At 43.2% G+C, this 144,179-nt stretch overlaps 1 protein-coding gene across 1 annotated transcript; it reads right to left on the bottom strand.

The window, feature by feature from the left end:
• Nucleotides 1-52,382: 52,382 nt before the first annotated feature.
• CDK5RAP2 (CDK5 regulatory subunit associated protein 2) lies at nt 52,383-136,720 on the bottom strand (the record flags this gene model as incomplete). Its single annotated transcript, XM_084272568.1, has 38 exons — nt 52,383-52,955; nt 54,290-54,336; nt 57,424-57,562; nt 60,042-60,188; nt 62,628-62,887; nt 64,620-64,871; nt 66,269-66,390; nt 66,612-66,801; nt 68,647-68,763; nt 73,568-73,693; nt 74,834-75,018; nt 75,780-75,828; nt 78,551-78,783; nt 80,796-81,396; nt 83,504-83,620; nt 85,062-85,329; nt 88,438-88,903; nt 91,140-91,327; nt 91,961-92,008; nt 92,711-92,806; nt 97,356-97,484; nt 98,954-99,069; nt 100,676-100,806; nt 103,770-103,867; nt 111,220-111,393; nt 112,145-112,315; nt 117,695-117,913; nt 119,545-119,637; nt 120,246-120,365; nt 120,789-120,842; nt 122,154-122,316; nt 123,867-124,018; nt 126,358-126,481; nt 127,611-127,687; nt 129,076-129,186; nt 134,332-134,399; nt 136,410-136,477; nt 136,668-136,720. 38 exons carry the CDS (start codon nt 136,718-136,720, stop codon nt 52,896-52,898), a joined length of 5,832 nt encoding a protein of 1,943 aa, XP_084128694.1. The 3' UTR covers nt 52,383-52,895.
• Nucleotides 136,721-144,179: the final 7,459 nt, after the last annotated feature.

Below are 144,179 nucleotides of genomic sequence, written 5' to 3'. Positions count from 1 at the left end.
GATAATATCAGAAGTCTAATTAATTCTCTCCACCTCTTTCAATTCTCAGTGTCTCGGTGCTTCAGCGAAGTTGGAACCCTTTAGAGCTTTCTATCTATTGAATGAAATATCCTTGTTTATAAGGCTGGCTATGTCTTTATCTTTTTAGCTGAGATTGCCTTAAAACGTACTGGTGCAGAGCGCACAGATACTGCTGGGGGAATAATCATCTCTTCTTTCTTTTTTTACCCTTTTTTGGCAGTTGGTTATCAACCAGTTTATTTCTGCAATCATCTTTATCAGAGTCCCTGCTACACTGGTTAATATTCAGGAATGATTCTTTTCTCTTTCAAAACTTAGAAATACCAGTCTTAGGGACACTGACTGAGGTCTGAGGTTGGTAAGCTGACTTCTCCAAAATGACACAGGGGAGGATTTTAAAGCTGAGATTCAATGTGATGTTCACAAGTTGGCATCTAGTCCCGATGTAATTCTGCAGATTCTCTCTGGGGTGAATTCCCACTCCCTGGAGGTATTTCTAGGATCAGCTCTTAGACTAAATGCAGCCCTAAAGGGGCTAAAGTTGGGCATAAGAAGTCCCAGCCTACGTACCTGGGCTTCTGCTGCAGTGACCAAGCCAGAGGCATGATTTGGACTGAAATGCCTGCCTGTGCAACTGCCTCATTTTGCCCTTTCTCAGCCCATTTCAATCACATTCTGTCAGTGCCCAGGTGGGAGATGGGCAGTTTCCCAGGGCTAAGGAGCCAACCAGCATTTCACCAAGCCTGTAGCAGACACCAGTGACTCCAGAGTCAGTGTATCACTGTAACCTTGAGCTTCCCTGTGCTGAGTTGACAGCCCCTCCTCTGAAGCCTCGTCTGTTCTGACTGTAAGCTCTTTACGTTGGGTCTCTCTTGTAATACTCGCGCATCCCGCCCTAGAAAGCTGCCACAATAACGGCCCTTATCTTGATGAAGGGCTCAGTGTGCTGCTCTAGTGCATTGGAATAATAATATCATTAGAAAAGTCCCTTCATATCTTCCAGCCCAAGGACAAATGAGATCTCCCTCTGTGCTAATTCAACAAGGATTTTGTTTATTCTTGATTATTTCTGTTGGTGATGCTTGTTACTGGAGCTCGTTCTGTTTGCTCACAGCACTCCGCTGCTAAAGCCTTTCTTGTTGCATTTGACCTAAATGTTTCCAGGTTTTAAAATATTTAGTGACACCTCTCAGCTTTGAAGCAAAGTTTCTTCCTCCTTACGCCCCTGGTACCCCCAAAAGTTGTTCAGTAAAACCAGCCTGTAATAATATTGTGGCCAAAGGATGCACACAAAAAGAACAGCAATTTCCCAAATATATCATGAGAATTTCTGTGTTGCTTATGCATTTGTTACTGATAATGATTAATTATATGCTAGTTACTATAGCATACTCTTGTTTTATTGGCATGCTATGCATTTTACAGAGGTAAAAGCCATTCTAAGAGAAAGCACAGACTTTACAATGATTAATAACTTTATGGTAAGGATGTATATCTTATCATTGAGCTATGAAACACACCAGAAAGTCCCACGCAAGCTTGTTCACACCGCATAGAAGACAAAGGGGGTGACTTTGCCACCAAGATTGGGTCATTTCTAGAACCAAAAGAGGGAAACAATAATTAGTGGAGACTTGCTGGACTTGGACCTCTTGGATTTTTGCAGTGGATTTTTGAGGAACTCTAAGGGAATGCTGAAGCAGATGCAGGTAGCTGGGCCTAATGTCCAAGAAAGGCAAAGAAGGGAAAATTGTGTCCTTTTCCTGGTGTTCAGAGCTCAACAGCCGAACAGGAGTCACCTCTGAAATCCTTGTCCCTGCTGCTCCCATATCCCTTGGAGCACAGCAGTGCTGGGAACAACATGGGACCACAGCCTTGGCCATCGCGGCTGCGTCACTTTAGGGCAGCTTCGTCCCCTCCATCCATCTAACCAACCATCCAGAGCACTGGGGGCACAGGGGTGATCCAGATCCACGCAGATGTACTGCTGACAGATGCACTTTGGTGAGCAGAGTCACCCAGCACCCAAACCCTCTCCCAAAAGCTTCTTTAACTGCAGCTCAATGCAGCTGGTATCTCCTGATTAGCAGCCTTGGGGTTATTGGAGTGTACTGTGAGTAGCCTATTGCTGGCAATATGAGATGCTGATAGCTTCTGAGGGCTAGATTCCATCCTTGACATAACAAGTCAACAAACATTTTACACCTTGGTGGGGAAAAAAAGTGACAGGCTGCGAGGGAAGGAGATCCAGATACATGCAAGCACATGCCCCTGTCCCTCCACTCAGGATTCAATCATTTCCCCAAGCAGAATGACATAATCGGTGATGAAAATGTCCCATTTCCCAGGGAGAGAGACAGGAGAGAAGGGAGAAACCTCAGCGTTGGGGCTGGATTAATTTCCCTTGGCTGGAGCAATTACACTTGAGAAGTGGCAAAAAAAATAAATAATAATAAATGAGTAATAAACACTCCATTTGAATCTTTAAATGAATATTGGATTTTAATTATAAAGGTTTAATTTTCAGAATAGAAAAAGCTACTTTTGCACAATTACTGCCTACAACTTTTAATTAACTTTCAAGAACTTTTGCTTACTTTAAAAAATCTAATTAATATTACTTAGGGAACTATTAGCATAACATAAGTCACAGAAAGGGGGAGAGAAATATAAAACATATATTGTACAGAATTACTTAGGAGAAAGAGAATTGCTAATTCTGAAAACAAAGCTAATGCTTCCAGCTTTCCTAACTCTGGCCCATAAGGAGCTTTTTTCTGAATGAAAGCATGAGAAAGACACGAGAGTCACAGGATTTAGAACAGAAAATACTGTTGTGTTAATCAGCTGTTGCACAGACCTGGAAGACTCTGAGAGGTGATCTGTTTCATTCACCAAAGGTTCCTTTATTTTGGGGAAATATGACACCAGTAGATAAGACCATTCCAGGGAGACAGTGAATGAAGGGATAAAGAATGGGACGGGAACCCACACGATTGCTCCCCAAAGAACCCTAAACCCAGCTGCAAAGAGAGCAGAGCGAGCTGAGCCTCGTTGGCTGGGCAGGAAAATGCAGATGTGAGGCAGAACGCTTGTTGGTAACCTGCTGGGAGGATGGGGACAGAGGGGAGCTGCAAAATCACAAGGAAGAGTAGAGGAAAGGAAAGGAAACCTCTCTGAGCCATCGCACAGCCCTCCGGAAAGAAGGCTGGAGGCACTATGAAGGGCTGTGTTTGCAAAATGGTGGGAGCAGGGCAGGCTCAGAGCAGGAGGGGAAGCACTGCTATGATGTTCTGGAGCAGAAGTATATTACTGCAGGAACCATGAGGGAAATTAAGCCAGGCTACAAGGACACAAGGGGGGCAGCCTGTGGTAAAACTTGTTGCTTCAGTAATGGAACAACAGCGAATAAGAGTCACTTCACAATAATATTTTTGCCCAGGCCTTGTTCCAGCTGGGTTTTAAATTAACCAGTAGATACAGCTGTCAGCGTTTCTTTTATGAGATTGCTCCAACACAAGAAATCCTCCGTGGTGTAAACGGCGTGTTCTGAAATATCTGTGTTTGAGCATACGAAGCAGGTTGAGCCTGTCTAATCTAGTGCTCTGCCAACGTGGCTTTGACCCAGTCAAATGTACCCTGAATTAAGCTGAAACCTCAAAGTCCTGGACAGAGTGTCCTTTATGGCCAGTTCAGCTTCTACCTCCATCTCCCTTCAGGGAGGGGAGGAAAGATGCAAACCCAAAGATGTGAAGCATTCCTTGTAGCAGGGAAAAGTGGTGGGGGGATGATGTTTGCAGCCCCTTCTCCTAATGAGCTCTCTGGCCAAGATAACCAAAAAATAAATCAATGAGCAGGGACAAAGTGTGTGGAATGGAAACAGTAAGATTTTAGATTGGGGACCTGCCTGAAGATCCTAAGGGCAGAAATCTCCTGCTCCCTGTATATTTTCGAGGGTTGTGCCTACACTGTTCCCAGACAGGGCATGGGCTGCATCCTCCAGCCTTCCTCTTCCTCTTTGCATGGCCAGCAGGCAGACAGCTCCTGGGCTGACCACTGATGCCTATTGCTGTCACAACAAGCTCACGTAGATCAGGTCCTGTGTCATCTGGCTGTTGGTGCCTGGGTTTTCTGAAGCAGGGACTGCTGGCTGGACTAGACCATGTCAGTCACTGGTTGGCAGTGGTCGTATTGTTGGGTCTCTATTGTCTTTGGCTAAGTCTTTTCTTTACCATGGTGATGTCTGCTTGGTGCTGTTACCCTCACTCCAGTAATGCATCCCACAGGCGTTGAGCATTTAGATCAAACATTTGTTGCAGTGTTTGGGACTCAGATTTCCTTTCTTTGTTCTTCTCTCCTCTTGTATATTAGAGGGTCTGTCTTTAGTGTGCAGGAGAAGGATGAGGCTGCTAGCTCAAGGCTCTATTGTGCTACACCCACTCAGAGAGGCAGGGGATCTACAATGTGCCTGGCACCCCATGCTCACACTGGAGGAGCAGCATGTATCTAGAAAACTAAACACTCAGCAAGCCCGAAGGGCTCCACTGCGGACCTGATAGCTCATCTAAATAACTTGAAACCACTTAACTTGGGTTTTGTTGGCAGCTTTTTGGATTGTTTCACCACCAGCATCTAGGGCTATAACCTGCAGGGATAATTTGGAGCTTACTGGGGTGTATCAGCCCCTTTCCACACAAGCCCCAGTCAAGAGAAGTGAGCACAGTGTGTGGGTGCCCTCCAACCAGAAACAGGGGAGAGATAAGGGAGACAGAGAGGAAAGCATTGATCTTAGCAAGTTCACGTTTACATCAGTATAAAACATGGTGGGGTCCAGGGCCCCCAGGAGCATGGCAGATGTGCTGGACCACTCTTACCTCTTCTAGCACACTAGGAACTAGAAGGTACACTTTTCTCTGGAGCTAGGAAAACATGTCACAAAATCTGTTCCTTTTGTATTCTGAGTAATTTTACTTTGCAAGGAAAAAACCCAAACCCACCCTGAGCACCTGAAAAACAACTGCCACAACAACAAAAAGAAGGAAGGAGGGAGGGGGAATAACACCCAAACAAGTTTAGATTCTCACGTCCCTGCTTGGATGTTCCAAATATAACCACAAAACACAGTTCTTAAGCCCGTATTTATTACTATACAAATCTCGCTTAAAAACAGCTCTACAGGGGTTTGTGTTTGGCTGTAGCACTGGATCAGAGGAGGAAGGACATCCTCTTCCTGGCAGAACTGTAATGCAGCACTGACCTCCAGTGGAATCTGAAGAAACACTCCCATCACAGAGGCTCCTTCCAGCCCTCTGGAGCCAAACTCGCCTTGTTTTGGAGCTTTGTGGGTGTACCAGGCTTGTACAGGGGAATCAGAGAATTTATTGCAGGTCACTGTATGCTTAGGATAAATATATTAAAACAGTCTAAGGGGATTTGTTTGGAATAACATTCCTGGTGTGAGTCTAGCCTCATCAAACTTAAGTATGCAGGTATTAAATAGAGCTTTCCAAAATCAATCAGCTTGAGGGGTTTTTAATTGATGCAGGTGCAATTTTCCCCCACTTTTCCATTGCAGAGATTTTTTAATAGATGGTTAATTTCAGTTTTCCCATCAGAAAACCTCTTCTTTTGCTTCAGTCACCTAACCAAGAGACTCTGAAGACAGTCCATAGGTGACATTTCCTCTCCAGCACTTAGTAGGCAGTTGTCACGGTCAGACAGAGGAGATCAAGCAACAGAGTGGCACTTCCCAATCTGTATGTGGGTGATTGATTGCCCTGATCAGATATTAGAGCAGCACGGCTTGACACCGTGTCCTTTGATGTCCTGATCAAAGATCGACACTGTGCACTCAAGGTATTCTCCAGAGACCCCCCAATTTAACAGTCCCAAGGTCAGATGAAGGAAAATGGGGCATCTTTTTCTCTCTGGCAATCTCTATCCGCCGTGGCTCCACGTCTGTTGTGCTCGGAGCTGTAGGGACGCAGAATGAAAAGGCTGTCGCTGACACAAACAGCTCACAGTCTGAATATTAGAAAAACAGTTCAGCTTCAGTTTTAAAAGACAACCTTTTCTGAAAGAAGTCCCTTTCCCCTGAAACAGCTAGAGGGCCCTTCCAGGTTGTTCACGAGTTTTCTCTGAAGAGCAATTAGAGAACTATTGTTCAAAGTGTGCTCAACAAGGAGGCAATGAGGACTTCAAAGAAAAGAGGCAGAGATTGATAAAGCCACTCTAGAAACAAGCAGGGGGGAGTCAGAAAGGCAAGGGGCCCTGAAACAAGGAGGAGAACAAGAGGAAGGAAGACAGTGTTCTGGGGTTTTTTTTGTTGTTGTGTCTGTCTGCTTTTTTTATTTAAGCAAGATAAAAATATTTCTGCCCAAAATGTTCAAATGAAGTGAAACAAAATGTTTTGGCTTTGGGTTGTGTTGAGCCTTATTTAACCTTTTTCTAAATCCTTCGCTCCAACCATCCTTTAATTTTAAGCCAAGTTTTAAATGAAAATTGCAGTCAGACAGATTGAAGAGCTTGATTTCCTAAATAGCCTCCTAGGTCCTTGACGGTATTTGCTCTGCACCCATCTACATAACCTGTGTGTGATGAGAAGTAAGAAGCAGGCAGGTGAGGGCTGAAAAGGCAGTGTATCGATCACCTTCTTAGACCCCACCACACCACCAAGGTCTTGCTCTCTCTCAGAATTGCATAACGTAGCCTGTGAGTTGGGCTCTTGGTTACTGCTCTACCATTAACATACAGCACTACAGGATGTATGTATATAGGGTCACACACTCAAGGAAAACCCAGAATTTCCTTGCTGGGGTGGCAGGAGTGGAGATATAGTTCCTTGGAGTTTATTTTGGAGGTGTATTGTCTGGTGTTTTAAAGCAATTGGATACAAACCTGTCTCTGGAAGACTGACAGCAGGGAAAACTTCAGCCCAAATTGTGCTAAAGTTTGGGCAAAATTATAATAATTGACAACAGTGCTTTTATAATGAGAGGTGTCAGGCAATTTCTGTAAGTGCAGATGCCACTCCCCTGTATCACACTGCGAAGATGATGTGAGATATATGCCAAGCTATATACATAAACACAGTGATTTCCATTTTGTCAAAGACTGATCCTCTCCTAACAGAGTCTTCAAGGGATTATTTTCTTCCCCACACTGGTATTACACAAGCAATAAAAAACAAATTTCATATGAGATTTTTAGATATCAGTAATATCACAGAGCAAGAGAGTTACACGCAGCAGGCGGAGAGCCGCTGCCTATGTGATATGCTGCGTGCTTACTGGGATTTTTTTTGTTCAACAGGCAGTTTTTGTTACTGCAATAGGGTCAGTCCAGCTGTGACTTCTCATAGAAATCCTCCCTGTATGGCCAGAGCAGCCTGAAACACCTTCTTTTTCACTCTGGATATGAAGCCAGGTGCACTAGAAAGGCCCCGTCGCTGGGTGAAGTCCCATTGAATGCCGTAAAAGGGAGGTACTTGTGAATGTCTTTGGAAGCTGCCAAGTTTTAATGCCTGTGGTGTATTATTTCCTTGGGAATGCATGAAAAATGTCAGTTAGTGAAGCAAAGAAATGGGATCTTTAAAAAAGAAAAGAGAAGAAAGAAAAAGACTTAATTTACCTTCTAATGATGATTCTTTGTGAAGCTCCAGGGATCCACAATTTCTAACTGAAGCTAGAAATGCACAAACAGCATCAATTGGGGTAAAATTTACCTCCACGCAGCACTGTGGTGTAAGGTAGAGGCAATCTCTCTGTTCTGAGCCTCGGGATGGGTTGTAGGAGACCCAAGTGCCAGGTGTGGTGGGTCCATGACATGACCTTGTTCAGGGCATCGTGCCTCCCACCTGCTGCACGTACAGCCCCTTGCAAACTAGGGCTGCTTGTCCCAGGAGGGAGCTCCCTTCAAAAGCATCGCCTCACTTCTGCTGGCTTCCTGGAAAGGGAAAACATTTCTGTGTTTAATCTATCGTAGCTTCCACTTGCACGCTAATTGTAATGCAGCGAGTGTAGCAGGTTTCTATAATCTATCATATCTTAATTAAAAGGTCTGCAGCTTTCACTTGGACTTTCTTCATTTGGGTTTAGCATTACCACACTAAAGCGATTGGACATTATTGAAAAAACATGTCTTGATGGCACTGAACCAAGACTTCTGACAAAAAAATGTTGGCAGAAAACTTCACAAGTGTGACTGTTCATCGCGCTTTGCAACAGTTATTTATCTCCAAATGTCAGAATTTTCCACAGACCAGAAATCCCCGCTCCTTTCTGTCTCTATTACAAAGCACCTCAGCCTACACTCCCCTCCGCGCGCTCGGGCGCTGAGTCTGGAGGAATGCACAGATCAGCAAAACGAGCCGAGAGCTCCCGAAATGATAAACAAAGTTACTCAAATTATTCTTACAAAGCAGAAAAATATGGATGTAATTTTGTAAAATTATTTGCTGAGCGCTGAACAATGAGACGAGCCCTCCAGCCCAAGGATATAACATCTCAATTATGCAAACCCTGGATTCATTATTTTCACTTTGATGTCATAGTGCATCCAAGTAGATTGCTGTAATTCCCCCCATCACGTGGCATGACTTTTTAGTTTGTTATGGTAAACGGGATTTTTGGGGTAGAAATTTAACCTGTCAATTAGTAGGACACATAGGTGATGAAAATGCAGCAGAAGATAAAAGTTAGAGAAATACTTTCTCCCCCTCCAATGGCATGTGAATTTTTCCATTTAAATATTTCTTTATCCACTTCACTGTTGTAAAATCCAAACTGTGTTTATTTTTGGGGCCCCAGCTACCACTGTTGGATTGGGCAACAGTACATACCATGTTCTCCATCAGTTCTCCAAAGCCAAGGGTGGGCTTTTTTGAAGAAATCTCTCATTAAAGTTTCGGTGTTGATGCAGAGCTGGCTGAACAGTAATCCTACAATCTGAATTACGTGGTCAGACTGGACAATAGAGACAGTTTTAAGAGCGGTTCTGGGAACTGGGAGAAGTGTTCAAAGCTTCAGTGACACACAGGCAAACAGCAACAATTGTAGGAAACAAATTTCACTTGCATTCACATCAGAGACCTAATTCAAAGAATTAGATCAACCCGTCAGAGAGCTGGAACAATATCCTGCCATCTATGCCCAATCAAGAGCAATCAACAATAGCTCTAAATTTTGTGACTGCTTATTACAAACTGCCCATAAACAAGCTGCAGACCCAGGCAGGAACTTCAGATAACAAATGAATTTGAGCAAATCTCAGCAACTGCTCCTGGACAACTTGCGAACAGAGAGGAAACTAAATTAATCAGATAAATGATTTGCTCAGCTCTGGTAGAAAATGTCAAACACTTCAAAACTAACCTTTTGGCAGCAGGATTGCTCTTCCCGGATCTATTTAAGATTTCTGCCTTTTGCATTTGTCAACAGAGCTGGGAAGCAAGTGTATTTCAATAAGGGTGATGTGCCATTCCTCACACGTAGGCGCAGACCCTGTGACTACCTGCAGACTCCACCGCACAGACAGCATTAGCTAGAAAGCCAAATGCTGTTTCCTGGACTAAGGGGAAACACTTCTGAGCAGCTTGTGGCTAAGCCTGAGCAGAATATTTCTGTTGGACCAGATTTTTCTATGAAAAGCTTTGCTGCTTTGCTGAGGGATACTGCAATAAGATTTATTGGTTTGATGGAAATATTAATTTTATATTTAGAATATAGATTTTATGTAGATTTCATATTTAGAATTTAGGCACAAAGTTATTTTTCCTTGCTGAAAGTTAGACTATTTTTGTTCCGAAAGCTGCTACAGTGCCAAAAAGAGGGATAGCCCAGCTGGCTTGTGTTACCCACCCTACGGTAGCAGAGCTTCTCAGCAAAGCCTCATCTCCGACACTGGTTGTGCTGGACCTCAAGTGCCTTCCCATCCCTGGCACACAACACCAGGGTGCCCTGTACTACTGGTCACCCACCCAGAAAGTTTTTCTGTCAGTGGTTGCTGTTTTCCTCCAGAGCCAGACCATACTTGGTGTAAAACCAGCCTTGCAACACTTTTCACCTGCAATGATTGTGGCTTTCAGCCAAAGGAAACTTTTCTGTATTGGCCTAGGCACTGGGGAGGGGAAAAAAATAATTTTTTTAAAAAATTACAAAAGGAAAAGCAGTGTTTATTAGTACAGCAAAGTTGCACATCTTGCTTCATTTCAACCCTCCTAATCGCCAGGAGCGATACAGCAATGTCCCTGCTCCTACAGAGGGTCAGTGTAAGGTCCCTGCAGCAACCAAATCCCTCCTTGTGCCTGGGGTGAGTGAAGGATGGGAGCCCGTGTTGTATGTCACGCAGGTGTTTAAGGTGTGTTGAAGTGAGTGCTGTGCTGAATTGGAGCATCGATCCTCACACACATGGTACAAAGCCTTTTATCACATCCCTGGCTGGACATGCCATGGCCAGGAGTGAGGAGACCCTGTTACATGCTGCCCGGTCTGCGGCTATTGATCAGTCCTGGGAGTGTTGGGAGGGGAGTTGTCTTTTTAACTAGGTTGAAGTGTACAGGGTGTTCGATGTTTATTGTGTTCCTAACAAAGTCTGCTATCAGCAAGTTTGAAGTTTGTTGCTATCTTCTAGCGTCTTAGACTAATCACAGTAATGAAGGCATTGAGCAGAGCCCTTCTCAGGTGGCATTTACCATTGTTTGCTGCAGATAACATAAAGCTTTCTGATTACAGTCGGCTTTTATCACTTCAGAGCAAATCTACTCCACTGAAATGTGCTAATAAAACCCACGGAAGCAACAAACTGGAAAGAAGTGTTACAGCAATAAAGGAACATGAGGGAAAATGTACAGCTTTTGCCGCTGTTATCATTTTCAATTTATTAAGATCTAACCATTTTTGTAATATGGAGCTATTGCTGGGGGTTAATTTAATCTTCTCTAATACCAGGCTCAGGTCAGTTTTCAGTGTCAATTTAGATGCGATGCATATTTCTGCGTTAAGAGTCGGAGAAACACCCTCCGCGGCCCCACGACCATATGCTTTCAACAATCCAAGTGTAAATGTCCAGCACTTTACTTGTCCATTTTATGAGATTAGCTCCAGCCTTTAAACACGCAAGTCCCAATAAAAACGTTTGGCGTCGTGGCTCCAAGGACAGAGTGGGCTACTTGCTGCAGTAGAGAAGCACTGAGTTATGACCTGTGGCAACCCATTCGCCGGCCGCCGGTGCTCCACTCAGCCAACCATCCCATATTTATCTACTGCCTTTCACCGTAAAGGGTCCCAGAAGCAGATTAGAAAACTGCTGGGCTAAATCCTGAGATCTTCATTCAATCTCTGCTGAAGACAGCAGTTGTTTTGCTTGTATTAGACCAATGTAAAAAACAGTAAACGTTTTATGCTGCCACTGGGGAGGCTAAAGACAGCAGCTGGGGCAGCAAACTTCATAAACCAGAGGGGAACACTGGATCCAAATGCTTGGGCCAATGCAGGAGAAGGGCAATCAAATGTCCTCTATATCTGCATGTAGGAGACAAGATATGCAGAGGCCTCATCTCTATAATCACACAAAGTAAATAGTATCAAACTTTGGGTCCGCTTTGTATGAGATACACTGAACTGACTAAGATTTCACTATGTGTCTTTGTGTTCGAGTTATCTCTTGCAAATCAAGGACATCAAACCTCTTCCATATTCCACCTCCCTGATGGATACCTGGTTCAATTCAGTCCTGCTGTCCTATGATCTCCTTTGTTGTTGTCTTTTCTGAAAGATTCAGCTCCTGCTTTTTCTCTTTTGATGTGCTTCCATGCAGTTAATGCATTCATCTCACAATAGGAGCTGGAGTGGAAAAGCAAGTCACTAGAATACGCTTCCCTCCTTTGGAGCCTTGTAGGCCTCTGGATTTCATTGAACGTTGTTCTGCCTCTGTGGTTAGAGACTGCACGTGCTTGGACCCTTTAACATCTACATGCCCATCGCAGGGGATGTGTTTCAGAACTTGCCTCCTGGCTGCTTTTCCAGCCTTCGTTTTGTTCCCTTATAGAGGATGTTTTTAAGAAGGGAGAAGGACTGGAGATTGAAGAGGAGGCCATGAATCTCACACAGGCATGGGACTATCCAAGAGACCAAGTGTCTTGAGATATACAGGATGTTTAAGAAGAGAGCCGAGTGACAAGTGTCATGTAGTAGGGAACACCAAGCCCAGAGATTTGATCTGTCATGCTCTTGCCCCGCGTGCCTGCAGGTATTCGAAGGACAGAGCAGTCTGACTGTCCCAGTCCTCGCTTGATCCCCACCCAGCCTGTGTCCAAGTAGCTCATAAGTTACAGTGTGCTTAGCCTGACCTAACTGGCTCCCTCTCCTCTAATGGAGCAGATGGAGAAATTGAATCTTCAAAGGATCCAGTGATTTAACAAGGTCACATAAGGCAGAAAGGGCAGAACCTGAATTTAAGTCTAAAGAACTCACGTTCTTCTCCTCCTCTCTCTGGATGCTAACGAGAGTCCCAAATGTGAAGCCAGGGATGCCAGACTTACTATTGGAAAAGCAATGTGTCTGCAGTATTTTGTCAAACCCCTCACACAGAGATCACACATAGTTCCGGCACCTCTGAGAGAGGCCATGCAAGATCTAGCAGGCAATTAACGAGACTTTCAAGCCAGTGGGTAAATTAGGTGCTGGCAGAGATGCTTGAAGGTTCATGGAGGGCTTCGGGTGAATGAGAAAGGTGGGTGCAGAATCAGTGCAGGGTGGGATGAAAGGTGTGCTACCCCCTCCCTCACCACCACAGTTCCCAGCACAAGCATCTATGTCCCTGTGCTATTTAATCCCAGGAAGTGCTGCAAGATGCTCTTTGTGTGGCTGGTGTGATAACGAGTGATGTACTGTGCAGGGCTGAGCGGAGTTACACGGGATTGTATTACACTGAAGCAGAGTGAGGAAAATACCAATCATCTATGAATCTCAATGATTGAGGCTGGGAGAGAGCGTGGAATGGCAGAGCCTCTGAATGCTCTGCCTGTGAGGCTGTGTGTCTTGTTTAGAGCACGCTAAAAGGCACTGCTTGCTGCTGAATCATGATTTCCTCTTAAACTCACCCCAGCAGCGTTCTTGTCCTTGCCCCAAGTTGCCAGGCAGATGTCAGGGGTTCATCCCCACAGAAGAGCTTCATCCTCCCTGTTGCAAGCGTCTCTGTATGGCAGATGGGATTGTGTGGGGTGGGAAGGAGCTGAAAAGTGTAGAGCAGTCCCATAAGAGGAACCCCAGGTAAGGACTAAGTAAGTAAGAAGCCAGAGATGGACTTACCGAACTCCTCCACTGTGTGTTAGGGAACCCAGCAAAGCCCAGGAAGGTGTGTGGGGACAGGGCACAGAGGGCAGAGCAGGTAGATCTGGTCTGACCCTTCACTTCTTCCCTCTCCAGTTCTCCAGCAAGAAGCAGTTCAGGAGTTGCATTGTGAGCAGCTAATGAGATTAATGCAAATGGGTATACTGAGTTATACAACATATATATGCCCTTCACACAATGACGGACACCTTCTGCTACAGTTTATTTTTCTAGCAATCATCAGTAGCACTAATAATAATTAAATCTTAGAGGCTGTAATGAATAATACATTGCAGCATTCTGTTAGCAAAACAAAAACACTTTAAAAGATTTTCTCCTAAGCTACCATCACTGCTTATTTCCCACAATGATTTATTTTTTTGTGATGTATTAAATACCTTTAAAGTTTGCAGTATTGAGACACAGACTGAACTGTGTCGCTTAAACACAGAAAAATCCTGGAAAGAATTTAAAGAGAAGCAGGTGCCACTAAGCTGGTCATTTGTATTTGTGTGTAAACGGCAGAGACAAGCAGCAGCCACAGCTCCAGCTGGAGCAATGGACAGTAATGCAGAGGGCTAGGGGGAGACTGAGAGTAGCAGGGTTTGAATCCTTCTGTCTGACCTTGGACACATCGATTAGGGATGAAATTCATCTCTTCCTGAAGTGAGGCATCCAGCTGAGGCTAATGAACGAGGCTTCTCAGAGTTGAGGAGAGGACAGCATTGCAGAGTGCAGCATCTGCTGCTGCGTATAGATATGCAGGACAGTTTTGGTGGCTGAGGGTAGATGAAGTGGTTTGGGCCAGTGTTATCTGAGCACATATCTGAAGCCATCCTGCAGTCACAGTCCTGCAAACAAATGCAGAAGAAAGCATTTCTGCCCAGAAAGCCTCCCCTGCTCCCAGAGCCATGAATGACAGAGTGTTACCTCTTCCTGCTGTGTTTGCAGAGCTGGAGGAGAAAAATGACCGCAAGCAATGCCCTTACTTACACCAGTGTGTAACTATTTGGTGACTCTCAGTGTGGGCTCCAAAAGATCATCACTTACAAAGTGAGTCTGTGCCACAGTCATTACTCCAGGAGCAGCAGAGTGTCCGAAGGCTGAGAATATGGCAGATCTGGTCATGAAGAGGAAAGAGCATCAGTCCCCCAGCTAGCTGGATGCTCAGGCACTGCAAGTTCATGGGACAATGTGTGTGTTACTACTGGATTCTCAGATTTAAATCTCATCTCTAGAATGCAGTGTAAGTGGGCAGTATGGGATGTGAGACATGGGTAAATGAAGGGATGAAAAGTCCTGGCCACATTTTCTTCTCAAATACCAAAGGGGTTAATGTGTCACATGCTTCAGTTGCATGTGGATGCCATGCTACTTCATAAGTTGAATTCCAATTCCAAGCAACCATTGTACTCAAATCCTACAAGGACAAGCCTGGTTCTGTGCTGTGTACCATACCAGTTACCAAAAGGAGTGGTTGGTTTACTCCTCTGGTAGAGTCTGATGAGTAAACCAGCTGCAGAAGGCAGCAATGCCATTCAGTTTAAGAAGGGTGAATTTGGAGCTGGCAGCCAATGAATTTCAAAACTAGATGACGTTACATAGTATATTTAGAAATTGCTAAGAAGGGGATGGCTTGTGGGAGTCCTGATGCCCAAGAAGAGCAGAGTGAAGGCCATTCCAGTGCAGATAATGATCAGAGCTCTTTCTCCAGATTTCAGTGCAATGCAGCTCATGACCTCCCTCACACTGCTATAGAAATGCCAATTTGGAGATGGAGCTGGTACGAGAGAAGGCAGCCTTGACAGCACTAACACGTCTTCTCTGCTTGTGCAACCGCTTGGAGACTCTACATCCAAGCTCTCCCATAGGCTCTACTGCCAGGAGGTTTCACAGGGCGTCAGCCAAAAGAAAACATTAGCATGAACCTGATCTGAAGAACAGAGAAGGGATGATTTTCCTCTCTGATAGCAGATCAGACAATGGAGTAGTCGACCAAAAGGAGCAACTAGTTTAATCAGTATAATCAGATATCACAGGGATAAGCGCAAGATAAATAACCCGATACCACAGCTACGAGCACGGCATGAATAACACAATACCCTAGCAATGAGCTCAACATAAATAACCCAATACCACAGCAGTGAGCTCAGTATAAATAATCCAATACCATGGTGATTAGCTTAGCATGAACACTGCGATACCACAGCAATTAGCCTGGCATAAATAACCCAAAATCCCGGCAATCAGCATGGCATGAATAATCGTATCCCATACCAACAAGCACGGCATAACTAAGACAGGGAGAAGACAGGTAGAAGAGCATTGATATGTGTTTAGTAATATAGCTGGAGGTTTATACAGCAATATCGGCTTTGGAGCGCTCCCAGTTCTTCCCCATGCAGCCAGCAAAGTTAACCCCTGCAGCCACATGCTACCTCAGATTTCTGGAGGGAGGAAAAGCAGTGGAGGAAATGAGGTGGGTTTGAGGCATGTATGAGCAAGTTGGATGAATGCAGGCCTGCAGACACTGCCCTCAAAAGCACTCAGGAGTTCCCCAACTGCTCGCAACAAAGTCAGTGTAAGTGCAGAACTCCTGTAAGAGCAACTGCAGCAGAGCCGAGCATCCTCCTGATCCTCCCCAGCTGCCCACTGCTTGTGGGATGCAGGCGGAGGGGAGGGTTGGGTACCATGGGACTGAGTCTCAGTTCTTCTTCTGTGGGGTGCCTGCTGTGATAGTGCCATGAGTCCTGTGCCCCAGCCATGACAGTGCACCCAAATCCTCCTCCCATTGAGAGTCTGGCAGTGTTACTACCCGGAGTCCACTTAACATATGAATGCTGAATTTATATGTGAGTCACAAATACATCCTTTTATGCACTCTTAAAAACCAGAAGCATAATTACTAAGGTCAATATATAATGTTTATTTCCTTTATAATTGACATTATAATTTCACTTTAGGGAAAAGAAACTGTATGCATAAAAATAATGACAAATATTAAAGTCACCAAAAATAATGGAACCAGATCGCTCTACTAATCCTAAATTTAAATGCATTAACGATCCCTGTAACATTAAAGGTCTGATAAGCCAAATTAGGTTTCTTGTAAGCATAATTAATCTTCTTTTTCAATGAAGATATTACAAGGGAGTTAATTTGAATCCCAAAGGCATTTCTAAAATTGAATTATATAGATAAAGCAAATATTTGACCTTTTACTGATAATTACTATAAAAAAATCAACATGCAAATGAAGCTTATGAAAACCTCTCCTGAAAATGGTATTATTGGGGTAATAAAATCCTCTATAGCCAAAACCCAGTAATTTAATGATTTAAAGACAGGTAGCCCCTATCTGCATCTATCATTTGGGAGTATGAAATTACAATAGTGGGGTCTGTGTTTATTAACAAATAATTGAATGGAATAAAACATGGATGATTATGTCAAATGCACAGATTATCTGGTTTCATTCGTAGGTCACTAAACTTAAAAGTTTGCTGGTTTTGCTTCACCTTTTTTGAAACTGATCTTTTTAGTGTCATTAAATGATGGTAATATTTGTTGATTCCCATCAACAAGTATTTCTGTGATTTCCCATCACATGAATTGGGGCATTTTAAAAGAAAATTTCCATTCAATCACAAACCAAAGCTCCTAAAATCTCACACAGCTGGAGATTCATTGCTGGCTGAGTTTAGGAAGGACTCAGGCTCTTCTAAGGTGCCAGAGGGTCTCTGATGGTGACCCACAGGCTCGTGGAATTTGCACAGTAAGACAGGATTAAACCACAGGTCATCAAACAAATAGCAAGATCACACAGGGCAAGCCATTTTTGCAAAGGTTTTGAGTTAAAATGAAGGTGGCTAATGACTAGGACAACATTTCCACATGCTTGCACAGCACCTTGCACCTTGGGACTGGTTTTGGTCTATTGATTATTGCTTATAATCATACCTGCACGGACTCTGTAGTGTAACAGGATAAATCCGGGGCAGATTCTCTGAAATCTCTGATTTCAGTCTAAATTCTTGGTTTGTTTTGTCAGCTCCAGAGCCTAGCTGCTGCTGGACATAAGGGGCATTTTTGTGGAAGAGCCAAGTTCTCATCACATGAGAGGTGTAAATGCTTTGACTTGACTGCCATCACACAGGCATGATGACTTAGTCCTTTTGTCCTTGGGTTGTCTTCCCTGTTGAGGTTCCCCAGCCTTGGTGAGCAAACTGCTGTGAGCAAGGCTAGACCAAGAGAGGCAGCGAGTGGGCTTTGTTTTGTAGGAGCAGAGAAAAAGCACTGAACTTCTCACAGCTGGGTCACTACTGTTGGCCAGAGTTTTTATTAGCTGGAAAAAGAAAGTACAAGAATATATCCTTGTCGCTAAAGCCTCAGCTGATAACAACTAGGTTGAAATCAAACCTCAGTGTAATCCATAAAACCAGCAAGCTTCCTATTAGCCAACCTTTTGGCACTTGGATAGGCCAGGAAGTAAAGGAAAATTCTTCTCATACTTCACATTGCTCTGCTCAGCCCAAATTTGAGGCCCAACATAATGCTAGGATGGAGCTAAAGCTCATATCGTAACCATTCTGTCCCTTTTTTGCGGGTAAATTAACAGCCTTCAATCCCCAGACCTGTCAATCAAGAACCTCTCACAAGCAGAAAATTCACTTTAAAAATGTATAAGGAAAAAGAAATGCTCTGCTGACCCTGGCTGCACACCAGCTCAAGACAATGCATATTGTTATGAGCGTGGAAGTCTTTCCAGCTGACGCCGAGGTGCATTGTGATGAGGCTGCTCTGAAGCAACGCCATCCCGTCCGGGCTGTGTGTAGTGAGGAAATGAGCTGCAGCTTCCAAGGCCAGTGGAAGAAATTTTACAGCTCTAACACCAGGCAATGTCACATCAAGGGAAGAGTGGTTGTACAGCCATGACTCCTAGAGTTTATTTCCAGCTGTGCCACTGATTCATCAGTCAACTCTGAGTCACTTAAGTGTTGAGCTCCTCAAATATAATCTTGTAATTTGGCCCTTTCTTGATTTTTATTGTTGTACCTGGTGAGGCACTCCCAACAGCTCTCAACATAGATGCTGCTCTGCTGCCGTGGTGTTTGTTGGGAATTTCTTTCCCGGATTGCAGCTAGACCAAACAGGTTGCTTTTGCAAAACTCTGAACACTGATCCCTGCTCAGAAACTCCTGGTATTACTGCAATACCACCAGTAAGATTTCCAAAAAGCTCAGCATGCTTTGAATGTCCATCTTCAAACTTCTTCAACTGCTCAGTGCTAGGACTGAATTAGGAAGAAAGTCAAAGGAGTAAGTGAAGCTCATGTAAATAGACAGAAGCTCATTTTAAACTGTCTAGCTCAGGTGTCTGTAGCAGTCTAGCAGCACAGTTTGGGTCAGTTCAAGGTAAAAAAGTAACCTATGACTTTGTTGCACCATACTTGATACCCTCAGCACCAAGCAGGCTGGCCAACAGCAAGCCAAGAGGTGGTGCAGGTCTTTGGGGCTGTGGGTTGGCCATGCCATCAAGCACTGGGAGGCAAAGAGGCTCCTTAGTCCTTTAGGCTCCTTTGAAATATCTACCTAGGAATACAAAATAATTGCTTTTGTTCAAATCTGGTTTTGACTTAAATAGTGCTGATGGAAGATGCTCTCCACTACCAATTTTAATGTGCTCAAGGTCATCAGAAACCTGCAGAGAAGCACCATTCCTTTATCAGAGACTTTTCTGAGACAACATTAGCCAGTCTATTCTAACTCAAGCCCTAGCCTTTAGATATAATTGCTTTATTAAATGTCACAAATGCTCATTTGACTTAGATGGTCTCTCTCTCTCTCTCTCAGAAAGAGAGAATGTTAATTTAGACACAGAAAATGGCCCATTTGCAGTTGAATTCAAGGCAAATACCCTGTCTCTGACTCTAAACACAGCCTCTTCTGTTGGAGTGTTTGCAGTAAGGGACATTTAAATGGCCTGAAACAAAGTCATTTTCTTTGTCATTATTACACTAGAGTTTTCTATCTCTCTGATTAGATTAGAATTGAATCTGGTTGAAAGAAATTGAATTTGTACATTTCCCTAATCATACAATCTTCAAACACTGAACTTTCTAGCACCAATTAGTCTGTCCTGATCGGAACGAACCTTCATAGATGTCCCTGTTGATGGGAACAAGGAATGAAAAGCTGTTGATGAAAGTGATGATCGATTGATAAACTTCCACCTGCATAAACATTCTCATGCTCTTTGCAGGTGATTGCATTTGTGGCATCTTCAGAGCTTCTCTGAGGCTGGTGTCTGCTGAAAAACATACTATTCTGCTCTGGGTTTGTAGAAAATTTGCATTCTTCATTCTCCTGGTCATGAGCAATGTGGACTTGCTGTGTCATGATATCCCTGACTTGCACTTCTTTGAATTCTGGTATTTTCAGCTGGCTAGGCTGAGCAGTAGGAAGGTGGTTCAGCATGCTGGGTCTTGTAAATCCCTTCTGCAAGCAGATAACAGTCCTGGTGCCCCATATGCCTCTAGAAATTTCACTCAGGAGTCTCTTAGACACTCCTGTCTAAGCACTGCAATACACATTTTTTGCAACACTTTATTTTCTGGACATAGAACCCTGTTTCCATCTGTCCTTGTTTCCAAACTGAACAAAACAACAGTTTGTATCCCCATGCACGCCCACTGCCTGTCTTCTTGCAATAGGAACCACTCTAACTTCAAACTTAAATGTCCCAGGTAGAGATGACAAAGGACAACTCCATGACATATCCTCCTGCAAGAAGCAGCGGTTACATGTGTGTGCACATGTGAGCACACTAGCACCACACATGATAAATTATCTTGAAAGATCAGTGCCATTTCTCAATCTTTAGCCCCTCTCAGCTGTGTCCCCTACAGTGGGCAGCACTGGGAGATGGAGAAGGGACTGGGGAGGGCTAGTGAAAGGAGCGGGGGGTGGGGGGAAACCTGCAAGATAGCTACAGATTAGGGAGTTATCGATGGGAAGTTAATGGCAAGTATTCAAGGCAAAGGAGATGGTTTCTGACAGCCAACCAGAGTTAAATGATTGCTGAAGTGACATTAAATTAAGCTGGTTTTGACACAGATGTATTTACCTCTATGTAAGCAGAGAATCACCTCGCTGGAGCTGGGGTTTTTCTTCAAGTGAAGAGTGGAGACATTAAGACAGTTTTAGTGCCTGCTCAAATGGAATGTGTTTTTATATTGAGAAGGGCTGTTTCAAGGAAACATCTATCAAAAAGGAAAACAAGATTTCGGCAAGCAGAAGCACTGTTAGATCAGAACCTGAGAGACGAAGTGTGGGATCATTGGTAGTCGAAGAGTGAAAATAAAATAGGAGAACTCCAACTTTAAAACATTTGGCTTCATTACTCTTCATTTCTCAAACAATCAGAGGTGCCTCAGGTCATCTTCACGCAGGTTTTTTCCCCCATTTGGAGCATTATTGCACAGGGACACTCTGTGTTACCTCACGTTTGCGCTGCCTTCAAAACCAACGTGCTATGGGGAAGGTTCTCCTTTCCCCAGAGATGAGATGTAGCCCTGTCTAGCCTGACTCTTTAGCAATGTATACTACAACACTAGTGTATATATATATATATTTTTAAATCATTAACTTCCCCATGTAAAATGAGCAGCTAGGCTCCATCTATAATCACAAGAGAGAGGGAAAGGTATTTGAAGGGGGTGACTCACCATGATATGCCTAAGATAAGAGTGCTCAACGGACTTGTCCTCATCCCCAGGGACTACGGAACAGCAAGGATGAGTGGTGTAGTGGTAGATGGTAATAATCAGATAAAATGAATCTATTAAAAGTGGCTAATCCTTTCCAGATGGCTTGGGAGATGAACAGAAGTCCACAAAATTGGAGTTTCAGTAAGAAATCAGTGAGACTGACAAACACCCTTGTGCTTTACGGATCATGGAGGAACAGGGGCACTTCTAGCCAAGCTGTGTGATGTGGTCTTTGCAATGCCTGCGGGCAGGATGCATCTCTGATCCTCCAGGAAGCCCAAGCACAGGCTAGGACAGCTCAGGTCTCACAGGAGACAGTTAAAGCAGGCAGCGCTGGAGCATCTAATGGCAAAGCTCCTGGTTTCTGTTTGTATATCCAGGCCTACCACTGCCCCAGGAATTCATCCCACAGAGGGTAGAAGTTTGAAGCCTGTGCTCTGCCCAATGCAGCAACCCAAGTTTTTGCAGGCACCAATAGGGAATTCTGCTCAGCTTCCTGCACAGCGGCTTCTAGTGCTCCTTCTCCATCTGGTCCCTCTTGGAGGGACTGTGACAGTACCCTTCAGAGGGGAGTCGAGGACAGCTTGTCCCACACCATACCTCAGTGTCATGTATCAAATGATCTTTGTGGATAATGACCTCTCCCCTCCCCATGAGAGGATTACAGCGATGCTCATTTTTAGCATCAAACAGTGGCTTTGCAGAGGCTCAGGCTCAGAAGCTAATGAATGGTTGCTCAAGGAAGTTATTTTTTGCCAGCTGTTGGCAGCAGTTATTTTGCTTTTAATTGTACGTTCACATGCTTGGGTCTGATAACAGAGGCTGCTGTGGAAAAATGCAGTTTCATGAATATTAAACGGTCCCTTGAAGAAAAAAATCCACTCTGTTTTAGATACCAGGAATCCCTGGATCCACTGTTGTCAGCTTTTGCAAGGTCTGGTATTCACCAACACATTCAGCGTCCCCCTGAATAATGATAATTCATCTGTGTTCACTTCACTAAACTATCATATTTTATGGAAGAAGTTAATTAAATGGTGATTTGCACTTCCGCTGAACATTAAACATTTAATGCAGATGCTCCAGTCATTGCCTGAGCTCTAAAGTGGGAAATGGCTTCAAAACTTCATATTTCCTTAAGAGGTTTAATGATGCTAGATCAGGCTATTTGCATACATACATATACTGGCATATTTTATACCAGCATTTATTGCAAACAAACCCAGCTTTCTTCTTACCATGTTCTCAAGAATACGAGGCGGGACATACAGATTGCAACTTGAAGGGTTCTCTCTGGATGATTTGCCCCTGCCACCATTAAATTAATGTGCTCATTAATGAAAGATTTTCCAGGAAGGCATTAGAAAGGAACAGTTATCTACAGCAGGTCGCCTCTCCTATAATTTAGATGAAATTAATTGGTAATAAATTAAGAATTCTGAAAATTAATTCTTGTACAGCAGGAGTGAGGCTTATACACATTGCCTTCAGCTGAAGTGTCACAGTAAATCCTTTGCAAAGTAAATAATTGTTGGGATGGGGGAGGAAGAAGAAATTAATATTAATGTGCATTGGAGGGGATGACACAGAGGTGAAATGTAAGGCAGCCTTTGGATGGTGTGCGATGAGCGTTCTTGGGTTCTGAAATATGAATCTTCGTAGGAGGGAGGAACATAAAACACGAGATACTGCTGGGTGTCTTCCATCCATCGTGCTCTGGGTGGCCCTGATAAATCACACTGCTCTGGTCCAAATGGTCCTGTCTGCGCAGCGGGTCACATTGAGGGTCAGGCTTTCCTCACTGAGGGGATGGATGGCTGTCAAGCCTTATCTGGCTCTGGTTTCCGCAGGGCTGCAATGATCAGGTTTGTGCAGAAGGGGTGCAGAAGTGGGTCTCACTTTTACAGATCTTAGCACTTTTTTCCCTATTATCCCTAAAATACAAAAAGGGGTTGGGGGGGGAATATTGCTTCAGTTTTGGAATGCAAAATGCATAAAAGCGGATTAATTCCTTTATTTTTATTTTTTTTTCTTAAGTCCCATGCTTTAAAGTGAGGGAGAGATGGGGGGAGAGTGGAGACATCTCAACACATCTTCAAAAGCAAAGAAGTTTCATTTCTCCACCCCCAGAAACCATTTAAAAAAAGAACAAGGCAAACTTTTTCTTTAAGTTGTTCCATTCCTAACACTGCATCATCTAAGTGCCAAACTGCACGGGTCTTTCCCTCCTCCCAGATTTGCACAACCTCAGTTTGAAAGGCAAGAAGCTCTGATTTATCATTCTACCCCAGGATTTTCAGATCTAAACTTCTTTTAGCTATTACACAATAATCTCTTTCTCCAAAAAAAGGGGGCTTAAAGCAGTTATTGTTGCATATAACAAACGCACTTAGAGTACCAGCTATGCTTTAATGTACATTAACTTGAGATTTCCTGGCCCTTTTCCAACTAAGCCTGTGCCTAGAATTTTTTTTAGACTATGAAAAATTATTCACAGATATGCCATGCATTAAGTTAGTAAATGAATATAGGTTTGAATTCAATTTGTTTTAGCAAACTACTGTTATAAAGAGTCTGGTGTAGCGTGAATTATTATCCAGATTTATGCTTAGCATCTGACAAAACGTTAAGCTAGTTTTTCAAGTATCCACTAATTCTAAATAAAGGCAGAACCATGCCATTCCTGCGTGGCAGTTCCCAATGCCAGCTTCACACTCCAGCACATTTTTAACTTGATGCTGTTCCTGCCATGGATATCTTACATTTCCAAGTGCTTCATCAGAGACAGGATTTATTCAGAACCTGATCCATGCTGGCTACCCTGTTTGGACAAAGGTATGTGACTTTTCAGGGTTAAAACAACTCAAAAGTGTTATTTGCCTTTGCTCCCACCAATGTCTTACATAAGCTTCAGGACAAAGGGCCTGATCCTGGGTGACTCTGGGCACACCAGCACTTAAGGCTCCATATTCCAACTCTTCAGGCTCTGTATTCCTCGGAATAAAAAGCTCTGCAGCATTTTTGACCAGGGAAGTGAGCTGTTCCTGCTCTGCAATAGCCCATAGTGATCACATCAGGCAGGACCAGGAGCTGTTTCCCCCAAAAGACACAGGGAGACGCAAAGACACAGGTGGGCACCCCTGGGCAGGAGGGAAGGAGAGGGGTGTACAACAGCAGGCAGGGATGTTAGCCAGCCGAAGAAGTGCTGTGCCTTACCAGCCCCTTCCTCTTCAGCAGGTCCCAAAAGGAGAATGTGAGAGGAGAGGACAGTCTCTTCTCAGCAAGGGAGGATGCTTCTGCCTCCTAGCCACACTGGTGTATCAGTCTCAGCCCAGGGGGGCTTAGGTGAGCTTTGCTTTGAATACAGGCCTTTTACCCCCCAACACATGGTGTGTCTGCACTTTTTATTTCCACATTATCAATAAACGTGAACTTTAAGCTTGCCAAAATTAGGATGAGATGTGTCAGGTGCAGGGCTAGGGGATGGGGACAGACTTGCTGTCCATCACAGGCTTTGGGAGGAGTGGCTAACACTTCATCTTGCCACACGAAGAGCAGGTAGATGACAGAAGGTGACCAAAGGACTTAAAAAAAAGATGGCTAAGGTCTATTATCCCTTTCCAGAAGTCAGGTTGTATGAGCAAAGTTGGCTTACTCTCCTACCAGTCATGGAAGCTCAGGCAGTAGAAGACAGTTGTCATGATTAGCAGCTTCAGAACCTGCTTGAGACCTATAAGTAGGACAACGGTGGTGTTATAATGGAGTCGTACTCAGGCTCTGTACTTAGGAGCATATCTTCATCTCCAGAAAGAAGCCAGTCAGCAGCATAACACAACCCATGCACCATTCACACCATTAAACTGCGCTTACAGTGGGCCTGAACATCTGATTAAACATTCGCCACGCTGAGCTCCATCCTCATGCTGGAAAGAAGCCACCAGCCCATCACACCAGCATTGCAAGATTTACAAGGAGCAGATGAAGTCGGGTCCTACAATAGTTCATTATAATTAACAAAGCTGGAATTGCACTGGGCTTTGAGCTGTATATCAATGCTAAATATCTCATTACCAGTGTAAAATATTTATGTCTCATGGTCTTTATCACAAATGCAGGCTCGCAGTTAGTGCGTCCCAGTCCAGAAGATGAATTCCAAGGAGAAAATGAACTGCTTGGATTAAAAGGCTGGCAGCCCTGCAGGATAAAATTCCTTACTGCACATGACCCCAGTGATGGGGAGAGAAAAGACAGCGATGAATGTACAGCCTGGGGCTGCAGAATTACGGTCTGCGGAGGCTGACACTCTCCACTTTTCCCTCTCGCTGTCTCCTTAGGGCCAGATCAATCCCTGGGCTGTCAGGGCTGACGGCACTTTGTGCTTTTACATCATCAAGGGCTGACAGGTACTTCTGGGTCCAGCTTGAGCAGTGGTGGCAATTGCTGGTGCACACGTGTCCACGAGCCTGAAGACTTTCCCTGCAGCACAGCCTGCTCTCCTTCCAACCTGAGTGTCTTGGGGGATTTCCAAGCATCTATGGCAGGGAAATAGGACTGATTTGTTCTTTCTCAACCCCCCCTAGAGGGATGGGGAGGCTGCACCCAGGGGCTTTGGTCATCTGAGCTCCATTTGGGTTTCCTTTTCTCTCTCCTTGGAAAGGATGCACCTCCACAAGCACAGCCTTCCTCCGCTCACATCAGCATCCCATGTGCCCATCGCCAGCTGGGGCCAGGTTTCAGAGCCACTGTGGCCACATGCAAAGGAAAAGCAGAAGTTAATCTTTGTTACTCTTTTTAATCTTTTCTCTGGAGAACAAGGGTCAAGTTCTGGGCAAAGGCTGTAACTCATTTTTGTTGGCTCAGCAGGGCTTCACTGAGGACTCGACTAATTTGGAGGTGTGAATACTGTGCTGGGAAGAGCTGCATCCCACCTTTTCACAGGCTATCTGTGCATCACAGAAAGTCTCACAGGCTTGACTCCCTTCCTCTTCTGCACATGGAGGCAAAGGAACATCCCTGTTTCTGGCTTTTGTGCATTGGTGTGGGGCTGAGCAGGTACCACCTTGTGCTCTGCATGTGTTCAGCGATGGCAGCAGATGAGCCCTAATCTCCCCTGGGCTCCACTCTGGTACCAATAAACAATTTTCCTCTCTCCTGCCTGTTCCTCCAAATTTGTAACTAATTCCTAGGCTCATGACCAAGCTCAGGCATGAAGGTAGAGCCACCCAAGGAATTAATGTGCTGGCTGGGACGGGGTGCACACTGGGAGGGAGGAAGCAGGTTTGCCAGTGGGTTTTAGCCCAATTGTGGGAGTAGCAGTGTGATGGATCCAGGAGGAAGGTAAGGTGGTCAAATTGCTTTGCCCACACCAGTTTTTGCAAGTGAGGTGCTAAACTGTTCACCTCTGCAGCGTTTAGTTTCCAAAGCTGGTATAGCTGTTGCCAATGTGCTCCAAAATATGGGCAATTTTTAAAATTCCAATTAGTGGCTGAACAGTTTTTGACAGGAGGAAGTTGAGAGCAGGGAGGCACATTTTGTATACTTGAGACATTTATTTGGGAGACTAGCACCTACCTCCTAGTAAATAGGTATTAACTAAAATCTGTCTGAATTATGCTTCTAATTATTATTTCATTTGCAGTGGTGTCGCATTTATTACAATAAGCTTCTTGTGTATTTATTGTGTTGTGTATTGGAGTGAGACTCTGGATGCTGAATGCATGTGCTGAAGCAAGGGCTCGTAAGCATTACAGTGAGTGTAACTGCAAAACCTTTGATAGGGGTCAAGGCATTTTATTCAAACCTTGGAACCTTTCTCTTGTATTTAAATGCAAGAAATACTCCAGGTGCCCACCTTCATTCCCATCCTCACAAGAACTGCTCAGTCATCTTTGGGTTTTATCTCTCTCTCTCATTTTTTTAGCCAGTTGCCCAAAATACCAATCCTAACCTTTGTCCCCAGTAATCTCTCTCTTTTGGGGTGAGATCAGCCTGTGCTTTTGCTGGAAGACCTGGAGGTATCACTTTGCTGCTCTTTTTTGAGGTGGACCTTCCCCTCTATTTTTGGTAGGCTGTGTCAATCCACCTTTCTGGGCTTAGTGGCTGTTTTTCACAGTGATGGCAACCTGCAAAGTGACCTGAGAAACAGCTGTGGATGGAGATCTCACTCTAAGGAGCCCATTCCAGATTTCATGATATAATATATTGAGTCTTTACACAAACTTCAGGGAGCCAGGACGGCTATAAATCCTACTTAGACGATGGTGCATTTAATGTTTCTCATAAACATATAAAGTTTGTCTCCAGAAAGCTGTAATGAAGGAAAGCAGATTGAAGACAGGAAGTGTCTCGTTAGCATGTGATGGAAATGTTAATCAGGAGTCTTTAAGGAGGATGCAATTAATTCCCCACATACTGCTGTGTGAGGTTCTTGGGGCCAATCAGGAAGCCAAGGGCAAATCAGGTGGAGGTGGAGGAAGGTTATTCTGCTGGGGGAGAGGGGTTGGTTTGCTTCTTTTTTTTGTCTTGTGGTTGGTCTGAAGTAAGGACTTACTCAAAACCTGTCTTCTGGTCGTGGGAACAGGTAAGTTGTGTCATTGCTTTCTGCTTCCTCACTGTGTTGAAGGTATACACATGTGCTCAGTTAGCAAAGCTGTGTGATGGATGCTGATAAAGCAAGTAAACTCTCACTGAGCCAGGCTGGGCTGAATATCTGGTGTTGACTCTTCTGAGTCCCTCTCACAACTGCTCTTACATCTGTGTTTTGTTTTGCTCATGTGCTCTGCCCCATGTTGGCTGGAGTCTCTGGGTCAGACTCCTTCTGACCCTGTTTGTGAAATGTAAACTAAACTGGGGATGCTACAGAAATGTCTTATAGAGGTAAGAATTGCCTGTGGTGTGGATTTCTGTTCTTATGGTGTGTTCTCTGGGCTTTGATCACAACGAACACCAAGCTCCCTGTGCCTCTGATGTGTGGCACCGGCTGGGAGCTGTGTGTGTGTGGTACCTCGGCAGGGATACCCCAGACTTCCTCTGGAAAGCAGCTCTGCTGCCCACATGGGGAGCTTGTTCCTCCTTGGGGGAGCAGGTAGAGTAGCACTGTCTGGTTTCAGTGTGACCTGAAGCTGCAAACGTGGCAGCTGCTCCAGAGACCTCAGCCAGAGCTGGTCTGGGGCTGGGCAGCTTCTTTTGGTCTGAGCTAAAAGGTTGCTGTGTTTTCCTCCAAATGGGCTTCATTTGTTTTATTTCTAGTCCAATCAAAGCAGAGCTTCAGCATTTGTGCTGAAAATACAGCTGCTGTGTTTTTAAATATCCCTCTGCATGGAACCTCTTGTGTTTTTCTAGTGTAAAGGGCTTTCCATCTGAATGGAAATAAAAGTTTATTCCCTTGGACTTAAGCACTCCTGTTAGTTATCACTTCTGGTCCGAATCCAAACTTCATCCTTGTTACTGCACTCTTCACACTGCCTGAGGCCTCAGCTCTATAGCAGAACAAAAATTCCTAGTCTCTGGGGATCTCTGTTGACTGTGACTCTTCCAACAGCTGGGACTCTCCCCCACCAACAGATTTGCTTGTATAGAGAGACTTTATTTTACTGGCTAATATCACAGAAAAGAATAAAACATGCAAACCAGTGAGACTGTAAACCAAACCCATTAAACCTGATTATTGTCAATTTGTGCCTAGTACCTGCGGCTCCTAGAAAGTTCCTGCCTGTGGTTAACTAGCAATTGTTGTTGTTTATGTGTTTATTAGCTTGTGCCCAACATATGCTTTATGGCTTTTCTGCTCATTTTTTTAGCTGTGATTTTAATCTCTGTTTTTGTGAGATGTTGTGGTCACAGTGGTCTCAAACTCTCTCTTCCCTGCAAAGTCCACTGACCTTTCTGTAAGAGGTTCCTTCTGCATCAGGCTTTGAACTTTGAACTCCTCTCCAGCACTGTCTGTGACTGATGAACTGCAAGGAAGAATATAATAGAGAGGAAAATGGCTACAACAAGAGGTGCTGGCTCAGGGCTGCTCAAGGTGGAATCACCACCAGACCTGTTGGAGAGGGCTCCTCGATCCAAGCATGGCCAGGGCAATGGGCAGAAATATTTCAGCTGAGGTTGCTGCTCTCCCCATAGAAGATGAAACTGAGTTTGGTTTAAACTGGGCTTTCTAGCACCTGAAACTATTTGTATGATGAGTTTGGATGTGGGACCCTACATGGGAAGACATGCCCTTCAAGGATGATTTGGGTGGCTTTCAGATACTGTTTCCTTGAGGTGACTGCCTGAAGCCCCTGTGCAGCTGCCACCTATGCCTTGAGGTGCCTGAACCCCTTGTCTGGGGCTCTTGGTGTTTCCAGAGATCTCTTTCTGTAGAAAAAGTCTATGGGTTTGCCAGAAGCTGTCTGGTGCCTGGCAGCTCCAATACTGGGAATACCTTAATTTCAGCTATGGGCTGTTTCCTGACTTCGCTCATTGGTTGGGGATCCAAGGGTCTTCCTCTGGCCTGTCTAGCCAGGCTGGGGAGGTCCCAAACCTCTCCAGCATCAAGCCTTTCATAGCAGTTCCAATAGCCACTCTCTTCTTGACTAGAAAACAAGTTTCTGCTCATGTTTAAAACTGCATCAGTAAGAAAGGCAAACTCTTACTTCAGTGCTTGCCTTTCTCTTATGGGGCTGGAGGAGTGTTACCTTTGCTTAGCTGGTAGAATAGAAATATTCCATAACTCTTCAGGGAATTAATATTCATGTTATTAACTTTAACATATTGCTTTCAGTTCTACATCTTTTTGGTTTAACAAGCAATTGCAGACTCAAACTGATGAGCTTGGTTGAAAATGCTGCACCTCTCTTTGGGGTCTGGGGACTGAGTTTTACCAATTAAAGTGGAAATATGTTTGAACTGCACAGTGGAAAATCAACATCCAAATTAGTAGCATGTAAGATTAAAAATTCTGTGGTAGGAGGACCTCACTGGAGACCAGTGTAGCCCCTGTATTGAGGAGGAGGTCTGTCTGGGGGAGCTGGTTTTGGTCCCTTTGCATAATATTTGTCCTTAGGGAGGCTCATGGCATTGACAAAGCCAGAGCATCACTCCTGGACAGCACTGCAGCCAGTGTAAGTCTGGAGGAGAAACTCTTCTATGGGGTTGGTGTAATGGGACTACAGAAGGTCAGCTGCAGGTGGGCAGAAACAGCAACCCCCCAATATCTCCTGCCAATATCTGCAGCCAATCCTGATTTGGGGGGTTCACTTAGTACTTTGTTTTCCAAGGAAGGATGTCTTGGGAGCGATGTCCCGTGGAGTGAGTCCCGTGGCTCTGCAAAGGTCCAGCTCCTCCCCTAGTTATGGGGTAGCTGAAGGTTTCTGCCAGAGGCATTCCCAAAAAAATCCACTCACTTCTGGGCTTTCTTTCTAGCTTTCTAATTGAATAGGTGTCTTCATGCCTCTTACCCGCCGCTGAAATAGGATTTGTGATATGCTGGGAATAGTCTTTAAACCAACGAAGTGGCGATTAGAAAAATCTCTCCCATACTTATGTTGGAAAATACCAAGGTTCAGGTGCTTCTTTACTGCCAGCTCAACTCCTCCTCCCTCCCCAGGAGTGATTGCCTCCTTTGAAGGCTGTTCTACCTGGCAGGAGAGAAAAATGTACGTCTACATCCTTCCTTCTCTGAGGTTATTTGCTAATGTGTTATTCAGCCCTCTGTCCCTGTACAGAGCTCTTGTCATGAGTGCTGCATGAAGTTAAGCTCATCAGGGAAAGCCAAGGGTGAATCAGGTTATTTATTAGAATGGGTGGCAATAATCAATAATAGATGATTTGGACAAAGCTTTTTAATGAGTAACCTATTAGGAATCGGCTTCTGTTGGGAATTTTACCGTAATCCCAAGCAGAGGCTGCATTTGTAATCTCTGGGAAGTACTCGGAGTGATTTGAATGTGATGTGAACACCTGAGAGAGGCCACTTTTTATGTCAATTAAACTAAATCAAACCTCTGAATGAAGCACCCAGTTTGCCTTTGTGGTACAGGCGGGTTTGCTTTGCCCTGGGTTACTGTGTAGCACTGAGTTTCACAGCTAAAGGCCACGTTGTGTTTTAAAAACGGTGTTTTTCAGCATGTGATTATGGGAGCTGTTACTCCTCAGAACTGCTGTGAGCTCTTCCATCCTGCTCTGCCTAACCTTGACTGACTTTGGCTTCTGAAGCTGATACACCCCATCCCTTCCCTCTCACCACCCGTACCTATGCAGCTGCATAAAGAAAGAAATAATAAGCCTCCACAGCATTAAATTCAGGGAACCGATGCGTTTCAAATGCAGAAAACAGAAGCAACTGAAAGTCTTGCTAATTTTTACACTAATTTACACCAGAGGGAATAAGAAGTCTCTTAAATCAGATGCTAATTTTGTTTACTTAACTTCCTAGTCAGCACAATGACCTTTCATCCACGAGTAGGAACAAATTAGTGCCGAAGTTCTTTGTGGGAGACAGGAGAACTTGCCTCAACCTGATACTGAATAATACCCAATTAAATCTACTTCTAAACAGCTCTGCCTTCCCTCCTAGAAGGAAGTCTCAGATAAAAGAACAAAATGATACGCCTTTTATTTGCCACTTTACAAAATCTCTCCACGTAATGCAAACAACCCTAACCCTAGTGTGCCTGAGACAGGATTTGCAACGCGCTCGGTTATTGGTAAGAGGATAAGAAGCTTATGGCTGTTTATCAAGGGAGGATAAAAGATCCCCTGTTCCCCTTGCTAGGAGGGGAATGCATTTCCATGTTTATCAACAATCAGGGGAAGGTGGGTGGGAGAGAGAAATTTGGGTGACAAAGCTGTAAACACCACCAACCCCCCCACCACCACCCCCCCCCCCCCCCCCCAAAAAAAAAGATTCCTTCTAGTAGGTGGAAGAATGGGAGTTCTTCATCTTTGGTAATGGGATAAGTAACACTGAGGATGCTCTTTGGTGAGATAAGGAGCTCGCACTGAAGTGGAAATGCTTTTGTTTTGGTATCAATACAGAGATCCAGAGGCCTCCTGATGATTAGGAGGCAGCTAAGGAGCTACCTGGGGTTTGTGAAGGGAACAGGGCGACTCTTGACGTGGCAACAGCTCTGAAGTGTGTGCAGCCATGGTGGAGAGCAGCCATGGTGGAGAGCATCCATCTGGAGCAATTTGTGTTTGGACAGATGTTTACCCTCAGGTGGGGAACCTGAGAACCACCTGAGAACCCTCAGCTGCTGCATCACAGCTGAAGGAAAGCAAATGAGATGGCAGTTGGTCACTGCAGATGTGACGTAGTGCTGGATGGGAGACAATGCCTTCAATTTTGGGATGTATGGGCCTTGAAAGATACTTGAGATGTTGGCATCTCCAACACCTCCCTTATCATAGACTCTCCTGAGCTGAAAGGGACCCGTAAGGACCATCAGTCCAACTTCTGGCTCCACACAGGCCCAGCCAGGTCAGAGATGGGACTCAGCTCATTGTTCAGACACTTCTTGACCTCAGCCCAGCTCGGGGATGTGACCCCTTTCCTGGGGAGCACAGAACCTCTTCCAAACATCCAACCTAAACCTCCCCTGGCGCATCTTCACACCATTCCCTCAGGTTCTATCCCTGCTCAATGACACCTCATGCTCTGTCCAGGCCACAGGGTTTCTTCTCCAAGAGTAACAGAGCTGTTTGTGCTCAGACTGAGAGATGGTGGTGGGGTAGGAGGCAAAGCAGAAATCCAGGCCTGCACCATGTGTTCAGAGGGATGCCTGTCCCTTCCTCGCTCTGGAGGCAACATTTCATTTCCTTAGCCATGCTCTCGTTGTCAGGTTGATGTAAATTTAATATCCTTGGGTTGTAATGACAGAAAACCAAACAATTTCCAGGCATTTGTCACACTGTAAATGAGAGATGATGTGGTGGCGGGTAGAACATTGTCACTGAGCTGTAAAGGCAGCTGCCAGCAACACCACGTTCAAGTGCTTGTTGGGAAGAAAGTTGAGTGAAGCATCTGGTGGGAGGATGAGGAGGAGAGTGCCATGGTGAGCCCTGGCACTGCTTGGGGCATCAGGAGCTGAGATGCTGCAGGGGCTGGGTGGGCATCCGAGGAGGTTGAAAGTCAAACCTGTCTACATCTGTGGCACAAGTCTTGTTTAATGTTCTCCAGCTGGAGGCTGGTGGTGTATTTGAGATATAAATGGCATTCTGCTGGAGCAGAGGAAGGTGACCTCTGTCTGGGCCAGCCCTGGAGCTGTGTTGGTCGCACATTGTGTCTGAACATCTCCAGGCACCATGTCTCCTGCCACAGCTGCTGGTTTCCCCGTGTAGCATGTGTCTGGTTTGCCAGAAGCCCTGAGATGATGACAGGGTGCCTGTGAGCAAGCCTGCCTGCTGCACCTGGGTCAGCGGGAAGACTTTGGATTTTCTTTCCCAAATGCAGAGTGGGGTGTGTTGTGAGGCTGTCAGATCTCCTCTGCTTGGCTGCTTGGTAACTGAACATATTAGCCACACAGTCCTAGAAAGCAGACACCTCATTCCTATCTCTTCACTTCTTCAAATCTCCACTGAGGAGTCGCAGCCACTGTTACATCTCTCTCTCTCAACTGAAGCATCTTCTGTGGGTCTCCTCTCCTCCTGGGAGCCATGGGAGGACCCAGGTTGCAGCCTGGGATTGTGAGGACCCCAGGCCAGCTCCTACTTTCCCTTCATAGTGACTTTAGCAGTAACCACGTAGATCACTGTAGCAGTACAATTCCTGTGGCTGTGGTTTTCCAAAGGCAGAAAAGAGACAAGTCTTGGGAGAAGGCTAATGTGACACTTTTAACCTGCTAATGTCACTGAGGGAAAGGAAAAAAAGAGCAATCCAGCATACAAACCTTTCTTCAAACATGCCGTGCTGTGCAGATGAGACTGTGCCACCTATCCCCAAAACTTCCTGGGTTTAGAGCTTTATGTCAATCCTACACCCACACTGGGCTGTGCCAATGTGACTGCCTCCAGCTAAAACATCCTAGGAAACTTCAGAGAAAAGCAATAAGAGAAAAAGAGATCCTTTCTTTATTTTCCTTTTTGGTCAGATGTCTAACCCAGTACTATTTTTTTTAACTTTTAAATTTATTTTTTATTTTTTAGTTTGAGCAAGAACTTCCAAGATAGAGATGGCTCTCTGAGGAAGGAGAAAGAAAAATAGACAGGTTGCTGTAACTTTTCTTTTGTAAAGTCAGTTTTCACATGCTTGTTAGCTTTTGGCAGCTTCACAGTGTCATGTAAATTAATTTTTCCAGAGGTAGCTGCTAATTGTCTTTATTTACTGGAGACCCTGGGGTGCAGTGCTCAGCTCTGCAACCAGAACCAACTTGAGTTTTCCAACAAAATAGGTTTAGGCTGATTCGTGACTTAGGAAGAAGAAACCACAGTCACAAGTGCAGCTTAGGAGCCAGTTTCAGCTTTGGAGTAATCCCACCAGTTCCTGCGAAACAAAACTGGGCTTAAATGGACCATGGTGAGGAGGAGTGAACTTCAGCTTCTGGCAGAAGAGTGTGAGCAAAATGTGGGATCTTGTACCAAGCATGTTTTACTAGAGATGTCATTCTGCATGGCTCCTTTTTGGTCCCAGATGGTCAGGTCCCACTGCCAGATGATCTGTCCTCCTCTCTGGAAGCTGCTCCTCCCATTAGGACCTGGGGACCACAAGTTGGACTACACAGAGAGATTATTTTGCCACCAGCAGTGGCTAATCCTGTTGTATTTCTATCTCCCTTCTCTGGTGTGTGGTCGAAGAGCTTGGGAACCATCTGTCCATGTGCTGTACAGGTCATGAGGCTTCTTCCTTGGAGAAATGTCTGCTTAATCCTCTCTGTTGCAGTAGGGCCAAGAAGCCAGCGCAGCCCAGGACCACTGCTGGCTTGTGCTGCATGGCACTCCTTGGACCAAAGGGCTCAGTCTGGAGGGTTAAATCCATATTCATGGTTCTCCCTCCACTGTGCAGTGGCTACAGCACTTGGGCTGCCTCCCTCGCAGATGGGAAGGCCAGCACGATGCTCCACAGATCCAGATCCAGAGCTTGGGCCTTCTCAGATAAGGATTTAGGTTTGGGCTTCTCTCCAGTTGCACACAGGCAGCAGATTGGTGCCTTGCTTATCCTCCCCTTGACAAACCCTCCAGCTCAGAGGCTAAGCTTTGAGCCTAACCAGTTATCAAAGGGATCCAGATGCCAGCTAGCCGAGTGCGCTCCCTGGCAAGGATCAGGGTTGTGCTTTGGCCTCTCCAAAGGGTTGCAGAATGGAGTGGCAGTTGTGAAACTGCTCCGGGGAGGGCTGGCAGCAGACCAGGCTGCCAGCACGATTATTTATCAGCAGTGGAAACTGGTAGGCTATGTCTATTGACATGTGTGTTTTCTTCATCGATAATGCTCTGTGAATTGGGTGGGTTTGTTTGGTTTTTAGAGCTAGGAAATGTGTCAGTTTGCTCCAGGCAGCAGCAGAGAAAGAGGGTGGAAATAGGTCCCCTTGGAACTCAGCTCCCTGTTGCTGTCTGCCAAGGTTTTATGGTAAAACTCCCCGGTTGGTCTCCATGTCTGGGCCTGAGGACCTGTGGTGGGGTCTGTGCTGGCGCATCAAGGCTCAGTGAAGGGTGAAACAAGGTGTGGAAACCTTCTGCCCCAGCCATGGGTGGGAGAGGGGAAGGGGGCAGCTTTGCCTTCCACAAGGATGAAGGGCAACATTTTGTGTGGTGTTCCCTTCCAGCCCCCTGCAGATGCTTGCAGGGGCCGTGGTTCAGCCTCACCTCCAAGTTTGTAGCATCTTCACCCCTTGCCAGGACCGTGATCAGCTGTGGGTCCCAACCCTGCTCACCCAGGGGACCTGGGCACATGCTGTCCTGTTCCCCACCCTCCCCAATAAATCACTGCAACACCTCCTTAGGCAGCTGCTGTCCTGACCACACACCCCATGGCGAGAGGCTGCTGGTGAGGCTGTCCCTGCCCTCATGCCCACAGGCAGCAGGGGACTTCTTGTATCCCCTTTCCAGATGAATCTTTCTCTCTGGAGCTTAACTCCAGCAAAGGAATGATTTGCTCCTACAGCCTGTTAATGAATTTCTGAAATAAGGAATTAATTACCGTCTGTCTAAATTAGAGTTGTCCTATCCTTTGAGATCCATCTTTTTGATTCTAATTAATTTTAAAAATTACTTTTAGAGTCTTCAGTAGAGATTCTAATTTATTTTACTCTAATATTATTTCTCTGATAAGCAATTTAATTTTTAGATCAGAATCCGCCTAATCTCGAATTTGTCACACAAACTGTGCTCTGTGAGATACTGTTTACAGCTTTTTGGAGATGATAGATCGTGATGCACAAATCACTCTTTCTTCTTTTTCCCTTTTAAACACCTGAATACGTGTGTTCAAAGGAGATTAATTGAAACCCTTCGCTGTGCTCTGTTTAGGAAAGATCCTTAATATTTTAGAACCAAAACCAAATATTAGTTATAAAGCCTCTCTAATTGCACTTTTTCATGGAGAAAAATACATGTCTAATTTGCTTTTTTTTAAAAGAACATTTGCTTTATGGGTATTTGCTGGAGTTTGACAGTTATTTAACTGGCTGTTTTTATTAACTCATGTTCTCAGCATCGAGTGTAATGGCAGCTGGGGAAAATTCAAATATCAATTTTATGTTCTTATCAAAACTGCCATCCCACGGGCTGCAATAAACTGCACAGCAAACTTCATCCTGACTCCTGGATTTGTCCTGCTTGAGTTTTGGACTTTAGATTTTTATTTTTTTTTAATTTTTAAAAATTTTGTTATTGTGGAGATGGTACCACCTCAGCTGAAACTGCTGCTCCTGGCATGTTGAGTGTTTCCCCCCAAATAGAAAAGGCTGTGAAGGGTGAGCACTCAGCCAGACCATGCTTCTCTTCCTCTGCTGGGTGGCTGTGCTGACACAGGGCCATGGCAAGGATGAGGACCCAGGGGTGTTTGTGAGGCCTGGAGGTCAGGGAAGGGCACCTGGTATGGAAGGCTGGGTCTCCATCGTGATGGATGGTGTGTAGGCACAGAGTCCTCTCCTGCCTACAAGGGTGGGCAGACTCTTGGAGCCTTTTGCTCACTGTGAGCATTTACTTTTTTCTGTCCAACATGCTTGTAACGTGGTAGAAGGTTTAAAAATATCTCAGCAAGGGACCAAAACAACCAGAATTCTGGTAATGTCTACCACAAATCCAGCAAGCAAAGCCCTAGAGACTCCTGGAAGCCCTTCTGGTGACCTCAGGAGTTTGGATTCTCCTACTAGGTCCTATCTGTGGAGAAAACCTGTGCTGCCACACACCCTGCTCAGCTGCATCCCTCCATGGTCCACTCCGGACCATTTTTGGCCCCAGCACGTGTTGGAGAGCATTAGTGCAGGAAGAAGACATGGTTGCTTGGCTCTGCATCTGCTCAGTGTGTAGGGCATCCAGTAAGAACCTGACTTCCTACATTTGTATGCAAGCTAGGAAAGAAACTCCTCAGTCATTTTGGACAATTTTATATTATAGTTTGTTTGGGTTCTTAAGCTCCTTCTATTTGTATTTTTTAATTCCCACCTGTGTGTGGTATGGATCTTGGATTCTAAGAATCCCAGATGCTTAGCAGATGGTTAGCTTGAAAAAAATAATCAAAGAGGCAGCAAAATTCTGTGTTCATGAGCTCCTATTTATTTCAATCTGGTGTTTTGCCTCACAACAAGACTAATAAGCAATTACTCTAGCATCTCAAATGCTTATGCAGTGTAAATGCATCTGTCAACCAGATTCAACATCATCAATAAAGCTGCCAAAGCTGTTCATAATTCAATGATATATGCTTTGAGTATCTTTTTTTAATATAATTTAAAGATTGCAGTCCTATGATTCTGACATTATTTTCTATGTGTTTAAAATACCTCCAGCTGGAAAGAGCCATGCATGCCTCACATAATCACCTCTGCCCGTGTGGACCGCTGGAAGCGGTGCCATTTGGCTTGTGTGCTGGCCTTACTTTCTGGCCGGTCTCTGCCAGGGCTCCCACAAGTGCTGCTGGGGCTGCAAGAGTCTTCCTGGGAGTTGCATTTCTTTCCTCCTTTCTCTTCCTGTGAAATCCACCCCTGGGCAGAACTTCATTGAAGCGCTATAAGCCTTGGATGCTGTGGGTGAAGGGGGTTTGTTAACAGGGAAGGTGTACTCTGCAACACCCCGGGGGGGTTCTGTTGGGCTTTTTAAAACTCATTTACTGCCAGATGTCATTAGGAAGCAGCCTGATGTGAATGGTCTCTACGTGTACACACACATACTTAATGGCTTTTCTGGATTTCGGAACAGTTCTGACAGAGATACCCAAAAATGTTTTCGTTCATGTGCATGAACAAACCGTGGTGCACATCTGCAAGCTGGTACCCTGCCTTTAGCTTTAACTTAATGCTAGAATGAGCACAGGCATTGGGGGTCTCCCATGCTGCTCTCCCACCATTGCAACCCCCTTCCTTCCCGTGGTACCTTGCTGTTTGCCCCTAAATGTCGTGTATCGTTATAGCCCATCAATGCCTGAAGAATGATAAAATATCTGTTCCTCAGATGAAGAAAGAGCAGCCCCACAACCTCAGATGCTCATTAGAGCCCAATGTGTCTGGATCATTGGCAGCATCTGTGGATGTCCCAGCTGCAGAAAGAGCCTCATTGGATGCTGCAGTTTGTCCTAAGACCTGTAATCTGTGGGAAACGGTCCTTGGTGTCAATGCTGGTGGGGCAGTGCTTTCAAACTAGGGCATCATGTTGAGGAGACAAGTAGTATTTTGTATGGCAAGTGTATGGCAGGACCAAGACCTGCCCTGGTTCCCAGCTTTAACACCCATCTGGTGCTGCGGCAGGGGAACCTGTCACAATGCATTGGCCATGCCCAGAGACCTCAGCGATGCTGAGCTCCTGTTGTGCCAAGCACCATGTGGACCCATGCTAAGATAAGCATTGTCCTCTTCTGTGCTTGTACTGACATGAACTAACCTGTAGAGGAAGGTAGGGGAAGGCAGGGGTGCCCTCATGCTTTTGGGCAGCTGGCTGTGAGCACAACCAGTAGCTCTGCACAGCCAAATCATTAACAGTTGTCCTGCTCTGCCACCTGCCTACCTGTTATTTTCTGATGGTGCTCATCCCATTGTGGGGTTTCAGCATCCCAAGGATGGGAGGCGCTTGCTCCTGGATGAAATCCTGAGGGGGGCATCTGCTTCTCTTTGCCAAAAGGCCTCCCTGGGCAGCGCTGTGCTGCGCTTGCTGCGGGAAGGATTTTGCACGCTGCTGGTGCCACGTCCAGAGGAGCTGGAGAGCCGCAGTTTCAGTCCCGGTCCCAGCGGTGCTGTGTGGCTGCTGCTGGGCGCGATGCCCGGCAGCTCTCGGGGCTGGTGCCAGCGAGGCCGGTAATTACCGCTGAGCAGGGCTTGTCACGCGTGTCCTGGGGCTGCTCCCACAGCCCCTCCTGGTGCTGAGCTTTCCAGCCCCACGATCGGAGCTGCCTGGGAGCCGGAATCTCGCCAGGGCTGGATGGACCCGGCTCCGCTTCCCACGCAGGTCTTTCCCTCTGAGGGACAGGACCAAACTTTTTGTCGCTGTACGATGGGATTATTGTCACTGTCTTGTTTACCACTTTCCTTCAGATGTCCGTGCGTGGTGCTTTGCTGTCAGGGTGCTCTCAACTCCTATTTTTCCAAGTGTGGTGCACATGTTTTCCAGCTTCAAGTAGAGCAGCTAATCAATTGCAAGAAAGCGATGCTTGCTGGGGTTTGGCTCCTTCTTATCTCCGCTACCAAATTTCCAGAGACCCTCTTGGCCACAGGCTTTTATTGCAGCTCCAAGGAGGGATTGACTGTTCCTCCCACCAGGATCATTTCATATGAGTCGAAGTCCTCTGTTCGCTTTGCACACTGAGTATGCTAATTCAGCCTGCCTCTGTTTTCTAGCTACCTGCTGGTATGAGTTTCTCTTTCCTTTGGTTTGCATCGTGCCTGATGCCTGAGTTAATGGAATACAGATTTCTGAGCAAAGAGAGATCCCAATGATTTTTATTTTTAATATTTTTCTTTTTTTTAAGTCTCTGTGTGAATAAGAATCCGAGTCTATCAGTGCAGGAGGCAATCCTGCACAGTTTAATTTCTCTGCTCTCTCAACTGTGTCAGTTCCTGAAGGGACCAAAAAAAAAACCTCCACAAAGTTAAAGCAATACACCAGGAGCAGTGGGCTGAGGTTGGACAAGGGAAGTATTTTGAAATTGGTTCTTTGGAAAAGATACATCTCAACTCCAGGCAGGAGAGACAGGAGTGGGTGTGAGGGTCTGAGCTTGGCATGGGACACCTCTGTTGCATCCATCCTTCAAGGGCCCTGAGGGAGAGGGGACCTCATCGTGCTCTACAACTGCCTAAAAGGTGTTTGTAGTGCACTGGGGATCAGTCTCTTCTCCCTGGTAATTAGTGACAGGACAAGGAGAAGTGGTCTGAAGTTGTGTCAGAGGAAGCTTAACTTGGATATTAGGAAAATTTCTTCACTGAAAGGGTCGTCAGATATTGGAACAGGCTGCCCAAGGAGGTGGTTGAGTCACCGCCCCTGGAGGGGTTTAAGAGTAGATGTTGTACTTGGTGATATGGTGTAGTGTTGGACCTGGTAGGGTTGGATAGATGGTTGGACCTGATCTTGAAGGGCTTTTCCAACTGAAACCATCTTATGATTCCTAGATTCTCCAGAAATTAAGTGCTCATCTGATGAACCCTGGGATGAGCTCTGCTGGATCATATGTCTCAGCACTAGTCTGGTTTTTGGGGATGGGTTTTCTTTGGTTCTGTAAGCAGTTCATATCACTGCTGGAGACGAGTCCTCCTGCTTCTACATATGCCCATGCTTGAATTGGTCCTTTGGAGTCTTCAGTAAAATTAGACTCAACATCTAAGCTTGCCAGGAGCATCCTCTGCCTCACTCTGTGAAACCACTGAAGTGGAAGGCTTACCACCACACCAGCCAAAACCGATGAATCCAGACTTTTACCATCAGGCTGGTGAGGAATCACTTGCATCGTGAGGACCTCAGCTTGCATATTTTCGCACAGTTTTACTCCATTTCATGCTTTCTCAGCTATGAATTTTTTTAAGACCACGGACTCAGTGAAAGAGTGAAGCTGTCGATCTCCCTCCCAACAGGGTCTGATCAGCTGAGCTCTCTGCTGTTAAACCCAGCCTGGTTTTATGGCCAGGAGGTGTGAGGGGGGGAAAAAGACGACAGAAAAAATGTGAAACACTTTATGAAGTATTTTACAGGAGACTGATGTGGCATATATAGGCTGGTTAATAGTGTGGTGCAAGTGTTTTACTGGCACTTGTAAGCGATGCAATCGCTGCCCAAGCTCATGCTAACAAAACCTTTAATCGATACCATATTACTGCAGAGTCTTGAGCCAAATCCCATTGCTGTCACCCTGGGGAGCTGGTGGGACCCCAGGGGAAGAGCCAAGCCAAGGTTCCAAGAGGTTTCCACAGCTCTGCACCATCCCCAGCAAGTTTCCAGGTGTGGTGGGCTGAGCAGGTCCCCACCCCACAACTGGTGCAGCTTCATTTTTGCCTGGGTGGGAGTATGCTCGTGCTCTCAAGGTGTTCATTCTTCATGTTGAGGCAGAGTACAGGGGTTCTGTAGAAATATCAAGGCAAGTAGGCTTGGGGGCTGTGGTCTGTGATGGCCATGCAATGCCTAGAGTGGCCACTCGCTGCAGCTCAGGATGGCCCAGGCCTTTGAAGGGCACAGGGTGTATTAGGACCAAAGAAACTCCATGCAGGAGAGTGTGGAGGTGATGGGTGTGACTCTGCTCCTGGTCCCAACAAGGTTCCTGCTGGGAGGTCTCCCAGGGGACATGTCCATGGGTAGACCACCTCTGACAAACTCCATCAGGAGCTGCATAATCACTCCTGAAAAGCAGGGCCCAGGGGGAAAACCAGCACAATGCAAGAGACCTTGAGGGTCTGTGGAGAGCTGATCGTTAACAGAGCTTCTCTGGCCGCATAAAATTTTCATGATGTTTCTCAGTTTCCCTGTGTCAAGTCCCAGTGTAAATTCCGTGCTGTTCAGGAGGTTACTAGGCCAGCTCACTCCCTATTGATCTTTCTCTCTGCATTATCATCAGATGTAACTAAAAACAATCAAGGAGCGGCTGTGTGCAAGCCTGCAGTCAAGTGGACATAAATACAAATACCCTTCCTGTTCTGCAGGCTGGATTCCATCAAACAAACTGGTTTCAGGGTGGAAGGTAGCTCTGTTTCTGCTTAAAGTCACATTTTTCCAGCAGAAGAGGTAGAAACTCCAGGTTTTGGGAGCGTGCGCACCTCCGCCTGTACACCAACCAGAAAACAATCAGACTCCAATCAAAACTCATCCCCTGTTATCTTGGCAGCTGCTGACGATGATGGATTGAGACAGGTTTGGAAGATCAAACGCCAGACAACCTGCACTGCATTTCAAACCACCTTGGGCTCTGAAGAGCTAATATGACACCTGGTGGGCTCAACACCGCGAACCGCGCTCCCAACACCTCCACTGTGCCCAGCTTCCCCTATTTACCTTCACTGTAAATTGATAGCCTTCTCCAAGATACTTTAACTCGCTGTCCCACGTGGGCATTTTGTTTGTTGCCCTGTTAGGGACAGGCCTCAGTGAAATTAGAGCCCCGTGGTGGGGTTGGGTTTTGTCCTTAACCACCAGTGGCTTGATATATTTTTTTTATTCTATTTTCTGCCTGGAGGAGTTTTAGAACAAAGTAACTTCTAAAATCACAGTGTTTCCTTAACGCAACGCCTGGAGATGAGTTTATTGTGCTTTTATGGGATATAAGTAAACACATTTCTTAAATATATTCCCAACTACCACAAAAAAATAATAATATTCCTGCCGTGGCTTTAGGCAAGCAGAATACCAGTGGAGACTGTCAGAGCACCAGTGTGTATGGCAGGTGAGACTGGTAGGGGTTGGTGCAATCTCCTTCTGCTCCTCTCTCCTGCCTTGAGGGCTGGGGGGTTGCACACTGGACGCTGAGCCGCGGGGGGATGCGGCTGTAGCTGTGTGTCAAACGGAACCTCAGGGTCACAGCTGGGATTTCACAGCAAGTGATGCCGGAGGGAAGTGGTGAGCAAGTGGGTTCAAATGGTGCTCAGGGGGAGCGGGGAATGTGCCTCTCCCACTCGCAGCAAGATCGGTGCACGAGGGGGTTATTTAATTCCATATTACAGGCTGCTGGAGAGCCCGTAATTTGCTCCCGTGACTTGAGGCAAAGCAGGTTGGTTTTTCACGTCTTTGACATCATTTTTCAAGGCTGCCAACATCACTTGCTGCCTTGAGGGCCAGCACAGCTCAGCACTCAAATACCTGCCTGTGCCTGTACCTCCCCAGCCATGGGAGCATGGGGTGCAGGTCACAAAGCAGACGGGGTGGCAGGAGAGGGGTGGGGGAGGAATGTGGCACCCCAAAGATCTGTGCAGAGCAAGGCAGAGTGTCTGGGTGTGATTTCTGAGTTGTTCTGTGCAGTGCAGAGATCTTAATGAACCCTTAATGAAGCGCTGCTCCAGCACACTTCTCCCTGACGAGCCAGGAGCGGATGGAGGCGGCTGCAGGGATGGGGTGGCTCCTGCACTTCTTGGTATATGTAACAAACCACCTCATCTCTTCTAACCCCTAGAACGTTTGTTTCTATATATACATCATCTTTATATAGTGTAAAGATTTTTCTCTTGTCAACCGAGATACGTTGCAGAGGTGTGATGAAAGGCTCAGCCTCACCTAGTTAATTGTGCAGCCCATCTCCACCCCAGAAATCATGGCTGAAGCTCCTGTAGCCCCACCTTTCCCAATACCTGGTAGGGAGCACACTCATCTGAGAGTAAATCTGCTCTCTCCCCATCTTTATACCTGCCCAGGTGGGTGCTGAAGCAGCTGTGGGGGTTAATGGGTGGGTGGGTGCATCCCCAGAGCTGAGGAATTGTGGCATTGCAGCCTGAACCCCAGGTGCAATGGTGAGAGAGGGGAACCTGGCCTGTGTCTTCCCACAGAACCTTTCTGCCCTACGAGGACCCCACAGCTCTGGGAAAGTGCTGTATTTCTTCCCACTGAGCAGAAGGGGAGACTGCAGAGAGAGAGACGTGGCCTGTAGGCAGTTAAAATTTTCCACTTTTCTGAGCATTAATACCATGATTACACTGTCTAAATAACGTCCAGGCTCTGACCGCTGCATTACCTATCCTGAGCATGATTTACCACTGTAATAAATTAGCCCTGAAGCCAAAGAATCAAAAATAATTGGCCTTATATCTTGGTCCCTGTTTTATCGTGTTCCCTTTTCCTTTTCCGTGTGTCTTTTCCCTCTCCCCCTTTTTCATTCTCTGACATTTTTTCCCCCTTTACTCATTCTCTGGGGCCACTTTCTGATCCTTTTCCACTCCTCGTGCTCTTCTTGGGATCAGCAGACCTGAATTCCTGTGCTTCATTTTTTCTTCCAGTCATTTCAAGCCGTTGTGCCTGTGAGCCGTGCCACAGCCCTGGACAGCAGAACGGGAGGTTTCACCCTCATCCTGACACATTGCCAGCACTGGGTCACCCTAGCCTATCTTGGGGAGCCAGAGGAGAAGCCCCCTGCCCACCTTGGCTGCTGCGGTCCTGCGCAAGGGAGGTGATGGAGGTGCTGAGGGCTGTGCTGCAGCGGAGGTCGGTAAGGACATCACTCTTGCAGCTGCATTTTAAACGGACTTTAAAATGAGGCACACGTCTTCTTGCTCTAAAATAATAGCAGATGACCTCCATGCATGAAGTGTGGCAGGGGGTGGGAGTAGTTTTGATGGCCTAGGAAATTTTTTCACCTGTTTTGTGTGGTTCTGCTTCGTGCGTTTAACCCGAAGGCTTTTGACACGTCGCTCAGCAGCGGGTATCCTCAGTCATCTGACCTTCCCGGGTCACCAGCTCCTACCATATCCCCACTGTGTAACAAACCATCTGCTCCCAGTGTAACCAGCCAAGGAGTCGGGCATTCAGCCCTTGGTCGGGAGAAGGTGAAGGTTGTGTGGTGGGGGTGAGGTGGATCAGTAAGGGCAGATGCAGCTCGAAGCCTCGGTGAATGTTGCCTTCCCAAAGATTTGGCCCTGAGAGATGCTCTGAGAGGTATCGCAGCACAGATGTGACCAGAAGCGGGTAATACAGGCTCTATTTATCTCTAGTGGCAAGAAAGAATGGGCTTAAAAATGCAAGTGTAGGTGCCTGTGTGTGTGGGTACAGGCACCAGGAGGGATGGAGAGAGCGAGGAGGAGGAGGTGTACATACCACCTGAGCTCCATTGCTGCGGGTGTGCTCAGCGATGGTGAGCTCCTCTGGGCTCACCAACACATCCATATGTCACACTGAACACGGCAGCTCTGAGACCCAGTATAAATGGGAACAACCTGGCTGCTCTTGCTGTGTCGCTGCTCTGAGCAATCCCATCTGGAACAGCTCACAAGAGTGGAGGCCTGGGGTTGGGTGGGTTGGGTTTTTTTGCTTGTCTTTAAATAAAATGGGCATTCTCTTTCTTCTTTCTAGGTGGTTTGGGGGTGGGGTTTTTTAGCTGCTAATGTTGGTTTTGCGTGCAGGCGTGGGGTGCCGCTCCTGTTTGAGAATGCACACAGTGGAGTGCAAAAATAAAGATTGCATCTCATGCATAATGCATGGCCCAGCAACCCGCTTCCACAAATTACCCGAGTAGATTCCTCCGGTGGGGCTTGGGGGGGGGAAGGTGGGAGGGGAAAAAAATACTGTAACAAGTATCTTTCTAAGGAAATGACAAGATAAACACATGAAAAATAGGTGTGCAGAGCTTTGCTCAAGAGGGGTCAATTCAAAAATTCAGGATAAAAGGTTATGTGGCTGTGGTGGGTGGGGATGTGGATCTGAAGGCAGGATGCCGACGGGGCTGCAGCCCCTGGATGGACGGGGCCAGCCCAGAGGTGCCTGTGGAGGTGTTTGGGGCTTGGTTTTGTGTTGAGAGCTTCTTAGAGCAGTGACTTCCCAGGTAGATAACTAGGAGAAGGGCTTATATGTTGGCTTATTTATGGCTTTCGATGTGTTGCAACTCCAGGCTGATTCTGGAAGCTGGATTTTGCACTGCTTCTCTGGAGGCAGGAGTGAGCCATGTGAAATAGAGGGGGGTTTTTATGTGCAAGATGGTGAGGAGGGAGACAGGTGGGAACAGCACACTAAAGTGACTTGAAACCTTTCTTGTTTCCTTGGTGTCACCAGCCCAGGAGCAGCCTTGGCTTCCCCAGCTGTTGTCAGTTGCTGCTTTGCAGCCTGGAGAAGCCAGAGGATGCAGCTCTCCCCCCTGCAAGGGGTTGTCTGCAAACAATCCTCTGCCAAAAGACATAAAGCAAGTGGCCGAGCCCCTTCCCTGTGTGAGAACACTTCGTCCACTGCTAAACCTGGAATATTCACTGCAGGGCAGCGGGAGAGGCAGCAGCCCCTGCCTGTGTCTGAGAGCTCTTCCCTCTGGAGCAATGCAAGGTGTCTGTGAGCAGTGTGAAACCCAGTTGCTGAGCGATGTGTTCAGCATCAAACTTTGCAGTGGAGAGAATGGCAGTTATGAGCAGAGGGGTTTGGCTTGCTTTTGCTCCCCCCTGGGGCATGAGGGGCAGGGGTTTAGGTTGCTGATGAGGGCAGAGGCAAGTGTCTGGGTGCTGGGATGCCAAGGACGGGGCACCCTTGTGTGTTTTCCCCTCTGGAAGCCAAAGACTGATGGAATGGGTGAGTGGGGGGTGGTGATTACCTCCTGGGGATTGTACCCCAGGCAAAGGGCAGCACCAAAACTTTAGTGAGTGCTAAGCGTGCTGATAATTGCCCCTCTATCATAACACCAGGGCTTCTGGGTGGTTCAGGCTCAGTGTAGGGCAGGCTTTGGGACTGGCTTTGTGGGGTTTGGGGTTTTTTTGAGTAATAAACCCCCAGTAAGTCCAAATCTCATCTTTTTTAACATCATTCACACCCAGGCCCCGTCCACCTTTCATCTTCCTGCAACCAGGAGATGGGCAGGAGCACCATCCTGGAGAATCCTGCACTGGAGGGCTCGTGACCACTGGGACCTACTGGGCTCCGCACGCCTGGTCCAACCTGGCTCTGACCCTGCTCCTCCGGCAGCACCACTGGTTTTGCCAGCACAACTTGCTTTTGCCATCTAGTGGCTGTGCCAGAAAGGCTCAAAAATGGACTTGGGATCCAAGGTGGAGAGGGACAGGGTCAGGGAGGGAAAGGGGGAGCAGAAATGTGTGTGGGGGGGGGAGGAGGGGGGGGTGGGGGGGTGGGGGGGGTGTTTCTTTGTTATTCCAGCAGCTTTTTCCCAGCACATCACAGACCCGCAGGTGACTCAGCGTGTGCCTCTGACACCAAGGTGAGTGCTGGAACTCTGTGCTTGCGAGGCCTGGCCTGAGCACAGAGCCCCAGCCTGGTGCTGCCTGCAGTGCTGCTCGGCTGCCTGTGCTGTATCCAGTGGCCAAAATGCCTCCATCAGCAGCAGAACCCCAACCCAGGGGTGCAAATATCTGGGCGCAGGCACCGAACGTAGGTGCAATAAAGGGGGTTAATACCTGTAGTAACACGGGCTCATTTGATCCCGGGTGGTTTGATCTTGCTGACTGCAAAGCCCACAGCTGCTTCCAGGCTGGTGCTTTAACCCACGCCTGGCCCAGTGAAGCATACTGGGTACCTGTGGCTTCACTCAACCAGTGCCCACGGGGGCTTTGGGGGTCAGGCACAGGCTGCTTTTAACTGGGGGCTGGTGCCAATAGAGCATCAAAGTGCTGCCACTTCTTGTTTTTCCCCCCATACTGCCATTCCTGTTGAATCAGGACAGTGAATCCCATCACCACTTACAGCCACTTTGGGAGTGTTTAAAGCAAACCCTGAGTGCGAAGGGGGCACGATCCCCTTTGCTCGGCTTCTCCAGACAGGGATGAGGGCGAGTGCCCTACCCCATGCCCATAATAACCCCGTCCCCACCCCAAACCCCCCAGCCCCATCCCTCTCCCCCACAGCATCCCGCAAAGCCTCGCCGGCTCCCTCACAGAAGCGGAGCTGGCAGCTTCTGTCGAGATTAAAATACTGCACAGATCTGCTGTGCTTTTGTTTTTAACCGCCTGACTGCATTAGCATTGATTTATTTTTAATACCACCAACCACCTGTGATTTTTTTAAGACATTATTTGTATTTATTCTTTTGGCAGAGGTAATTATAAGGCTGTGCTCAAGCTGCGGCCGCAGGCTGCCAGCCACGCTGGCCCCGGGACCTGGAGTGGGTCTGTAATAATGCTGCACTGGCATCCAGTACTCCCTGCTCCTGCGGAGCTGCGTGTGTTGGAAGGGGCCTGAAGAGGAAAAAGCCTCTTTTTTTGCTTTCCCCCTTTTTTTTTTGCTTTTCCCACTTTTTTTGCTTTTTGATCTTTTTTCTTTTCCCACTTTTTTTGCCTTTTCCTCTTTTTTGGGGGGTTTTTCTCTTTTTTGCGTTTTTCTCTTTTTTTGCGTTTTTGCGTTTTCCAATTTTTTTGCGTTTTCCTTTTTTTTGCGTTTTCCCTTTTTTGCGTTTTCCCCTTTTTTGCGTTTTCCCCTTTTTTGCGTTTTCCCCTTTTTTGCGTTTTCCCCTTTTTTGCGTTTTCCCCTTTTTTTGCGTTTTCCCCTTTTTTTGCGTTTTCCCCTTTTTTTGCGTTTTCCCCTTTTTTTGCGTTTTCCCCTTTTTTTGCGTTTTCCCCTTTTTTTGCGTTTTCCCCTTTTTTTGCGTTTTCCCCTTTTTTTGCGTTTTTGCGTTTTCCCTTTTTTGCGTTTTCCTTTTTTTTGCGTTTTCCTTTTTTTTGCGTTTTCCTTTTTTTGCGTTTTCCTTTTTTGCGTTTTTGCGTTTCCCGTTTTTTGCGTTTTCCTTTTTTTTTGCGTTTCCCTTTTTTGCGTTTTCCCCTTTTTTTGCGTTTTCCCCTTTTTTGCGTTTTCCCCTTTTTTTGCGTTTTCCCTTTTTGCGTTTCCTCTTTTTTTTGCGTTTTCCTTTTTTTGTTTTTTGCGTTTTCCTCTTTTGCGTTTTCCTCTTTTTTGCGTTTTCCTTTTTGCGTTTTCCTCTTTTTTTGCGTTTTCCTCTTTTTTGCGTTTGCCTCTTTTTTGCGTTTTCCTTTTTGCGTTTTTGTGTTTTCCCCTTTTTTGCGTTTTCCTCTTTTTTTGCGTTTTCCTCTTTTTTTGCGTTTTCCTCTTTTTTTGCGTTTTCCTTTTTTTGCGTTTTCCTCTTTTTTTGCGTTTTCCTCTTTTTTTTGCGTTTTCCTCTTTTTTTTGCGTTTTCCTTTTTTTGCGTTTTTTGCGTGTCCTCTTTTGCGTTTTCCTTTTTTTGCGTTTTCCTTTTTTTGCGTTTTCCTTTTTTGAGTTTTCCTTTTTTGCGTTTTCCTTTTTTTTGCGTTCTCCTTTTTTGCGTTTTCCTCTTTTTTGCGTTTTTGCGTTTCCCTTTTTTTTGCGTTTTCCTTTTTTTGCGTTTCCCGTTTTTTGCGTTTTCCTTTTTTTTTGCGTTTCCTTTTTTGAGTTTTCCTTTTTTTTGCGTTTTTGCGTTTCCCTTTTTTTGCGTTTTCCTTTTTTTTGCGTTTTTGCGTTTCCCGTTTTTGCGTTTTCCTCTTTTTTTGCGTTTTTGCGTTTCCTTTTTTGCGTTTTCCTTTTTTTTGCGTTTTTGCGTTTCCCGTTTTTGCGTTTTCCTTTTTTTGCGTTTCCTTTTTTTTGAGTTTTCCTTTTTTTTGCGTTTCCCGTTTTTGCGTTTTCCTTTTTTTTTGCGTTTTCCTTTTTTTTTTTGCGTTTTCCTCTTTTTTTTGCTTTTCCCTCTTGTTTTTGGCTTTTCCCTCTTGTTTTTGGCTTTTCCCTCTTGTTTTTGGCTTTTCCCTCTTGTTTTTGGCTTTTCCCTCTTGTTTTTGGCTTTTCCCTCTTGTTTTTGGCTTTTCCCTCTTGTTTTTGGCTTTTCCCTCTTGTTTTTGGCTTTTCCCTCTTGTTTTTTGGCTTTTCCCTCTTGTTTTTGGCTTTTCCCTCTTGTTTTTGGCTTTTCCCTCTTGTTTTTTGGCTTTTCCCTCTTGTTTTTTGGCTTTTCCCTCTTGTTTTTTGGCTTTTCCCCTTTTCTTTTTCCTTCTTCTTCCCCTTTCCTTTTCCCCTTGAATCTCAACAGACCATCAGCATCCCTGTGAGAGAGCCCACAGACTGTTCACTGCCAACCAGCCTGGGAAACAGGCACAGAGGTTCAAGGTCACAGGCAAAGACAAGAGACCTGCAGGTCGCCCCTTGCCAGCTCGGAGGTTTGTTCCTGAGCCCTGAGTCACCTTGCACACACACACAGCAGCACAGGCACTCACGGAGCAAACGAGCCCCTCCTTTAATTCCACTTGCTTACACTGCTTATTTTTCTCCTGCATAATTATTTTTAAAGGGAAATGTAATTTTGTTTAAGGGGAATGAAGTTTAACACTCCATAAGCTTTGTCTTCTGCAGCCCTCCATCTGGCAAGCTTTTTTTTTTTCCCCTTTTTTTTTTCTCTTAAATTATTTTTAAGCCAGCCCTGTAAATTGTGTGCATTTGAGAGGCACTTCTCATTAAGATGAAATACTTTGGTCTCGTGGGATTACATGTTTTTAAAGAGGAAGTGATACACCCCATCCCTCCACTCCAACCCCCCCCTGCTCAGTACCGAGCTTGTGCCCAGTGCACTCTTGGGCTCTGAACTGGTGTGGCTGGCAGAGCTAATGGGAGGGAAGAGGGGTCAAGAGAGCTCCAAGAGGGCACAGCCAGGACTGGGAAGAAGTGGGAAATCATCTTAGGAAAGGCTTTGTGTGTGTATTTATTTATTAATCTCTAAGTACAGATGGTGGTGGGGGGGAAAGGCTGTCAGACCAAGAGGCATGGGTGTAACTATATATAGATGTACAGCTGTTTCCTTCAGGTGTTGTAACTCAAAAACGTAGGATGATTAATTTTGAAAGTTGAAATGTATAGCAGATTCTGATTACATCTGAGTGTCTATAATTTAGCTACTTAGTAAAATTAACTTGACGTTTTTAGTGAGCTGTGAGGACAATAACGTGTGAAGAGACTGAGGAAGGAGTTTGACTGCGTGCTCTTCCCTTACCTCCCCCGTTTTCAATTTGTGAAGTTTATTTTTAACTTTCCCAATTTTTCTGGCAGCTTTCCTCTAATCCAGGAGAATGAGTTTGCCTCCCCCTGGTGTCAGCCACAGTATCTCAACACCATCAGCTGAGTCCATTGCCCTTGCTGGACTAGAGATGCAAGACCTCAGCAGCCATACCTGGAGCTGGAAGTTCCATCTTGAAAATACAGGTTGACATCTCCAAGGTCCATGAGGGTCCTCAAAGCGTGACGCCCCTAGGAAGGCTGTAGGACCTCCAAACCAACCCATTTTCATACACAGAGAAGGTCCTGCAATAAGGAACAGCAGAACTGGGCTCCCCAAGCCCTGCCTGGCTTCATCCTGGTTTGCCTGAAGAAAGCAAAGGGAGGATGCAACAGCTTTCACCATTTCACACCAAGTAAGTCAGAAGCAAAGCAAGTCACAGGGTCTCTGAGGTATTCACAGGGAGCTGGGTTTCATCAAACTGATGATACTAATTTGAAGGAGCCACAGATTTATTGGGAGGAGAGGATTCGCTCTGGCTTGTCTTACCCCACGTGCTGTGTGGGTACAGCCGGCCCAGAAGTGCCATCGGGGCTGTGACAGTGACCTCCCTCCCCAGCCAGGCTGCAATCCCCACTGATTCATCCTACTGCACCTCCCCCTGGCTGCAGGTGCTGGGCTCTGCTGTGAAACCCAGTGCTCAGACAGCAAAAACCAGAGCCAGAAGGGAAGAGGGAGAAGGTGGGATGGGTGGAGGACAAGGGCAGCACAACCAGGCGTGGTTTCAGTGGTGGTCCCAGGCCTTGCCAAAGTGTGCTGTTATATGTACCAGCATGGGACATAAACACAGGTACTGAGATTGCTTAACATTTAAGAGAGAGTTTTTGTGGTTTTAATGGAAAAATGGATTTCATGGCCACCTATCCTCTCTGCAGGGACCTCGGTGAGGGGTGGGGGATGGGGTTCCCAGTTTCAGCTCAGGACCCCAGGAGACACCAAGCCCTCCACACAGAACACCACAACCACAGCCGTGATTACTCTTCTTTTTAATTGTCTGAATGTAAGTAGTATCTTCAGACCTAAGTTTCTAGCAGGGCAGTCAGAAAGCTCAGCAGCAGGCAGCTTCCAGAAGAATCTTCCAGATGTTTAAAATGCTGTAAAACATTGAGCGTTTCTCCTATTGCTACACAGCAATGACACAGGGCAGGTGGGGCTTTTTAAACCTATGTTCTTTTAGCAGCAGAGAAACAGCTTGGAAGGTGAGTCCCATTCTTCCTTCTTTCAGGACCTGCTTGACTGTAACAACGTTTTATACCATGACAAGTACAAATATAAAATCTTAAAATGAGCAAACTTTAAAAAAAATCAGGATTTTTCTTGGATCCCTCCAGTACCTTGCTTCTGTAATAAATATTAAAAACCATCTTTTACATTACCAAAAATGTTAAATAAGTTATTTACCAAAAGATTTCTTTTTTCCCCTCCCACCCTGGTCACCAGCTGAGTCCATTCAAAGAGCTGCACACACCTTTTTACATCAATAAATAGTAAGGCATAAACAAGCAAACAACCATCACTGGACCAGTCCTTATCCATGGAACTTCTTCCTTCAGAGAATCCTTTTTTTGCTGGTATAGGAGGGTGATTTTTGATTCTCAGCTGGTGGGACCTGGTTACAAAAGAAAGAGTTATTAATTCAAACCCCTGACTTGTCCCTATCCCTGGCCATAACACTGCAGGAGGATTTGGAATAGGAGCTTTTGGGTGCAGCACAGCTTCAAATTAAAGCTGTCTCCTGTAAGCAGAAAGGCTTTTTAATGGCATTGCTTTCTAACTGAAAGGTTATGGGAAAATTTAAGGAGGTAGGGAAGTGATTCTGCCCCTCTACTCCGCTCTCATGAGACCCCCACCTCAAGTACTGCGTCTGGTTCTGGAGTCTCCAACATAAGAATGACTGTTGGAATGGGTCCAGAGGAGGCCATGGAGATGATCAGAGGTCTGGAGCACCTCTCCTATGAAGACAGGCTGAGAGTTGGGCTTTTCAGCCTGGAGAAGAGAAGGCCCTGGGGAGATCTTATAGCGGCCTTCCAGTCCCTTGAGGGCCTGCAAGAAATCTGGGGAGGGACTTTTTAGAAGGGCCTGGAGTGACAGGACGAGGGGGAATGGTTTTAAATTGGGAGGGGGCAGATTTAGATTGGATATTAGGAAGAAATTCTTCACTATGAGGGTGATGAGGCCCTGGCACAGGTTGCCCAGGGAGGTGGTGGCTGCCCTCTCCCTGGAGGTGTTCAGGGCCAAGCTGGAAGGAGCCTTGAGCAGCCCAGCCTGGTGAGAGAGGTGTCTCTGCTCAGGGCAGGGGGTGGGATCTTTAAGGTCCCTTCCAGCCCTGACCACCCTGTGATTCTATGACTAGAAGATGTACAGCTGTTCTGAGTGGAGCAGTGTGAGGAGAAGGATGGGATTTAGGAGTCAAGAAGTGTTTTACATCCTTCTGGGAATAAAGTCTGAACCTTCTGAGAGAAATCAAATCTGAACAGTGATTACTTAAACACTCAAACTAATTTAATACAGTGCAGTAGGAAATAGCTGTTCAGAAAAGCCCTGCCTGTTGGGTCTATGGTTAAACAAAAAGCACCACTAGTTATTAACACACAAAGACAAGCTTTAACTGAGGGTGCCTTTTGTGAACTTATTCAGCAGACAGGTTATTGGACTGTGATCTGCTGAAAATAAAGTCCTGGAAGATGACAGACATGAATATTAATCTAGGGGAAGCATCAGAGGAGAGAGGGTTTAGCTGTTTACATGGTCAGTCATAAAAGTCTAATTTAAACATCAAACATTGCAGAACATTTATCATACTAAACTGCTGTCACCCAGACTTGATTAGGTAGTGAACCTAAAGCAAATCAGACTAATTTTGCAAAATACTACTGACACAGCAATGCAGGGTTCTAATGAGTATATACCAAGGAACTAAATGCAAGCACAAATTTTACTTACTTCCAGGTTTCCTCGAGCCTTCTTCAAGACATCGTGAGTCAGCACCACTGGAAAAGAAGAGGAGATGAAAATAAAGAACATTCCACAGCCTTTCTACAGCTCCTGTTCAAGGCTTATGAGCTGGTATTACACAGTGTAAGAACTCTCACACAGTGCCAGGCACCCCCACAGCCCCCACAAACCTCCAGCCTCCTTACACACCACCACCCAGAGCTGTTACCCCTCCTCTGCCCCATGCAGAAGCTCAGGCTGATGTACAAAGTCCAGTTGCACAAAGCCAAAATTCAGGGGTAATATTCTCCAAGCACAATTAGGGAAGAGCAGACATCAGTGGGGACCAGAGGGCAGGTCTGGGAGTGCCAGGGCTGGAATACCGTTTCCTACCCCCCCAGCCCACATTCCATCTAGTGCATCATCTGTCTTTCCAATCTAAACATCAGGCAAGTGTTTTCAAAGTCTTTCTACCACACCAAGAATGAGACATGGGCAACCACACAGAGCTCAGGAGGGCACTGAAAGCCCCAGAATTAACAGCCCCCTGCAATACTGACCCGGTTCTCTCAATCTAAGTCATCAAAGGGGGACTTTTGGTTACTGTTAAGGAGAGATTGTGCCTGATCTAACTATAATTTGATATATTAGGTAGCCCACTCAGGCAGGGGAAGAAGAGGAGGGGCAAAAAAAATGGCATTGTGAAGAGGTGATGGGGGACGATGGGCTGGGAAGGGGACAGATGGCAAAAGGTGTCAGCCAGCTCCTCCAGCAGTTCAAGGACAATGCAACCCAGATATGCTATGGGGAAATCATGTCAGTGGCTTGCTCTGAAGGGTTCCAAGTTTCCTCTGTTCATCCAGCTCGTTTGCCTCTGTGGGGACAGCATGAGACCTGCTGAACAGAGGAGGGGATTCTTCTAAACAAAACTGATATTTAGAAATGTCAGGTTAAATATGTGATTCTCTAATCTGTGTCAGCTCCATAACTGCTGAAAAATACCATTCACAAGTACCAATTTAAGATTCCAGTCTCAAAAATAAACAATTTAGCCATAATAAAGATTTTTCATTACAATAATAAGAACCCAACAACTCCAAGGGTAGAGCTGTCATGAGATAATTATACCCTTGGCAGATTACTGCAATTTGGCACTGCATTGTTACATGTTCAGAGGTTCAGATGAGGTTTATAAGCAATGAGTTCTCTCGCCAGAGAAAGCACACAGAAGACTCAGAGCCACAAGAATGTTCCAGTTTCTGCCTCTAAATATATTTAGGACTGCTCAACTAAATAACAGAGGGAACCTGAATATCCTCAGTGGAGTGGCCAGCTAACAGGATGTTTGGAGAATGAAGGCAGGCAAGGTCACCTACTGCAATGCCTTTGCTTTCTTACTAGTGAAAGGATAAAGGAAGAAATAACAAAAACAAGTGTAAGCATCCTAACAAAATCCAGCAGCTTCATCTGATCCACCAGTTTTGTTGCATGCTTGGTCAGGAATTTGTGTAGGGATGCAATTTAGAAACATTTCTGAAATTGCTCTTTAAGGCAAAGGTAACTTGACATCCATAATTCCCATAATCAATGAAACTTAGGGGAAATCGTATCTAGGTCTTTCTGTGTAGCAGAGTGCTCTCTGCTCATATGGAACTCTGCTAGCAAATTCATTTCACCTGGCAAACTGGATTTTTCTAAATCAAAAATATTAAATTCAGTACATGAAGAGAATTTAGAGGATGTGACACTAATAGTGAAGCTGCTGCTAGCCAGGCAGTACTTTGCATTAAAGAGATTTCAGAAAATGCAGGCTTCATTTTATTAGGACCTAGTTCAGATGAGGTTGAATGCCCTGAAAAGGAGTGAGTAAAAGGGGGAGATGGGCTGTTTTCTTTTCTGAAAGCAGGGGTGGAGAAAGCAGCTGTGGAGACAACATCTTGGTAAAATCTCTGATTTACACTGCCCAGCCCTATTGAAATTACCCTGTATGTCTGCTATCTCACTGGCACTAGGAGCTGACCAAACCAAACCAACAAATCTACCCCAGGGATATTATTTGGACAGACATAAAAGAATAGCTTTGATTTTTCTATGACAACCCCCAACTGAGCTATTTAATTTTAAAACCTAGATGAATTACTGATCACACAAGTGCCCTTCTGGCACAGACTAATGAGTCCTTTAGTCCCACTTCTGAAGAGCAGGTAAGGATGAATTTATTTATTTTTTTAACACTTAAATCCTCCTCCTGCAATACACATATTGCCATAGCATGAAGGTAGAGAAGAGGTTAGCTCCATTCAAATCCTTTCTGATGAGTGATTAAACTCTAAAGCAGAAGAGATGGATCTCTTAAAAACAGTCACCTGGCTTAACCCAGCTACAACATAGCCCATGTCCCACTTGCTTTCATGTTTCCAGATAATTTTCAAGATATGGCTGCTAAGGATAAAATATAATTTCATGGCACGTCCTGATTTCCTTTAAAAACAACACATGGTAAGCTTTTGTTTCCCTGGTGCTGAGCCTTCTGTTCTCTTGTGCTTCTCAGTCTGGTGTGGAGCGTTAACCAAGCTCCTTTGCTGCTGCTTTGGCTTTTCCCAGGGTTCAGCTATCCAGAGGGATACAGGCAACAGAGGGGCACCTCTAGAAAAATCTAACAGCCTAATTCCACATTTAATCAAGTCTGAGGAAAAACCACAATTTTGAGAAAGACAACATCAAAACCTTTGGCTGGACCAGTCTGTAGCAGCACTGCCTTTGCCTGTCAGGAGCTGCTGTAGGACAGAAAAGTGGGGAATGGCAGTGTCTGAAACGGAGTAACTCGAGCAAATTGGTGGCGTTCATGGCAGCCATGTGGACTGACACATTATCAGTGGGTTGTGTAAAGCCCTGAGCTGCTCCTCACATTATGCTCTGCAGCCTTTGGTCATTGGGCAACTTCTTTGCATTTGAGTGAGATTGCATCAGTCCTGTACAGTTGGAACCTTGTGAATTGTTTGTCACTAAGAACTAGGTGCACACAACACCAGTCAGAGCAACTGCAAAAATAACAGGTGCCTGTATTCATTTTGGTGATTCTGCAATTTTAGAGGTACCCCAGACTACAAAAATAAAAAGGCAGTAACAAACCATACACTTACACTGGTCAATGATGACTTTCTCCATGTTCTCCTTCAGCTGGTTCGTGGAGTGCAAGCGTTTGACTGTGCTGTGTAACTTCTTCTCTTGCTCAGACAGTTTCTTGCGCAGTCGAAATATTTCTGCTTTCATTCCTTCATCCTAAATTGAGAGAAGAAAATATTATATTACAGCATTATAGAAAAGTACTTGGTACACTGTTGGCTGCTAAATACTTTGGTACAAGAGCCCTCAAGCTTCCTTAGAGTATGAACAACTGAGACACCACCAAATTCCTGTCCTTCCCCATTACACCCCCAATGATACACGGATTCTATGGCATCTGCCAAGAGACAACTACAATTCCTAGCTGGCTTTTGGTGCAATTAATTTTTCTGCTACTCTCAGAATCCCCTTAACACCAGCACCTATTTTACTTTTAAACCTTCAGTCCTCTCTTCTTTTTTTTTTTCCCCTTAACTAGGAAATACAATGAAGGCCAGTGCTATGGGATCAGCAAGTATCCCATCTGCCAGGCACAGGACTTGCAGCTTCCTTCTCCAGGGTTCTAGGAAGAGCTGGTGCTGCCTTTATCAAGGGCTGAAAGGCATTGTACAAACAGCCAGGACACTCCTAGTTAGCTGACTGTCATTATTCAAGGCTCAGTTTTCACCACCAATTCCAACTAAGTTATGGTTAGTAGCTTTTCAAACGGGACTAAGAGCAGCCCTGGCATCTGCCAGTATCACTGATCTGCAGCCTCTCCCAAATGTAAGTCTGTATGTTTAGCTCAGTGTTGTGCCACTTGTTAAATAACAGAATCTTCTAGAATTCGCCCCTAGCACTTAGCTCTTCAGAAGAGCTGAATACTCACGACTCCTGTGGGGCTGAAGAGAAGGCACTGAATGCTCAGTGTCTTTTAGAATCGAGCTTCAAGAGATACTCTTTCTTATATTGCATTTAAGAGATCAGAAGCAATCTAACATCCTTAAGATCTCGGGATGTTGGATAACAAACTCAAGAACAGATTCTATTAGACTCTAATTAGGCACATCCTGGGAACTCAGACCCCCCCCACATCGAGGTCCAGTTCTGAGAAGTGACTGAGCCAGATCACGAAGGCACAGATCAATATGATGGCAAAGCATTAGGTGCATCACACATCATACACTGAAAGACCTGTGTGCATGCATATGTTGTGTTCCAATACTGCAACTCAACACAGAGCTGGCTATACAGAACATACACATATGGATAAAAATGGCAGTACACACACTTGTCACAACATCCTAAACCAGGGCTGAAACATCACTGAAGTGTATTGGACAGCACAGCTCCTTCTTACTGCTTTTGTCATTTTACATGTTTATGGATGTCAGAAAATAACAACAAAAATGTTACTAACATTTATATATCAAATGTTTACTTTCCTAAAGTTGCTGGGAGGGGTTTTCCCCAGTGATATCCTGCCTCCTTTAAGAAACACATACAAAACCCTCTGTGAAAACACTTCAGATTTATTTTAAAGCCAGAGTTTGAAACAGTTTCACTACTGAGTGGTAGTATTATGACAGTATAGATAATTCATTCCTCATTCAGTTTACTTCCATTCATTTGCATACAGCAATCGTTTTTAGTTAAAATGTTATAAAACTCATCTCAGGGTTTTGTCACACTTTTAAAAAAGCATCTTATTTTACAGCTTAGGCATCAAAAACCTAAAAGGAAAATGTTGCTCAGATTGCATCAAAGTTGCTTTAGTTTCTGTTGCTACTAGTATGTACATAATCAAATTGAATTTGGTTCTGTAATGGGGAGTCCAAACATTTCCTTGCTGAAATGGAATGTGTGCCACATGCCTAGGTGTCCTGAATATCATGTCACAGGGGTCCAGATTACATCTTTAATATCAAGTATTTTGTAAATAAACGCCCTGCTGTACAATGAGATCAGGATAGAGCCAGCACACATTCAGCCTCAGCCTTCAGCGATGAGAGCGTAACTAAATCCCTGTGTCCAGAGACTGGGCATCCTGTGCTCATGATTCTCCAAAGATTTTCCCAAATGATATGTCCCTAACTAGTGTGCCTTCCTTGACAAATTACAACAATTTAAAAAAAACCCAAAACAGAATTACAGACTCATTAGGTTGGAAAAGACCTTTGAGATCAGAGTCCAACCACATCTGTCATCTACTAATCCATATCCCTGAGCACCTCGTCTACCCGCCTTTTAAACACATCCGGGGGTGGTGACTCAACCCCGTCCCTGGGCAGCCTGTTCCACATCCTGACAGCCCTTTCAGTGAAGAACTTTTCCCTAATGTCTGATCTGAACCTGCCCTGGCGCAGCTTGAGCCCATTCCTCTTTGTCCAATCACCTGTCACTTGTGTGAAGAGACCATCACCCATCTCTCTACACCCTCCTGTCAGGTCAGTATAGGTGGGGAGAAGGTCTCCCCTCAGCCTCCTCTTCCCCAGGCTGAACACCCCCAGCTGCTCCTTGGAAGGTTTGCTCTCCAGCCCCTTCCCCAGCCTGGTTGCCCTTCTGTGGACTCGCTCCAGGACCCCAACATCTTTCTTGTAGTGAGGGGCCCAAAACTGAACAACCCAACCCAACCCAACATGAAACATCTTAGTACCTGAGTGCCATGAGCAGTACCATGTACAGCTTTCAGCGGGAGGGAAACTCTCCAGAGAAGTTTCAGCGACCGTGCGGCCTCTTCCAGGACCTGCTGTACTCTGTGAATGTTCACAGAAGAGCTGTGCAGTGACGCTGGGTCTGGTACCTGCATCATAGGATTGGAGACATGTTCTATTTTATGCTTAAAACATTACGGAAATGTAATCCTAATTAAAGGTTGGATTCCAGTTGTTATGAGTTCATATTCAAGATGATGTACGCAGCCACTGTGTGCCACAAGAGCTAATTTGTTAGTTTACAGAGCCTGCTGCATTATGCATCACCTGAGAATTTCAGGAAGGGAGGGGATTTACCCTAATCAATAGCCACGATTAATAATAGATTATACTTCCTAGATGTGCTATGCCACATGGTAATAGGTGGCAACTCTCTTCCTTCTCCATTTGCATTTCGTGTCACATTATTTGAAAGTCAAATGATTACAGACATCAATTTAAGCAATATAGATGTTTCTTCCTTAGCAGACCCTTTAAACTGTTCCATTTAATGCTAAAATAGCTATCAGGACACACATAAAATGTTTTCCTCTGCTGACAGATGAGAAAACCAAATTGAAGAAATTGCATAAATGTGAAATAAAGGAGGGAAAGAATGCAAGAGAGGCAAATGAATTACCAAAGCAATGGTGATCCAGAAGGGGAAGGGTAATGAAAGAAAGGCGTTCACGGTTCCTGCCCCATGCAGCATATCATCTGAGTAGTTATTTAGCTTTGTTATCTAACCAGAATCCTCCTGTCACATAAAATATCCCATTTGCAAAGTAGTTGGAAACTTCACTGATGTAAAGCTTGATGGGAAACGGCAAATTGTGAAACTTACTGCTTTTATCTTTACACCAACAAAACAAGTTAAAAGCTTAGAGAGATTACTCTTTCAGTCATCATCAGTATCTTAACTAGGTCATTTGAAAACATACAATACTTCAGAGAGTCTTAAGTGTCATTCAGACATCATTTGGCTGTGTGAGCACACATGTGATACCACAAAAAGAATTTCAGAACTGTTGAAGACTGCATCTTCAATAGCTTTAACTAATTGTAAGTAGAAGAAAACAAATAAAAAGCAGCATTAATTTGTCCATGCAGTTAAGACCTTCTGGACTTGGAGAAGCAGTGAGCCTGTTGGGCTTTTTTACATTTATAAGACCATGAAATCACATGGGTGAAAAAGGCCTTCATCAGTCACCTAGTTTACTTCCCCACTCCAAGGCAGGAAAGCATCAAGTGAAGTTTTTCAACCATTCACAAGATCTGCTCTTACAAGCACCTCCAAGAACCGTGTCTCTCAGCACCACCCATTCTACCACTTCACTGATTTCACCAGCAGCACGTGGTGCCCAAAACCTGATTCAAGCCTCTCCTGTTGTGCTTCAGATTTCTTAGTTCTTAATAGCTGCTACAGATTAATTTGCTCGTAGATTAATTGCCAGAGATTAGCTGCACAGATTGTTCCTTCCCTTTTGCTGAAGCTCGTAGGCAGACTTGTCTTACTCAACCCAGTCCAGACACGCTGCCATTAATTACACCCAGAAATTAACAATACTGAAGACGAAAAAATTAGGTAAGTACAAACTAGCTGTTCTCCTCCTTCTACAGGAGAAGAACTGATGTTATTCAGTAAAAGGCAAACTTCTCACTGGTTTAGGAATGACCGTGTTTAAGACTACAGCAAGAGCACAACAACTTGACACTGCTGTGTCACACACTGGAATGGAACAAGTATTTTCCAGGGAAAGGGACCCATGAGGATCATCCAGCCCAACTGCCTGACCAGGTCAGGGCTGACCAAGTTCAAGCATACTATGTCTTAGAGGACAGTATTGGATCATTAAGGAGATACTCGAGTTTCTAGAGAAGCTACTGATACTGCTAATGTGTAAAACTGATACCAGGAAAAATATTGAAAAGCTTCCCTCCTATGCCACAACCTTCATTAGCATACATCAATCATTAATGTACATTATCACCTGGTGTTACAAAGGGGCTGAATACAAGGAAGCAGGGAGCTTTATCAGCTCTATCCGATTTCCTTTAACTGTCTCAGATTTCCTGGGTCTATCCCAAGCCTTCACTACAAGAACATCTCCTTAACTATTTTTATCCTTAGGTTACTGATACACACACCTCCCCCCGAGCTTAAGTCCTTTCTACAGCACTTGGAAGTTTTATCTGGAGTTTTTATCTGTTGTTATTTTTGTTTGGTGTTTTTATCATTTTAAGTGTAAGCATCACCAATTTCCACAGTAAAAGCAGGTAGTTTCACCTCATTTCAAGTTGCAAATAAACATGAGATTGCTTATTAAAGAACCAGAGTTAACTAATGTATCTGCAGCCTCATTAACCCAGAATCACAAAGAGGTGCCTGCATCTAGATGAGACTCAAGACTGTCAAGGCTGAGATGTCCCAACAGACAGGTGCTGTCTGGTGCTTGTTGCACCATCAACTTAGCTCTCTGCTTTCATCACCCAGACATTCTGCACCTCCAGGTAAAACTCACCCTCCTCTGACAGCTTTCACTGTTTACCTTTATTCCAGGCTCCTGCAGTTTCGTACCAGTGACCTCTCTTAAAGAAATCTCCATCTCTGCTAAAACCTGTTGCCCTTCTGAGATCTGTTTCCTCAGAGCATTGTAGTCCTCAATTAAGCCAAGGACGTGGCGCCCATTTTTGTCTGCCCACATACGGTGTCCGGGCACAAGACGAGGGGTACACGCCGTGCTGGAAGATGAAGTGCTGCTGCAGTGTGAAGTGCTGTCTAAATCATCCTTAGAGGCCAAGTGCGTACCTGGGACAGAGAAAAAAAGAGTTGTTTTGTTTTTTTCTCCTCCTAACTGACACTGGATTTCTCTCAAACAGCAAGTCTGGGATTCTGGGAACACACACTGTTTAGACACTTCTGTTTTCACTAGTGAAATGCAATGTTTCTGTAGCTCACAAAAGTTTCTGCTGGTAGCAGGGCATTTTTCTATATATAAAATAGATTTTCTGTACATAATGGGACAAGAAAGAGTTTATTGGTAGAAGTTAACATCTCCTTAACTAATTTTAACCTTTGTTCCTTTATTTTTCACTGATGCTGCATTTGGACTTGGGAAGCCAGGAAACCCAGCTAATTTTCTAGTACCACATCATGTATCTTCCAGTATTGACCTACATTAATCTTACTAGCATCCATCTAAAGTTCTAGACATCTCCCAAAATCAAAACATAGTCAGAGTATCTACAATGCATCCTGATGAAAGCATTTTAATCAACAAATGTAGGGTTCCCATTAACTCCACAAAAGCATGACCCTCTCCACAGATGTACCATGCTTGAGATCATATCTGTATCCCCCTTCTTCAGACCTCCTGAATTCCCCAAGTACCTATGAGTAAAGCCTCATCACAGCACACCCAGAAAGCTAACAATTTCAGCAGCAAGGAACAGCCTTCTCATGCCCTCTGTATCCCATGCACATCTGTATCAGGACAATAACCTAACCCCAAGTGTAAACACTACATTTTCCCTGATTTGCTGCAACAGAATCACTTAACAGTGATTGAAATAAAGGTAAAGTATTCCTCAAGGGCAAAAAGGGGACAACTGATTTATACAAAGACCATTTAGTGCACATATTGATCACACTTGAGCAATACACAGTCACCCCTAGCAAACGCTGGAGAGCTCAGCATTAAAAAAAGAACCCTCAGGTAAGCAAAATTTATAGCAATTTAATGTAGGCATCCTTCCATCCCAGAGCTGGTCTGCCAATGCTTCTCTGGAATGAAAAGGAAGCGACAGTTGGAGGCTGTAGGACAATGCAGGTGCGTTTCACCTCCCTGCACACTACCAGCTCTAACAGGAAAGGGATTTGAAAGGCTGATGGGCAGGTCCCAAATGTAGAGCTCACATACAGCTCAAATTCAGTTGCAGCACCTCCCCTACAGAGAGGGTGAGGTAGCTGGGCTTGTTCAGCCTGGAGAAGAGAAGGCTGCGGGGGGATCTCATTGCAGCCTTCCAGTGCCTGAAGGGAGCAGAGAAACAGGAGGGGAATCAGCTTGTTAAAGGGCACACAGTGGCAGGACAAGGGGGATGGATCAGGTACTTAGGGATATGGTTTAGCACAGGACGGGAATGGTTGGACTTGATGATCTTAAAGATCTTTTACCAACCTTGTGATTCTGTGATTGAAGCTAAAGGATGGAAGGGTTAGATGAGATATTAGAGGGAAGTTCTTTACAGGGAGAGTGGTGAAGGGCTGGAATGGGTTGCCCTAGAGAGGGGGTGAATGCCCCATCCCTGGGGGTGTTCAAGGCCAGGTTGGATGGGGCCCTGGGCAACCTTGTGTAGCTCCAGGCCTGGAGGTTGGTGGCCCTGCCTATGGCAGGGGGTTGGAACTCTGTGATCCTTGGGGTCCCTCCCAACCCAGACCATTCTGTGATTCTATGATTTTATACTGTATGAGGCCTTAAGAGCATCTTTAAAGAACAAAACACAGGTTCTACAGCATAACAAAAGCACGTATGGCACAGTACCATTCACTCCTGCATAATGCTGAGATTCTTGTTTGAAAAGATAGTTGATATTCACAGCTGACGCTGATCTCACTTCCTCTCTCTTTTCTTTGGAAAGCTGTTCCTCTAATTTTTCATGCAGAGACTTGTTTGTCTCTATGCTTCTTTCAAGCTGCACTCGCAAACTCTGTATTTCAGTCAATAGTTCATGTAAGTCAAGTGGATTATTCTGATCCTTTCGGAATTCTTCTTCCGATGCATCACATCTGGGATCTGAGAGAATTTCAAAAGAAACACTTAGCATTTTTAACAATTAAAATAATATTAACCTTTCTCAGAATGATGAGCAAGCAAATTACAGCCTGCTTTATCCTCAATATTTAGAATGAACTACAAACAGCATTAAAATAATGGTTTGACAAAAAAGCAAGTCTTAATTGCTTCTACCCTCAAAAGATTTAAAGAGACAAAAATTATTTTTCACTTTGTCCATAAAAGCCAGTAAGTCTCATGCCAAAAGCAAAAGGATATAATAAAAAGAGAATGAAGAGGATTTACACAATTTGAAGTGCATTAATGCACAGTCTGGAGAAAGAAAAAGGAATGGGCAATCTCAGCGTGTGGAGGAGGGATGGAGTAGAATTGGAGTTTAATTTTATACACAGCAGAAAAAAGAAGAAAATAGTGATCACCTGGCAACCAGAGGAACAAATTTGAACCTGCAAAAAGCAAGGGCTGTGTTCATCTCTTCATAGAAGGAGGTCATACACAAACAATTCCACGTATTCTTCCATGCTGATATCAAACTCTTTTCCTGACAGTGGGAGGGGGCTCAACTGTAGGAGGAGGGTGCTGCTACTCTCTAACTACACTACAGGGAGAATTCCATCCCTAAGCCAACTTTGTTTAAAGCCTTATGCCAAGAGGGCTCTTCTGCTGCTGGGCATGAAACAGTGATGGCAGGGCACAGTATTTAGAGGAGCACGAGGGAAAAAAACCGAACACACCAACAACTTCTACAGTTCTACAAGAACTTCCAATGGGAAATTAGCTGGATCCTGTAATGAGTATGCAGTAAGGAACAGCACTGCACTTTCTGACCAAACCTTATACAGTGGTATAGGCTCCTTAAAAAGGGCAGGAAAAACTTGTTCCTCTAAGTTTCAGTCCTACCCCTCACCTTTACTGACAGAAAGGCAGATAGGAAATTATTAAAGGTCTCCTTCAAAAAGCAGGGCCAGCACTCCTTCCCAGCCCTAGAGAGAAGGCACTACCCTCATATTCAGAGAGAAAGTACAAGCTACCAGAGAGAACACTACCTGTGAGGATGCAGCAGCATGCATTTAGATGACAAGTAAATATCTAAGACCCCCAGGAAGCTTATCCAGCCCAAGCCATTGAATCATCAATATTTTTTTTAGCTTAGCTAAAGAGATAAAGGAAACGTGGGTGTGCCTAGTCAGGGTGTATCACACATCTCAACCTCACAGTTCCACCCCTAAATAAAAGGCAGCATATCACCATCACGTTGTCAGTTCTCCTTCGCATAGCAGAGACAACCAGAAACAAAGGAACGGTGACCCCCAGCCCTACTGTCCTTTGACAAGATCATATTCAGGGAGGAAAGGATTGCAAGGGCTAATGTTAAAGAAATAATTGTGTAGTTATACCTGTCCTCTTTCTTCTTGCTTCTTCCAACTTTTCATAAACCTTGATCTCAGTTCGGAGTGACTGCAGTAACTTCTCATTCTCAGAGAGCTGATGTTGCTTTACATTAACTTCTGTTTGCAACCTGCCAAGTCCCAAAAAATGGCAGAGTTAAAAGTTATTCTTTTAAATCCTTCATTACAAACCCTAAACTCTAAATTCCCCTTTCCTCCATAATTCTTCCCTTGCCTTTTGAATTATATCCATGCCCCTCATTAACGTTAACGACCATGACTAAACACATGCTTGTCACATTGACAATTTTCTTCTCCAAACGTAGGTCTGAACGTGGACAGAAATCAATACCTGTTTAATTCGTTACGACTGCTGTAAATCTGACAGGTCAGGTATCTGGTTTCATCCTCCTTTTGGCCAATTTGCTTTTGCAACCTTTCATTTTCTTTCTTGATGCATTCATAATCCTCATGAAGATGCTCAAGGATTGCATTCTTTTTAGAAAGAGATTCTCTTAACTTTTCATTTTCCTTTTGTTTATCTGAAACAAGAAGAAACACAAGGCATTTGCAATGCCCACAGCCCACTAAAGCTACACTTTTTAACAAAACCACCTTCTTTAGAGACTGTCAGGAAGTAACAGGAGCTCTTGTGAGTTTTAGGGTTTTGGTATTTCAATTCTCTGATGACTTTTGCTAGATGCATTTTCTATAACATGAAATATTCAACACCCACCCTTCCCCAGGACTCATAAAGGCTCAATAAAAACCTGTGGGCAGCCTTTTATGCCAAACGCACCCAACACCTCTCAGAATTTGGTCAGAAGGGCAGTATTCAACACCTACTGTCACCAGAGTCCCAAAGCAGGCACATGAATTTTACAAATCCTCACAAAAATAAGGAATTTGACTTCTCTTTAGGAAGTAAAGGACCCAGTAAAGGTTGTTCCTGGGAATGTTGCATCCATGTTCTTCTGTGTCAACGGAAAACCCTCTGTCCTCTCCTTCCAACCCCATTCATCTGCCCCATCAATCACAGCAGTCCTCCTGGCCTTCAGACAAGCAACTTCCCCAAACTGGTTCCCTGACAAAGAATTGCTGATAGACAAGTGAGCATTTTGAGACAGTAACATTCAGAGAGGCTCGGGGGGACCCCAAGTTTGTTGAGACTCCACATTTTAGCATTGGAAAAGGAGGCAGCAACTTTGGCAAAGAGACAGCATGAAGGAATTATTCCATCTCCCAACAGTTAGAAAATCATTCTCTCATCGTCAGTAGTCTCACTGAAAGTGCATGAAAGTGGTAATCCCCATGTGTTAGTAACAATGTGCATCATCAGTCCCTCACTACTGAAGGGCTAAGACTTGATAGAAAACACCTGAGACCAAAACACGCAGGAGGCATCTAAGAGGCTTTTCCTTCTCTAGTGTATCCAGGAATAAAAAGGAAAAAGCAGCTCACAAACTCCAGAGATACTGACATTGTTTTTAAACACCAGGGTGGCAACGGTCTGTTCATCATGGGTCTTCAAAAAAAGAAACTCTGGTGTTATCAGATCATATTGTCAACCGTGGAAACAAACAAAAGCAGGAATATATTAAGTTAAAAGTAGAAGTGGAACAAACAGATAAACCCCAAGATGCACCAAAACAGATCAGAGAGTACATGACTCTGGAAGAAGCATCAGTGCTTTTCCACAAACAGTCCAAAAACAGAGACAACTAGAACCTAATTGTGGCTTAAGCCAACCTACTTGGTGAGTTGTTGGGTTTTCCTGAGGGAAGAGGGAAGAATTTGTACAGGTGTGAAAACAAGGAAAGGTTAAAATTATTCTGAGATTGCAAGTCCTTCCAAATGGATTCCTCCAATTCTGTCCTCTTGTAAAGTGTTTCCAAAAAGACCATGACTTGACCTGTCCAGTCAAGCCTGTCACAGACTTCTGAGCCTAAATGTAATTAGTTTGCTTCCCTTGGCAACAGATCAGTTCTGTACCAAACAGGTTCAGTTTCTGCAATAATACTAGTTTATGGCTCTTCTTCCTTCTTTTTTCTTCTAGAAGGCCTCAGAATGGAAGTGTGAGGAAACAAGGAGCAAGGAAATGGCAGTAAAAGGAACAGGGGGAGGAGGAAAGAGAATGTCTAAAAAGAAAGGAATGCAAAAAGAAGAATGGAGAAATGAGAGTATCAAATGGCAAATGCTACAAAGATACACAAAGAAGGAGCATAAGTGCTACCCCAGTTTGGGTGCTTATGCTTGAGCGTGGAATTTCAGGGGTGGAAAGAATCATTAAGTGAGTTTAATGAAGGGACTGTTGGTGTTTCATTGGTTCCCAGTTCTGTTTTCTGAGTTGCAGTCCACTCCTGTAAAGCACAATTTTATATTTTTACCTCTGGATCCTTTTGCAAGCATTGCATTCAGAACTTGATTCTGCTTCCTCAGGAAATGTATTTCAGAAGTCAGAGAATTATGCTGCTCTGAGCCATGGATAAAAATGTTTGCAGAACCTATAAATATATACATAAAAGATGATTTATGAGTCATCTCTAGGTCATTAAAGATTAAACTTTCCAGACAAGAACAATTTAAAAAATTGCAGAAAAACATGTTATGAAAGATATTTCTCCCTTATACATTTTGAAGGTTATCCCTACAGACTAAAAGGCAGTTCAGGTTAATGCCAAGTAATCCAAAGCCCTGCAGCACAAGTACCTCTCATTGCTGGGCAGCCATGTCCAAAATTGCAAAATTATCCCTGGCAGTCTTTACTTATCAGCTATAATTCCAACAGGACAAAATGCAGGAGGATTTTGTGACATTGCTATGCCTTGAAAAGAACACAAACTGTAGGAAGGCAAACCATGTATTTCAGCCTTACTCTGTTCATAGTCTGCTGTATTTAATGTCACTGTTGCAGAGGACCACCAGAGTCAAGACACTAACCCACGGTGGGTAATGTAGGAAGTAGTGTCAGTAGTTTGGTAACACATTTGTTACCACACCAATCTAGAGCATAAGGCTGGAGTCGCTGTCTTTGGCTCCACCAACAAACTGAGAATCCATTTACCATCACAGGGATGAAGACTCATCCCTCTTAGATTTACCATTTAGATATCTGCACCAGGTTGATTAACCTACAGCTTCCATCAATAGTCACGGGGAGAAATGAGCACCTCCAGAGAGCAGCTCATCCAATGAGGGCCACAAAGATGATTAAGGGCCTGGAGCAGCTCCCCTGTGAGGAAAGGCTGAATGAACTGGGACTGTTCAGCCTTCAAAAAAAGAGGGCATCTGATCAATGGCTACCAATATCTGAAGTGTAGGAGACAGGGGGAAATGGACAGCCTCTTCTAAGTGGTCTGTGGGGACAGGACAAGGGGCAAAATGGCCTCAAGTTGGAGCCCAGTAAGTTCTGCACCAATATGTGGAAGAGCTTCTTCACAGTGAGGATGACAGAGCCCTGGGACAGGCTGCCCAGGGGGTTGTGGAGTCTCCTTCTCTGGTGATATTCCAGACCCACCTGGACAACACCTGTGCAACCTGTCCTAGGGACCCTGCTTTGGCAGGTGGGTTGGACTCAATGGTCTCTGGAGGTCCCTTCCAACCCCTACAATTCTGAAAGTCTATGATGTATCCTCTACAGACCTCTCTGTGCCCCTGTCCTCCGAAGAGATGTATTTCTCTGTGGTGCCTCCATGAGAAACTCTGGGTAACCAGCACAGATTTAGATGTCTGACTTTTCAAAACCCTAAGGCTGATGAACCCTACTCTGAGGATCTCATTGCACCAGTCACACAAATGTAAGTGTTAAATCGTGTATCCAGTCAGGCAAATTCCAGCCTAGGTAATCCTCACAATGTACTGTATTTATGCTACTCATCCCACAGCGATGTGTAACATTACAGTGCAGGCTGGGAAGTGCCCCATTCCACTCTCAAGGTGGCTGCCTCTGAAACGCAAGTCAAATAATTGTTATTGCCCTTTATAACCTGCTAATAGTCAGTAAAACACTTCAGGACCCACTGGAATTAACATTACTATTAAAACTATTTTTCAGTTGATTGGTTATCCCAGTATCTCTTACGCTTTAAAGTGTGAGATAACTACACGTGTGTCAACTATTTGGTTAATAGAGGAATAACCAGCTGGCAAAAAATTAGCTGAATGCATGAGGAGGATGCCTTTCAGCTCTGGCAGTTCAATTCAATTTGATGTGCTGTGCCTCCTCGGAGTAATCTCATTTTATTGTAATCCCAACTGAAGCTTTTACCCACTACCTAACTGGGATGTAGTGTGCCATGATACGCACCTCTTGTCGTTACTGAAAGACTCAAAGGCTCTAGAAGCCTGGCACTAATGGCATTTTACTATCTATATGTTAAAGAGTTGAGGTAGCTATGTGAACTCAAAAGGCTTTTTCCTTTCAGATTTTAACAAAGCAATTCAACTTGAAGTGGCAAGGCTTGATGGTCTCATCTTGATTCTAATTTAATTTATTGCCTATCACCCAGCTTTATCCTATTTGAAAAGTTATGCTATCACAGTTCTACTGAAAGGCTTTAGAATATAACTATTAGTTATCTTACATAATAAGGGATAATGCAGAGCCAGTGGTAATAAGGCCACAATCCTGCAATTTGACCCACTACTGAGACTACTACTTCTGTGCAGAGCCCTGCTGACATCAATTACGCTCTCCATAGATGCAAAGGTCCATCTCACCAGAGTAAAGTGGCGCATCAGGGCCTGCAATTGCAATACACTTGAGTTTTCATTATGTTTTGTGCTGAAAAAGTGAGTGCTAAGGAAGCGTACCTTGAAGGTTTCAAAGGAAACACTGCCTGAAAGACAGGCACTATTGAAAATCACAGCAAAGAGGAAGGAAATTTTCATTCCCAGGTGAAGCAAAATAATGGCATACTAAAGCTGGGGCTAAGTCTGAGCAGACACACTAGTTACTTATGGGTTAAAAAAAGCAAACAAACCCCCTTTTAATGTTAACTGCCGTTAATAACATTTGAAACCTAGGAAACTCAAAATTAAGCCTCTGATTTTATTTTGAAGCCTAACATTTGAAATGATTGAAGCAATTATTTTAGTTCTACTTGCACTGCAAACCTCAGCTTTATAGTAACGATGTAGTCATTACCAGCACTTGAGTCATTTATAGAATACTAGAAGCCCAGAGGCATTTAAATACTTAGAGAATCTAAATATTAAAAATAGCGTGGAAAAAAAGTGGGCAGATGTGTGTATATATACATCCATATAGTATTTATCAGACAAGAATAATTCTAACTTTGGGTGAGTGAGCAACTCAGTATCACACGAATTTAACACTCATCAACAATTAAGTAGGTTACAACTTGGTTTTCTTTTCTAAAGGATAACAAACTAAAGGATATTAAGTTAAAAGTAAAACAATTGCTTTGAATTATTATGTCCCAAAGCTAAAATCTGCTTCAGTTTTGCTTGGGAAGTTCTTTTTGCACTGAAAGTCAAAAAAAAAGCCCATCTATTAGGAAAGAAAGCATCATTACTAAGAGAGAGAATGCACACTTCTGATAACATGAAAGAGATCTTCAAAACAGAGAGAAAAAGGAGGCACAGAAAGAACACAGTTAGAAAAAGGAGCTGTTCTAACAGGTAGTTGGGGTTTTTTTTCCCTTTCTTTTCCAAATTTCTGCTCCATGCATTGGTAGATGTACTAAGGCAACAAGAAGACAGATGGAAGGCATAAGACAGTTTATAAAGAAAATATACTTTCACTGCATTAATGGATGCCCTTGCCAGAATCTTTATGAAGCTGTAAAAGAGTTGGAAGTGTTTCAGTGTGGTTATTTCACGAGAACAGTATGCCTTTCCAGCAACATAAATACTTCATGAATGAAATGGATGCTTTTTATACACCTTTCCATCACTGTAAATTATTCCTGAAAGCAAACTGCCATTTGCAGGTAGTCTCCATTTAAACAACAACAGAAATGGATCATGGGGATGATGTAAAACATAATGAATCTAATGTCATTATTAGTGAACCTGAGTAAAAGGAAAGCATGGATGTATTTATTGCCTGCTTCCACTCTGAGTAATATTGCATATTAATCAATTGTCCTATGGGGGAAAATGTGGGAAGGCAAACAAGAACAGTGTAAAGGGTAGGAAAGTCTGCCTGGTACAGTGTGCCTGAAAAGGTGCTACCAAAGCATCCTTAGTGAAGGCCTACCACCCTCTTGTGAGAAGTTTTAAACACCCCACAGTGCTTGGCTTTCAAAGATGCTGAACACTAGCAACAAGAGAGCAGTGACTCTGAATTTGCATACCTATTTTCAGGACTTTTAGTATTAGAGTTTGGCATGAAAACCAACTCTATGTTAGAATTTCCATCAGTTTCTGTCAGGTATTTCTCATTAAAAACTTAGGATGTCATTTTGTGTAGAGCACATTTATCACACCAATCAACTCAAATGACAAGCCGAACACCACGGCCTCGGCTCTGTCTTACAGATATTTTGTCCCTCTGCATAAACACCATCTGGCTTTAAAGCAGTCAGAGAATTCCAGGGAAGGCATCTTCAACAGTCCTGTCAGCAGTGGTGTTGTAGTGACCACCCCGGGTCTGCACAGCATGGGGATAGGAAAGCTAATCCCACAGGATCCCTGCTTTGGCTCAACAGCAGCAGTGTTATTTTGAGCAAAGCACCTCCTCTATTCACACTGGGCCCACTCCCCAGTGAAATTATCTTGATAAAATGGGTTTCCTGTCCTGCAGCTGTCCCTGGCTGGAATTAGAAGAGGATGACTTCCTAAAATCCAAGACCATTACAGCAATAATGATATCCCAAAGGCACAAAAAGGGAGGCAAAAATTTAAAATGAAGTAGGTTGGTTGCTGGCAACATAACTAGAAGGGTCTTTCAATTCTCTGTATGAAATTCAACCACAGCATCATCAAATGCCATCAAACTACCCAGGAGTTAGTCCCATTCTCTTACCACTATATGCAATCGGAAATTTAAGGCTGTGTGGCACACCTGTATCCCTTAAAAGATTTGGGCACCAGTACTAGATACACTTCAAGCAACAGCCTCAAGGAAGAGTCACGTTAGATTGGTATTTATGGCACAGTTCAGGCAGTGTGGAAAAGCTGTGTCTGCTCGAGATGCAGCAGCACTGAGAAAGGCACATCATTTTCTACTGTAAAGGGGTGGGGTTTATTCAAAAAAGCACACAAAACATTTCTAGCAGCAGATGATCCCCCAGGCTTTAAGCAGGAAAGCTGGGTTTAATTTGTTGTGAAATAAATTCTTACCTTGATCTAGTTCCTTGTCTGTTACTTGTCTCTCAAGCTCCTTCCTCAGTCTCTCATTAGTTTTTATGGAGTATTCTAAGCGTTGTCTCAGGATTCTAATTTCTTGCAGATGCTCCATTAATAGCTCTAAATAAACCAAGAGACCACTTCTCATTTCGAGTGAATGATTGTATTCCTTTACACTGTGTACTCCTGTCAAATCCAATGTGTGCTAACACTAAAAAACGATACAGAGCTGCTCTAGATGGCAGACATGAAATACCCAATGCCACAAAGTCTCTTTGCAACCAGTGCCCAAACTGTGCACATAGTGCAAACTCCTACTCTACATTTTAACTTAAACAATGGTCCAGTTTTAAGGCTCTTTAAATTTCTTCTTTCTATGAAACTGTAGTAGATAATTTTATCTAGTTAAAACCTTCCCCATGCTGGGAAATGAATCCAAAGCTCTGCAGTGCAGCTTGGCATTCAGGTTCGACACGCCAACAGTGTACATTTTTCCTTATAACAATAGGAAGCTTTCCAGAGTAACTCAGATATAAATTTGGCTTTGACTTACACAATGCATACTGTAATAAATAAATCTGTTCGATCAAGTTTCATTACTGTACCTTTTCCTTCTTGCTTTGCCATTCTACAATTTTTCTTCCATTGGCTGTAAGTTTCAGCTTTACTCAGGAACTTATCTGTTCTAACTGTCACTATCTTCTTTGTCAATTTATCCATGTCATACTCTCCTGGTTTACTCTGTAATATTTTTCTCCTGAAGAGTACGTGCCATCACAGCTATTAAATTTTCATCGCTGCCTATAACAAACTACCCACGAGCATCACTTGTGCTTAGTGAAACTATCCAGGTCAAACATGACACCACTTATTAATTATGCAGCACTTACAATTCTCAAGGAAACACAACACCAGCTTTTATAAAATTAGAAAAATCTCTCTTTTTCAACGTAATAATCTCCTGACAATTGTCTATTTTCCCCCTTATAACTTGTCTATTTAAAGACTGTCTGGAGTACAGTAAAAGATGATAGTCTAAAACAACAAAGACACAAAATATCAGTTAATTTTGTTTCAAACAGGAGGTAGTTCAAATCTTTGTCATCTCTGCACGCCTTATTACCGAAACGGCAATGATTATGCAAGATGCTGGAAAGCTGAAGCAGACAAACATTCTTCATTATTTCTTAATTAGTTCCCTTGTGTCTTATTTATCACTTTTTCCCAATATCTAGTGAATCTTTAGTGGGGAAATATTACCTGGGGGAAACCTGTTTGGCGGAAGCACCAGTGTGCCATGGTGTCCTTCCAGGTCATGGCCGTGCTCAGGTGATCCAAGAGATGACTTTTCTGACAAATCAAAGTCAGACAAGCTCTGAAGAGCAGATGGTACAGGTGATTCATCCTTCAGTTGCTGGTACATTGCAGTGTTCTTCTCGTTATCCCTTTTGTGCCAAACAAAACATTTTAAAATATAAAATACACTTTATTACCTTGGAAGCCTGACAGCACAGTGGCAAAGTTACAGGACACAGGTAAAGCAAGTGAATTTATGTGACCAAACGTGACCAAACACTACAGATCAGAGGTATTTATCACGACTGAGATTCAGACTTCCCTCAAGTCAGCAGGAGTGCTCAACAGACCTCCAGCTGAGCGCTCAGGTTCCAGCACTAGGTAGTCACCTTCGCATTAAGGGGACCTCAAGCTGCCTCGAACAGGCAGCTGAGGATTTCTGTAGCACAGAAGAATCCCAGGTCTGGCACAAACCCAGCATATGCAGCATAACAACACCTGCTCTCTTCACCTTCAGCAGAAGGGTGTTCAGAGAATGAAGTTCTGTACTTCAGTGATCCTGAGCCAGCCCCCAAGGTCACGGAAAACAGAAAAGTAGCTGACTACCCCTCCCAGCAGCTCCAATTAGGATAATATCTGAAGATACCCAACAGTGTATTATAGCACGTTTTGTTTGTTCACAAGAGAAATAATCCTGGTAGCACCAGTACCTCAACTGTCTGCTGAGAAGCAGGGAAAAAAGCCCCACCTTGCTCTCTATGGATATTTTATTTCAAAATGGGTATCAATGTAACAGCAAAGCCCTCCCCAAAAGAAAACAGTGGAATTTGTGCTACAGAACAACATGGAGCATCCTCACCAACTTATCAAACAACCATATGTCTGATGAAACAGTCAGTTGCACTCTTACCTTTGAGCTAATTCATAAAGTACGGTCACCTCTGTACCTATAGATTCCCCTGCAAAGCAGAAATATTGGATTAAAACCACATATTGAGAATTATACTTTTTCCCCTCCATTTTAAACTGTTTAAATATAGGATGTCAAATTAATAACAAATTAGAGAAGTCAACAGATACTTAACAAGCTGTGTATTAACATCAAATGGTGTACATGAACAAAACTATTTATAGCCCAGCTACAAAGCAATAGCTTTCTCTGGAGTTCAAAAAAAAAATTACTAGGTACCAAAGGTGCCAGATTTTACAGCCTTAGTGTTTTAGGTAGCATACAGATGTAAAATACTGTGCTATATGGCAAAGGGATTAGAGGTACATGCCATTACTTCTTCAATAAAAATTATATAAAACCAATTCCATCTCACTTGGATTTTTTCCACCCAGAGTCAGGCCAACCAGTTATCCTTAATAAAGGGGCACACACGAGGATTTGGTCTGCAATATTCTCAGAGGTACAGTGTGAGCACAAGCCCAACCCAGTGCAAGAGCCCTGGCCTCAGGCACTGATCTGAATAAGGAAGTAAGAGTTTCGTGGTGTCACCTTGGCTCCCCATATTTTAAAATTTTTGTGCAATTAAGCAAAAGCAGCAGGCAAAGAGTTGCACAGCTGAAATTTCAGGGGAATGAACTGAAGGTCAGGATGGAAATGCAGAGACAGACGGTTGTTTATGCTTCTTCTTTACAGTCAATTCTTAGTACGCTGGATGTTCTTTATAACCCCACAAACATCATTTTATTTTAATGTGTGATTCAATGCAACACCATTGTGTTAGATATATTGAATTGTCTGGGTTGTCAGTGACTTTTCATAGTATATAGGATACCATCTGTTGGTTTGGGGATTTTTTTTAAAGGCATTTAATGTTTATTCACTACACAGACTTCTCATTTGTAATGCAAGGAATCTCTGTAGCCACTGAAATCATTGAATACACTCAATCTTTTATTACACACAGCTATGACACACTAGCCATAATACCTTTTTCTCATATACAACTCCCTTTATATGAGCAATCCAAATTGCAACATGCTGTCTGTATCTTTAATGAAAGGCACGATACAGATCATTGTACAGCTGGGCCCTGAATGCTCCTGAACAAAGCCCTCTTCTAGAGCCAATCTGAGGAAGATGTTGGGGTCACAGTCCCTGTTTCAGGCCACCTCAAGTGTTCTGCTGACGGTGTCGGTTTTGCAGCTGACACCTCCTGGAAGTACTGCTGGTCATTGTGTCAGAAAGCAACACTTGTGAGGACAGGCAAAGGTCTGTCTTGCTGAATTTCACTCGTGTTAGCATCCCTCTGCTGTTAGCTTTCTGCAGACTAAGGACTGAAGGTGATATGCATGACATGCTCTTCCTTCAGGTGACAAATGTCAATTCTGATGCTCATTGTACAAAACATGGTTGTGTATTACCACTCTGTGATGAAAGATAGCATGCTTTTCTTTACCAGCCAGGCTATTTGGCAGCAAGATGTAGGTCTCTCAGGAAAAGAATTAGAAATGTCAGGAATAATACATCCCCTGATAGGGTCCCCTTTCTTAGGGGGTTATGGCTTTGCTTTTCCAACTTAATGCTTTGCCAAACAATACGTGGGCAAACTGGGATAAACAGTCAAAGGACCAGAGCACTTTCAGATGTGTGAGCCCCCATTTTTCAGACAATATGCCAGTTCTCACTGGTAATGAAAAGGGCTTTGCTTACTGGTACACATGGCGATGTCCTGTCCTGGGTACACATTCCATTCAACTTTCTGAAACACCAGGACAACACCTGCTTGGTTGGCTTCTGCAACCCCTGCACAGGAGGCTCTTGTTCTACCAGCATGCCCTACAGAAACCCTCAAATACACACTGATTTGCAATACCACAGTCTCTTAAATTCATGAGCTACTCAAAGTTCTGAAAGGAATTAGTCTCCTCTGCTTTCTAACCAAATAGACTTTCCCTTTCTCCCCCCTTATTTTAATTTTCTACATGCACCACTTGGGTAGGTCCACAGCTCTTTTTTTGGTGCATCCAGTGACAGCTGATTTTACACCTGCACACAATTTAACCTGTGTTACTTTTACAGGAATATCAATAATGTGCAAATCAGCATGGTACTACCTTCCAACTGTCCAGTGCAGGATGCCTTGCAGTTCCTTTAAAGGCACTGGCCACAGAAATTTGCTTGGATGGACTACTGTATGATAATGTCTTCTTTCACTCTAAAAGCACAGCCCAGATCTCTGCACTGCTTTCCTCTTCTTGCAAGTGACTGCATGTTAGAAGAAAAACTCCAGAAACCTATAATTTTTTCATTTTAGTTAAATACAGATTGTTTTAAAAGCCAACTGTGAACCACATCCATGAGACTCCATTGATAGAGATGGCTGGTGCTTGGGCTCAATGAAGTCAGCTGGGCTGTTTCCTGAGATAGAAACTCCTGAAGCCTTCTCATAACTCAACTTTTACTGTAGCCACTGTATTTTGAAGAGTTAACACACACATGTGCTAAGACAAACAACTCAAAATGGAAGGTGTCAATACTGAGCACAACTTTATAAAAGTAAAACCCAGTCTGGTTGAGCACTAAAATCTTACCTTCTGAAACAGTCCTACCTACAAATTGCTTCACAGCAATGAAGAGGATGTAAGGCTTTTAACTGGAAAGAAAAAACAAACCAAACAACTCTTCACATTTTGAGAAGGTTGACACAAGCCCAAAATCCTGCTACTCACCATAGAGGAATTTCCTTTCTAGCTTCTCAAACAATAGCACACTTTGATTCAGCTGTTCGCGGAAGCCTTCAGCGACGTAATAATCTACATCACTGGCTTGAAGCAGTTCCTCAAAAGCTTTAATAAGGCTCGTCAGATGTTGATGGTAAGAGACACAACCGCTGCGGATCTCTTTAATTTGTTGGCGTTGAAAGGAGAATTCCTGAGCTTGTGAATGAACTAATGAATCATATCTGAGAAAATGAAATTATCTTTAAAGTCATTTTCTGACCATAAATAACATTTAAATATAAAGTGAATTAAACTTCTATTCCTAAACTATCATTTTATGTGACTCAATTTTCTTTTAAAATGCTTTTACAACCACAATGAGAAATGCATTGTCTCTAACCGTTGAGTTTTGTATTTATGGGCATAAGCAAAGGATAATAACCCACAATTTAACTGCTTCATTTTTAAGATGGGCAGCAACTAAAGTGATGACTTGTTTGCCTGCTTGGAAATAACCCGGATGGCATGCAAAGGTGCCAAATTAAAATAAACAGGAGTCTATACATGAAAAGGGGTTTTAAGAATACACATATTTTTCCTGATGGTTGGGGTTTTTCTAGTTCTTTTTTACTTTGTTTTGCTTTTTGTTTTAATTCGCTATGGCAGAACAGATGGAGCTGTCCCTTCTTCTGAAACTTTATGTATTTCCTGCCAGGAGCACAATATTGGACTTTCTGAGCTGATGGTTTCACCCAGCCTGATAATTCTGCACGTCTCTGTATGTTTATTACCAGAGACACAACCATGACAACCACTGTAGTGTCCCAAACTCCCGTAACTCCCCAAGCCAGGATATAAATTTCAACTCAGATCAATTGAATTTATTCTGCACTTGCAAATACAGTCATCTCCTTTATACTGCCACTGGCTGTATCACAGACAGACTTCCTACAGAACGGGGCGGTAGCGGAGAGAAAAAGGGAGAGGATCTGAAAAGATGCAGAGCATCAAACAATATATGGGGCATAAACAAAAACTATGACAGTGTGGGCTGTTAGAGAATTTTTATTGTCATTTGTATAGGAAGAGATGCATAAGTCATTCTGGGGTCTGTCACTTGTGACTCGTGCAGTTGTCCTAGACAGTGGCCATAAAACCTTTACAGCGATCCGTACTGCCTCGTTCCTAAATTTACACAGTTAGGTCTTCCTTTGTAAAATGGATGAGGTATATTTTCAAGGTATGTAAATTTATATGCACTATGTAGCACGACTGTATTTTATGACAGTAATGCTGAGAGATATACAATAGCCCATGTTGGTGGTTGCTCAGCGTCTCCAAATATTTCCACTCAAGCGTTCTGAAGAAAGCCAACAGGCTGAATAGTTCTCTCTGTTGTACTTCCTGCCATTCTATAGGCCCTTGGGACAGCAAAGAGTATTACAGGGGGGAAGAAAGGGGTGATGGTGGAAGGTAAAAAAGGTTTGGTCTAAGGGGGCCCCATTTTACAGCTCTGAGTTGTATAGATGCTACCCAAAACACCACTTCCAGTCTTATCATACAAAAACCAAGACTGATACTTTCCAGCACCCCATAAATGATTTTCCAGCTTATGAGCTTAATGCTAGAAATTCTCATTCATTAATTTCTATATGTATCTACTTTCACATCCTTCAAAGGACAGTGCTGCAGCACTCAACTGCAAAATAAATTATAACTAGAGCATAAACTTGTTATTTTATACATACTCTGTGGTCACACAAACAGAAGCATTAGCATGAATCCATCAACCAATTGCCCATGGAAACATTCCTGTCTGAAATGGGATGTTCTATATTCTCACACATGTCACCTGTAAAAACCTGAGCAATCAGAGATTTAACCCTTTGAGTACAGAGGTCGGTCTGTACAGAGGAACCTGAGGTGACTGGACCTCACTCCAACACATCCTTTCTCAAGCAAAGAGCAGTGTGGGGACCTGAGGTGTGGGAAGAGACGAGGTACCTGGCACAGAACCCGTAACAGAGGATGAAAGGAGCTTATCAGCAGTTCTGTTGTAACGAGACATACTGTTTGGTACTTCAAGGCATCTTTTAACTAAACGTTTCCGTTGCTTTATGTTAGTTGGCAAAATTTAGTCTTTCCCATAACAGCCCACTCAGATGTGAATAACATTATCTTCATATCACCTCCCTGCGCTCTCTGGTATTGCTGTTTACGGAAAGGAACCTGAAACAGTAATAGCTTTACTCACTTGGATGCTGATGTTTCTCTCAGTTTGTTCTGAAGATGATACACTTCATCGAGATGCATATTTGCAATTGGCTCTTTTTCAAGTTCTGCCTCATTTACTGACAGTAGCTCCTTAAGGTTTTGTGCTGCCCGTGTATCAGGTGCTTCTGAAGACTCTGAATTCCAATTTCCAGTGTGGATCTCGTAACCCATCAGCCGTGGAACACTGGAAAATGTTTTCATCTCTCTCATGGCTGTATCTTGCACTTGTGTAACAGGCCCTTCCACAGGCAGGACTGTGTCACTCAGAACTATATTGGAAACACCACTCGATAAAAGGTGGTCAGAGGTCTGTAAATGAAACACGAACGTTTTGTACTTTTCAAGCTCAGACTTCATAGTCTTAATTCTTTGTTTCAGTTCTTCTATATCATCTACGACTTCACAGTCATCAAGTGCATCTGTACTTGTTATACTCAATTTGAGAGAAGGCAGGCACTTGGAACCTGAATATGCAGTGGCTGAGTCAATGTCCTCATGTTCCACGGAATAAAACTCTTCATTTATCTCTCTTAATGAATGCTGAATATTCACGTTGTTAATGTTATGATGATTTTGCATCTCTGAAAAACAGGAGGCTTGTGTGTGAATATTAATATTTCTTTATCTGACATTCTGTTCTTAAAAGCACTAGCAGGAATTCATTTACTTCCATAATAACAGGATAAAAAAGCAGAATAATTGCAAACTATACAATATTAGGTTTAGACCTTTGACCTCTTTCTATGATTTGCTCATTAACTCAACTTGCACATCCAGTATTTCAAACCCCTTTATCACCTTTCAAATAAACAATACTCAAAATACACCTGGCTGGCTCTTCCCTAATGACCACACGTTACTTCTGCTATATGCAGCCCTGAATCAGATACTGATGGAGCCTGGTCCTTTCCAGCTACAAAGATGATAACCTCAACCATAAGGCACTGAGATTTAAAAGTAAACTCCATGGCTTTAAATGGTTCTTCCTAAAACTTAGAATTAAATATTCTTTTCCTCCTCACTTCAAAAAAATCTATAGAAAACCAATTGGAGCATTAAGTCAGTGGAATTTTAAACAGATTATCAACAAAATAGTAAAACTTGAAAAGGGGGCTTTAATAACTTCTTTTTAAAATGTGTTCTAAACAAAATCCATAAAAATGTTCAGTGTTAAAGGTTTTACTGGCACTCATTTGGCATGCACAGCACATCTCTCAGCTGACTTTGCCATTCATAAGTAATGCAATCACCCCAGATCCAGACCAATAAAAGCTATATATTCCTACATATATTCTATGTTTATAGTTCTGTGTATGTTGAAGGTTGTATGTGTAAGTATTTAAGAAAATGGTTATATTCTGAGTACCAGCAAATTACATTTTCCTCTTCTATTAGTTCTGCAAAAGATCGCTAGGAATTAGAACCCTCTTCTGGGCACTAATCATTGATCTTGCAGAGGTCTTAACACTTTCAAACTGGTTTCCATGGAGAATTTGAACGCCCAGGTTCAAACTCTAAATCAGTGTAAACTCTGGGGGCAAAGGGGGGAGCTGTACATGAAGGACCAAGTCAAGCCCAAGCACAAGAGAATAAAGCCAAATAGAGCCTAAAAGAGAAAGAAAAAGAAGCTGCAATACTGGGATATCAGTATATTTGCAATTAAGGCTGGATGATGGTCACTGCGGTACATGTAGGGCTGCACACAGGCATAAATGTTGTGACAGAATCACAGGACAGAAATGCTTCCAAGAAAACACCAGTGTAGGAATCAAGAGAAATTCATTAGCTTCTGCTCCTCCTCTCCACCAGTTGGTTGCTGCAGGAACACAGATGTCAAAGAAGGTTGTGGACTGAGACGCACAAAACCCCATACAGATGAACTCAAACTCTGCAATCCCAATTTCATGCCAACAGTCCAGAGAGCAGAAGCAGGAAATAAAAACAGATATTAGGAAAGCAGTATTTCTGATGAGAATACCAGTTATAGTTTTTAATGAAACACTTCCTTTTAATTAAAGGAGAACTAATAACTTTTCTGTGCCTTTATGTGTCCACACACAGCCAGCACGATCCCGCAAACCAACTGACCCGCTTCAACCAAACTACTTATGCAAATAAAATTAATGATGTGATGAAGGAGTACAAAATTGGCCGTACCCTCTGTACTCTACACACAACATGTCAACCAGGTTATTCAAGCCCTCCCGAAAAAGACTAATGGATGATGCAGGAACACATAATATGCAGTATTAAGCCTATTTACATTTTCATTAAACGATTCCATTAGGCTTCAACCTAGTTGAATGCCTTCAAATAATTCAGATAAGCAAAAGTCTATCATTCAATTGCTTCATTCCAATAGTTCATAACTAGATGCAGAGGCAATAAGTGACAAACATTTAATTCAAAGAAGGGTTCAGAAGTGAGGACATTAGCAATAGAAATCAGAGTTAGGCATACAACTCATTATTTTTACTGAAAATGAGAGTCCTAAATCCCTGTGGCCCCTCTGAAAGCATAACCCTTAACAGACCGGTTTGGATTCTTAGAGCAATTAATCCATATCAGCTAGGAAAACAAGATTTAAACCCCAAAAGTAATGGCAAAGAGGATAATTACCTGCAGTAATTTACAACTTCACACAATTCAGAAGAAATCAGAGGGTTTTTTACATATACACTATATTACCTTCATAGTTTTGCTGATCTTTGTCCATCACATATTCATTCTTGCCCCCTGTGCCCAGATCAACACCTTGCAACTCCACCTGGACCTCTCTATTATCCAGTCTGGGCAATGAGTCAACTGGAGAATAGTGAGGAAAGGGAAAACAGAAGTCAGTAAGTGACTGATAAAAAAAAATGAAGTGGGGGGTAGTTAAAAACAACAACAATCCCACCCCCACAGAAAAAAAAAAAACCACAAAAGAAACCAAAGCAAAACCCCACACAACCACCCCACAAATCCAGACTTGGTTCTCTAACAATTTGGAACAGGAAGATCATCTGAGGAAAAACAATTACTGAATATGTAATACAAACATTACTGGTCCTACTAAGCTGTGTTTGCATTTATTTTTTAAGTACTTGAACTAATTATAAGGGCAACTACTAAGAATTTGAATTGCAAAGGCATTCTACCAGCATCTGAAGATAAACATTTGCAAGTCCCCTTTGTAATGTAGCAGTTAATCAATTTTTAGTGCATTTTTAAATGCTTTATGTTAAGCTTAGAGAAAAGGTGAAAAAGTTTCTCCAATATGAACATTGATCATAAACTAATCTCTGCCATCTCCCATCGCATCAAGTCTCAGCATTGCTATGTGCACAGAACTACTGTCACCCAGGGTAAAGTAACCAGTGTGGAGAGGAAACTGCCAGGACTGCAGTCCTAATAGGTCAAGCTTCATTTCAGGATCCAGTTTGAAAGTAATGCCTTTCTCAGAATTCTTCATGGGTTCTGCACCTACCCAAAGTCCCACCACCACAAGTATTTACATTAAAGCTGTGCCATGTCTGTTCTTTGCCACAATAACGTTATGATTAACAACAAAGCCTCCACAGCCTCTGTGATTGACAGTGGCTCACTTGCTACTTGATTGAATTTTCTTTCTTTCCTATACTTTACATCTCTACTCAGTTTTTAATCTAACTGCTAAGTGCTTTTTTTTGTTTCCTTAACTGCTCCAAACCTTTATATACCACCCACAGCTCTTTGCCTTACACTCATCGTGCTTTGCTGATCCAGATACCTTGTCTACAGCTGAGATAATTTACACCTAGCCACACTGGAAACAGGTTTGGGTGACCTGACCGATCGGTGGAATACTGGAAAGACTTAGTTCTGCAGCATGAACAAATTCAGTGTTGTGGTATTCTCCTGTCTCCATTACAGACAGTTTTTATTAGACTTGGCATCTCATGAAGGAAATGTTTCATTTACCTGAACACTGACATATACATATATGAGCACCCTGTGAAGCTCCCATTTATTACAAGTATACTTTGTGCCATGTATAGAAAGCACTCTCCCTCCCATACAAAGCTGGTTTACATTCTAGTAACAAAGATAAAAGAAAAAAAAAAAAGGTGGTTCTTAAAGTTCTATATTTCTCTACCCAGGAAATTCTTAAGATAAAGCAGCACTGTGCATGGATAAAAAATGATCTGGTTTTACTTTCTACTACAAGAAAAGAAGCCACTATTTCAAGCAGCATTACAAGTCATTATGTCTGCTCTTTATTTACCTCTCAGTGATGTGCTTTCCTGTGCAGGCTCTTCTTGAAGGTTTTTAGTTAGAGACTCATTCAATAACAACTCTCCATTTGTTTGTGGCTCGAACTGTTTGTTTTGTGCTTCCCGTGCTCTCAGAGCTGTGCAAGGTACCCCGGTGTGATGCTGTAGTTCTGAATCTGACTTCTGTGTGCAAGAGTTCAAAGGAACATTTCCTAATGGTCTGGATGGTTTTAAGGGAATGGGCAGACGGGATTTCTTGGGGAGGTAAGCAGCATCGGTCTGAAAAAGGCACAGAATAAAATGGGGAGTTGACAGCTCACATGTAACAGTCAAGTAAAGGAAATATAAACAAATATTCCAGGAAAAATACAAATTTTCCGCTAAGATCAGTAAGCTGTCACATTAAATAGTTTTGAAAATAAGATTGTAATACCCTCAGCAAGGTGGAAAACAAACATTCAGAGAGAAAAATCTATCCCACTGGTTCAATTTTCTGGAAGTGCTGCTCATGCATCCCCATCCACACCAGCTTCCAGCCCACAAAGCACCACAAAGAATTCAACATTGACTGGCAAAGGCTTTCAATCAAGAGGCGTATCGGTTAACCCTGAATTTGTGTGTGCCCTAGGAAAACAGTTTCTCACCCAAACTGATCTAACTGCTACTTCCCAGTCTCCTGGTTTATATCATAAATGTCTGACAGCCCAGTAACTGTTTTCCTTAAATATTTTTTTAATTGATGATCCTGCTAACTTTTCACTAATTCCCGAAAGCATTCTCCTTTCTTCCTTTTGCCTCCATCCAACAGACCCTACTTTGTCCCAGCCTTCTCTTTCATACCCCTGAGCAAATCAGCATAGCTTTGCATCAGCCACAGAGGAAATTTATTCTTCCTTAGAGAAATTCTTTATGAACAAGAACAGCTTCTTCACCCATACACTCTATAAATTGCTTCTGCAGGATTCCCGTTCCCTCCTGTAACAGCCATTCCATCACTGCAGCTGGGGGAGAAGTTCCATTTCTTGAGTCACTACATTTTAGCCTCTCACCTTCTGAACTAAACACTGCCTAAAACAAAAGCCTCCTTCTTTAAACCACACAGCAGAAAATAGTGCTACCTCCAAAAAGCTAAAAGCATGCTCTATGTTGATGAGAGCTATGGAATGGTGTGTAATAATAATAAAAATCAACAGTAGCAAGTTCAGACAGATTTAGTTTATTTTTTTTTTGCTGTTCATTTGCTCCACCAGTGTCATAAGCCCTGTAATTCCTTTTACCACCCAATGTATTCTGAAACACCTTTCCACGTTCACTTCTTAGCAATTATAGTCCTTACACCCTTTAAAATAATAAAAAGCAAGTTCCATTTTCCTAATGGCACACTCAATTCCTTCTGTACATACATGAATACAATATCATTTGGAAACTGAAAAATAAATCCAGGTGGGATTATCTTCTTGCTAGTTTTACTAAACCATGCTAATAACATCAAACAATTTCAGCTGTCTCAGGGCTGTTGCTCAGACATCACCCAGATTACCCCAAGTTCAGTGCAGCCCACTATATGAAATTATTTGTAAAAGCCATTCAGGAGCAAAAGATACACTGCATTAGTCCACACAGGAAAGCTTTTAAAGCAATTGACTCTGGGATTGCGATGAGGTTGCAACTGATTAAACTAGAGAGGAACCTGGAAAATGATAAATCAAAACAGTATATTGAAACCCAAGGAAAACAGGGACCTGAAAAACGAGATGCACAGAAAGAACTGGAGATATGCCCTGGGGAGGGCAGACAGCCTTTATGAGCATGAGAGAGACTGTCCTTCATTCCTAAGCAGTAACACCAGCAACTCAAACATTGTTAGTGTTCTTGAGCAATCTATCACATAATAGGTCCTCAGCCCCCTTCCTCCTCTGCTACCCATCTTTGCTCTGCCTGACTCCCCTCCTGCCTTCCCATCTTCATGTGCTCCTGGTGTGATGAGACACAGCACATTGATCCAGCCTGTGAGGTCTGTCCCAGCCTAGCCAGGCATCCCAAAGGTGCTGCACAGCTACGGCAGCAGCCAGCCTGCCAAACATGACTGGCCAAATGCCTCACAGACTGAGCAAGTTAACAACCACCCAACAGTATTTCTATTGTTATCCTCAGTCCTCCTCAAGCATATTTATTTTAAAAGTGGAAAAGCTTAAAAGGAAGTACCTGAAGGTACTCTGATAGATTCTGATTACATGTAAATGTTTGGTGAAACAAGACATGTTTTTCCTGTGTCCCTTAGGTTTTGGTTTGTCAGGGTTATCATGACAGTTTTCTGGGTGTTTGCCAGTGACCAACCACACATGCCAAAAATCTCTTCCTTAAGCTCCCAAACTATACTCAAATGGCTATGCTTGTAGAGAACAGTCTTATCAACATCTCTTGGTGTACAAGCCTCTTCCTTCAGAAAAATGAATCCAACAAGAAGCTGGAATAACAATGACTCGCTCCCAATTGCTAGCTCACACAAATCTCTTGATCACAAAAGTCATGGAAACCATTCTTTGCAGAAGGTGCTACAACATTCCCTATTAAAGCACACAAAATCAAAAGAAATGCTCTCCTTTGTCTGCTCTGCAAGAGCCAAGATCTTCAAAGAGTTTTCAACTTGCTTCCCTAACTGCTACTGAAACAATACACATGAAGTCTTTAGTAGGCACTGTTTTCCCACATCTTTCTTCAGGATCACAGACTGTCTGCATACAAAGGGTCTGAGAACTCACCTGGCACAAGAAAATTACTGCACAAACCAGGTTCTGTGCACCCAGGCTCCAAACAAATATGAAGAACTGCCCTCACCATTTTATAGAGTACCAGTGGTCATACTTCTCTCAAAGCAAGACACAATGCTAAGATGTTAAAATAAAGCCTAAAATTAAGACTCGAATTTGCTGGCATCTCCCATTAACTCTTCACCAGCATGCTCTCAGACTCCCAATCATTCCACACATCTTCAATTTTCTACAACACATTTGCCTTTCAGGCTTAATAAGCTGCCTGTTCCAAATACTCTGGTTCTGCACAGCTATGTGGAGATATAAGGCAGTACAGAATCAGGCCATTATGCTATAAACTATCTCTTTTTCCAAAAGCTGTAATATTTACTACTATCTGGTCCCGGTGAGGGTTGAAATTCAATTAATTAATGTTCTAAAGCACACTGAAGTATGTGATGAAAAGCCCTGAACATTAAGAACAATTATCTAAAATATATTTGGCTTACATCTCTTTTTTTTCTAATTTTAAAAATTACACAAAAGCAAGATTCAGTATTAGAAATGAAACATATTTTTCTCTTTTATACATCTATTCCCTATGTACCAAAAAGAGAATCTTAAATAAACTTACTTCATTTGTTCTCCTTGTAAAAATAACGCTTTCATGCTGTTCACCCTTCTTATACACATTTTCTTGCTGATGTTCTCTTTCTGCATTTAATCTTGAATATTTTGGCTTTTCTTCTGAGGCTCCTTTTTTACCTTCATGTTGGAATCTCATGACATTACCCTCTAAAGTCATTGTTTGTGTAGCTGCATCTTTCAATTCCACTTTCAACAACTCCATATCCTTATTAATCTGTGGCATTGCATCTGGATAAAGCTTCTCTTTCCCATCAAAAGTTGACTTCAATTCTACTTGCTGCTTTAAGAATTTATTGACCTGCTTGAAATGTTTGAGTTCAGCTCTTAGTTGACTAATCATTTGCCTAAGATCTTTTTCATCCTTTTTCTCCGTATCTTCACTTGAACATTCTTGCTCCGTTGTGTTCAGATGATCTAACAGTTCATTTACCATTTTCATCTGTTCCTGTCTGCTATTCTCAGGAAGGAGGAAAGAAAAGGCATGCATTTTTCTTTTTATTTAAGAAAACAAGAATACCTCCTTAGAAATACTTTGGTGATGTCTTGACATATTTAAAATTCCCAGGAGGTTCTGTTTGCTCACCAACAAACAGTTTTTAAAACCTTTTCACAACACTAGTTATATCATAAATTATTTCATCAATACTTTCCTCCTATTTATGACCATATATCACCCCTTTACCTGTGCATTAACAGACACTAAGCCTTCAGCAACTAAATGAATTCCTAACAACACAGCAATGGAAGAAATAGGAATGTATTTTCAAAAGAGTTTCCTCTCCAATTTAACTATCTTAACAATAAAATTCTACCAAAACCATGGAAGATGCTAAATGTTGAGGGTTTTTTTTCCTGAAATTCTGTCTCTTTGTGTATTTCTACTCTAACAGGGAAGATGTATGCTGAGAAAGCAGCCAAAGGCCTGCAAAACCAGCTCCCAACAGACCACCAAACTGCCCCACAGATAACTCCATGGACAACAGGCTGGAAAGCAGTATTTAAAGTGAAACTGAAGCCAAATGAGAGACATTTAAAGCATAAGCAAGCCTGTGAGTTCTACAGATGATTTCATGCATCCAACAGAGAGCTGTCTGTGCCACTAAACATCTAAACCAGCATTTAAAACAACTGCATTTGTATAGACAGCGTTTGAAATGGTAAAAGCTAACTGGATTTTATGTCTTTCTCTGGTATCTAATGTCATTAGAGGGAATTGTTATGCAAAGTACAGGCTCATCACCAGTCAATCTGGTCATTTATACTTGAATATAGAAAAGATTACACACTAGAGTGATAAAGATGATGGTGCTGGAATCACTCATTAGCAGACTTTTAAGTAAAGTTGACCAAAAAAATGTTATCCATTCACCTTCTAAGAGAGAAATATCTCTGCATTTACCACTAACTAGTGCTTTGACAACTAAGACCATTTATGCCCCTTGGAGAGTTTTAAATAGTAATGTAAAAATATAGAATTGCTTCAGTAAAGTCGATTCTGTGCATGATGAACACAGAAAACAGGATATTCCACAGGATATTCTGCCACCAACACTGCTGAGCACAATGGATATGGGAGGTCATTGCCATTTCTCTCCAGAAACCACTGTGGCTGCCTGAAGGAACAACACTGACAGGCGCTGAAAAATCACAGAATCACAGTATTTCCTGAGCTGACAGGGACTCCTAAATCCAACTTGGACCCACCAGTCCAACTCCTGGCTCCACACAGCCCAGCCAGGTCAGACCATGGCACTGAGTGCATCGTCCAGACGCTGATTAACCTCAGCTCAGCCTGGGGCTGTGACCCCCTCCCTGGGGAGCCTGTGTCAGTGCCCAACCCGTGGACACTCTCCAGAAGTCCTGTAATACTGTACATAGTCATTCCAGTTTAGAGAAAGCTAGGAAAGAAAATAAGAATTGTCTCCAGCAGAGCTCTAATGCAGTTTTCAGACAGGAGATTAAGGGATGTGACCATGAAGCTGTTGGGAACAACATGTGGTTTGTCACACAGGGTTTGTCTAGAGGCCCCTTTCCTCCTTGGTATCAGCCAGTTCTTACAGAAACAAGCATTTCAGCTGGAACTGATCAAACGATGGTGTAACACTCACACACTTGAAAAACATGTGGCTTAGACAGATTTCATTACACAAGTATTTTCTCCTGCATGAAAAGTGACCCAACTACCTACAACATGGTTCCTCTCAGCAGAGTCCTACAAGTGGTTACACCGGAATAACCAATTAACACTGGAATAACCAATTAACTACAGCACCAGGGCACAGACTCCCCAAACTGCTGACAGAGAGCAAACTTCTGTCCAAGAAGTTCAGGTGAAATGGCAAAGGCCACAACCATACAGTAAAGCCCACTCCAAATTAACCCTGTACAACACTCACTGTAACTCCAGTTCCTTCATCCTGAAAACAATCAGTCCCTACAGTAAAGCTCCACGTATCAGTAACTTTGGAGAGTTTTTTTCTTGTAATGGGTTTTTCATAAGGATTTCTACTGATAGTATGTTTCCTAATTACTTAATTGCATGATAGACTGAAATGGCTCTGAAGGCGCCTTGCCAATCTCTCAGGTAAATTAGACAGCACCATTATCTAAATTCACTTTAGCAAAATTACTTTATTCTCTTCTCAAATAGAAATACTGTCAAAAGCAGTGCATATCCCTTGTACTTACGTAGATTCCAGTACAGATGTTCTATTTTCTCTTAAAAGAGATGTGAGCAAGTTCTCTTCTGTTTCATGTTCACTCATTCCTATTCTGCCAAAGTGTTTGCCAGTTGTATCGTGTTCACGCTGAAGCTTATTTGGACTCCTGTAATGTCTGTCTTTGCAGAAACTCTCTGAATAGCCTGATGGAGTTATCTGTTAAAAAATTGCAAACATTTTCTTATTACACAGGTATGTAATGTTCTATTAAATTCAAGGCTGCAATCTTTTTGTAATCAGGTTTTGTAATTCCTAATGCTCTTTATCTACATTAAGAAGCATCCACAGACATTTCACTTACTATTTATTAATATAAAACCTAATTAACTTCTATTTCATATGATTAATTCATAGTGATCAGTTCTTTAGTACACAGTAAGTAGATTTCCCTGGAGGTCTTTATCTACAAAGAGGTATAAAACTTCTGGAATGTTGCCTGCAGATCGCAGCTAACTCTGTATCAGTTCACCTCTGAATCATCTGTATTTATGGCACCAAGTTCTGTCCTGGGATCTCCAGGTGCAAGTCCTGATAGCTAGGACAGGATGCAACTTGTAGTAGTTACAAGCTGCCAACATTCTGTATGAAATACTGGAGACACGTTCCAGGAAATGTCTACATGGGTTCTCCCCAGCAAATCAAGCCTCAATTAAATCACTGGAAGTATTCTGTCTCAATGAAATGAGCATTTAGATTGTCCCATTTGAATACAAATTCCATTAGTAGACATCAACAGCAAGAGATTAAGATGTTTAAGAACCAAGAGAACCTTTACAGTACATCATTTACCTGTTTATCCACCTCAGAAGGAAAACCCAAAGATACTTGAAGGCAGACCTAGACAGAGAAATGCAGAAGTTACACATTTCAAACTACAGAGCATAATTATTCTTCAACACCAGTAACCAAAATGCCCCATTCTGCGTCATGGTTTTAGCATGTTTCAATTTTTGAAGTAGAAAGGTTCAACTTCAATTGCATTCTCTGATCCTCTAAGGTCCCACACAACCAGGATTATTGTATGATTCCATGATGCTCTATAGTACATCGTTTTTGAACGACAGAATAAGAGGACGGGAGATTCCTGTATGTATGGAAACACAGTCAACAAGTTCCTAAGACATCAAGTATTTCAACCCTGGACAAGGATCTACAGTATTTCTTCCTCAATCATAGCAGCAAGTGAATCTTACACAATTTGTACTATAGGCCTGACTGCAGTGGAGGCTGAAGATCAGTGTGTATGTAAAGAAACACAATTTCAAGGGACTTTTTGTCAACCCCCTTTAAGGAAGATCATGCATACTTGAACAAGAGAAAATAAGGACCAGAACAAAAGCTACCTTGACTGCAAAACCCTAAGCAGCTGAAAAATGTAGGAAGAAGCTTTCAGAAACTCTTTAGGATAACAATTAAAGTAAAATCAAATACCAGGAAAAGTATGGCTTCTTTGCAAAATACTTGGTGTTCTAAGAAAATATGTGGTTTCAAAGGCAAGGAGAGTAAAGAATACACAAGGTACCCAGAGTGGGGTCCTACCTGGCTGACCCTCTCAGAAATCTGACTGTTCTGCATCTTCCTGTCATTGTCACCTCCTTCAGTCTGCAGCCCAGGCTCCTCTGTTATTTCAAGACACTACACAAAGTATGGAATGATGTGAAAATGTAGCACAAAAAAATAAATAAATACTGTGATATGAAACATGCATAAATAAGTCAGTGACATGTCTTAAAAGAAAAATAAAAAAAGCCTGTAATACAAAGTAACAAACACTGAATTAGATTTCTTCAGCAAGATCAAAGGAAATTAATAAAAACCCCAGGAATGCCTCATTAAATACAGTGAAACTTTATCTTACACATTCCTTCATTCTTATTTAACCTTTTTTCCTCAGAATTTACAAAAAAATATAACAATCCCTTAACTTCTAACAAAAGACCCCCATCTTCAGTCACGTTCTCATTGTGCCCATTTTACTTTCAATTTCCTAGAATCTATTTTCATTTTCTGCACAATTTAGTCTCTTCTCCAGCTTCCAAGAAAGATCTTGAAAAGGGGAGATTCAGGCTGGATATTAGGAAAAAGTTCTTCACTCTGAGGGTGGTGGAGGTCCCATCCCTGGAGATATTCAAGGTCAGGCTCGATGGGGCTCTGAGCGACCTGATCTAGTGAAGATGTTCCTGCTCACGGCAGGGGTTGGACTAGATGACCTCTAAAGGTCCCTTCCAACCTTACACATTCTATGATTCTATGTTTTTAAAACACAGCACATGTAGCTTGTTACACACTAGAAACATTTACTGTAAGACTGGAGGTTACAATCTGCTTGGCCTTGCCTAGGTTTGCCGATTGGTAAGAAACGGTGCCAAATGATCTTTTTCTCCCTGTTTGCCACAGAACCCCATCCATCTCCCATCAGTAGAATTTCCTGAGCAAAGGTAAAAAAACCCCTCAAGTTTCCTCTGGCAACAGAGGAATTAGGATATCTGGTAGCTCTGTTATGGCACAGCCTGCCAGAAAACAACCTGAGTTAAAGGGGGATCTTTCATCCCACATTGGGATCCATCACAATTGACCTGCCATTACCACATTCCACCACTTCCCTGTGATAAAACCAGACTGCACACTTATATACCATCCTGGTTTAAAGCAACATTTCCCAATCTAACAGAAGAAGATAGATATCCAAGATCTCTGCTGCTAAAACCTCATTAAATACTAGAAACCTGTGAGAATGATGGTAACCATCAATGATGCTATGACTAACATGCCTAAACCATAGGTAGGATACAACACAGTGGAATCAAACTTGCATTAGATGCAAATTTTAGTCTTAAAGCACTGGTGGCAATGATATACCACCACTGCCTGTCAGATTTTGGTGTGACTTGGGCTGAAGAAAAATTACCTTAAGACAAGGAAAGCAGAATCCTGAGCATAGTTAAAGAAAACTGAGATTACAGGTACAGAGAGTCAGATAACAGGCTGGAAGGAACGCAACTGGCATCTAGGGGTTGTGGGTGTGATATTTATCTATCACTTGGATGGATGGACAGTGAAGTGCTGCAACTTGTGACGTGAAAAGAGAAAGCTGCTTCCCCAGTATCACATGCTGGGAAGTCCTGGCTCATGGCACGTCCATCCAGTCACAGACAAACAGAATTCTGCAAGGTGTGTTGGTTTTGCTTCCTAAGAGCACTGGGAACTGAATGCATGTGTGGGCTTGGATTTTTAATTGAGTATGCACAGAATGTATGCATATAGATACATGAAATAAATGAGAAAAGCCTTTTTGTCTTCCCATCCCTAGAAGTATGAGCAATGCTAAAGGTTTTAGGTATGAATCTTAAAAGGCAGAAACAGGGTGGCACAGCACATCAGTATTTTACTATCAGAAATCAGTATTGGAAACTAACTTCTAAGTCACATTTGAATGGTTTTGGTATTTTCACTCAGACTTTGTTCTATAGGACAACACAAAGAATGTGGAAACTGGAGGGAGACAGAGATAGGGTTGTGACATATAGTAAGGGCATGCATTATAAAAAAAGTATTTTTTTGTTGTAATCATGGGATGTCAAAAGTCAATAATGTCAGATATTCTAAAAAAACCAAAAAAAACCTGCTAAGGTTTAATGTTTCATGGGTAGATTCAGGTCAAACCCTATATTTGTGTATTAAAATTAAGCTTATTTGTATATATAACTTCTCTGTCCAAAGCAACTACCTTTTATGACTCAACATTTTTAGTATTTGCTTTTCCTGGGCCTGTGTTTGCCTTAATAAGCCAGTTTCCTAGAATGACACAATTACACAAGACCACCACGTTATGGCACACTATTAGAACACATCTCTGCAGTTTGAGCTTGGTCGTATGGACCTTCATCTGAGAGGCTGAGAAGAAACTTTCTGTGCTCCAAGGAATACAACTTAATGTTCAACAAAATATTAAAAGAAAATAAGTGTCTTAAGGCCAGAAAAGAAGTCTACCAAGAATAAGCTGCCTGTTTAAAGTATTTCCTTGGAGACTGAAAACCTTGAGAATGTTTTTCCTAAATGAACCACTGATATGCTTGGTTTGCAAAGATCCCTGGAGCCCTGAAGGCTGCAATCACTGAGGCTGCTTCTCTCAGAGAAAGCAGATGTTCAGAGGACAGTACAAAAACAACCTTTTTCTCTCCTCCTTCTCCCTCCCTTCCAAACACGAAGCCAAGAAACAGAGTACTAGGGGCTGTCAGACCTTTGGGAGATGCCCTGCAGAGGCACCAACATGTAGATTCATCTCATTTGTGCTCTGGTTTTGTGAAGGAAAAGAAAGATGGGTTCATTTTAAGAGCCTTAGAAGGATACATCTTCCTGTGCCTGTCCAGGTTCCTCTCACAGCACATATGTTAGTGTCACCTCAGCACTACCTGCCAACAAATTGTAGCCCAAAATACAGACACAGAAAAAAATAGAACTTTGTGTTTTTCTTGACAATAGTTATTAATATGCAAAACACAGCTGTCACAATCTGTAACCTGAAATCCAGGTTGCCATTTATGATCAAGTCTGATAAAATGGCACCCTTTAAACTAAAGCTGTTAATTACAGATCCTTTCCCTTTTAAGCTCCCCAGTACTACTATCATTTTAGCACAGGTTAAAATACCATATTCTCCTTTCCTCTTTTCCTTTACCCGAATTTCAAGGTTTATTTCTATTTTACAAGCTTTGTCATTCTATAACGAATTTCACACAGCCAGCTTCTTAAGTCTGTGTTAAGCCCTATATGTTCTTTTCATGCTGAGACAAATGCAGGAGCGCACAGCATCTTGTCACGATAATCTTAGCACAGGAGACAAATTCCTTTGGTGTGAACTCCAGCATCAGCGGGGGTACAGCACCCTCTTCAGGGTGAGGAGGCAAATGGCTAGGAATATTCATCTAGAAAAGCGGATGCACTCTGAAACAGATCCCCACGAGCTTTTCATGCAAGCCTATTACTGTAACATGTAAATTCATTATTTTAATAAAAGCCATAGCACCCCGAAAGGTCAATCTATGATTTAAAATGTATTTCAATTAAAGGTAACATGAGTATGTCTTGAAACTGAAAAAGCAAGCCTGGCTCGTGACTTTTGATGATTGCTCCCAGCGCGTCTGCAGCAAGTATGGTAAAAGACATGACCTTTCCTGCAGAGTCCTGCAGAAAAATCATCAATACCACAGTCCTGGTTCTAATTCCAGACTTAGGCAATCCCTACACGTAACTGAGTCAAAGTACTCCTAATTTTTTGTTCTTTTGAGTTTAATTCAGAAATTCAAGACACTGTCAGTGCTCCTCTTCTTATACTCTTCCCTTCCTAGTCACTCCACGGTGCACAAGAACAATGAAGGGAATGCAAAAACCACAGAGAACATAAAGAAAAGTACTACCAGCCACACTTCAGGCAACACTTGTAACAAGCTAAAAGGTTCACTAGGATCTGCTGCAGCCTCCTGAACACCCTTCGTCATTCACACGTAATTAAGACACATGGGGACCCAGCGCCCAAAATGCTTCTCAGTGGAAGTATTTTGCCAAGATTTCTTCTTCCCCACAGCTAAAGGCACCCTTAGCTCTGGGCAAAAGAACACAGAATCCAGCACTGATCGCATCCCTGCAGCTCTCTGCAATCTACCACTTCTTCACTTACTTCTGTATTCTACACCAAGGAACCACCATGCATTTAAAAACCCGGAGTGCTGCTCTTTCTTCTGGGGTGATGGCAAACCCCAGTTGCTTTGTAGAAGCAGAGGAGACCTGAACTAGGCTCATACCGAACTGCACACAGCGTGAGAACGGTTCTCAAGCAGCAGACAAGCAGACATTCAGTAACAGCTACAACGTTCTATAAGACAGCATTTTCTTTGTCAAATCAACTATTTCAAATGGTAAAACAAATATAACACAGACACAATTAATATTTTAATGTGTAAGTTGTTTCCTTAAAATCAGCTGGTCGCATCACTGAACACCTGCATCAAGCCGCTTCTCTGTTGTGCTAGCATCTTAGAAGTGTTTCCACCACTACTTTATAAAGTTATTACAAGGAATTAGCAGTCTAGGCCCTGAGGGGTTTACACTCATTCTGCACAGATGTGATTCCACAAGGTTTAGTGGATGTGAGAGTCAGATTCGCTACCTTAACACAGAAACCTACCTCACTGTGGTTTAATATTTTCGGTGCTCCCTTCCCTTGAGAATCTGTTGCACAAAGCCCATGTTGTTTTTTATTAAGTTCTTGATTAATTGACTGCAGATCCTTAACCATCAAGAGAAGATCAGCAACCTAAACAACCAAAGGAAGAACAAGCCAAAATGGTAACATCCATAGTGGTATGAAAACAAATGATGATACATTAATCTCCAGGTAAACTGCAGAGTTGGAAAGCCAGGGCTTCTCTCTCTGCTTGTGAGGCATCTCCCTATGCATGACAACATGATTATATATTTGTGAGTTAAGTGTTCAAGAAATCTTAACTTGTCTGTAGTTTCCAGACATGTTATTAAGTTGAGGTATCAAGTTTCACAATTCAGTAGGAAGAAGAAACCTGAGGGCACCTCAAACCAACAGCGGATTTGAGAAGAATCCTTTTAATGCAAGGAAAACCAGCACTACAGAGAAATAGTAGCATTCAGAAACAATCTGTTCTTCCATCTCAAACACCCTTTATAAGCCACTATCATTCCAAGCAGTTTCACAGATACAAAAGCTTGAATGGACAATCATGTTCAAAACTCCTGAACACACATCACTGTCACAGACTCATGTAAAGGATCAAGGTGGCCAGTGTTGGCAGAAGAAAGTGAAAGCTTTCTATTAGACCAATTAATATATCTGGAACAAAACAGATCAGCTTTCAGGAACACAAACCCTGGTATAAGTAAGAAGTGGTTTGTAAACGTCCTTTGCTAACGAGTGTCCCTGAAACTACTGACAGGAATATATTCCAAGATAAACATGGTATAACCCCAGAATGGGACTGGGACACAATCTGGGGCTGATTTTGCTGACACCTGTTCAGTGTAAAGCAAACGTCTTTCCTTCAGATTACCCACCTCCAGATTTTGAACACCTGCCTACAATTCAGCTGGCCATAAGAAATATAAAACTTGGCTTATGTTCGCTCCCAAATGACCATATTCAAAATAATTCTTGGTGCCTGGATCAGAGGTCACTGCACAGGATAAGGAGTGAGAAGAACAAGTTTCTGAACTCCAATACTGATTTATTGTATGACAATGCTCTCTGCACATTTAACATCTCTGAATTTCAGTTCTCCTTATGTAGGATGGAGACAATTTTAAGTTACCTCAGGATTATCTTACAACATGAAAAGATTTGAAAATCCTGGGATGGAGTGTGATATACAGAAGTATAGACACCTCTACCATCTTCACAATTAATAAAGGTGCATGAAATCCAAGTTGCAGGATATTTAGTGCTAAAACTTCTCTTTGGAGTTTGAATACTTCATAATTACTGAAACACAGTATTGAGCTTGAAGCTTGGATCCAGGGGTCTAACTATCCCTATAGCCACTATCTTTCAGCTGACTCTGAAGCTCGTGTGGTGTAACAAAGACTAAATAGTTCATAAAAGGCAGATCACAAACCACGGGGATGAGAACTTCAAATCCTTTCAGAACTACCCAACTGTACCTAAATAATGAAAATGCTTCTTTTTGTGAAGGATGCACAAACTATCAAGAGAGAAGGAAGCCATTAGAAACAGTAAATAATAAACCAGATCAATACCTTTTTCTTAAGTTCTTCAAGAGACAGATGGTCTATCTGTAGGTTTAAATGATCTTGCTCTCCTAAACAGATACTCATATAAGATGTTTGATCTCCGCAGAAAGACACTGTTTCATCTGCCAAAATAACCAAGGACAGGAATTATTTCAGAAACTATTTGCAGGAAAACACAGTATAAAGTGCAAAGACAGGACTTTTTGAATAAAAACCTACTAGTAAGTCAGCAGGAGGCCAGTTAAAATGTTTCATCCCCCAAAATAAGCTTTCTGTTTAAATGAACAAATTCTTTCCTCATATTTCTTTCTGCTTCTGACATCTAGACACACTGTATTTTCAGGGTGGCTCTATTTTCTGTGGTTATCAGCATGAGTTGCAAATATAATTCTGAATTATAATTTGCATATTTAGCATTGCAATTAGAAATAATTTTTAGGAAGGATAAGTAAGGCATGAATAGTTATTCTGTTTTAACTATATTTTTATGAACATGAACTCAATGTCTCAAGGCAAAAAGCTGGATTCAACAAAGTTACTGAATTTATTTTGCTTTTGGGTCAAAAGATTGCATTAATTGAATTGAAAATAGCTACTTATTACTTTCCTCTATAACTGCAGGAATGATTTGTTATGTTTCAATAAACATCGTTTACACTATAGATGACAGTTAATTCTATAAATACACCTCATTAGATAGGGAGAAAGCATATCTAAATCAGGACAAAGAGGAGACAGTCCAAATCCTACTCCCAGCTCTTGCCACTGATCCCATGAGTGCAGAGCGGACCCAAAGGTGCACAAATGATTACCCCTTTTCAGAGCCCTCATTCCAAACGGCTTCACCCACAGCACAACCTCTCTTCAGCACCCAGGGGTACCCATGAGAGCCTCCGCCCTACCCTGGCTGCTCTTCATCTATCTCTGCAATTTCGAGGTTGGAAACTGAAACAGCAGAAGCTTACCTTTTGTCACTTATCATAGCTGTCAAAGGAGTGATGCTAAAATTGAAAATCTAAGTTTAAAGGGGTAAAGTGAACAGGCTTTATTGTTATTTATATGTCCCCTACGGAATAAAAGAGATAGGTCTGTACATATGCAGTAAACTATATTTAACAATGTCCACTTATTCTTTTCTATATCTAAGTATATACTAAAAACATCTCCAAAGAAGTACAATAAAAAAGCTAAAATATAAGTTCTATTTAGAAGCTCTACTATTTCTGATTTACAAACTAACAAAACCTCTGGCTATTTTTTTGATCTCTGGAAATACTTCTTCTGTTAGGAGGGGTATAACCATTTCCTGAGACACAGGCTCTTTACCAAAGCATAGTGAAATAATTACATTCCATGGTCAGAGAGTGATCCCATGACCACAGATTTATTCAAAGCCAGGAATCTCTGACTTCTGCAGAAAACAGTAAATTCCATGGGTACAAAATTGTAGGCAGCTTGAAATGATCACTGCAGTAGAATTGCCACAGAATTACTAACATTTGCTGCATGGAAAGAGAAAAGCTGTCCCTCTATATATGCCCTGATTGCTCAAAGACATTCTGTTACAAATCCCCCAAATAATTTTCAGCATAGAAAGCTGAAGCCTTTTCACACCTTTTTCTACTCTCAAACATTTCTTCTCCATCACAGCAAACCGACTATAAGAAAAGCAGTTTTCTTTTGTGTAAGAAGATCAAGAAAAGGGATGGGCTGCACAGGTATACAGACCTTGTCGGTTTTTTAGGTCCTTAATCTGATCTTCTAAGACCTTCTGTAGATTCCGATTAGCTAAAACATCTTCTTCTAGCTGCCTTCGCAACGTGAAAATGTTGTTTAATTCTGTTTGCAAGCTGTTTATGCTAGAAAAAGAGAAAAAAAAAAACAACCCTTCAAGATTCAAGTCAAAACATTTTGTTGTGCACCTCAGCATCTTTTCTACATCCGGGCTCTCCCAAAGAGCCCATTTGGCATTAGCCATCGCTCCTTTTCATCACAGTTACATCATTTTGATGCATAAGAACAAACAGATCCCTACATAGAAAGACAAGGCTGAACCTTTACATATACATCCTTTTCTTGCCATTTTGAGCTGTGCTGCTTGTAAGTCAGCTTAGACATGACAGATATGTTCTACCAGCCAAACTCTGCGTAATTCTTTTTAAGGAAAATCAAAATTACTAACTTCTGCAAAGTATGCCAGAAAAATATCATTATCACATAATACAGCTGGCTCGGTGTATTCCATTACATGGTGACCATGGAAACTTTGTTCCCTTGCTACAGAACTACACTATAGCCTCTCTAAAGCTCCATCTAAGAAAAAAAAAATTTAAACCGTGTTTCAGTGAAAATATGATCCAGACACAACTGATTTATTTCTTCATGTATCCCACAGTCTGGAAAAAGACCTTTTAAGGTCTAAATTGTCTCTATTATCTCAATGGGATGTAAACACCAAAACTCACAGCAGCTAATTTGTCTGTGAACTAACTCTTTAAGCAGCTTTTTGCCAAGGTGGCCACTAAACCTCTTACTTTCCCCTCAGTGACTGTCCCTGGAGCTCACGGTGTCAGCACCTCTAGCTGTCCCTTGCTGGTCATCCCCATGCCCTTCATCCACAAGACACTCCATATCATTTAAGTACACTAATAACTGAAATTATAATGGAATTTGGTTTAATAACAAATAAATAACAAAGTGTTTCTGAATTCACATTATTTATTTTCGCATTTGCTTCACTCAGAAGATAAATTGAGCTGCTGCAGGATTTCCAATCCACCACACTAAATGCCAGAGAATTCAGAAATCTTAAAATAAATTAAATCCATCTTATAGTAGACTATACAGGATCATACAGCACATCACACTTGCATGAGAATAACAGCATATTGTAGAAACACATTAATTAATAGGCAGCATGTATGAAACGACTCCCAGTCTGCCTTCTGACAAGAGTGCTGCTGTCAGTGTTTCCTGCACAAGAAATCATTGCTTCAACCAGCTCTCCCTCCTTTAAGATCTTTGAAGGAACAGCTCTCTTAAATGCTCAGCAAAAAAATTAAGAATAAAACCAAGCCAACACGTTACTAGAAGCTAAGCAAGCACATTTTCTCCTTTGCATGAGTTAAAGATTTTACAGGAGAAAGCGTTCGCTCCCCGCTTGGAGAGACAAGAAACATCTCGGTCCTGACATCCAGTAGCTTATTTTGAAAAATAACCAGCCAGGTTGCTTAAAATAAATAGTGCCTAAAAGAAGATATGTCAGCAAGAAAACAGATGTTTGCCTAAAATCCATGTCACTGCTGCTGGCAATTACATAAATGAGGAAGCTGCGTTTATCTGCAGGGCTTGTTTATCAGCTCCCCAGAACTTTGGGGGTTCAAGTCTTCCTTGATGAGATTTATAGCACATCTCAGCCCATAAAACTACGATGAGAAGACCTGCCTTCAGCTTCCAGCTCTGTGGTTGAACCATTGTACATCCGCTGCAAATGGATGCATAATATGGACTGCCCTGAGCATCCCATATAGCCACGTAAAGAAAAGAGTTAACTGCAAAACTCCTATTACCCTAATGATTCTAACTACAGTTGTAATTTTCCACATTTGAAAGATATTCTATGAAAAACTTCTGAGTTTTTTTAAAAGTAACTGACAACACGTTACTGTGATGTCATTGCTAAACAGAGGGCTGATGATCCCCTTACCCACAGAAGGTGTTTCAGTGGCAGGTCACACCCTCCCTATGACATACTAGAACAAACTTGGTGATTCCTCACCACAAAAAAAAAAAAGCACAAAAGCCATTGCTCTTTTCACAGAGATAAGAAATAATCTCCATAATCTGACTTCTATTGCTATTTCTAATGAAAAAGATTCCTGTATCTAAAAGAGCTTCTGAGCAGTGCCCAAGCACAGGATGGCATTAATACTAACGAGCTTAATTCAAATAACAGGTCTCATCTACTTCAGTGCTACTTGTTTTACGTTTCCCAAACTACAGTGATCTATAAACCAACTGCAAAATGCAAACACACATCCACACAACACTGGCAGGTACGAGCCACTGCCTTCAGGCAGGAACAGGCAGGACCTGGCACTCAAATGCCGCCAATACCTAATCAAGATATTTAGAATTAGTAACAGTAAGATCAATTTTTCATAAAACATTTAAACTTATTTTACCTAAAGGCTACGATTTTTATTTTCTCAACTGCCAAGCAATAACAGGCTACAAAGCAGGCCACAGATTTCTTTCTAAAACACTGTTCTTTGCTTTTGAAAGGTTAACACACACTTTCTCCTGCCATGCTTCTGAAGGCTTTATACCGACAGCGTTCTATGCAAACTTCAATGATAGTGTTTTGTTTAACCTTCTTCAGAATCTCACTAGCTTATACTGTCATCAAAATTCTCACCTTTAAGATAAGCATTATCTGTATTTTAGGAGTGAACCATGGCAAATCGTGCAGCACCCAAAAGTTCACTGTGATTTGATTTATCCCCTGCATTCCAGCAGAGGACACGTGCATCCTGAGAAATCTGGCTGCTTCCTTTGGTGCCTAAATGGAAATCTCACTCACCTGAGATTCCAATCTAAACAAAAACCTTTTCAGAAACATTTAAGTAATTTACATAACATATCCTCACCTGCAAAAATACTTTTAATTTGAGGAAACCACTATAGCTAGTTCATGCCTTATCACCAACTGGCTGGCTGGCACAGAATAATCACCACTGCAGTTAAACTTCATCTTTTTTCACAACTTCTGACTTTTGCCCTTTGAGTTTAGATTATCCACCGAACTAGAAAAAGCACTTACCTATCTGATTCTTTGAAGGTCTTCACCAGTGTGGAATAAATATTTTGTTCCTTTCTTAAAGCAAGGATCAGCTTTTCATATTCAGCTTCTTTATTTTCCTAAATTAAAACATGAGCAGACTAAGGTTACAAAGTGCTTTTTAATTTGAACATCTACAACTACGTGTATAACTGTGTTCTGAAGAAAACCTGAAAGAAGTAGAAATACAAATGTGCTGAACAGGACAGTCCATCTCCACAGCCTGATATGAACCTGGGAACTATTCGTGATACTTGCAAACAGTTATTATTAAAGGAGGCAAATACTGTTTCACCATTTACAGACCTTGAGTCACAGAGCTGAACAGTGCTTCAGCATTTTTATCACAGTCTAAAAAAGGCTTTTACAGAATCACAGAACATTAGGAGTTGGAAGGGACGTCGAAAGATCTAGTCCAACCCCCCTGCCAGAACAGGATCACCCAGAGTAAATCACACAGGAACACATCCAGGTGGGTTTGAATGTCTCCAGAGAAGGAGACTCCTCAAGCTCTCTGGGCAGCCTGTCCCAGTGCTCTGTCACCCTCACAGTGACAAAGTTCCTCCTTATATTCACATGGAACTTCCCCTGCTCCAGCTGCACCCACTGCCCCTTGTCCTGTTGCTGCCATCCCTGAGCAGAGCCTGGCTCCAGCCTCCTGACTCTCACCCTTTACATATTTATAGACATTGCTGAGGTCACCCCTCAGTCTCCTCTTCTCCAGGCTAAAGAGGCATAGCTCCCTCAGTCTGTCCTCATAAGGAAGGTGTTCCACTCCATTCATCTTGGTGGCCCTGTGCTGGGCTCTTTTAGGGAGTTCTGTGTCCCTCTTGAGCTGAGGGGCCCAGAACTGGAGACAATAATCCAGGTGCGGTCTCCTCAGGGAAGAGCAGAGGGGAGAAGGACCTGACTTCACCTACTAACCACCCCCCTTCTAATACACCCCAGGATGCCATCAGCATCCTTAGCCACGAGGGCATATTGCTGGCTCCCAACCCAAGCATCCTCGCTTGCAACTCGACCTTGGGAAAGCCTGGCAGGCAGCTCTTTCAGAAGAGGGGAAGGGAGGAAGCGAAGGCAGACAAGCCCAAGCTCCAAGCAGTCCTCTCTGAATAAGATTATCTTTCTTTGAGGGAGGGTTTGCTGCAAATTCTGTTCCGCTTCTGAACAAAAAAGGACTGTGTGGAGCTGGCAAATAGAGGATGAACCTGTCAGACATGCACTTGTTGAGTCAGCTTTCTGCACACTCAGCAGGGTCACTACAGGCTGCTGCTTTACTTGTGCAAAGAAGAGAAAATTGTTTACCTGCAGTCTTGCTCACATAAGATATATTATTATCATTAGCCTAAATCCAGACTCTTAAGCTACACTCTCAGTAAGGATCCACTAGGTTCCCAAGATGTTTTTCACTCCAAAACAAGCACACAGCCACTTCTTCAGCAGGAGGCAAAAAAGTGCAGCTATTTAGGGGGATATTTGCTTGCACTTATTACTGAAAAATATCGAAGATATCAGCTGTCTCAGTGAATAACTGGGCTATCTATAGCAAATTTAGATGTATTAATGTCAGACAGAGATATCATGCCTCTGTTTGAGAAGACTTGGCCTTGTTGCTTCTCTCACTTCCCCTTTTTTTGACTGAAAACTGAAAGGAAGAACAAAAGAGCCTCAGCCAAGGGGGGACGCGTACGGCTCCAGTCTGACAAGACGACTCTGGAGAGCAGGAATGAAAGGTAACTCTATTTTCTCCATATTACAACCTCAAGACTGGAAACTAAACTCTCAAGACACACTAAATAATTAGTGAACAGATCATTAACAAGGAAGAAATCTACACCCAGGAGTTTTAAGCAGCTGTTATTACTCCAACTGCAATTCCTAAGGAAGGAATTGCAACAAAACTGCAGCTCCAGTAGAATCTCGTTAATTCACACTAACGATGCAAACACGCTGGTGATTTGAAAAATTCCATATCCCACAAAGCAAACAGCACAAAAGCAAGGACAACTGTTGTTTACTTTTAATTATTTACACTTATATTTCACAGTATGCTAGCAAATATGTTAAATAATATTTTGCAAGTGTAATCAAGTTTTGATCCAATCACTCACATTAAGGTGGTCTGCGTGTCAGATCTCACTGCAGGCAGAGTGGCTTCAACCACCTAATGCTAGAGATTCTTTGAAGGTGTGAGCTTGCCTGTGTAATGGGCATCACGTTCATCGACCATCACTCCTAATGGCAGCTGTATTCCAACAGATGTTTCCAGGTTCTAGTGCAATTTATACAATAAATATTGTTCTTTATATAAACTGCAAAATCATAGAAACACAGAATCACAGGGGATGGAAGGGACCTCGAGAGATCATCCGGTCCAACCCCTCAGCTCATATTGCACAGGTTGGCATCCAGATGGGTCTTTGAATATCTCCAGAGAAGGAGATTCCACCACTTCCCTGGGCAGCCTGTCCCAGGGCTCCCTCACCCTCACTGTGTAAAACTTCTTCCCCATGTTGGTGCAGAACTGCCTGTGCTCTAATTTGCAGCCATTGCCTCTTGTCCTGTCTCCACAGACCACTGAAAAGGGGCTGGCCAAATACTGAGCTTCATCCCGAGTTTATTACCTGGATGAGCAGAGGAGGAGCACACAGCAATGGCTTCTGCTGACTGAGTGCTGAGAAACACAAAGAGATGGAGGATCTAAAGGGCATCAATAAAAATATCTCACAAAAAAAAAAAACCTATAAAGGAGTACATCATACAGCCTGAGTGAAGGAAGGAGTCTCCTCGATGTGGAGGAATCTCAGCCTTTCGAGCAGAGTCACTGAACATAAAATACAGAGAGTGCAATTCCACTCGGAAAAAGTTTGATCACAATGACACAGATCAGTGACGTAGAAAGCAACAGGAAGAAACAAATCTTTTGACTTAATTTAGTCGGTTAACAGTCTGTTAAAAGTTCTAGTGAACTCCTCCATATGTCTGATACAAGCCTCGCAATTATTACCGAAGACACTACAGAACTGTATCCTAATTAAAAGCTCTGAAGCACTGGCAAAGTAATGTCACTCTGAAGAGTTTACGGTACACAAATTAGATAACGGCTGTCACCAATTGTTCAGGGTCTATGACTGCTGTATTAACAAAGCAGTGTTCTACACAGAAACAGGCTCCAGTTCCCTGTGTTACTTTTAGAAAAGAAATTACTTCATGTGAATTTGCACCAAAAATCTCAGAAAGCTCACGAAATTCTCCAATTCTTTTTTTTCCCCCCTGTGGAACGGGAGACATGAGCTGTTTCTTAATTCCAAATGTCACAGGCTAGACACAAATTATTAAATTCTAAATTCAACTAACTAGGTAGAGGTTAGTGAAATCATGAAGAAGTGTTCTGGATTTTTCAGAATCTTCCATGAATATTAAGAATGAGAAGATGCAGCATGAACATCCCTCTCTCTTCTTTTTTTTTGTACATTACTGTCATTTCTAAATAAAGCGTAGGAGTGAATTATTCCAATCAACTCCCCAACGGTACACAAAACATAAGGCAGCTCTGTAACTTAAATAGACCATAATGCTGTGGGAGTTAATGAAACATTAAACCTCTTGACACATGGTGTGACGGAAAATGTGTTAGAGGAGATAGCTGCAAGACATCCAGGACCATATTGCAGTGAAAGATTTATATTCCCATGAAAGGAGGCAATCTAATACATTAAAGTCTATATTTAAGTCTGCAATACTATTGCTAAGCAGCAGCGGTGGAAAACATAACTTATTTTCATTAAAGGTTTCCCAAATTGTAAGCAATGAAAGCAGAAGGTTTATACCTCCACAATAAATAACTTGTCAGCAAAGCCACAAGAATATCTGGTTGCCTCACTCTATGCTCTCCCATCAACCCACCAGCAGGATGATTTCAAACTCTCTGAAGGTTAGAGGATGAATGACAGAGAAGGCCATAACCCAGACCTCATCACCCATTCAGCCACCAGTACCAGAATTTGGCCATTTCATCTAACACTGCAGTAAACTTTACGCACACTCTACCATATAGGAAACAATCACTAATAAGATTAAAATCGTTACGGGCTGCTGGTCATATAGCTAAAGATGAAAATTACTATAGCAAAAGATTTTGTTGGTGACTTTTAGAAGATGTCATCTCAACCACAGAAAATGTCACAAAGCATAGAGCTCCGAGGAATTTGGGGCTCTTCTTGGTGATATGAGAGGCAAGACTACCAGACCATATACTCCAAATATCACTTCATCAGGCTAACTCCTTCAAGATTATATTTCTGCTCATATGGAAGTTGAGACACACCAACCACATCCATTCCCATCACCAGGCCATGCTCAGTGTCACAGGTAAAACACAGCACATTTAACGCGTGTGAAGACATGGATTTCAACAAAGAGGATTGCTGTTTTCCGCTCTAAACTCATCTCATCAGACCAGAAATTGAACTATCCCCCAATAATGTGTTCACAACATCAGTTCCAAGAGACCAAAAGCAACAACGACAATGCGCTGATCGCTGTTCAATAGACAGGGAACTTGTGTTGAAAGGGGGACAAGAACGTCAACTACATCACTTGGAATAATGACAATTCAGCAGCAGTGTGCACACTGCATCAATTCCAGCAGCTAAGACATGTCTGCAGGACTGCAACAACCACACCAATTCCACTTCTCACACCCATCAGCTGCAATGCTCCAGCTACCTCACCACTACCTTTCCTGCGTTGATGGTAATACCCCCAGATGCAACAAGACACCACCACCCGTATGCACACAGTACCCTTCAGTTCCCTGACTGCACAGCATTACCTCCCTAAATACAGGAGGAATTATAACCAGAGTCACTGTACTGATCATACAGGAATTGGGAAGTACCTTATGTCCTCAGAAACATCAGATTGGCTGTCTGGTGTATCAGCTGACTACACTTCCTACTCCACCCTCAGGTAGTATCTAAGCCCCCCCTCTCAAAAACAGGCACCACAGGAAGGCTATATTGCAGGGAATCCAACAATACCTTATTTTACTCTTAGAAAAATCAATTTAGAATTAAAACTCACATCACTGTTGCCCCCTTACTGCCATATACACTGTGTGCAAGCTTACACGTGCAACACAACAGAGCCCCAGAGCACGGCTCAAGGACTGAGCAACAGCCACTTTTCTCAAATTTGCTGCTTTTCTCAGTAAAAAAATGAGCCACAAAGGTCTAAAGACCAGTGTTAGAAATATATTTACCTAACAAATGCTCCAGCCAAAAACAGCTTTATAAGTGTAAGAATATTGGGTGAGAGAAGAGGATTAAGCACAAAACCAACTAAAGCTTCCAAAATTATAGGGAGTCCACTGCACTTCTAACTTCCTTGGCTGTGAAATAGGTTTCATTCCAAGACAAGACTTCATAGATACCAGAGTCAGCAGTTGCATGACTAACCTAATTATCACTGCCCTCACACATGCTCTCTCTAAGCCCACGACAGTGGCTCAAGAATCCAAACTCTAATTAGAAACTGTCATTTATCTTCCCTGGCCCGGCCAAGGCACCCAGCAGAGCTTTGGATGTCGGTTACTTTAAAATTTATCATTACATTAAAATAAAGTAAAAAGGTATGATGAAAGAGAGAAAGTTCTGCATCTCTCGACTCAGTTTCTTCAACTTTAAAGACCAGTGAGGCTGGAAGAGATTGGTTTCTGTTCTCTCTGGTGGGGAGGATCCAGCTGTGCGTTTGTTGAGAGTTGGTGCAGCACTGTAAAGTCATCAAAGAGCCCAAAGCAGCCAATGGGAGCAGAGCTCCACGTAATCTGTGCCCAAAAAGTTATGATTAATAAGCCAAAGAGGGTTCTCACAGGAGATATCTTACACAGAGGTTGAGCTGAAAGGACAATGGGTTGTGATTAGGTATTGTTCACAACCACCAAGCGAACCAGCAAGAGAGAATAGGTCATGATTAGAAGGTGGGTACTGGGTCATTACCATGCGTGGCTCCGCTTGCCACTGGTCTCTCTCCTGCTTATACACCTGTACTGGGAGTGGGGTGTACAGAGGAGAGTCGGTGTTTGATTTCCATTAATTCTGTATGATTTTCCATCGCTCCCAGGTCCCTCTGTGACAGAAGTTCCACGCATGCTCTGCCATTTGTTTTACAGAGGCAGAATTCCTACCCAGCCTTCCAGAGACTTTATTTCTCTGCATGTCTATTCAAACACACTCTGATGTACCCTGCACCGGTGCCCTGGCAAACAGTGACGCAGCTCATTTACTCAGCGCTTGTCAAACAACCCATGACTCAATGTGTGCTTGCATCTGCCACGTTTAATAACAGCGCCCACAGCATATTAAGCATCTCATCACTACAGCATTCAGAATGTGATGCAAGACATAGCATTCACATTTCCTTTGCCATTGGCTCGCCTTATTTTAAGCATCCTTGAGAAAATGTCGTTAATGGCTGATATATCATTAAAGAAACAGCTTTCTCCATCATTTGTACAGTCTAGTTGAATTCTTTTTACTTCACCTGATGCTTTTGGAGACCTTAACATAGCAGGTTACAAATAACAGAAAAGAAGATGAAAAATGTATCTTCAAAAGCAGCTTATTTGGTCACTAATCTGCACAGAGTAGTAAGGAACAAGGTGATGGAGTCAGTGAGTGATTCAAAAACTTCTCAACAATGCCTGACTTAGTGTTAGTTTTGTTTTTTCTAGTACAAAAGGGGTGTGCAAGGGAGGAAGGAACTAACTTGACATTTTAAGACTGAAATTTGACCTCCAATTTCAGGTACTGATGATCCTTTACAATTTATGGCACCAAAACCACTAATAGGCACATAATATCCACCCTTTTTAATGCTTATATTCCCATTCTATTTCCTTTCTCCTTTGTTTTAAAGTAGTTTTCTTCTTACCCTAGACACATCTTCACTCCCACATACACTTTTAATCCTCAAACTCCACTTACTGTCAATTGTCATTAGCTCTGTGCTATCAGAAGTACACAAACTCTCCTCTGCACTCTTCAAATACTGATACTCTCCCACTCAAGGAAAAATATCTACCTCAACAACCACAAAATCCTACCTCTTTAAGACTGGCAAGACATTTCACACACTTTCTGAGAATAAAGAGTTCAGTGATGCCATGTGAACTCCTCAGACTACACCACTATGGACTCTTACGACACCAAATCGCTACCACAAATCATACAAAGCATACGACACAATTATTAACAAAGGCATCACTATCATTTTAATAATACAAACACTTCAATGCAGTACTGATCTGAAGGAAAGGCAGGCCCTCCTACGTGGGGGAATGAGTCTACACTTCTGAAGCCAAAGTCAAAATGCTCTTCAATCTGAAGTCAAAGTATTTATCTGCAAATGATCAGAGTTATGAAAAACTTACCTCTAACTCTCTGACTATCTTGATGATTGACTGTTGAGACTGTGCAGCACACTTTTCCTTTACTAAGCCCTCATTTTTCAGTTCAAGTTCTTCATTGGCTCTTAGAAGATTCTTGTATTTATTCAGGAGCTCCTGCAATTCCGCATCCTTTTCTTTAACTGTTCCTTCAAGTTTCTAACAAAAGAAAACAGTTTTACAAAACTTATTCTAGTTTTTATATTGCAAGACAGAGACATAAACAAAATTCAGGAGAAAATCCAAGGATGACCCAGCACATGTTCTTTACACACCTTGCAAAGAGGAGCTCAATTTAATGTAACAGAAGCAAAAGAAAACCAAAGAGATGCTTTCCCCAGTTTTCCAATCTTATAAGCATTTAAAAAGTAAGTCAAGGCATGCACCTTGGTCTCCAGGTAGAGAACACCCTCAGCTGGTAGTCTCTGCATTGCTGGGTGAATAACACCAGTACTTGCCAGGGTTATACCTCCAGCTATAAAAACACTGAGCAGGGGTCCATTAACAGTGAGGCAGCTCCCTGCTCACATGCACCATGTTGAACGGGGTCCAAAAAAAGAAGACAAAGTATTTCACTGTCTATATCAATCCCTCAGTTTCAAGTTTCTGAAAATCACAGGCACTTCAGAGCTGTTAAAGGATCGTAGAGCAACAGCGAAAATTCTACCTAAGTATTAATAAAGCTTTCTTCCTCCTTTGTCCACACGCTTCATAAAACCCTAACAAGGAATCCTGTTGAATGGCACACACACTGTAATTATATGTCTGTTCTGCAAATACAGTATTATAAGAAGTGAAGGATTATCATCAAAATCAACAGTAATTCCAAATACAAATATGATTTTGTAATAATTCCTCACACAAAATCAAATACCTTTCAATTTTTCATTTCAACTTGAAGCCTACCTACCTGAAGCAGTAGATCTTTTTGATTGACATTGTCTGTTAGCTGCTTGATAACTAGTTCTTGGCTCTGCAACTTCTGATTGCTTTCACTCAAAAGAATATTGTAATGATGTTCAACTGCTTTTTCTTTCTCAGTCATTTCACCATGTAATTTCTCTACTTGATTTCTAAGGTCCTACAAAAAAAATGAAATGGAATATTTAGCAAATCAACTTCTAAAAAGTTTAAGACTAACAACCTACATTATTAGCTTAACTTTCCATTACTTTATATTATTCATGTCACTGAATAGTCTGGAGAATGTATTTAAACCAGGATCTTCCTCTTGGCATCAATGAACACAAGGAAAAAAAATACCTTTAGATATAGTCCCCTAAAAAATTGAGTCTGTTATTGCTTAAATGCTTTTCATACAGAATGACTGGACTCTGAGGCTGTTGGGAATATCATGCACGTAGATGTTGTCGCTGTCAGAATGAACACACTTCTGAGTCAATTTACTCCCTTGCTAGAAATAGGAGAAAATTGGTTACGGGTGATTCAGTTTGTCATTTGCTCTTTTTCTCATCACACCGTGAAAATTCCTGCACTAACATTGTATTACTAGTTACTTTTGCATCAAACAAAAGGTCAGAAATGTTAAAACATTTTTCTTTTGACAAGAGGACAAACTTGAAATGACCAAACAGCTCAGTCTCATGATTAGAAGTTGTGAACAGGACTTGATCTGGATTCTGGCTCTGTTAATGACTTCCTGCAGCTGCAAGATTAATCACACCATCTCCACATTTTAGTTCCTCATCAGATAAACAACTACTTCTTGTCCATTTTACTTCGAAAAGACAGGCATGCTGTCTTTCAATAGCCTTATGCAGTAGCAAGTCCCAAGGACTCCAAGAGGAACACAGTTCCATACAGCAATGTAGCTCCCAGCTTGCAGGTCACACATCACAACCACAGCTGTCTCCTCTGCATCCCTAAGCATCCTGTTCCATTTCAATTGAAAATCCACCACCCAAAGATGTTGCTATCTATGGGGTTTCAAAGTCTGAGCACCTGACAAAGCGTTGGGTTCCAGGCAATAAATCAAACAATTCCTATGCCTTACATTTTGCTGTGAACTGGGACAATCACTAAACTGATAGAAATATATACCAAAATATCAGCATACAATAGTCAGTTCCCAGCTGGAGTGGAAAATAGGCAAGAACACAGGGCAGTAGAAAAACCCATGACATGGCTTCTCTGTCCTTCCAACTTCTCTCCCACCACCACTTGTGTCACTTCAAACTTTCTTGCTGATTCATTGGAAGTTTCAACACCATGAATTCAGGAAGGAATAGCATGAGTACACACCAGTCTTATTTTACAAGCTTCTACTCTGCACAATCTAGAGCATTTACTGCAGGGATTGTGTAGTAAAAAAGAAGTAGAAACTTGTAACAAAGGAGCTGTTGTCTAAAATTAAACAATTAAAACTTTTAGAAAAGACTTTATACTATCTAAACTTTTCTTCAGCCCCAAAGAGCCAGGTAACACAGCCTACATCTTAAAACAAACATTTCCCATTTATTCCCAAAAAGGGCCCATTTGTGAAGTATCATAAGCCCTTTAAATAGTTCGTGCATATGGTAGTCACCTATAAACTTTACATTTACTTCCACTGGGATTTAAAATTCAATAGTTGTTTCTTATTCTAAGTACAAAGAAACAGTACTAGTGACACTTTAATTGCAATCTCTTTACAAACTGTTTTATATCCTTTTCTTGACTTAATTACCTTGCTTCATGCAGGTTCACATCAAATCTTTAACATCATTTTACTACTTCAGTGTTTTACTTCTGTTTATTTTGCACATTAAATACAAATTGTCATTTACAATGCCTTTTGGTTTACTTGCTTAATTTTAGCTTCATTACCAGGATTCAGCTAAGAAATCCCTAATAGCTCCAAAAAACCCTGAAAGGTTATTCAGTTGCAAAGAACGATTAAGCTTAGACCTTCAGTTCTGCAAACTATTAAAGTTATTTGTTTCAGGACCAAAAGAACTACTTACTTCACTAAAAAAACCTCAAGAGCTGCAGAATCAGGTCCAAGTTTTGTCTATGCACACAAACTCCCAAATACTTCTCTATTTCTTCCTCACTGCTAACTATAACCTGCTCTAGTGAAAGCAGTGCAACAGTTTGGTAACTGGAAGCCAAGAGCCCACGCAGCTAAGGAGCAATCCAGGTGGGCGATGTGAAGCCCATTCCCATACTGCACAGGAAGTGGCAGCAAAGGATCAGCTGCAGTGTTATGATGGTCACTGCTGCACAAAGCTATTCCCTGGTTATTTTTACCTTTCTTTTTATTCTATTACATCCCTGAGAGGCTTTACATGAATACATTTTGACCTGTCTTATAACTTCAGGCATCCAACTCTCTGCGACTTCTCTTTCTGAAAACCATGGACAGCTTTAAGAAAAGGTGATGGACACAGATAGAAAGAAAAGATGCTGCTGCAATAACATATTGCACCCCTTATCACCTAATCTCAGTCATCTTGGTGTACAACACTCATCAGGTACAGAAACCACGCTTGTGCCTTTAAAGCAGCAAGGTTTATGGAGAGATGCAGACTGACAAGGAATCCAGTTGTGGAAAAAGCAGCACAGCCTGGGAGATACTGGCAATTTGCAGATACTTTGTCTCTACTGTTCCTGCCCTCAGAGTTCCCTAAATCCTTCCCAAAACAAGCTAGAGCTGAGGCTGAATGACCCAGATTTCTGTAGCACACAAAACTATCCATCACTCTAGCAGGTTGCTTGAACTCATTGACCACTCAAATTGTCTGGGAGAAAATCTATTGGTTTCTATACATTGAGTTGCAAGAATAATATAGTGCCTACAGCACTCCGAGCATAAACTTTGCAATTCCCTCTGCCAACCTTTTTCCCAAGAGACTTTTCTATGATTAATGATAGTTGAACTAAGAAAAATGACTGTGAAACACTGTAAGGTAGAAGACTGGAGCAGATGCCTCCCCCTCCTTGTCAAATGGAAAACAGGTTGGTGAATAATTAAGTCATGAAGCTCCAAAACGTCCCCCTCAGACTTAACTACAGGTAGGAAGACTAAAGAATAAATTCTGCCTAATGAGTTATTCTGCATTTCCCCAACCAACTGATCAAATATGAATACCTAGTAAATACATTCTAATCGTCTACATTTAGACCTGAGAGAGAGAACGGATACTTGGAAGTGTTTAATCATGTAAATTTGAACAAACTCACTACTCACAAAGCACTGAATCTCTGTTATACACACAGCAGCATGGTGGACACAAACAGTGTTAAGGATGAGTGTTAAGGATCTTTATTCCTCATCAATTATATATATGAATATAGACCTGAGGTTTCTTGTTCCACAGAGCTTCAAGTGATGCTGAAGTAGTGCTTAACAGCAGCTCTGCAAGTACAGAACATGTTTTGCTTTTAAAGCTGACCTAGAAAAAGCCCTGAGGTGGGGACATTGGTCAAGAACATCCATACCCACTTTTGGATGCATTTTGGATGATCAGATCATTGGCAGCACTCTTAATTTAATTAACCTCCGTCCATTCCAGAACAGTAAAGCCCAAATCATCTCAAGAAGATGGGTTTATACCAGGGCAGAAGGACCCTTCCTTGTTCTCTGAGATTTTGGGGGGTTTTAAAATGGATATATGCAGAATTTGGGATTATCCCAATTCCAGCACACAAACAGTCACTGAAGACAGCCCCATGAGCAAGCAAAGAGCTAAGGCAGCAGTTCATTCCAGATGTTGAGGGTATTTTCCACAGTTCAGGCACATTCTTGCTAGTTCTATTCTAAGAAAATAGAAACACTGATAAATAGGTATCTCTGAACATAAATAGAACAGAATTTTTAAGGCTGTCTCACAAAAGTTTGCATCAGTTCACTGAAGTGCATTTCTATTTGTCAAAGAGCAAAATATCACAGCACATTTTTTTCCTCCCACATCTCTACTACTTAATGGGCAACATTTCACAGGCAATGTTGCTATATCTGAATGTACCAGCAACTCTGAAATTGAAGCAGCTGTTCTGCAAGGAGTAGAAAATAGGTTAGGGATATAATTTTTATAAGACTGCTCATCTTTTGGCAGAAATGCTTTTCCCCAGGGAGCTAGTCATTTACATGAAAAACCTGGCCACAATGGAGTCACAGACTTCTGTATTACAAGTAACTTTGAATCCCCTGGTAATTCCCTACTCAGTCCTGTTTTTCCTATGCAGAGTTGTATTCTGGCTGCCCTGAAAGATGACAAAGAGTTCTGAATAGAGAAGGCAGTTAAATATAAAATACTTTAAATCAATAAAATATGTTCTTCGTGGCTGTTTTACTGACAGGAGCGATCTGTTCTTTCTCTCCTTAACCTCAACACCCTGAAGAAATTTCAAAGCACACCAAAGATAGAGACTTTGTGACGGCAGCCTAACCACAGTTGACAATCAAGCAAAAATGCAAGTTAAATTGGGGGCAGAAGAGGGAGAGAACTTCTTTGTTTGTGAGTAAAGAGATCCCTCTACTGGCTTCAAGTGATATTGCAGGGACAGCAATTGCCACGTAAACCTGCTTTAATGTCCTTATTTAATCAAATCAAAACATCCACTGAATAAACACAAGCTCATTTAAACTTTAATGTAATTTAATAAGCAGGAAGCTAATCCCTAACTGAAGGGGGACCAGACTTTGCATGCAGGCAGGACTCCAGGTGAGCAGACTTTAGGAAGATCCATGTGATGAGACACACAGGTGACTGCTTTGTGTCAAGTGCTCAGGAGAAGGCACATCCTTTTTTCAAAGGAAGAAAAGAAGAAACCTGATCGTTCACTTTGTTGCATGACATGTGTGTGCTGGAAGCAGAAGTGCTTGTCTGAACACCTACAGCAAGGTAAAAAACCTTAAACAGAATATGAAGCAAGTAAAATCAATGAGCAGATACAGCACCTTGTTTTTATGTTAAGTTGGGATCAACTGATCCTGTACTGCAGGAGTTTTACAAGCAGAAGTTACTAAATATACAATCTTTGTAGTGATGATGCCAGGTTAACAAAAAGCAAGCTCAAGTTTAGCTTAAGGTTGCAACAACTGGCTGCTCACTCCTGTTCTGCATTACTTAGTGTAATTTAAGATAACATCTAGACAGGTAACAAGACATGTACAGCAGAAATATAAACTGTACATTGTCATACACATTCAGGCTCTCCCATCAGAAAAACAAACCAAGAGTAACCTCTTACCACATATAAAGGCTAGTCATTTCTTTCTAGGATCTAAGACAATCAGAATTGTATTTATTTTAAAATCTTTTCCTGTGCAGACTATGTGCCAGAATTGTCCTCAGTGTTCCTGGCCACATTCTTTTGAACATTGGTTTCAGGCAAGTCTATCTACCTTTCCAAAACCTACTCAAATTAAAAGACTAAATTTGTTAGAAAAGGACATGCTATAAAGTGCTAGAATATTTTTACGCTTTATGAAATGAAGGAAAAAAGGGATAATAACATTAATGGTTTTGTCACTTCTGCTTTTCTGTAGGTGTGCTTCATCCAGCTCCTTCTCCATTTTCTCTCTTTCTAAATTCAGATCATTTAGCTCTTCATCGGTCCTTTTAATCCTCCTTTGTAGTTTACGATTCTCAGCATCCTTTGTAAGGTTTTCCGAACGCAGCTCTGCTAAGAGGGTCTCTTTTTCCATCAAGAGAGCTTGATAATCCTCAGCACCCTGAAACATAAAGCAGCATTCAAGTTCTACAAGTGTATTTCACAAAGACTGGAAGTCTTCACTCCTGCTGTGTACAAACCCACTCCCCCACACCTCTTCCCAGCACTTCAAATCCGTGGTGCAAAAATACAGTGAAGTGACAGTTACTCATACAACAGGGAAAATGTTACACTGAGAGTTCTCCACTAACACAGCTCTCAGTGACATCCAGCACCGGATAACAAAGTCTTAGATAACTAAGAATTAGATAAAAGGTTGACCTGCAAAGGAGTCCACAGTGCAAATGAGATCATATTATTATTATTGGTTCCCAAAGCTCTTATTACGTAAAACTTTCTACTTTTGGGTCAGTTTGAATCCAGAGCAGGTCAAGCAGTTACCAATGTTTAATGAAATCACAAGTCTGACGTGTTCTTCCCCATCACCCACTGTGACAAGTGGCCTCACTGAAGTTCCCAACACAGACGACAGGAGTAGTAGGCTATGCAGCATGATCTACTCACAGAGAACTGCCTTCAACTCAAGTTTGTAGCTAAGTAGTAGAGTAATGAGGAGGTAGGCTTGCTCTGTCACCCACCATGCAACATGGATTCTGTGGACAGGAGGGATTAGTTACACACTCTTTCAACCTAGAACTTTTAAAAAATAATTAAGCTCTCAAAGTTGAAAGGGTTAAAGGTAGAGTAACATTGTCAAGCAGGACTTCCATGGTATGAAGAGGCAAACCTAAGCTATAGGTCCACACATGGGCCAAAACAACCTGAGGGAAAAAAAAGGGGGCTGGATTTATTTCAGAGTGCACTTAAAATTTGGGTTTAAGTGAAATTTGGTTTTAAGAGCTCCATTAGGCTCTGAAATCAAAAGACAATAGAGTCCATCCAAAAGCTTTAGGTGCACATACTTTGGAGGCAAGTTGTTTCAACTGCTGCTGGGCAAAGAGACCAAGTGGGCAAACAAACTTCACAAGGGAAGCTTCATCACTGCCTCTCATCAGTATTAACTAGTTTTAACAGACTTAGTTTAGATGAGTAGGGAAACATTACAGGAGATGTTATGTTCTCTATTTTAACATCCTATACTTGATTTCTCCCATTTTTACATTTTAAGACCTTTACTTTGCATAAATTATCAAAATAAAGTCCCTTCTCTTCCACACACATGGAAGCATTACTGCATCACATTTTCATAAGCAACATTCCATCATTTTATAAAGAGTGGTTTCACCCTTATTATATAAATGAATGCTAACAAGTGTCTCACAGCCAGTTGAGCTCTGCTACCATGAAGAGTGTGTTCCTTCCTTACTTGTGGAAGAAACAACAACAATCTTAGGTCAAAGAAAGCTCAGCCCCACAACTATTTCTGCTTGTTTTTAACTCATTGTGCTTTTCCATGTTTCTCCCTACATTCTCAGTTATAAAAGAAAAAACCTGAAGAAATTCAAGAGAAGCTGGCATTTTAACACTCTATTATTTTTTTCCAAAGTAGGACAACTAAACTTTTTTTAACGACATTTTAAACTAGTTTCCATACCTCTACTTGCAAAAACACAAAGCACTACCCATGGTGTGGAATTACAGAGAAGGGAGGAGCTGGGATGGGGGAAGCCACATTAATTGCTTGCTTCTTACCTTGAACTTTTGGATGTGTGCTTTGTGAGTTGCCTCTCTTGCCTTAGCCAACGAAGCATTTAGATCTTCAATTTCAGAACCAAGCTCTTCGTTCTGTAAGGAAGTAAAATGAATTCTATATAGAAAGAGTTATTTCCAAGGGAGAGTGACTCAGTAACAGCTATCCCATCTCCTTATCTGTCCATTCAACTACACAGAACAAATACTTTGAAGAACAAAACCACTGAATACATCACAATGAATCTTGTATAAATTCTTGTTCCTATATAACACTCACTAGACTCCCTATCACTCAAGTTCAACGTGTCCCATTCTTCCACAGAATCTGAATTTCAGCTGACATTGACCTCTCCTATTTTAGCTGCCTTTATGACAGCTCCACTTACTCAACAACATAAAATACTTCTCATACCTTCTAAATGGTGCTCAGCACTGATAAAAACCAGCTACAACTCAAAACATTTTTCCTCAAAGTTCTTAAGGGAGAAAGTATCAGTTTCTTTTTTCTTCTCTCCTCCAGTCCAAGACCCAAAAACTCCAGATAAACAGAACAGCTTACAGACAGGACAGAAGTGATTAAGAACCCACTAGAAGCTTCCTAATGGTTACAGTGCGATGAGTCAACTCCTGCCACATACACAACATACACACTCCCTTCCCAATGATAGCACTACCAACCAACAAGATCATAATCACCATACCTCTTTTTCCTTTGCTTTTAATGCAACAGTTAGCCCTTGAATGGTTTTATCCCTTTTCAAGCCATTCTTCTTTTCAACAGCAAGCTCATTTTCTCTCTCTTGGAGCTCTTCTTGAAGCAACTAAAGCAGATTAGGTGAAAGTTGCATTAACTTCCCACTAAGAGATACTGTAACTACACATTAATAAGTACATTCTCTCAGAGTTCTTGTATCTTATTACTCAGATTACTAACATAAAATACAGTCCCAAAATGCAAGTCATCATCTTAAAGATGTGCCTGGAACATAGCAGAAGCCGAAAAATCTCACAGGCTGGCCTTGAGTATCAGATTCAATATTTAATGAGCATGCCTATCAGTTTTACTGAAAATTGCTTCAAAAACAAGGTGAAACTTCCCATCACCCAACATGAAAGAGAATTTACCAGAGGACTTGCCTTGCTTCCTTTCAAGTCAAGGCCTATGAATCTATGAATGTATAACACAAGAGATCCCAACATGTACTGTAAGTGGTCAAGGAAACAGAAATACAACTAGAACTTACTTGAATTTTTTTTTCAAAGGCATTTCTTTCATCTTTAAGCTCCATTCTAATAGCCTAAAAGAACAAAACAGTTGTCACAGCTAAGTAAATTCATTCTAAACACCAGTGTAACTCATTAAGCATTAAAAATTAAGTGAGATGAGCTTAAAAAGCTTGGGGGTGGGGGGGGAGGTGGAAACAAAGGTAAAAGCTCAAACTTAGTAAATGCCTTTTGGCAGGAATATATTGAATCAGTTGTTGCCTGGAAGTCTACAAATCTACCTGGACACAGTATGAGCCTGTTCAAATTAAGACAAAAATGCAAAAGACAACCCCACACAACATGAGACGGGACAAGTATACTGGCCAAGTTAATAAAAATGCATTTCTATGTGACATTTCACTATGCCAGCAAGATGCTTTTATTAAGGGAGATGTTAATTAGCACTTTCCTTTGGGGAGGTTACAGAATTTATTTTTTTTACAGAGTAACCCTATATAAAAAGAGTTGGGCAAAGGTATTAGTCAGAATTTTTCTCCAGTAGTGCAACCCAAAACGATTACAGAGTCTGTCTTCCTCCTATGAAACAATTAAAAGCCAGAACTGAAACCTTTTAATTCCATTATTTGGCCTGATTGCAGAAGGTTCTCTTGTCCATTCCTGACAAACAATGTGTGGAGATACTGATCAACAGGAGTTCCAAATCAAAAGGGAAGAAAACATCTCAGAAGCATGACAGACTCCATGATTGCTTTAATTCTGCCAGCTTTAATTTATTGTTGGAATAACCAACAGGGAAACAAAAAAAACCCCAAACCAAATGACAGCAAGCCTTAAGGCCTGTTCCTGTATCTCAGCTTTCAGCATATCTGTCTTTCCATTTAAGAGCCAATGACTCCCAGCACCTTTTGTAAGCCAAAGGCAGGATTTTCACTTTATTTCATGAGATTTTTATGCCTACCTCCCTTACTACAGCTTTTTTTCCAGATCATAACAGTAGAGATATTCTCCAAAAATAAACTGTCATGTCACATTCTTAACTTCTGTAGAAGTTACATCATCCATTGAGGAGTCTATTAACATCTTGCATCTTTATATATACACTTCTGTAAAGCAATTGCATTGTATAATACAGGCATAAAGTCAATGGGAAACATAACCTCTCACTGAATGAATGGCAAGCATGGATAATAAGGATGAATATTGACCACCAAGCCACAGTAACCAATTAATGTTAAGAAAATGGAAAAGGGGAGGGAGGGAATAACTGTGAAGAATATTTTTAAAATATTGGCTTAAGTCGCTCAGATACCATCAGACACAAAACCTTTACAATCCTAAACCATGTGAGATATGTAACATAGAAAACTGTTCTGTTTCCTCACCTCTATCTCACTATCTTTTTCATGCCTCAGAGCAATGGTAAGTTCTCTGATTTTTTCTGCTGATAAGTTCCCACCATAAGTTCCACTCTGAGACTTTTCCTCTTCAAGGTGTTGAATTATAGCTTCTTTATTTTTCAAGGACCGATTCAGTTGCTCTATAAGTCTAAAATTACAAGATTTTTAAAATTAATCTTGCATCATCTACCAACAATTCTCCCAATCATAGTAAATCTTGCAGGCAGCTTTCCTAGGTGGAGACTCCAGGCAGCACTTGTAAAACTTAGGGGAGTACTTTCACAGTTCCCTCACCCTCCAGAGAAACAAGAGGTGTCGTACCTTTAAAGCAAGCAACAAACAGGGTTGAGCTACCTGCAAAGTGCTCACTCTTATTTTCCTCCAATACCCTTTCAAATGTCAACACTTAAGTTTCAATATTTTCATTACATTGTCCTTTAGCACACATGAGAAGCTTAGCAATTTATTCTACTCCTTTGCACATACAACACCACATCCTTACATGCCACCACTAAGTGCCCCTCAAGTACCTTCCTTCATTTATATTTGTACCTAAGATCTCATTTCACAGAAGCAAAACCACACCAGGTCTGTGCTGCCTTCTTTGGTCAAGAGACATCGTGATACTTCCAGAATCCCAACTGATAAAAACAACGATGCTTGAGGTTTTTGACTTAAGGGTTATCACAGAATCACAGAGCTGTAGGGGTTGGAAGGAACCTCCAGAGACCATCAGGTCCAAACCCCCCTGCCGAAGCAGGGCCCCTAGGACAGGTTGCTCAGGCCAACAATCAGACAGGTCTGGAATATCTCCAGAGAAGGAGACTCCACACCCCCTGGGCAGCCTGTCCCAGGGCTCTGTCACACTGGTGAGGAACTTCCTATGTTCTGACTTGAAGCCATTATAGGTGGAAACTCTTTGGCCTAAGATGCCAGCTGGGATACTCTTAGGATTTTGTAGCAGAGATAGTAAAAGTATCTTTTTGACACAAATTAGACCAATTAAGCAGTTTCCCACAGAGCAGCTACCAGCAGGGTTCAGTCACAAACAGGAAAGGATACTCCAACGTATAAGGAAACATAATGATCTTCTGATCTCCACTCCAGGCTTATATCCCTGGACTAACTAAGCTTCACTGGGAGGTGTGCCAGTCATGTATTATACCCTACATATCTCAATAAGTCCTCCAAAATACTTAGGTCTGGATTTACACTTTTTCCCCACCTACAGTTACAGAACAACTCACACACCTTACAAACTACCTGCCAAACACAGCAAAGCCCATGCTTTGCACAGCACTATCAAACCCATGAAGTTCAAACATGCTGTTTCTCTTCCCATTAGATTTACCAACCTCAACAGAAACATCACTGTGATGAAGATTACATGAACACTTGAAAGCAGTAATGAGCACAAGTGGTAGAGTCAAGGCTGTACAGCAATGGTTCCAAGAAAGCAGCAAGCAGGAGGTAAGTCCATCAAGTTACAAAGATGCTTTCAAGCAGGACATGCTCATGTCACATGGATATGTATTCTTTGCTGTGTTCATTTAACAGCTGAATATGAAAGATGACCAGGAACACTCCCTCATGTATCTGAGGGTTGGATCCAATTATTAAGACCTATATCCATGTTGACTCTTCACACTTTAAACAGTAAAAGAAGTACTTAGAAACATCAACACCAAGAGTTCTGACCTGTCTTTCTCAGCTCCTGTAATCATATCCAGATCTTTTGCAGGGGCATTCATAATTGACGAAAGTTTCTGCTCAGCAGCTATTCTCAGAGCTTTCTCCTTCTCTACCATTGCAAAGGCTTTTTCCACATCTCCTTGGGCAGCCTGAAGGTTCTGCAATTAAAAGCACACAGCCCTGATGCCTACAAGAACAAAACACTCACAGTTCTTTCCACATGCTGAGGTCTCTTCTGCCCAACAGATGTTGGTATGTTTAATTTTGCAACTTCTAGCAAGTAGTTCAGGCATGTTAGCAAAGTGCTTCAATTCTTTGCATCTGCATTTTCAAGATGAATGCATTTTGTGGTACATGAAGGGAAGTTTGTTTCAAATAAATAAAACAAATACTCTAACCAAGAGCAGAAGTGGAAATGAAAATGGCTTTAGATTTAACTTTTGCATTTTGGGCTTTGCCCCACTACTGTAATAAGTAGGTACACGTTAAGATGACCAAGATGGGCTTTTTAATTCAGTCAGAGACAAAGTTAACATTCAGAAGCTCACTGTAGTTAACTGGAACTCTTCCAAACATCATTTACTATATTTTGCAGGTATTGATAAGGTACAAACCAGACATTTCTCTCTTGAACAGCAAAGGAAACAGAAGTAACACCCAGTGATTCCAGCCAACTTCCTCTAGTGACCAAATTTGTGTAGATGGGGGACACCAGAAAAACGCCACACTTGTCAGACACTACATAAATTTTGTTTCAGATCTTCACTTTAATATTGTAAGCTGCCCTGCTGTGCTCATGAATTTTTCTTTCTACAAAATAAAAGCCTCTGTGTAGTCTCAACAATAATTCCCCTCTCTCCTTCAAGTCTATACTAAAAAGCATAACTCTGAGTGAGGGCAAAGACAAAGTCCTTCACCACCAGACTTCACCACTCACCCCCTCTCAAAAAGCTGTTCTGCCAGCATTCATCCTTCAAACCAAAACTCTGAAATAAATTAATCTTTGTTAATGTTACCTGGATCTATATCATTATATGGTGCTACATAAACAAGCAACTGTCATTACTCTGCAGTGTTTACATTCATAGTCATAGTAAAAAGAAACATCAGAGGTCCGTGCTGTCCTCAGGCTGTAGAAAACACCACCACCGTGACATTAGATGATTCACCCTTCTGCCTGTCAGATCTAGGAAACACCAGCCTGACTGCTTGTTTTGGTACAGAATGAGTAATTTAGGAATCTCTTTGCCTATTCAATAGCACAAAGAATGCTTTGAGAAATTCCAAGTGCAGTAAACTGGGGAAAAGAAAAAAGATTACAGAGATTCCTCCCTCCTCCTTCCTGCAGGAGGTCACTGCTTTATGAATACCACTAATCCATCCTGATAGAAAATACCATCAAGATTGCTGCCAGTATCTTCCATGACCAGTTCATTATTTCGGGATGGGAAAGCAAATGTTGGGATATACCCACTTGTGCTATTTCTGCTTACTTACAAGAGTACCAGACACCTACATCCCTCATGGACACAGCTACAAAATCCCACACCTCCAGATCAGTGTGTACAGTCAAGTGATGCAAAGCAGTCATGAACTTAGGTATTTCTAGGACTTGACACAAACAGACCATACGATACCAAATTTGTTCTTTACAGGAAACTGAACTCCTTGCTTCCAAGGATGCAAAAAAATAATCCCTATTAATGGCATGCCTTTACACTACAAAATGATGAAAAGTGGAAGCAATTCCCCTGTAAAGATATCAGCAATGGCTCAACAATAAGTACAGAAATAAACTGTCTCAACCAGACAGCAAGGAATTAAAGAAGATATTCTTAAAACCAGAATGGAACAGAATGCTACACAAAAAGGTGACAGCAAAATTAACATCTGGCAGATGTTTGCCACTAACAAGAGAGTGTTGGGCATGCAGGCACAAGAATCGCCCACTGGTTGACCTACCCAGGCGTTGCCATAAGCAGGTGGCCCCTCTCAGCCTATAATGAGCACACAAGAGTGAAGATACAAATCTGACTCTGTGCCTCTATACTGCAACCCTGAGGTCCCCTGTAAAGATAGGAAATGACAGGAGCACTTTACAGAGTGGTTTCAGCTATGTGGGGAAGCCGAGACCTTATCAATAGGAGTGTTCAAAACCCAGCCTCTCCTCCGCTAAACAGAGATTGCTGCTCTGAAAGCATAGCCTCCACACACTGGAATTCAGTAATTAAAGCTTTGTGCTGAATGTATATAAATGCCACCAACAGGTAGGAATTTCCTGAGGAACCACTATCCTCATTTTTGATAATTTAAGAGCAGCTAAAAACACCTTCCCTCTCACTGGGCTTTTCTCTTTATCCCCTTTTTTTTTGGTCTAGTTTCGCACTGGCTGTTTTTTCCAGGAAAGCTGAAACAATTTTGAAAATACAGATAGATCACAGTGCCAAACCTCAGACAGTATTAATTTCCAGTTAAACCTTCAGTTTTGGCCACTCACCTCTTCCAGAAAGTTTATTCTGCTAGTCAGGGTTTTTTCCATTTCTTGCATCTTCTTTTGTGCCTCTTCTTTCACACGCTGCATTTCAGCATCACCACCCTGGGCCAAGCTCTCAACTGCTTTGCTGAAAGACAGTAACATAGATAGAAATCTGTAATAAAGATAGAAATTGCATACCAAGGTGGAAAACATTTCAAGTGCAAGTGGCTGTTAAATTATGCACAGAGGAGTGTCTTCCATTTTATCTGTACCTGCTTGTCACTAAGGTTAAATACAAACATCTACACACTACAGAGCAGTTTGGTGGTACAGTCACAAACCTTTCCACAGTGGAAGAGCAAGACCTTTATATCTACGATGAAAAAGTGTAATATTTCTTTCACAATTTTAAAGCTTCCAAATACAGTGTCAGCCTTTGGGAGAGCTGTGTTTTCTACAGAAAGTGGCATTGGAATAAACTAAGATATGCAGCTGCTGAGACTTCTCCAAGTGCCTCTTTGGTAATTGTTAGTATCTTTAAGAACAGAGCAGCTAACATTTCCCTATTAAACAAAGAATGACCCCCTGAATTTGGCTTCCAATTATGATTTTGTGCAAGGTTCCACTCAAAGCCCAGCAACACCCTTTGAGAGACAGCTGGAGAGACCAAACAGAAATTAATCTGGTCCTCTAGATCTACTTGGAACTCTCTGGACTACTAATACAAGCCCAATCATCAGCAACTTGATGCCACATGAGGTAGGCCACACAAATTCCATTGAAACCAGGGCAGTCAGTTCCTGTCAGTCATTGCCAGCTTGGATTAGTTTTGATCCAGACACCTGGCTCGATGCCAAGCCATTCCCAACTAGGGGGTCATTTCTTTACCTGAAAAATACAGTAGAATGAAGGCTAACATCAAAGTCATGGCATCCCTGGAGGTGTTTAAGGCCAGGTTGGATGGGGCTTTGGGCAACATGGTCTAGTGAGGGTGTCCCTGCCCACGGCAGGGAGGCTGGAACTACATGATCTTTGAGGTGCCTTCCAACCCAAAGCATTCTATGATTCTGTGATTCCATGATCCAGTATGACTACTGTTACATGATTGTGTGTTTAAGAATTCCCACATGTGATTTCCATAACTAACGAAGCAGTTTCTAGGTAAGTGCCCTTAAAATACTACTTGGGGATCGTGACATCCCTAAAAAAACCAAACCAAAGCAAGACCCTGGAAATCCCAAGTAACAAACATCAAGAAATACACTGGTACTCACGAGGCTTTGATGAGTAGTTTCTCTCTCTCCTGCAGATCACGCTTCAGACTTTCTATCTCAACTTTCAGCTCAATATTCTAGGGCAAAAGAATTAAAGTGTCTGGAGAGAATTCAGAGGTCACCCTACGCAAGAGTTACGGGCAACGTGCAGGTTACTTTTTGCTTGGACCAGCATATGTGAAGTATCACTGGGCTAAGAACTGCCTAGAGACAAGTTAGCTTTTAAAGGATAGGTTTTGCAAGGTTCAAGACATTCAGAAATCTCAAAATGCATTCAGGGCCATTGTATTAAAACAAGACAAATCCCCTACAGACACAGGCACACACACACACACTTCACTGCTATAATCAGAGCACAGATCAACTTGGGAGTTTCTTTGGCTTCCACATGTGGTCTGTCTTTGAGCTATGAGATACTGTTTATTTTCTTTTAAAAATCCAAACATTCTTATTTTGTTATAGCCCCAGAAAACTACTGATGACACAAGCACACAGTGTACAAAGAGTTACTTGGCCTGCAAGCTTACAGATCTCAATACATTAACAATTACAAGACAGGCACCAGTGTAAAGACCAGGACAGACGACCAATCAGCAATATTCAGTTGAAACCATGACCTAGCTAAACACCAACATACTTAATTATCACAGCAAGCATCAAGACAGATTTAAGTTTCCATCCTATGGTACAGAGGAGATCTAATGCAAGCATGTGTTATAACAACACGCTACTGCGTTACCAAATTGACTTCTCTTCCTTTCTAGAAAGCAGGCACCACCAAAGGGCATAAGAAATGTTTCCTAGCATCTGTAAACCTGAAATAACAAGGTTGGAAGACATACACTCGACTCAAATCCTTTAACTTAAAAGGATACCAATTTGTTGGGTTTTCCTACAAACTGACATAGGAATCAAACGGATTTCAGGAATCCTGTACAAATACGAGTTCTTTCAATTTAGAGCAATAAAACTAGAAGCTATACACAACCCTAATACAAGTTTATCTTCAAAGGAAGTAACTTTTGAGTTGGAGTGCCCAAAAAACTTCCAGGTACCTGTACTGACATCTGATAAACCCAGGAAAAAGTAGAGGGGTGAACTCAATGCTCAGTAGTAGAAAGCAGAGTAAACGCATGGCAAATTCAGGGGAAGCGTGTTGCTGCTTCTATTCCTCCTTCAGTGTGTGGCTTCAATAGTTTCAGATCCTTAATCACTTGCTGAAAACCTAACAACTTAGCCCATCCTGTAACTACAGATACTCACACATTTTAAACTATTTTTTCCACACCTTCTAAAGGGTATTTTAATTTAGTTATTACTGAAATGAATTAGCCCGAAATGAAGTTATCATACCAAAACTTCCAACAACAAAGATTCAAAAGTTCAGTAAAACAGGTAACCTCCCCACAAAACAAACTCTTAAAAAAAAGATACACAGTTCTATTAAATTATTCTAAATGCATACAATTTTGTATATTTCTTCAGTGGGACCATCAAACTTCTGCTGCATTCGCTCCTCCAGAAAGTATATCCGAAGCTTCAGGTTGAAGTTCTCTTTTTTCAGGTCAGTGATTTGCTGTGAAACAAGAAAGAAAATGAGCAAATTATGCCACATGTTTCAATCTAAGTAAAATAGAGAGTGAAAACTGCACCATTTGGGTTTGTTGGCCACAGTGCAAGATTAGAATCTAACCCACTGGACAGAGTTAAACGTGTAAATACTCATGGCTGATACACACACAGAGATATTCAAACTGTGAAGGTGTTAACAAGAGTGCATGATACCCAAGTTAAAATAAAACAACCTTCCCTTTTAAGTGTCATGCAGGGAGCTGCAAACAGCCCAGCCCCTCAACAGGTTTTTATCTTCTATAGTTTCAGCATGTACCACAGAACAAATTTTTCTCCTCCCATCCCACCTGAGTGAGAAGAAACCCCACTCCACCCTACCCCTTCTGAATGTTTTGGGTTAAAGATTTTATATATAAACATATATGCACATTGGCACATCACAAACTTTTGTGTGCTTGCATAAGATGTTATTATTTAGCTTGTGTTTATTTTCACACCCCTGCAAAACTCTGAGACACTAACACACTTCAGGAAATAACAAATATAAAATAGTATTGTTTAAAAATACATAATACCTACTGCTGAGCATACAGTGCTCTTTAGAATAGTCCCTCTTCGAGTACTAAACCATTGTCTGACTTCACACAAAAAGAATCTAAGAAAGATTATTAAATCTAAAAATTAAGTAGTTCTTTCTTCTATAAAATAGAATTTGAAGAAAAGATAAGGTATCATGTTGAAACAGAAGCATTTTATTGTCAAAAGCTTGGGCGGGTAGCCTTATCCACGGGAAGAAGAGCCACAAGCACACAAGGCACATGAGCCCAATAGAACACCAATAAAACCTTTATCCCATCCTGTATTTTATAGTGCAATTCTTTGGGAAAAAAAAAAGCTTATGATTTTTAACCTTCCTCATAGCAGTAGCATGGTTGATGGTTTCATTAAAGAAGGGAGCCTCCCTCTAATTTTTTACTTTTTAAGAGACTAAGCATAAAACATTCATTCAAATAAGACTTGTGTCCCCTGCCAGTTGCTTTCAGCAAAAGGAAATCTAATATGTTAGAGCTGCTAATAAAATATTCATGTTGGCTTTTCCAGAATAGTATAGTACCACTTGTAAAAATTATTGCCAATACAATTCTTAAAGTATTTTGGCTTGTGAAACTGGAGATTATTTTCTGTAACTGCACTCAAAACCTGCATTTGCAAACAGTTCTTCAGTTTAATAATCTTTGCCCTGCAAGATGCCTCATCATTATTCACACAAGGGTCACCCCAGCAGCTGAATGTATGTTGGAGTACACAAATTTTGTGGCCTGTCCACACATCCTGAAAGAGCCTGACTTTAGAAGCTGTAGCAATACATATATTTAACTTTATCTTAGTTTCCCTACAATTCCAATTGGATGAGCACAAACAGTAGTGGATAGAAACTTGAACCACATGAGTTGTAACTGCTTAAAGCATGATACCTCATGAGTGTCACAGGGTGCCTTCAAGTAAGTGGAGTAACTACTGTGGAACACACACATAAACATAAAATAAGAGCAATGTTGTACTTCGGGTCACAGAGCCCAGTACAGAATATTGCTCAAAGCCAAAATCCTTATTCAGATTAAGCAAAGAAATTAAAGGCTTGTTCAATGAAGCAAGACTGCAGAACTGGCATGGATCCTGTATGACTTGCCAGCAAGCTCAGCACTGTCCCAGCTAACGAGAGCAGAGCTTACAGAATCATTGAGGTTGTAAAAAACCTCCAAGATCATCCAATCCAACCACCCCCTACCACTTCTATTACTCACTAACCCATGTCCTTAAGTACCTCATCCAACCTTTCCTTGAACACCTGGAGGGACAGTGACTCCAACACCTCCCTGGGCAACCCGTTCCGATGCCCAACTGCTCCTTCTCAGAAGAAATGTCTCCTCATCTCTAACCTGAGCCCTCCCTGGCACAACTTGCAGCCATTCCCTCTCATACTGTCGCTACTTATCTGCTAGAAGAGGCTGAGTCCCACCTCACCACAGCCTCCTTCAGGGAGCTGTAAAAAGCAATAATGTCTACCCTGAGCTTCCTCTTCTCCAGGCTGAACACCTCCAGTTCCCTCAGCTGCTCCTTGTTCTAGCCCCTTCCCCAGCCTGGCTGCCCTTCTCTGGACATGCTCCAGGACCTCGATGTCTTTCTTGTAGCCAGGGGTCAAAAACTGAACCCAGTATTCAAGGTGCAGCCTGACCAGAGCTGAGTACAGAGGGATGATCACCTCTCTGGTCCTGCTGGCTGCACTATTCCTGATGCAAGCCAGGATGCCGTTGGCCTTCTTGGCCACCTGGGCACACTGCTGGCTCACATTCAGGCGAGCGTCAACCCACTGGGTTTGGTTTGTGGTGCTTCTTAAGCTGTCCATAGATCGTTCCCTGTTCATTCAACAGAAGTCCGAGTGCCACAGCCAACTGGAAACGGTATCACTGAACTTCACTTTGACTCAGGAACATACCACATGTGTGCAGATTAGCCAGAAGAAAAAGCAGTTCCAATAAACCTCAGCATACCTTAATTCTGCTCACAGGTATTTCAGCAGCAACAGAATTAAACCAAAGTGCTTAAAGGTACTATTTTCAAAAGGCAAACACAACAGACTGTGCAATCATAAACCAAGAAGTGAAACAAATGTCATCTCCGATGTTCAGTTCCTCAAAGGAAAGCCAATTCAGGCAGACCGCAAGCAAAGAGTTATAGCTTAATAAAAAACATGTGAAACATGAACAAATTCACGCTGCAAAGGGATTTAAATGGCAATCCTCTCAATTTACACATTTAGACTTGGTCTTAATTCCTTTATGCATTTTGATTTCTGTGTTTAAAAAAGGAATGAAAGCAGAGGAATAGCAGGCGCTGCTTTAAAAACCAGGGCGACACGATACACTCCACCCAGAACATTCCACGCCAGGGACAGCACAGTAACAAACAGCACTTGCCTAGCCTGGCTTAGCTCCTTTCCAAGTCCGCGCAGAGCCACTTCTCTACAAACAGCATTTGTGAGCAGAGGCTGTGGTTTCACAGTGCAACACAGCTTCTGCCAGCAGAGGCCATTTTACAGCACAGCACAACTCTCATTGAGTTTGGGGAGACAAGAAAAAACCCACAAATATTATTACTTAGTTCCCTAACTTGATACCAATCATCCTTTCTATTCATTAACATCTAATAAACCACAAGGTCTTCAATTAAAGAAGCCTTTCACTTTCTCCATGTAATCATGTTTTCTACCACAAAGTGTTTACCCCCATTATTGCAAGCAGGTGGGATGCATCATAAATACTAATAAAATTTAAACATTATCTACTTCTACTATTATCTAGCTCAGCACCTTCTCCATACATAGAAGGACCTTTTCTACACAGATCTACCCTTTAGCCTGTCCAAGGGCCACTACATCCATTCTGTTCTCTCTGAGCTGCCAGGCAAGGAGCCCAATCTTTTCATTACTTCCTTCTCATATCCTGTATAAATAGCCTCAAAGATCAGCAATTTCATGTAGTTACATATATATATTAATATATACATCTATACACACACACACAAACCATGTCCAAGCAGGCGACAGTGGGAACTTTACCCCCTGATTCAGATTTGTTTTAAAGTGGGATATGAACAATCTCACACTGTCAGTCCAAAAGCACATCTAAGCATAGCTACTACTGGTTGCTTGGGAAATAGGAAAAGGACAAAGAACATAAATGCTCCATCTCTCAAGTTTAGCCTTTTAGCTACCAGCAGGCTTAAAGACTTAAAACCCTAAGTTATATTGGCATTATAAGTATCTTAATTGTGTTTAACAGATTCTTCTTCCCTTACTTGGATGGATTTTTGACCTTTATTATACATGCCTACGAGAAGTTTTACTGCTCAGTTTAACCTACACGGTCTGTACGTACCAGGAAGCTATGAGGAGACTCTTTCTCCTCTACATCACACAGAACAAAACAGATTTTTTTTTTGTCTCCTTTCTACAACCTTTTCTCCCATGTGAACAACCACTGCAGATGATAAACCACCTGCAGAATGTATGCTCTTGACTGAGGTCTTTGGCACAGGAAGAGATCTGAAGCACATACTAATGCCAAGGCGGTGGCTTTCTACCCCATCCAATACACAAAACCAAAAGAGAAAATGAAAGAGACTAGAAAAAAAACCATCCTTCACCAAGGCTTTCCAAAACAGCCTTTAAATTGTGAGCAAAGAGCACAGCTTTCTCCTCAGAGGGATATACGGCCACAAAACCCAGAAAGAGCTTAGAAGAACCACTCATTTCAAACAAGACAAAGCTACAAAAGGTAAAGCTACAGAAGCATGCTGAAAGCTGCAGACACTTGAACACATCCTGAAGACCTCGAGCCACAGCCTTTATCTGCAGCAGTCACCTCAGAGATTTCCGATTGCTTTTCCTCTCTTCAGTTTCTTTGCGCAATCACATGAACTTGAGTTAAACAATTTAAAACTCTTTACAGGGGAGTTATCCTGCAACATATGCCAACCAAACCATCGTTCAGCAGCTATATACAACTGGGTTACTCCATTTAAATAACCAATACAACTAATATGGTTTTTAAAAACCTCAAAACTGTTTTCCTTTGCATTCTAGTAAGTGCCAAAACCAGCTTTATCTACAGACGTGTCTCTAAGATACGAGACCTTTAAAACAAAGGTATTCCAAGCACACTCATACATAAAGGTAAAAGGTATTATACAGCAGCCAAGGAAATTAAAAAGCCAAATCCTGTACTAGATTAAATAAAAATAAACTTCATGCTTCCCTGAAATAGAGCAACTGCAGGCTTGCAAAGTGGTTATGTTTCCGGTGGTTGCATGAACTTCTGAGCAGAGGACGCCAACTTCTGTTTGGCAATTCAAGAGCAGCAGTTGGCTAGTCTCAATAACAAATTTTGGACTCTGTTTTTGAAAGCAATGCTTAAGAAATGGAAGTTCAAAGCACAGATAGCCAGCTGGTCACACCTCCAACACATCTGTGATGACTGACACAAGCTAAGGACCTGGCGCAGAGAGGCAACACTTCAGCCAGCGTGTTACAAACACCTGGCTGGAAACTGTCACCAAGTCTTACATAAAACCAAAAAAATCTCCTTACATTTTCATAGTCCTTCATGGTCCGAGCTCTCGTTGGTGAGACTGTCTCTTCTGCCACATCTGGTAACACTAGACATTTAAGAAGACAGAACAAGTTCAGACAGCGTAATCTCTAGGCCAGGCTCCGATTCAGAAACAGTAAAGGTGCACCAATCTAAGCACAGTAAAAATACACAGCCTTTTGGGAATGAGGGAGGCTTTTTTGCCCCTTGTTTACATGTTAGCACGAAGTAGTTAGAATCTAGATTTCTGTCTGATCTCAGGAAGTTGTCTACAAACTCCCAAAGTCCAATATCACCCACTTAAACCAAGATGTACACTGAAATTAAGCCATGTGAGGTGCCCTTTCAAGAATAAATATTCAGAACAACTACACAGGATTCCCACATTAGAGTTAAGTCCTATTAAACCATCAGAAAGCAGTTCAGACCTCTCAGTATCTCACTGGTCACAAGACAGGCCTCCCTTAGACTCAGGGAGCCCACGGGCAGAGGAAACGGCCAGTATCCACGTTCCTAAAACATAATCCCGCCTGAACACACAGGAACTTAAACTTCTGTCTGCACACACACTAACAGTCCTGTTTAACAGGGATGCATAAATTATCTCCATTCAATTCTGGGAGAGGTAAAAATTTAATTGGAACAATGAGATTGTAGCAGGTAGCTGACAACTCAGACTGACCCTCACACTAACTAAAAGAAAGCATTTCATCTTGAGTACTTCCAAAATCCTTGTGCAACTAACAGCCTTTAATAAAATAACCCAACAAATACCAGCCAGTGTTTTTTTAATTTGACATTCTAATTAATTTCACAAGACAGCTCTCCTAGAGCACGTGCAGCATACAGTAACATTATTCTGCAGCACTGGTATCTTTTCTGTATTTGCTTCTTTATATGAACAAATAAGATCTCCCTGGTGAACCATCTATTTTGAGCACAAGTCCTATGAAGAGTAGCTTAGAGAGCTGGGGCTCTTTAGTCTTGAGAAAGGAGGTGGAGGGAAGACCTTACCACTCTCTACAGTTACCTACAAGGCAGTTGCAGAGATGTCAGAGTATGCCTCTTCTCTCAGGTGACAAGCAATAGGAGAAGAGGAAATGGCTTAAAATTGCACCAGGGGAGATTTAGGTTAGATATCAGGAAGAATTTCTTTACTGAAAGGGTTGTTAAGTATTGGAACAGGCTGCCCAGGGAAGTGGTGGAGTCAGCATCCCTAGAGGAATTTAAAAGGTGTGTAGACAAAGTCCTGAAGGACATGGTTTAAAGGCAGACTAGTCAGGGTTGGGCTGTGATTGGACTCAATGATCTAAAGGGTCCCTTCCAACCCAGGTGATTCCATGATCTATACAATGAAATCAGCCAAGTTGTTGCCAGGCACATGCAGAAACAGAAGTCAATGACATACACCTCAAATTTACCTACAGAGCACTTAACACCCACAGGAGGTTTCAAAATGACGCTGCTGTGTCACCTTCCTCTAATAAGTGTTTCAAGGAAGTGCCCCACACCTGAGGACGACCGTAGCTACACAGTCACCGTACAGACAACCACAACAAACTACCACTTCTGAGCCCGGGGGCTAGATGGGAAAGCTGCTTCATGTGCTGAGAGGAAAGCTGAGCCTAGACCAGGTCTTCGGCCAGGAAGTAACTCTGCGTGGTGAGGGGGAGAGCCTGACGAGACGTGGCACCGAACTTCCCCAAAGCCAAGCCGACACAAGCGCAAGATTGCCGCGCTGGGTGCTTGAAGTATTTTAAGCCCCGGGAACCGCTGATCGCCTTACACAAGGCTCAGAGCCGCGGCGCCCGCGGGCACGGCGGGGCAGGGGCAATGCCAGCAGCTGCGGTGTCCTCACTGCCCGGGAAAACGGGCCGTGCGAGGTTGCACAGCGCGCTCTGTCCCCCACCCTTTCATGCTCGGCCTCTCGGGACCCGCACGAAGCGCCCGGCCCCCGGCAGAGGCGGGCGAGGAAGGCTCGGACCCCCGTGCCAGGCGGGGAAGCGCCGCGGAGCTCAGGCTGCCGGGGAGCCCTGACCGCCCCCTCCCCTCCCCTCCCCTCCCCATCCGGCCTTACCTTCGCCGCAGGCCGGGGCGGGCTGGGGGTCCCCGCGGGAGACGTCCGGCAGCTGGGAGACGCTGACACTGAGGAAGGAGGAGAACAGCCCTGAGGAGCCGAACACCCGAGGGGGTAAAGGGGTGTCAGCCCCCCGACACCCGCCCCGGGCCGGCAGGCCCAGCCCGGCCGCACGCACCGGTGGGGAGGGGGGCGGCGGGCCGGGCGCCTCAGCCCAGGGCCGATGCCGGCTCCGGACCCGCGACCCCGCCTGCCTACCTGTCCTCAAACGCCACCGGCAGCGTCAGGTCTTCCCCCGGCAGCGAGTCCATACTGCCGCAGGTCCCGCCGGCAGCCAAAGCCCCGGCGCCTTTGTGCGCGGCTTTGGCGGCTCCGCTGGAATTCAAACGGCCGCAATCGCTTCCGCCATCTTTGCGTCGCCGGAGGTGAAGCCGCCGAAGCCGCCGCGGAAGAGGGCGCAAAGCGGGCAGAATGGAAATTGAGGGCGAGCCGCCATGTTTGTTGAGGGCGGCGCTGTAGTTTGGCGGGCAGGTGCCATGTTGGCTGAGGGCAGAGTGGGCCGGGTTACGGTGGGAGAACGCCCCAGGCGCCATCTTGAGTGAGGGAAGCAACGGCGACGTCCGCCATGTTTTTCAAAGCGGGCCAGGTGGCGGCGTTAAGCACTCGTTATCGCTGAGGGCCCGGCCGAGGCGGGGCTGGGGCGGGCGGGCCCGGCCTGTCTTCGAGGCGCCGGCGCCCAGCTCCGAGAAACGCGCGCTTGGGCCCCAGGTTCCCGCAGAGCGCCTGGCAGAGCCGCTGGCGCCGTTTGCTCCCGGCTCCTCTGCGGCGCCAAACCGCCCCGAGCAATGACGTCAAACTGCACTCGCTGTCTGTAGCTGGCGGGCGTTAAAACGCGGGGAGCCGGCAGCCGGGACCTGGGGGGAGCAGAGGCTGGGGAGCGGCAGTCGGACGGGCTGGGCTGGGCTGACGGCGGCCGTCGCCTCCCCGGCGCAGAACCACAGCCTGCATTAGGTGGGAAGGGACCTTTAGAGCCCATCCAGTCCCACCCTGCGGTGAGCAGGGACATCATCACCGGATCAGGTTCCTCAGAGCCCCATCAAGCCTGGCCCTGGCTGACTCCAGGGATGGGGGCTCCACTGCCTGTCTGGGCAGCCTGGGCCAGGGATACACCACCCTCATACTGAAGAATTTTTTCCCAATATCCAACCTAAATCTTCTCTATTCTACACTAAAACCTAGTGTGGCCAGCAGGGCCAGGGAGGTGCCCCTGCACTCGGCATTGGTGAGGCTGCACCTCGAGTGCTGGGTCCAGTTCTGGGCTCCTCACCATAAGAAGGACATTGAGGTCCTGGAGCGAGTCCAGAGAAGGGCAGCCAGGCTGAGGAAGGGGCTGGAGGGCAAATCATACGAGGAGTGGCTGGGGGAGCTGGGGGTGTTCAGCCTGGAGAAGAGGAGGTTGAGGGAAGACTTCATCACTGCCTACAGTTACCTGACAGTAGGGTGCAGAGAGTTCACTTCAGCCAGGTGGCAGGAGATGGGACAAGGGGAGATGGCCTCAAGCTGCACCAGGGCACGGTCAGCTCAGATGTTAGGAAAACATTCTTCCCTGAAAGAGTTGTTGGGATGTGGAACAGGCTGCCCAGGGAGGAGGTGGAGTCACCATCCGTGGAGGTGTTAAAAAAAAGGGTAGATGAGGTGCTTGGTAATACAGTTTAGTAGAGGACAGGTATGCTTGGACTTGGTGATCTCAAAGGACTTTTCCAACCTTGTGATTCTGTGATGACCCCTCATCCTGTCCCTCCATGCCCTCGTGAACAGTTCTTCTCCAGCTTCCCACTGTCCCTGCCCGTGTGTCCTGTGTGGGCTGACCGCAGGAGCTGGCAGAGCCTTGGCCCTCCTGCTCCAGCTGAATTCCTTGCCACAAGCCTGCGCCTGGGACTGAAACACGTCCCTGCACCATTGTGGCTGCAGCTGAGGCGCGGTGCTAAGGCTTGTTCTCAGTGTTACCTGTAACCCAAGGGAGAGCCATTACGACAGGACACTCGCCTGATTCTCACCCACGGGTGTAGCCATGTGTGGAAGCATGGATGTGGTTTCCTCTTCATCACAGAGTGTGTCAGGTTTCACTTGCTGTCAGCTGGGCTGTCTCAATGGGATTCTTACCTGGCCAGGGAAGAGGTCACAGATAAGGGCTGACCATGGGCCACGGTAATTCTTTGGTTTTATTATTCCAAACTGCCGTGGTGCCCTGGTAGCTCCATTTTCTCCACGTACCTACACCAGCTCCACTTGCTGTTCAGAGCACATTAGAGCTGTAAGCCTGTAATGCTCTAAACTGGGGGCACTGGCTGTGGCAACCACTGATGTGTACGGTCTTGACGGGCTTCCCATCCCTTCTCCTGTTTTTCAGTTTTATATGTACAAGTGCATGATGGAGCAGCTGTCGGTGCCCCAAACTGGCAGGAAATGCCAGGCACTACTAAGCACAACTAAGCTCTTAACCTCCTCTCCTATCCAACTGGACATGCCTCATCCTTTGCATTTTGGGTCTGATGACCCTAAGAGACGTTCAGTCCCTTCGACACCCCCTCCCCATGGCCCTTTAGAGACATTTGTCACCTCATGTGACTGGGCCCCGTTTTGCAGCAGCCTTACCTTCTGCCAGGCTGAAGTTAAGTTTGCAAAATCGGGTCTGCCATATGGCACCAGGATCTGATCAGCCAGTCTGAAACGTGGTTTATGGAGCAGATCTTCCTAAAAGGAATGAGTCTGTGCCCTGAAAGGATGATACAACTTACTCTTCTCTGAGGCTACAGTAAGGCATTATGTATACCACTCCCTGCATGCCACGAGTACAGCACGAATCATTCACAGCTTGTGTGCTGTGGGCTGGCACAGCACCTCTGTGTCTGCAGAGCCACCGTGCATGTCCCCACATCCTGTTTTTCCAAAGGAAAGCAGCTGGGCCCCCCCTTGTCGAGTTTAGTGCTTCATGAAGTGGCTGTGTGATGGACAAGGGCATATAGATAGATGTACACACACAGGAGAGAAAATTTCCACCCAGTGTTTTCAACCAAGAAGCTGTGAGGGGCAGGAAGGGCTGGGCAGCATATTGTTCAGAAGCAGTTAACAACTTGCCTTGCCATAATCTGCTTAATGTTGTTTAACTTTATCTTAATTAGTAGTACATTTGGGGAGATTATGGTAAATCCTCCTCCCAGGAAGCTTTCTGATTTTGCAAGGCAGCCAGGAGAGCCTTGGCACCTCAGGAATGAAGTGCTAAAGGAAGCCTAGGAGAGAAGTGCGGTGAGTGTACTGGTGTGGGATGAACTCACCACAAAGGAGCAGGATGAAAGCCAGCTGCTCAGTGCCTGAGGCTGAGGGTGGCACAAGGAGGACAAGTGACCTGAGCACAGGTCCTCCTTGCCATAGAATCATAGACTCATAGAATGTTTGGGGTTGGAAGGGACCCCAAGGATCACAGAGCTCCACCCCCCTGCCACATGCAGGGCCACCAACCTCCAGCCTGGAGCTACACAAGGTTGCCCAGGGCCCCATCCAACCTGGCCTTGAACACCTCCAGGGACGGGGCATCCACCCCCTCTCTGGGCAGCCCGTTCCAGCCCCTCACCTCTCTCTCTGTAAAGAACTTCCCCCTAATATCTCATCTAACCCTTCCCTCCTTCAGCTTCACTCCATCCCCCTTGTCCTGCCAGTCTCTGCCCTTTAACAAGCTGATTCCCCTCCTGTTCCTCTGCTCCCTTCAGGGATGGGAAGGCTGCAATGAGGTCCCCCCACAGCCTTCTCTTCTCCAGGCTGAAGAAACCCAGCTCCCTCAGCCTCTCTTTGTAGGGGAGCTGCTCCGGCCTTTTAATCATCTTCGTGGCTCCTCTGAACCCTCTCCATCAGTCCCATCCTGCCCTCGGGTCCCTTCTCCAGGAACCCAGTCCAGCATTCAGTTACACCTCCTCCTCTTACAGTTCAGAGGAAGTTTCCTCTTAAGCTGAGCCACACACAAACTGTTCCACTAATGCAAATCAGGTCTCAATAAACTCCCCAGAATTTCACCAGCGCGACCCTTGCTCGCGTAGCTCGGGCTCAGTTGAGCAATGGAATGAACACTTAATTTTAAGTGCTTGCTTAATTGATGCTGACTTACCTCACCAAGTTCTTCACTTAATAAAGGCCCGAGAGGTAGACATAACACTGAGCAGCAAAGCCGAGCCTTTGGCAGTGGTATTTGTCTCTGCGCCAAAACTAAACCAATTTCCTAACGCTGGCAAGGGAGAAAGAAACACAAGTTTTCTGTAGGTCCTACCAGAACTGTTCAAAGCTATTGACCCCACAGGTAAGGATTTCAGAGTATCTGGTAACGTTTCCTTTGAAAGACCCTCTGCAGTCATGAAGAAAAGGCCCATATGGTATCCTCCCCCAACTCCTGTACGTTTCATTTCAGTGACTGCATCCATCTCTGACAAAACACATCTACTTGACTATTACAGACAGTAATGGGGACATACACGTCACCCATCCAGCTCCCAAACACAGTAATGAAGGTAACTGAGAGCTGGAACAGTTAATGAGCAGGTACCAGAGCTCGTGGGGCTCATGGTTACAGGGACCATCTGACACAGGGTGCCAACTGTTCCTACAGATACCTCATGGTTAAAGGTGCCTTTGTGCCATGGTTCTCATCTGATACACAGGGAGTAATGAAGGAATAATTCTCTTGAAACACATTACTGGGATGAGATCGGATCCGATCCTCCAGGTTTCAATCCAGCTCTGGTTGCTGTCAGTGGAACGCCTCCTGCTGAACTTCCACGAACAAAAAACGAATGCAAACATCCAAGTGGCATAGATACAAATTATATACATTTATTTTTATTCATTTTAAATAACATTCTTCTGTATAAATTCTGACATATATTCAAATCATACACTTTTGTTTTTTTTTAGAAATGCATTTGTAAGCATAGCCTATGCTTCGGAGACGCCTGGTTTGGATGTGAGGTAAGACTGATGGGTTTCAGTTGGGAGCAAGTAAAACTTTTAAGGCCCACGTTTTTCTTACTTTTAATTCATTCCTCTGACAGATGAAGAGCAGAGTCCTGTGGGAGCTCATTTTAAAACTTCACTTTAAAGAGAAACATATTTTTAGGATTCAATCTTGTGTTCTTTATTTAAAGGAGACTGTGCAAACTTTCTGCCACCTTTACGCTGTGTGTAGCATTTAAGATAAAGATGCAGTGGTTAACCAGCCCAGGATACCTGAAGGATGCTGAATACATCCTTTTCTCTTCCATCAGCAGCTTCCAGCATGCTAAGTTTGCTCAGCCTGGTCCAAAGGAATTATCATTCCAACAGATGATGTCTGACAGCTCCCCAGGGCGAGCGCTCTGCTCCACACAGTTATTTCTATAGTGGTTCCTAAGACTCAACATCATCTTTCCACATTAACCCAATCACACTTTTTGCATGTCTGTTGCACTCTGTGCTTACCAAATGCTCTCCTAAGTTGGAGCCATCCAGGCTGCCCCATGCCTTTGACACATCATTGCTTTTTGCCCTTTATCCACTCCAGTATATCCTCTTGCCCTCGGTTACTTGACTGTGGAGCTGAACTCACCCCATCCAGCCCAGCCGGACCCACAGAGCCCTTACGACCCTGAGGATCGTGCCTTGAGAGCTGCTTTCCCACTTTCAGCCAGCCCTCCCCTGCCTTGTCGTACCTTCTCTGTACAGCCACGTACCACGCCATCACCCGCCTTTCTCTGTGACAGCCACATCACTGTGGCCAGACGGTGCCATGCCTAGTTAGAAGGTGATGTATGGTGGCCCCAGGAAAGCCACACATGCCTGTATTGCCACATCAGCCCCCAAAGTCACCTAGATGCCTTCCCCTTGTCTTGACAGCTGCTGAGTCAGGCCACAACGCAGCCCCGTCAGTCCATTTGTGCTTCACCTGCCCAAACCTCAACACCCGGGTGGCCTTTGGTACCCTGGCACAGGTGCCTGAGCTCTGCACCTCCTCAAACACACAAGGCCAACCTAAGCTGATTTGAGATGCACCTAGCTCAGCTTCTTCCTCACCTCCCATGGGCCCGGGGACAGCTGCAAGGCTGATGGAGACAGCAAGGCAGATCTAATCCCCCACCAGCAGAGTTCAGCATGAAGCTGTTTATTCTTTCCTTGCTGAGGAACTGATGATCTTTTTATAAATGTTTCTCTGCACCAAAGGGCTGGAGATGGCTGGGCTGTTCCTGCTGAGTCATTTTGCCATCTGACAAGCATTGTCCCAGTGCCACATCCCCGCCGTGCTCCAGTCCCTGCTAAAGAACATCCTGTGCCTTCCCCTGCAGACCAAACCTCAGCAGCCGGGTCCCCCCTGCCCAGCCAAGCTTCCCATCACATCTGTGGGGACGTAACTCAGAGGTCAGAAGCAGCCCAGACACAAACACCTCCTGGCAGGGACTCAGAGGGCTCAGCATCTGAGCTCACACTCTGGCTTTGCAGATCCTCAATCTTTCTGAAGTGAAAGAAAAAGCAAAGCCTGTTCCTGTTCCAATGCAGCCTACAGTCAGGCCAGAATTTGAGGAAGAGGCGTTTTGTGGTGAAGATGAAAAGAAATACTAAAATAGTTCAGAGATATTAAAGCAAACAGTCTGCCCCTCACTTTGCCTGCAAGCATCAGCCCCAGAAGCTGCCTCTTCCTAAAAATTACCTTTCCTCCCCCTATGAAGTGACCAAGTGCAAGTGTATCACTACGTCAGCACTGCTAGAGAGTTACAACTTTTAGGAAATGTTCTATTTTGTCCTCACTCTGTTCTTTTCAAAGTTTGATGAGTAACTCCAGGACTAGCAATACCCAGCTTTTCTCCTCCAGTCCTCCCCCGTTTTAGAACTAAAAGTAGCACTGCTTGGAATGACATCATCCAAATCTATTACCTCAACTATGGGACCTCACCCAGGCCCTCAAGAAGCGACAGGAGCTCTTCCACCAGCTCAGGTCTACACACAGTATCACATTCTGCCCTCGCCATGTCCCTCGGTCACCCTTCTTACTTGCCATGCCTCATCTTTAAATCAGGCAGCAAGTCTCTGAGGCAGAAATAGCACCTCTGTGCACGTGTTTGCAGCACCCCAAAGTCTCTGGCAGTAAAAGAAGCCTCCATGCAGCACCAGAAAGCAAATAAATAATCACCACATTCTTCCAACCCTTTTTCATCTTGAGAAATACTTATTTTTGCCTGGATCTGAGGATGCATCAGGCAGCTCCTGCTGACCTTTAGCAGGTGCTTCATTTATCCTCAGCATCACACAGCACCAACACACACAGCACTGTGGCTTCAGCTCTAAGGTTGGTTATGAGTTAGGTGAAATACCTGTTTCACACCCTGCTAAAATGTAATGGGATTGATTTTCCCAGGTCAGATCTGGCAGCTCCCCGGCACAGGGAGGGCACGGTGCCTGCCGTGAGGCACACAAGGAGCTCCGCTGAGCCACTTCCCTGTGCTGTGCTGCCCTGTTAGCCGTGCTCCCTCTGCTAACAGTCTGCCAGCCTCCCAAAAAAATCAGGGGGGCTGGAAAAACCTCAGTTTCCCCATAGGTTTTCCTGACAGCTGATTCCCCACCACCACCTTGTGCTACACAAATATCCTGAAAGCATCCAACGCACCTTTTGCTTTGAAGCCTAGAAGCGCAGACCGGCTCCTGTGAGCTCTGCAGCTGAAAGCCCTTTTCACCCAAACCTGGGAGATTTTTGGCTAC

This window comes from Gallinula chloropus (genome assembly GCF_964237585.1).
Source record: "Gallinula chloropus genome assembly, chromosome: 18".
Classification (NCBI taxonomy): domain Eukaryota; kingdom Metazoa; phylum Chordata; class Aves; order Gruiformes; family Rallidae; genus Gallinula; species Gallinula chloropus.
This window is presented reverse-complemented; position numbering and strand designations above follow the sequence as displayed.